Source organism: Manis pentadactyla, chromosome 8, assembly GCF_030020395.1.
Source record: "Manis pentadactyla isolate mManPen7 chromosome 8, mManPen7.hap1, whole genome shotgun sequence".
Classification (NCBI taxonomy): domain Eukaryota; kingdom Metazoa; phylum Chordata; class Mammalia; order Pholidota; family Manidae; genus Manis; species Manis pentadactyla.
This window is the reverse complement of record NC_080026.1, coordinates 129,105,013-129,226,908: the sequence shown is the minus strand read 5'-3', so window position 1 is coordinate 129,226,908 and position 121,896 is coordinate 129,105,013. Positions and strand designations below refer to the sequence as shown.

Here is a 121,896-nt window from a genome sequence, read left to right as displayed (position 1 = left end):
AGCCACACATATATGGTCAATATACGATAAAGAAGCCATGGATATACAATGGGAAAAAGACAGTCTCTTCAACAACCAGTGCTGGGAAAACCGGACAGCTACATGTAAGAGAATGAAACTGGATTATTGCTTAACTCCATACACAAAAGTAAACTCAAAATGGATCAAAGACCTGAATGTAAGTCTGAAACCATAAAACTATTAGAAGAAAACATAGGCAAAAATCTCTTGAATATAAGCATGAGCAATTTTTTCCTGAACACATCTCCTTGGGCAAGGAAACAAAATGAAAAGTGAACAAGTAGGACGCTATCAAAATAAAAAGCTTCTGTACATCAAAGGACACCATCAGCAGAACAAAAAGGCATCCCACAGTATGGGAGAATATATTTGTAAATGTATTAAGATGTTACAGAGTCATTAGCTATATGACTTATATGATTAAGGATTAGCATCCAAAATATATAAAGAACTCACATGTCTCAACACCCGAAAAACAAATAACCTGATTAAAAAATGAGTGGAGGACCTGAACAGACACTTCTCCAAAGAAGAAATACAGATGGCCGACAGGTACATGAAAAGATGCTCCACATCTCTAATCATCAGGGAAATGCAAATTAAAACCACAGATATAACCTCACAGGATGATCACTATCCAAAAGACAATAACAAATGCTGGCAAGGATATACAGAGAAATGGAATCCTCCTACACTGCTGGTGGGAATGTAAATTGGTGCAGTCTCTGTGGAAAGCAGTTCCTCAAAAAATTAAAAATAGAAATACCATTTGACCCAGTATTCCATTCCTAGGAATTTACCCAAAGAAAACAAAATCCCTGATTCAAAAAGACACAGGCACCCCTATGTTTATTGCAGCACTATTTGCAATAGCCAAGATTTGGAAGCAACCTAAGTGTCCATCAGTAGATGACCGGATAAAGAAGAGGTGGTACTTATACACAGTGGTACATTATTCAGCCATAAAAAGAAAAGAAATCCTGACATTTGTAACAACATGGATGGATCTAGAGGGTATTATGTTCAGTGAAATAAGCCAAGTGGAGAAAGACAAATATCATGTGATTTATTTGTGGAGTATAAAAAAAAAGCAAAACAGAAGGAACAAAATAGCAGTGGACTCATAGACACCAAGAAAGGACTAGTGGTTACAAAGGGAGAGGGGCTGGGGCGGGTGAGGGGTGGGGAGGGTGCAGGAGATAAAGGGACACAATAATTTGCAGTCACAATGTAAGCTGGTCACAGGGATGGTAGTACAGCATGGAGAATATAGCTAATGACTCTGTAACATCTTACTACATTGATAGAGGGGTGAGGATTTAATAATATGAGGGTAACTGTTGAACCACTGTGTTGTATATTTGAAACTAACATAAGATTATATATCAATGGTACTTTAATAAAGAAATATGCACATAAATGGACCTGTGCTTTTCAAACCCGTGTTGTTCAGGGTCAACTGTACATTAGTTTTTCCTGTTTTTAAACTTCATATAAATGGAATCACACAGTGTCTACCTTTTCATCTCTGGATTCTTTTACTCAGTGTTACATTCAAGACTTCCCCACATTGTGGCAGCTCATTCATTCTTACTGCTGTACAGTGTTAACACTATTACAATTTCATCCATCAATGATTGATAGGCATTCAGATAGTTTCATCATTGTGCCACTATAATAGCATTTCTATGAACATTTTGGCCTCTTTTGATAAACTGAGGTACTCATATCTTTTGGGTATATACTTACAACTGGAATTCTTTGAGTCATATATTCATCTTTATATGCAGTTAAATACACAGAATTTTCCAAAATGGTCAGACTGCTTTATAGTCTCACCTGTTGCTTCTAAGGCAATTCTTCACAAAGCATGGGACTGGTAGGCAGGGCTGTCCTAGTGGTGATGGTAGGGAGTGAAATAACACCAAGTCCCCAAGTGAGAAAATTGTCATTTTAATGCTCTTTAAATCCTTCTGATAACATCAAAGAGAAGTCTCATGTAACACTAAGATGTTGCTAACCATCTCTTAGTCTCCCTTTTTAACAAAGTTTCAGACTTTCAACAATGTATCCAACTGATACTTAATAACACTGTTCTAGAGTAGTTTAATTGCTTTCTATTTACAGCAAGTCATAAGGTTTTTCCGTTTAAGTTAACATTGTCTTTCAAATAAATTAATGTAAGTTTTTACAACATGAATCAACAGAAAATAGTAAAGATAACATGCAGGTGATATGTAGACTCAAGAAACTGAGTTCGTAAGAAATGACTGGTATTTGGAGAATACTCTCGTCAAGGCTGTTTACTTTAAGGGCATAGGACCTTGCTTCAAAGTATTATGTTCACCTCTGAGCACATGGCTTTCTAGTCAACATAAAACAAACGTTAAACTTGTCCCAGTTCTCCCAATTTGGGGATGAGAGGCCAAAATGGAAGCCCACACACCATCCCAAAGGTTTTTAGGACACCGAAACCTTGATGCGTCTGACCCACAGTTTATTAACGAACTAAAATGACATTAAAATTAATTCCATCGCATGCAGAAGCCAGAAGGCTCCACCTGAGGCCGAAATAGGAAAGAGATCCTTTCACAGAACAGGTAGAAATAGTAATCCATATGGGTTAACAAAAGATCAGTAGCAAATAGAGAAATAAACAGTTAGCTCCCCACCTGGATTACTCCTCTTTAGTTTGTAGTGACATTGGAGACAGTGTTGCTGTCCCAAGCATTCAGCTACTCAGAAGCCATAACGGAAAATTCCCCCTCAGAATCCGGGCTGACGGACCCAAGAGGGACGGTTACAGCCTAGGGTCCCCAAAAGGCGGGAGGCTGCGGCTCTTCCAAGCCCCGCCCCGCCCCTCTCCGCCAGAGACCACGCCCCTTGCCACAGGCCCCGCCCCCTCGCTTTTCCGCGGCCCCGGCGACTACCGCGCGCACTGAAGATGGCGGTTGCGGCGGGAAGGTTGTTCCGGGCTTCGGTGAGTGGCTGCCGGCTGGGGACAGGAGTGGAGACACTGCGGTGGCTTCGAAAACGTGCTTCCCAGGCAGAGTCCCTCTCCCTGCAGTCTGGGGTCCTTTCGCCCTTCCTGGAGGCATCAGCGGGTAACAGGCGCCGTTCTCTAAGGAGGCCTCCCTGCGCCTGCGCAGAACCCGCTCTTTCCCCACGGCTCGCCGTCCCCTTTCCTGACCCTTATAAACCCCCAGTCTCGGGTCCCCGGCCCTCCCTTCACTTACGTACCTGGCCCTGGTTCTGTAACCGACTCTGAGACCTTGGACAAGTGACTTTCGCCTTTTTGAACCTGTTTACTTTTCTCACTTTAAGGTAGAAAAAATAAGGTAGAAAAAATGATGCCTACATCAAGGCATTGCTATGAGCATCCACTAAATGACGGTGGAAATCAAAGTGCTAAAGTGCAAAAGGCATTGTTCTCCTCCCACTCCCCAGATCTGTCCCCGCGTTTTTCTCCTGGCAAAGCCGCGTACCTCTTGCTACCCACCCTTCCCCTTTCTCCTGGCGGGATTCAACGCGGGCTCTTTCTTCTTCCTGAGTCATGCTGAATTCTATAGTTGAGCAAACATTTTCCTTGAGCACTGTCCAAACTTTCCCAGAGGCTGAACTTTGCTCTACTTGTTTTTTTGTCTGTGGGGCTGGAAGGGCCTTGTCTTTTCTAAGGAAACCTTGGCATAGTGGAACATGCTCAGCAGATGGTGCTGGTAAAGGGCTTAACTACGTGGCGCCTGGCCAAGGCCGCTTGGTTGTTGAACGTTTTGTGTTGCTCTTACGAGCATGGGGACTTTATGGCCATTTAATTCTCCACTTTGCAGTCCTTTAAAAAAACGATAATTTTAAATAAAAATTCTATTTAAGGTGTACAACGTGATAATTTGAGATACATATATGTGATAAATCATTACTACAGTCAAGCTAATTAATGTATCTCCTCACATAGTTACCTGTTTGTGTATGTAATGCGTGCCCCTGAAACCTATGTTCAGCATATTCCCAGTGTTCAATGTGGTATTACTATTAAGTATAGTTACCCCGCATGTACCTTAGATCCCTGGACTGGCTCATCCTATGTAACTGCAACACAGTAGCCTTGGACCAACGGTCTCCCCATACTCCTGCCCCCTGTAGTGGTGAAGGAGGAGGAAGCAGAAGGGAATGTTGAGAACATGGAGACTGAAACCATACTCCTAGAGTGTGGGGTCTGGAATTTGGTTCACAGGAGCAAGGAGAGCTGAGGCTGCCATTGGCTTGATGCCCTTTCAGCAGGGCAGCCTTTGTCTGCCATTCTGGGACTACTTTGTAATATATAATGTTTCTCTTTCCAGGTTGCCCGACATGTCAGCGCCTTTCCTTGGGGCATCTCTGCCTCTGCAACCCTTAGGCCTGCTGCTTCTCAAAGAACATGCTTGACCAATGTATTGTGGTCTGGTTATGGTCAAGCAAAATTCGCCTTTAGCACCAGTAAGTGTTATGCCTTGGTTTGACCTCAGTCACGGAAATATGAGTAATTATTTCTGGACAGGAGCTCTGAATCCTGCCTATGTATTAGGCTCACCTGGGGAGCTTTTAAAACTATACTGCCCCAATAACCCCCACCCAAGACAAATTAAGTCAATCTCTCAAGTGAGACCAAGACATCAGTATTTTTTTTTTTTAATTGAAGGGTAGTTGGCATAGAATATTATATTAGTTTTAGGTGTATGACATAATGATTTATATACAGTATGAAGTCATCATGATACATCTAGCTACCATCTGTCACCATACCAAGTTGTTACACTATTATTAACTATATTCCCTATGCTGTACATTGCATCCCCCTAGTGGTCCTTATTTACTTCAGAAGATTTTTTTTTTAATGAAGTATCATTGATACATAATCTTATGTTGGTTGCAAATGGACAACACAGTCGTTCAACAGTTACCCATGTAATTAAATCCTCACCCACTCTTGTGCCGTTACTATCTATCAACATAGAAAGATGTTACAGAATCACTGACTGTATTCTTCATGCTGTCCTGTCCCTGTGACCAACTTATTTTGTGATTGCTAATGATTGTGTCCTTCTATCTCCCTCATGCAACCCCCCCAAACCTGCCCCAACTCTTCCCCTTTGATAACCAGTAGTCACTTCTCAGTGTCTGAATCTGCTGCTATTTTGTTCCTTCTGTTTTGCTTTGTTTTTATACTCCACAAAGGAGCGAAATCATATGGTATTTGTCTTTCTCCACCTGGCTTATTTCACTGAGCATAATAGCCTCTAGATCCATCCATGTTGTTGCAAATGGCAAGATTTCTTTTTATGTCTGAGTAATATTCCATTGTGCATATGTACCACTTCTTTATCCATTCATCTACTGATGGACACTTAGGTTGTTTTCGTAACTTGGCTGTTGCAAATAGTGCAGGGATAAACATGGTGCATATATCTTTTTGAGTCAGGGATTTTGTATAACTAGAAGATTATAACTTTTAATACCTTTATTAGTGTTTTTTAAAAGCTCATGAAGTTTCTAGTGTGCAGCCAGGGTTGAGAATTACAGAGGCAGAGTGCCCTCTGTCACATTTCCTATTGGTTATTAGGGGGTTTCAGTCCTCTGTGTTGAGGAACAAGCTGCTTTCTGGGCCCACTGTGTATGAGCGGGTGTGAGATAACTGGGAGTGGCGGGCAGCCTGTCAGGAACTGAGGCTTTTGCATTTAGTCCTGTGTGCCAGCTCGTCTGCCATGTATGACGTAGGACTCGTCTGTGATCCAAATGAGCATAGCTGTTTCTTGAGATGTACACCTATTTTCTGGAATGTGGACTTTGCTACAATCAGCTGTAGATAAGGAATGGTATTTGAAAATGCCTCCTTTAGATTTGTCCCACCTTTCAAAAACCATGTATTTAACATGTAACGGTTTGGGGCATATACTTGAGCAAAACCTTTGTTTGTGGGTGAAATGTCCTAAAAAGTTGCAGTTTTTCTACCCTGGAGCTTTAAAAAAATTGTAAATAGTGATTTGATGCCACAAATTAAAAACTTCCTAGTCATCTATCTCAAACTTACACTCCCAGCAGCTCCTGTTCCTGAAGCCCAGGCATTTTGACACATGATCTCCTTTGTCCCGAGTTCTCGGGTAGAAGCGAGTTCTCGCCGGCTCTGACACATCCTGTATCCTTCCCTTCCTTCTTGTCCTCTTTCCTACTCCGCTCCCTTCCACACTATGCACTTAGCCAACCGAAATCCCTTCCTAGTATCAGTCTCCCCTCCTGCTCCGCACCCTCTGCTGCCAGACTGTCCTCCTTAAAAACAGCTGACTCATCATCGTCCAACTCTTACATGAAAACTTCCGGCGGCTCCTTTATCGCTTTACAACAAGCTCATCAGCCTCAGGTTGAAGGGCCCTCACCACATGGCCTTGGACCATTCTTCCTTTGTCTCCTGTTCTTCTGCCTCCCCCCACACACCAGCTCTCTCTGTTCTGATTAAACTGTGCCACGGGCTGTGCCCCACACCTGCCCTGTTCCTTCCTCCACATCTGTGCCCTGTCCCATCTGGACTTGGCAAGATCGGAACCATATTTAGAATCCACATCCAGTCTCACGTCTTCCTTCATTCCATCCCTACCATTTTCTGTCATCTTTTTAGTCACTATAATTTATGTGCAGGCTGGAACTGTAGAAGGAAAAAAAAATTAACCTAAGATGTACAATTGAACTGAACTTTTAATTTATACTACTAGTTAATTACTGGGAGAGATTTAAATGAGGTGAAACCGATGCCCGGCTTACCAGATGATGAACTGTGTGCGTGTGGGTTTTTCAGGCTCCTCATGCCGCGCCCCTGCCGTCACCCAGCACGCACCCTATTTTAAGGGTACAGCCGTCGTCAACGGAGAGTTCAAAGAAATAAACCTTGATGACTTTAAGGGGAAATATTTGGTGCTCTTCTTCTATCCTTTGGATTTGTAAGTGTAATTTCTACGATGCCTTGATGTCATTCTGAGAGCAAGCGAGGTTCCCTGCTTCACGCTGATAGTGCCTGTTTCCATGTGCTCTTCTCGCCAAGGGAAGGGTCTTTGAGGCCCTTCATCACTGATGCCCTTGTTGAGCACAGCTTGCATCTGTAGCTAATTTGCAAGTGATAAATTTAGAGGCTGGAGTGGCATTATTTTCAATGAGATGGGATTTGAATATGGCTGTGTTACCGGTCCAGGAGCAGTGGTTCCCGTGAGCCAGTCTAAGGAAGTTTTCACTGGTCAGGGTAAAAATGGGAGAAATAAAGAAAATGAGTTACCTCATAAAGCTATTCAGTTAAATAAATCTTTTATTTATTCTTAGAATGTGCCTCTTTTCCTTCCCCCGTCCACCCATTTTTTAATAAAGGTGAGTCCAGTAAGGATGGTTAACCATTTTGCCCTTTGCACCTGTAAGAAATGGAACTAGTTTTTAGATCACTTGTTGTTCATATTTCAAATCCTTGTTTTAAAATTCTCTGATGAGTATTTCTGCCCTTTTTTTCTAGCACCTTCGTGTGTCCTACAGAAATTGTTGCTTTTAGCAACAAAGCCAAGGAATTTCACGATGTGAACTGTGAAGTTGTTGCAGTTTCCGTGGATTCCCATTTCAGCCATCTTGCCTGGATAAACACACCAAGGAAGGTATAAGCATTCACCCTGCGTTTGTACTGAGGATTTAAAAAAACTGAAAAGATCCCATAAAAGGCTAATCAAGAAGTGGGTAAAGCATGATTAGTCTGGAAGAGGCTATTTATAGGTAAATCCTGTTCAACTCTGTCCACCTCTCTCTTGACATTGCCTGTATTTATGCTCCACTGACTTGTATTTTCCAAGGAGAGCAGGCTCGGCAGGGCAGGGGCACAGCTGGGTCCTCTGCCTCCCCTCTTGCCGTTATCCCGTAGACCCCACGTATCCCACATGGCTTGTGGGATGGCACTTAGATTCTCTGATTTCACTGTTTACATGGTCAGTGTTCTTGCCTAAAAATTTGCTTAGGAGAACCAAAATTTCTAGCTATGCTGCTGGACTATCAATATCAAATCATCTGATGTATTTTTAAAATTACTTTTCCATTTTTATGCTTCAGAAATTAATCTTCAACTAAAAGAATACTTCAGGAATTAGGAAAATAAAGGTATATAGTATTAGCTGGGTTTAAATCTTGTGTCTGTCGCTTTCTAGCTGTGACCTGGAGCAAGTTACTTAACCTTTGTGTGCCTCAGCTTCCTCTTCTGTAAAATGGTGACGATAACAGTGTCTACTCCAGGATGGTTGGGAGGAGGGAGGAAATGAGTGACTTAGAGCAGGGCTTGACCCATCATCGGAGCTCAGTTCCTGCTACCTAACTGCCACTAGTGTTTATCTCAAACATCAGGGCACCCAGCCAAGAAGGCTGTGAGAGCGCACAGTATGACAGCCCCTCATGTTTGCATTTTCATTAGACTGGCGGTTTGGGCCACATGAACATCGCACTCCTGTCAGACTTGACTAAGCAGATTTCCCGAGACTATGGTGTGCTGTTAGAAAGTCCTGGTGTTGCTCTGAGGTAAGATCCCTGTTCCTTGTGACCTTAAAATTGTTTTTCCTATTCAGCGTCATCCTGCTGCTTTGTAGTTTTATAGAGACCTTGGACAAAACATTTTGAAAACTCCAAATCGTTAAAGTTAGCCTCGTAGTAAGCACTGCTGAGTGCATCCTGTGAGGGTTGGCAGTCTTTCAGAAATGGCCAGGATGTGTCTGCCCGCTGCGCCACCGGTATCTCTTTCTGAAGGTGGATGTTGCATCTTTGCATCTCTGCACTGCCCTACTCCCTAACTGTCTGGGAGCCACTTTTATGGGGAACACACTCCTGGCATGTTGGAGAAGGGGGTACTAGCAGGGGAGGAGTTGGTATCGTAGAATAGGTGAGATCTTGTATAAATCAGACCAGAGTTTGATTTTTTTTTTTTCTTGGTAAATGCAGCTACCTAATAGCTGTATAATTTTGGGCATGTAATTTAACCTCTTTGTGTCCCAGGTTTTCTGTAACTAAAATGAGACCGTACCCCCCAAGTTGGTTGTGAGGACTCAGTATGGTGAGGCAGCTAACGTGTTTAGCACAGGTCCTGGTAGCTGCTAGGACCCGCTGTTCCAGAATTTCATACCTGTCCTCATTCATTTTGTGGTTAGACCTTTATTCCCTTGACTATGAAAACTTTCTGTCTGTGTTCCTGTGTCTGTGTAATATATTCAAATGCAACCTTCCTGGGAAGGATGAGATTTTAGACCTTAGAACTGGCATCTTGATGGCCACTGCCTGGAAGGATTGGGAAGCACTTTACCTCCAGAAGTAGGTGAGGACCTCACTTTGCTGTGCCTCACAGTTTTGCTGGAGCCAGCTTGAACCTGTTCACCTGCCCTGTCTTGTAACTGTCTTCTGTCCTTTCCTTTTGGGTTACACCTGAAGTTTTAGCTCTGGAAGTCACCTTAGGGCTTAGGCCTTTTTAACTCCAAGGAGATTACTGTTTTCCTTTAGTAAACTAAAGCCAAGCTTTGATGAGTTGACAGAAAAAGGAAAAGAAGAGTGTTGGCTTTTTCCTCCCAGGATTTCCTTCTCTGAAGAGTCCTACTAATTTTGCAGTTACCTCCCTGCTGGTTTCAGTATTAGGATTGACAAGGGCAAGGAGTATAGACTGACTTGTAAGATCAGGCTTTCTTTCCGGAGTCTGTGGGCCTGCTCCATCCTAGCTCTGTCTGCGTCTACACTGTGGACTCCAGTGTGGCCCCGCTCTCCAGGAGCATGCACCAGGACCCATCAAGCCATAGAGCCTAGACCCCCAAGGGCCAGGCCCAGGGAAGGAGAAGCACCTTTTTACCTTGTGAGTTTCCTCTAACTTACCTTTTTCCTGAGTGATTAGCCCTTGGAATGCCGCACCCTTTTAAGACAGACTGTTAGAGAAGACAAGTAGTGACTCTGGCATCTTACTACACTGATGGACAGTGACTTCAGTGAGGTATGGGGGGGACTTGATAATATGGGTGAATGTAGTTCACACTGTTTTTCAAATGAAACCTTCATAAGAGTATATATCAATGATACCTTAATAAAAATAAAATAATAATAATAATAATAATAATAAAGACTGCTAAACCTGTGGATTAAACATTATCTGAATTTGTCATAGTAACACCAATACTAGTACAGATGAAGGGCACAGACCACAGAGTGGGTCATCTCGTTACATTGCTGCCAAGTAATAAAGAGTGACAGCCTTGGTTTTTCCTTTAGCTTTGTGCTCTGCATACACTTAAGGCCAGTACATTCTTTATGCAAAGATTTTCCTATTGGATTTCCCCACATTTACCCAAGAATTCGCTCATTTCAAAAGTATTTACTAAATACAGGTAAAACACATCTCTGTCCCTTCCCAATTGCCTATGGTTTCTTTGCAAGATTTGATACAGCATCCCCCCAAAATGCTTGTTGAATCACTAATACATAAATAAGTCTTTACTCTCTGTGATACTCTCTGTAACTTTTAGATATTTTTAGGTTACATTTGTAAAGGTGACTATACTGCCTGTTTCCGTGGTGGCCTGATTTAGTCCCATCTTTGTTAAAGTATCAACCATTAATAAGAGATGAAAAGTTTTTTATATAATGATAACCTCACTTTTAAGCATGTGATAGAGCTTAATAAATGCTTTATTAAGGAGAATTAAAGACAGAAGCGGATAGAAGTTAGACTCTTGTCTAGTTCTGTACTGTTGTGGTACTAATGAGGATAAATTCTGACACAGAGGTCTCTTCATAATTGATCCCAATGGAGTCATCAAGCATTTGAGTGTCAATGATCTCCCAGTCGGCCGAAGTGTGGAAGAGACCCTCCGCCTGGTGAAGGCATTCCAGTTTGTGGAAACCCATGGAGAAGTCTGCCCAGCAAACTGGACTCCGGATTCTCCTACAGTAGGTTTCTTTTGCAAAAGTGGTAGGACCCCAGCAGTGCTGTGGAGGGTCCCAGGTCCTCAGCATGAAGGGCTGCTGGCCTGGAATGGCCACATAAGATGCCCACCCTTGGAGCAGGGGTGCAGACAGTGTGCAAATGGGTGAAGCAGCTAAGAGATGGTGGGTGGACCAGGCAGGCTTTGAAAGTAACTTTCATCCGTGTATCTTAAAGGAAACAGCCGAATCCTTAAAAAGTTAAAGGTTGAGAGCTTTCAACTTACTTTTGAGACTATTACCTTAAAGTTAGTTACCCAATGAAATGTTTTTATATTTTCAGATCAAGCCCAGTCCTGCTGCTTCCAAAGAATACTTTGAGAAAGTACATTAGTAGATCATCCCATGTGCACCTGCAGCTTCTCACACCAGAAAAGAACCACAGTTGGAACTCACTTTTAGCATTTCAAAGATGATTATTTATAGAAGGCAAAAACCCAATTATGTTTGTAGTCATAAATATCACAGATGTTTTGTTTTTGTAACATTGGCTAAGGCTATTTAAATGTGGCTCATTACTAATATAAGGAGTCCTTAATTGGTACACTTTTGATGGCTAGCTAGTTTATAAAATGCCTAGCTCACCTATTTCTTGGATCATGTCTTTAATTGAAAAAGGAAACACTCTTCTTTCTTAGCCTTACTTGAACCTTTCTGTATACAAGAGTAGCACAACAAACGTTGAAAGCTTCTGATCAAGGGTCCTGAAATGTTCTTATGTTTCTTTGCATCAAACTGAATTTTCTTGTAACAGATCAGTTTTAAGTTGTTAGCATCAGTAGGCTAACTCTTGCACTTGATGTATATGTGATTGAAAAAGTGAGAATCATGTTTTTAAAAAAAAAATAGTGGCAAAGTGACAACTGTGCATGTTTATCATCCCTGAGATTTATAGTTTATGTAGTTCTTACATTATTTGTTAGCTGACTTGATGTATGCATACATTTCTAGATACTGATTTTGTGTAATTATAAAGGATATTTATTGAGTCCAGGGATTGCATTTTGAAATCATTTTAATTCTTTTTCTGAAGTGCTCCCTGCAAAGTGTATAACAAAAATAAATAAACATTTAAAAATATTTGCATTTTTAACATCATTAATTGCTGGTTCAGCTTATGTTGTGTGGCTCTGGTTTTCCTTCTGATTATATCAACAAGCGTTTATTGAGTATTTAACTCAGGGCCCACGAAGATGAGTAAGATGCTGGCTCCACACCCAAGGAACTCCACAGCCCAAGCAAAAGAGATTTGGAAGCATTCATTCATCATTTCAATAAATCTTTGAATGCCTACCATATGCCAGCTGCTGTTTTTGAAGCACAAGAATGAACAAAAAAGACAGACTCCTTCCTTCACATACCTACATTCTAGAGGGGGGAATCAAAAAACATAAAATACATAGACTGGGAGGAAAATGAAGTGGAACAAGGAACTAGAGCAGAGAATTGCAGGTGTTCTAGATATGGTTGCCAGAGAAGGCCTTAAGAGAGAGTCAGTCTTTCTAGGTCTATTTTCCCACCTGTAAAGTAAAAGCAATAATTGTACGTGTCTCAGGGTTTTGATGAGGATCAAAGGAGATGAAATGTATTGAAAGTGAAGTTCAGGGGATAAAGTTCTAGGCATGGTCCTGGCAAGTGCAAAGGCCCTGAGGTATGAGTGGGCTTGGAGTGGATCAAAAATTGGGCTTGGACTGGAATAGGGAAGGAGAACAGGGAGCCCAGAGTGTCTTATGGCTAAGCTAAGGACTTTGGATCCTATTCTGAGACGGGAAATGTTGGGAAGTTTTCGAGAAGAGTTGTGTCAACTTGTTCTGAGAGGATCACTGGCTCCTTAGTTAAGACTAGACTAAACATCTAGAGTGGTCAGCTGGGCTGGATTTGTGACATACTTGAGCCAACAGAGTATCACAGCTGTGCTAAATACTATGGTGCAATAAATGCATTCCTGGGACATAAGGGTGACAACTGAGGAGGGCACATTACCCAGCTGTGGGCATCAGAGAAGGCTTCCTGGAAGAGGAGATGAACTCTTTGTTTTTTGTTTTGTTTTACATTCTTTCTGACTTTATAAGAGGCCCTAGTCCAAGCCCAGTCCCATCCAACCCAAGTTCAAGAGGAGATGAACCCAAAGGCTGTAGAAGAGTGAGGCAGGTGAGCTGAGCAAAAGGAGTGGCAGAGTCACATGGGCCTGAAGAAAACCGTGAACTGGTTTCATGTTCCTGGAGGGGAAGGCAAAAGAGGGAGTAGGCCAGCTGGGTGTTAATGGCCCAAACAGCACTCCAGTGGACCCAGCATTATATATCATTTAATCCTCAACAAAACCCTGATAGAGTTATTGTCATCATTTTACAGTAAATATACCTATTGATATTGACCAGGGTCACACAACTAAGTACTTGGTGACACTGGGTCCCCAACTCAGGACCCCTGAGGACCTCATGCACACCCTAAACAAGGAACACGCATACCCCCTCATCCCCACTAATGCGGGTCAGGGGTGGTGGGGTGGAAGGGTGGCAGCAGGAAGAAGGAAGGCACATTTTTTTCCTTACAATGGACCCTACTTGAGCTGTTTAACAGAAAACTGGATTTGCCCCAGTGCTGGAGAAAAACTGTCAGGCTGGGAGATAGCGCACAGTACAAAGTGCCAGCTGCACGGGCTGGTGGCAGGACCCCACACTTAGAGGGCTTGGTTTAATGCTCTGATGCAGACTTTGGAATTCTCTATCTTTTTAATAATAAAGGGAACCACATTTTCATTTTTCGCTGGGCCATGAAGATTATGTCCTGGCAATCTCCTATTCCATGTACAATGGACTTAAAGGCAATTAAGGGGATTTTCGAGGGTACTGTCCAAAAGCTTGGACACACCAGCGCTGCGTAAAATGGGGGTTCTCTGTGGATACTGTGATATGGGGGTTCCGATAGCTGATCCCTCCGGACCTGGAAGCGGACGGGCAACCCGAAGGGGCGGAACAGGTCTGGGAAGACCTGGTCTGTTGGGCATGCGGGGGTCGGAGTGCGGGCGGTGGAGGCGTGGGACCTGCAGGCGCTGGCACGTGGTGACACCGAGCAGCGGGCGCGCGCGACTCCGGGAGCAGGAACAGAGGGCGCGCGCGCGCGGGGCGGAGCTCGGCGCCCGGCTCCTCCTCCGCGCCCGGTGGCGGCGGGCCGTCCAGCCAGTCCGCAGGGCCCGGGAGGAGGAGCAGGGCGAGAAGGTAGGGCGGCATCACAGCCCTCATGGAGCCCAACGTGCGCTTCTGGATCACCGAACGCCAAGTACGGCCCGGGCCCGCGCGGCTGGGGCGGGAGGGCGGGGGCCGCGCCGAGTGGACTCGCCGGCCGGCCCGGGTGACCTTGGGCGGGCCATGCGGCCGCACCCCCGGAAGGGGACAACGGGCAAACCCAGGCCTGCCGGATGCGGACGGCCAAGGCTGTCCCGTGTGTCACTTCTGCCCCACGCCTGGCTAGGGAGGGTCGCCACAAGGTCACTCCTTCCATCATCCAGAGGAGGCAGCCCCCACCCCCCCGGTGCCTGCCCTCTGCTGCCGAGCTGTTGAGCATCAGGTTTGGGGACGCACAGCTGTCCCCAGGAGGACCCTGCCTGCAACCCGGTGGCTCAGCCACTCAGGAAGTGAGACCGCCGCGGCGGGTCGGCGGTAGCAGAGGCCCCGCCTGCAGGCCTTGTCTGGCGCGGGCCAATAGAAATAGCACGGGAGCCGTGTCTAATTTAAAGTTTTCTAGTAGCCATATTGAAAAAGGTAAAATGAAACAGCTGAAATTAATTTTAATAATGTATTTGGTTAACAATACTAACATTTCAACACATAATCAGTATAAAAATTATTAATGAGCTATTTTATTGTCCATCTCTTTTTTCTACAAAGTCTTCAAAAGATTTGGCGTATCTTTTAGCACCTCTTGATTTGGCCTAGCCACATTTCAAGGGCTCCGTAGCCACATGTGGCTAAGTGGACAGTACAGTTCTAGAGGGTTCTTTCTCAGCCCTTACCTAAAGTAGGACCTATCCCAGTTTTTTTTAGGTGGAAAGGTTGAAAAGGGACAGGGTGCCCAGATTGTCTCAGAGCCAAGACTCAAAGCCAGAGCTACAGAGTTTAGGGCTTTGGGGATTAAGAAGCGTGAACCGGGCTGCCTTTATCGAGGCCTTGCTGGCATGTGGGTTCTTTGTGATTTCAGGTAAGCCTTAGAACAACTCTAAAGAGGGTGAAGAAACAGATTCTGAGACCTTTCTGGGTAGTTGCTTAAAGGTCGTACGTGGGATGTGAGCATAGGCCCATTTGAGCCCAAAGTCTGGGCTTTTAACCCTCAAAAGCAATTTGATAGTGGAGTTATGAGCACGGGCTGCCGTGCCAAGTCTTTTTCTGGCTGGGTTTCCCTGAATGCATTCATGATCCCTTCTAAGCGTCAGTTTCTTCTGAGAGACCTGTAAGGTGGGGGTGTCATGAAGATTCCAGGAGGTGCTGCAGAAGGCCCTGTTAGCTGCATAAAAATGATGTCATCCATCCTTATTAACATATATCTCTGTTTTTCTGCTGCTGTTAACCACTCTGTGGTACTTTTCCCCTCTTAAGTCTTTTTTTCAAAGATTTCTTCAGTGGACAGAATTATTGGATCCTACAAATTTGGTCATTTCAGTTGTAAGTATTTTCTTGTTTTCAGAGATAATGAATTTCATATTTTATTCTGAAATATGAACACTGTATGTCACTTTTGAAAGCAGTTGAAATAACAGAATCCATGTCTTTATTATGTTTTGATTCCTTCTGAATGAGCTTGTTAGATTGGAAGGGTGCTAAATAAAATCGTCCATTTAATAGGTAATACCAAGCCCTAGGTCAGATGCTGGTGGTTCAGAGGGGATCAAGGTAAACTTCCCTGGTAATGGAGGACAAGCTAGTCACAGACCTCAACCTAGGGTGGGGCATAGCAGGGAAATGGGGAGGGTGTTGAGGGAAGACTGAGAGGGAGGGGCTAAGAAGGACCTGTCACGGATTGGGGACTGTAAGCAAAGCCTAGGGGAGGAGAGTACACCGCCCAGTCACTGGGGCTTTAATGGGAGAAACCAGGCAGTTCTTGTGTTTCATTCAGATGAGAGGGGTTGTGTTTTGGAGGTTCTCCGTGGTCACCATGTGGCAAGTAACCAGTGGAGACCAGACTGTAGGTGAAGTGATCCATTCAGGGGATGGTTCAGCTGTCCAAGTGAAAGATGAGGGTTTGAACCAGATGTCACTGGGGGATGAAGAGGAGGAGATTCCCTGTCATTGGCAATGGCCCTACAGGGCCAGGCCCAAAGGGACACTCCCATCCTTGTACTGAAAATGTTCTGTATAGCCTTGCTTATAATAGAGAAAAAACAACAAACAAGCTGAATGCCATCAGAGAAATAAAGAAATACAATGTGATAAATACTGATTAGCTATTGGAAGTGCTGACCTATGTATCAACATATGATAGTAAGTGGAAACATGATATATATGATGGTAAATGGAAAAATGTGATATCTGTTCAGTGGAAAAAGCAAGATGCATTAAGTACAGCATTTATGCAAATAATAACGTAAAAAAACAATACTATGTATTTGTTTATAGATACACATATGTATCTATAAGTATAAAAAAATGGCCTGGAAGTTTATGCCTTTAACTCATAACTCTGACAGAATGGGGATGGAAATAAGACTGGGGGGTGATGGCTCTTTCTGGAAAAAGGAAAATTAGAAGCAAATAAAACCACAAATGTTTACAGTTAATCCTGGGTGAGGGGCTTTATGAGTATGTAATCACTCCTTGTATTTTCTGTATTTAATTTTTTTTCTCAAATTAAGAGAGAGATTGAATAACTGTGGGAGGGTGAATGAGAGAGGAGGGGCTTCCAGGTTTCTGATTTGCATAGCCAAGCAGACGGTGGCGTCATTCACGGAGAAAGTGGCATCAGAGGACGGCTGGGAGAGGGCACACCAGTGGGGTGAGGTGCTGGAGCTCCCTGGAGAACTGGGTGGTCTGGCTGAGAGTCACACAGGGCACTCCCCTAGTGGGAATTCTCAGGGCACAGGGAGCCTTGGCTACACTACAGGTGTGAGTGAACATGCGATTCCTAAATTTGTGGAGGAAGCTGAACAATCTGGAGACCATTGCTTGATTTCTTACTATCTGATTATAGGAAAAAATCGAAAAATCGAGGCAGCTGTTGTTAACAAATGAAGATGCATTCGGATCTTTGGAGGACCAAAGGGTATGTCTGTGTGCCTGGCTCAAGGCTGGGTGTGATTGCCTTCAGGTGATTCTGCTTGCATGGTCTGAAATTAAGTGGAATTTTGTCATTGTAAACACTGTCCAGGGGATCCACTTTTCAAAACTGGGTTACTTTTTAAAATGTAGTTAGAATTCCTTCTCATAAACCAGATTAGTATTAGGTATTAATAGGAGGAACTAGTATTAAGGAGAAAAAGGCAGAGGGTTCCTTCCGTATAACATACTTGTGAGGATTCTCTGTACTTGTTCTTGGAGCCCCATGGCAAGATCCAGAATTTAGGCAGGCCTCCAAAATCAGAATCTATTTCCCATTAGAGGCATTATTCCTGGGCAGAGTTACACTCTTACCGGAAAATTCAAACCGAGTATTTACTTTGCAATGTATGCGGCCGTCAGAGCCCACAGACATCAGTCCTGTGAAGCAGCCTGTGGAAAATTCACATATTTGACTTGGGTTTTTCTAGGAACTGGATGGGGCCCTGCGCTTACAGCCTGGCTCTATTGCAGGTGACTTGGCTAGTGGCATGGTGTGTCATCTGCACATAGCTTACTGTGAGCCAGAGCAGGTTGGACTCAGAGACTCACCTGCAGGATCAGATAGGGTGGCCTTGAGTCCTCTCCAACGTCAGAGACTAGGACATTTTAATGTTCTGGTTGATCTCTCTGTGTGGATTATTTCTTTGCTTGTTGTAGTTCTTTGTTTGTTTGATTTATTTGATTCATTTATTTTGATTTGTTCTGTCCATGTGGTTTTGAACAGTTCTGGCCTTCACTCTCTGAAAAGCGGAGCAAAGGTGTCACCAGAAATGAGACTGAAGAGACTTTTTTGCTGCCAAGCCACCTTTAAAAGCTGTTGCTTTTTTTTTTCTTTTTAGATACAGGAGGCTTGGAAGAGAAGTCTTGTAAGTTTCAGCACCTTCCTAGTTTTTGACCACCTTATATAACAAAATCAAACATCAAATAACCTTTGTGTTCACCCTTTTAAAGTCAACAGTACATCCCGACAACAGCAAATTGATCCCTGTTCCTTTTCGACCTGCAGGTGAGCTGATTCTCATTCTTGAATGTGGGTTGGGAAGATGTGATTTGTAACAGTTACCAAACTCTGCCTGCCTTATTTGATTTTTTCCAAGAAGGATTTCTGACCAGGAGTCTGGGAACCATAGCTTAAATGGGATATTTGAAAGGTCTGGGGTTGATAGGGGGGAAGAGCAGGTTTGGGACCCAGAGTTGGGTCCAGTCTTAAGAGAATATCTGGGCTCTGTGGGGAGGGCACAGTCCTGCGGCTGAATCCTGCCCTGCTCCACCGTGCCCCAAAGAACCTACCACTTCCTGCACTGATGGTGCCAGAATTTGTAGCTCTTTAAGTGCTAATGTTAGGAATTCTGTTTAGTATTCTCTGTCTTTCATATCTTAACTATGATGAGGGAAATATAACCCACGATGTCATAGGGTCCTTCCAACTATAAAATTCTCTCTCTATTCTAAACAAGAAACTAGGAACACCATAAATATCAAATAATTCAGACTGCAGTTAAATAATTCATTTAAAAAAATGAGGTGTGTGCTAAAGTGGAGGAGTGGATCTCGAGGAACTATATTAAGGAGAAAAAAGAAGTATAAGACAGCATATAGTGATCCTGTCTGTATGAATAAGTGTTGTGTGTACGTGAGAGCTAGCACAGGAGAGTGAGAATTTGCATATGTCCTGATAGATGTGGTGAAGGAAAAACACTCTTGTTTTTCCTCCCAACGCTTTCAGTACTCCTGTACCAGATGTGGAGGCTTTTCTCCACGCCTGTCAGTTCTGTGGCACCAGCTGAGCATTCTATAATTTTCCTCAATTTGGGTACTATCTACCTGGAGGTAGTGTCAGGTCCCACAAGTTAAGGGCTCCACCCCATAGGGCTGTTTCAGGTACCAGTGGGAAGTGCAGGTTGTCATCTGCTTCTGATCAACCTACTATAAATCAGAGGTTCCTATGCCTCCCAACTTGGGTTTGAAATTGCTAGAATGGTTCACAAACTCAGGAAAACAGTTTGCTTACCAGATTACAGGCTCATTATAAAAGGGTGCAGCTCAGGAACAGCCTGATGGAAGAGGTGCCTAGGGCAAGGGATGGAGGAAGGGCAGCGCTTCCGTGCCCTCTCTAGCCTGCCGACCCCCAGCCCTCCTGTGCTCACTCCCCAGAGGCTCTCCTGACTGCCTGGGTTAGCGGTTTGACATGAAGGTATTATTTGTAGGCACAGTTGATTAAATCATCGCCCACTGGTGATTAGCCCAACCTCTGGCTCCCTTCTTCCCTGGACACGGAGATTGGGGGTGTTCTGGTTGGTCCCCCTGGCAGCCAGCCCCTGGCCGCAGGGCTTTCCACAAGTCACCCATTCGTAGAACCTCAGGTGTGGTTCAGAGGGGCTTATGAGGAAAGATGCTCCTCTCACTTGATGCCCTTCTTGCTCAGGAACTTCCAAGGCTTATAGGATGCCTGTGCTAGGAACGGGGACAGAGAGCCCATACACTTTTCTTCTTATAAATCTCAGGATCACAGGTGTATTACATGCATGTGGAGGAATGACCACAGCTGGCCTGTGGGGGCTGGGAAGGCTAGAGACGGCCTTGGAGGCCTTTCCGTGCTTCCTACACTGCTGATTTAAACTTTTGCCAGACACACAACTATTTTTATTATGGAGAAAAAAAATGAGCAAAAAGTGTCAACTGTGCCTCCTGGAGGCCAGGGAAGAGGTTTCCAGGTGGGTGTGTACGTCCTGGCCTCTTTGCCTCGGCTGCCTGGTCACTGACCCTCTTCTCTTTTTTGCCAGCGCTCCTGCCTTTCACAGCACCCATGGTGAGTCAGCTGCTGCGCCAGGGCTTTAGGAAGAGGGCCGTCCATCTCTTAACCTCGCGACCCATGTCCTCCACCTCTGGACCCCTGTCCCGTGACTGCCTGATAGATGGTTATGGATCCCCTACATCTGACCCTTGCCTGCCACTCATGTAGTCCCACTCCCCTTCCCCACCCCCACTTACCCCGTTGGTCACTTAGGCTCTTTTGAAGATCCATAGTATCACCAAGTAATCCTTTCTTTGGCCACCTACTATGTGCCAAGCACTTCAGAGCAGATGGAGGAGATCCATGAATTAAGATGATCCCCTGGCCGCAGCTCACATACTTGCCCATTACCTTCTCTCCCCAAGTCCCCCTGCCTTTGTACACGCCGTCACCTGGGGCCTGGAATTGCCCCCCAGCGAGGCTATTCTCCAACTTGGCTCTCACAGAGGTGCTCTCACAAAGTGACAGCACTCATCTGTCACTTCTTCCACACCTGCCCTGTGTCCACATCTCTTTGCAAGTGCATACCTGCCAGCTGCCCTGCTCTGTTGCATGTCTTGGAGACGGGGACCACTGTGAGACTCCCGGGTGTCCTCGGTGCCCCTTAGGTGCTCACTGGACATCACTTGTCCACTGACCAGTAGCCCCCTGCATCCACACCTTCCTCTTCTGCTTAGCTCCCCATTTCCCCAGGCAAATTCTTTGCCCCTGCAGGCTCTCCCTCTCCCGAAACTTATAACTCTGCTTTGTTTTCTTACAAGGTATTTTTGTCTCTGGTGTCAGCAAAAAGTCTCAAGGCCATGGTTTTACCTCAGGTAGCAATCATTTCTGTTCCATAATTACTGAATTCTGTTGTGCTTGAAACCAAAATGTAACCTATTTGTCTCTTTCTACAGTTATCCTTCTTCACCTATACTACAACATTCAATGTCATCAATGGAAACGCAAGTTACGTGAGTATTAGGAGGCCAGAGGGTATACAGTTCTCTATTATTTATTTTGGAGTTGTTTGTTTGCTTTAATGATCCTTGTGGGGTGAAACTGGTGTTTGCTAAATACGTGCTTTTGTGTTTCCTTAGGATTGTCGTCCATATGAGAGTATATTACTAGGGGCAGGAGTAATTGCTTCTTCAACCTTTCTTGGAGTGGGTATTTTAAAAATCTGTTGACTTTTTTGTATTCCTCAGAGTCAAAAACTATTTATTCTGAATTATTAATTTATGTTCTAACTTAAACAGTTCAGAAAACATAAAGAAGACATAAAAAAGAAAACAGTCACCTATAATCTTGGCACCCTCAAATAATCATATAAATATCCCAAGTTTCTAGGCATATACTCAGTATTGTAATCTTTTAAAAAAATTAATTTATGCTACATAAACATGTTATACAAGTTGTATATTGCTTTGGCTGTCAGGACACTCTCATGGTTACAAAGGTAGGCTTTAGAGTCTGATAAGCCTGGGGACCCATCCTGGCTCAAGTCTTTAAGCACTCAGTGATTCTGGATAAGTACGTAAACTCTCTAAGCCTCCCTGTGTTCCTCTAAAGGTCAGAGAACACCTCAGTGTTGCAAAAATTAGAAAATACATGGAGTCCACTGCAGTGGTCTGACCTGCGATGGGGGCCAGGTTGATGCTAGCTCTCTGCCTGTTGAGTATGTTCAGCTGACATTTGGTCCCTTGATGATATTTCTGTCTTTTCTAGTTATTGCCTCGTTTGTTCCAAGTGAGGTATTCACTGAATAACGTTTTGGTGAGAAGAGCCCTTCCTGTCATCGTTCTCAGTAAGCAGAAAGCACGCAGTCTCTGTTGTTTCAGACGCCTCCTCCGTCTTCAGAGACGCCTGGGTCCCTTGGCCACACTGTGGCTGATGACAGCTTCTGTTTACCCGCGGATAAACTTGCTGGGACCCCAGACCCACATTAGGTCTCTGGTTTGAGAGGTGACACTTTCTTTGTAGACATCCCTTTACTTGTCAAAGAATGAACACAAATGGACACACAAATGATATCTTAACGATTCTCTGTACAAGCTTCCTACATGTGTTATTTTACTTGATCCTGACAGTAACTTATGGGTAGGTAAGTTATTAATACTTATATAATATATTAATAATATATAATAATTAATAGTAGTATTCCCATTTACAGATAAGGAGACTGAGGCAGGGGAAGATTAAGTATCCTTCCTAGTGTCACACAGGGCAGAAGTTGTATATAGGGGATTTCAAGCCAGTAGTCTTACTCCAGAGCGAGTGAAAGAGGTATTTACCAACTGTTTAAAAGTTTGCCAACCTGCAGCTTCACTAGTTCATGTTCCATATTTGAGTTTGAGAATCACAGCAGTTTGAAGAGTTGGTAGAATGATGTCAGTAGCAAAATTTGGGCAGTAATGTTACAGAAACCTGGTCAAACCAGCTTAAGAAAAGGAGGAAGGGAGTATTTCAAGGATCCTGGGGTTTCTCTTGGAATCCTGTCAGGGAGCCCGGCTGTACTTCCAGGGGTGCGGGAGCCGAGTGCTGGGTGTTAATCAGGATCTAAGACTGAGAGGCCAGCAGCTCTGACCCCAGCCCATGGCCCTAGGAGAGAGCTTACTTGGCTAGCACATGTCAAGTGACCACCCAAGGGTCAGGGAAGTGCAGGCACCAGAGAAAGAGTCTTAATACCAGAAAAGATGTTCCTTTGCTGGTCTGAAACTTATTCCTCAGTTTCATGTTCTCCTCTTTACATCCACAGCTCAAGTCAGCGCAATGAATGTTGTTGTATCCCGAGGTTTAGAGCCCATGCGGGGGATTGAGGTCATGGACAAGGAAGGCAATGTCATAGGCTATTCCAGAAAAGCTGGGACGAAGGTAGGGGACACAATGGAGCCATAGCTGCTTGCCTTTGGGGCAAAGAACTGAGTTTTCTGTTTGAGAGCTGCTAAGAAATTCATGTCTCCCCTTCAACCTTTCCTTATCCTGTCTTCCCTCATGACACCAAGAGGGAGATTTTACATTTTCCACCCTGATCTTTAAAAGATAGTAAAACAGAATCAATTTTAAGTAACTGACTCCTGCAGTTCCAGGGCTGGTGAGGTAGTGATGTGTAGGACAGGCCAGCAGGCTGGGAACTCAGGAGCCGACGCTGCATGCAGTCTTCAGGCAGAATTTTTCTTAGAGAAGCTTCAGGTTTTGCTCTTGAGTCATTCCAGCATATTAGATGAGGCCCATCCACACCATGAAGGGTAATCTTTATTTTCAACTGATTGTAGTTGTTGGCCACACCTACAGAATAGCCCCACGGCAGCATCTAGGTTAGTATTTGATTAAATAGCCTAGCCATGTTGACCCATAAGAATGGCCGTCACACATGAGCCTCTGCCAAATGCTAGGCCCCCTCTGAGTGAGATCTTGTTGTTCACGCTCAGCGTCCACCCTCCCAGTCTGCTCTGTATTCGTGGAACTCAGATGCCCTCTCTGAGTCTAAAAACTGCCCTCCCTCTCCACCTCCCAGCAGATTTTCTTACAGTCTTCATCTTTAAGGACCATTTTTCTGTCAAGGATGGCCTAAGGAAATCCAATGCTCTGACCGGAACTCTCCTAAAAGGCCTCAATTTTTAACAGGTTTTATTATTAAACAGTTTATTCTTTTGTTCAATTCAGTACGGTGGCTTCTGTGGACATTCAGCTCAACCTCAAATAGCTCATGGTAGTCTCGTTTTGGGTGTGGACTTCTTAAAAAATAATTTTCAGCAGGTGAGATCTATTTTGGTTTCTGTGAAGCGACTTTAGCTAAAGAATTAAAATGTGAGGCAGTTGTTTGCAACTGGCACAAAGAGCACTGGGGAGCAGCCCAATACAGCCGAAGATAGTAGCTGGGCTTCGCAGTGTTCCTGTTCCAGGGGACAGCCTGCTGGACGGCCTTCTGTCCCGAATGTCGGTAGAAGAGGTCAGGAAAGGTGGCTGCTCGTTTCATCAGTAAATGCTTCATTTTCTGCTCACGAAACATAATGCTCTAAATCCTATCAATGATTTCCAAAACTGAATGATAAACTATCAGATACATGCACCTGTATTTCTACCAGACTATTTAAGAGTGTGTCTAAATATAATGGCCACCTTTCTAAATGAATTACAGTGGGAATATGATAATTATAAACAAGGGGAGAAATTGCTTAGAAATAAAATACCCCATTTTTGAAATAAAGGTTCTGTGCCTAAGAAAACTCCCCAAGGGACATTTTTAACAGCTTTATTGTGATGTCATTTACATACTACAATATGAGAATAGAATTTGATGAATTTTAGTAAATTTAAACAGTTGTGCACCACCAGCACAGTCCAGTTGTAGAACATTTTCAGGACCCTAAAAATTTCCCTCATGCCCATTTATAGTCACTGCCCCCTCCCACCCCAGCCCAGGGAAACACTGATCTGCCTTAGGTCTTAATAGTTTTGCTTTTTTAGAAAATTCATATAAATGAATAGTATAATAGTTTTTTGTGTCTGGCTTCTTTCCCTTTGAGATTCATCCGTCTTTACCATGTATCCATAGTGTGTTGCCTTTCCTTGCTGAGTGACATTCCATTGTATGCATGTACACATACTGCTTATCCATTCCCAGGCGATGGATATTTGGATGTGTCCAGTTTTGGGGCTACTGTGAATCATGCTGCTTTGAATGTTCATGTGTAGTTCTTTATGTGGACATATGTTTCCATTACTCTTGAACTCAATTTAACTGCAGAGCGTGAGTGTTGCTGTCAACTGTCCATACGGCCAAAGAGAAGAGTGTGCACTTATTTAATCCACAAGCTGCTCCTCAGCACCTTCTGCCCACCAGACACTGTGCTAGGCCCTGGACACCCAAACCACAGCCAGTCAGAATCCCTTCTCTCTGGAACCAGGAGCGCTTAGCCTCAGGCCCTGCTAGCTATGTAGATACCTAGTCCATCTCACCTGGAGGAACTTCATTTTTTGCCTCAAGGCCATTTTAGGGTAAAAGAAAGGTTTGATGGTCCACTTTTTAAAAAAAAAAAAAGTTTATCTTCCTCAAGAACAAAGTGTCTGCAACTGTGCGTAAGCATAAGCATTCTTTTTTCATTTCCCTGTCACCAAAGGTTTATTTTCTTTGGCTAAAATTTCAGAAACTGCGTAACCAGCAATATCTGATTGTAATAGGGCACCTCTGATCAGATTTCCGGAGCCCCGTCCGTGTCATTTTCCCTTGACTGGTCTTGTAAGCCACTCAGTAGAACCGGAACGTGTCCCCCAGTGCTTCTTCATGACGGTGCTTGGAATGTCCTTCCCTTGCACATGAGACACATGGAGAGAGGCTGGCCTTACCTCACTGGTGTTGAAACACCATGCTCAGCAAGCCACTTTTCTCTGCCTGAAGTGGAGCAACTTTATTTTATATTCCTGAAAGTTTGTTTTAAAAGCCACCCTCCTTGGCTTCCTCTGTCCACGATGGGGGAAGGGCATGAGGGATCGGATGAGCTGAGCATCTTTGGGGTAAAGGAGAGGAGCCCGGCAGATTGCTTAGCTATGTCCTGGGAAGCCGAAGTGGAGGGAGGAGAGCTGGGGAAAGAAGTGGTGGGGTGTGTGCCTGCTCATCTTGTGTAGAGCAGAGCTGTATGTGCAGCCGGGTCTTTCTGAGGGGTCAGATTCTGCTGTTAACACACAAGCATCATCTATGGTCAAAATGTGCCTTGACCGTCTTCCATTGCCCTTGCGTGCACATGATTTTGTGCTTATAACCCATACAGCAAATTATCTGTTTAAATGTTCAACATAAAGAGTGATGTCTATTGGAAAAAAGATAACAAAATATTATAAACTATACATACATGTTTGTATAAAGTAAAGTCATAGCACACTTTTAATGGCACAAGCAGCAGGTGGGCGCCTGCAGGTGGCCTCATGCATGTTGCACATGGGTGTGTGCCCTGAGCCGGGCTTTCTGCAGGATTCCTGCACGGCAAGGGGTGGAAATCAGTGGGGAGCTGTTCAGGATTGGGAGGCCAGTGGCTGAGTCCTGGACTGGAAGGAAAATGTGGAGCTGTCCTCAGGGGCAAATTGAGCATTTCCGCCAAGGGCATTGCCCTGTGGTTCTAAGTGAGGTTTTGTCTATAAGCTGCCTTTACTGCCACTCAGTATTTTATTTGGGCTGGCTGACGGACTGGTGGAGACCACTGTGCGGTCGGGGAGGGAGGCCCATCCCCAGTCACTCCCGGCTGGAATGCCAGCCGCCCCATATGTCACGGGCAGGGGCTGCCTCCAACCTCTTTCCACGGGCATTACTTTTCTAGTGAGGAACTGTCACCAGTTGCAGGATCCCTGACATGACTCCTGCCATGTGCTGAATGGCTTCCTTTCCACTTCCACTAGGCTGTTAAAGACACAGCAGCCACCAGAGCAGTGCTGTTTGGGACCTCAGCTGCCATCCCTGAAGTCTTCTCATACTTTTTTAAAAGGTCAGTAGTACACTCATCTTTCCTAGTAGGAATAAACACTTCGACAGTAAAAATCCTTATAAAACTTGTCAGACACTGAGCCTGGTGGGAGGGGTGGGAGGAAGTTGCCTCAGTAACCTCCCTGCTGCCCATTCTTCCTCGCAGTAAGAGGGGAGCCTCTAGAACACCCTGTAACATCTTCTCTCCCAGGACCCAGTTCTTCCTGCAATACCCGTGGTCCCTGTGGTCCTTTAAGCTCTCCTGTACTATCCTTGTGATGGGGCTGATGGTGCCAGTCTCTCTCAGCATTTTCCCACAGATTGGACGGGTAAGTGACCCCTGTTTGACTTTCTCTCAAAAAAATAACATCTTTTTCCCCTCGTTATAAGAATAAAATAATTCTTCTAAAACAATCCGTGAAGTCTACAAAAATAAAAAACAAAATAACATGATTTACACATAATCCCATCCCCCAGATCCCTTCTGAGGTTTCCCATTCTGTTTTTCTTAACCATGTATCAGAAGTATTTTTCTGGGACAGGAAAAAAAAAAAAAGCCTTGGGGATATTAAAATACTCCATAATCGACAATGACTCCCCATCCAGTGGAACTTTCTGCAGTGATGGGCATGTGCTGCATCTGGTCTGTCCAGTGTGGTCACCACTAGCCACACGTTGAGCATGTGAAATGTGGCTAATGTGACAGAGGAACTGAATTTTTAATTTAGTCTGATTTTAACTTAAGTACTCACATGGGCTATTGGGTACTTAGTATATCGGACAGCACAGTTCTACAGGCTAGAATATATTGATTTATAAAGAATCAGACTGCTTGGATTCAAATTCTCCACTCTTCCATGCCCTAGTCAGTTTGCTCAAACTCTCTGAGATTCACTGTAAAGGGAGATGAAGACAATAGGGTGTGTGTCTACAAAGGGCTGTTGATAGTATCAGGGACATTATTGATGTAGATATTACCGATTTCTGGCATTTCTTGGCTGAAAATTAAAAATAATTGTTTCTGTCACTGAAGTTAAAAATCAGTCATGTCCTCAAAAGCATTATATTTATGGAACTATTTTGTTCAAAACTGTGACTCTATAAGTTTAAATATGTAGAATCATTAATTAGGGAGCTTTGCCAGCACATGGTATAGAAGATTTAAATCATTTTAGGTAGCTGCCATACTCACTATGAGGGCAGTGAGGGGCGGGGGTGCGCAGGAGATGGGGCAGTTTCACATTCAACTACAATTCTAGAAAAGAAATATTTTTATTGTCACAGGCCCACCTATTAGAACACAGTTTGCTACAGTAAGATTGCAATAAAAGTGAACCCTTTTGCAAATAATTACTTCTGGTTATATGGTACTCAGAGCGAGCAGGTGGCTTATCTTCAGGTTAGGTCACTTACAAGGGTGTTTCAGTCTTGCGGGATTTCCCACTACCACGATCTGCTGTCCTCCAGGCTGTCACATTTATTCCACAAACTGACTGAGGGCGTCCCTGGTGCTGGGGTGAGCGGTGAGTGGGTAAACGGGGTCCTGCCCTCCAGCGGTAGCTGTGGCTGAGCAGCTGTGCAAACAGTGATGTGCGGCCACCACGGGCTTTGATAGGGGAAGTGGGGAGCAGGGGGCGCCCAGGAGCCCAGGGACGCTGACCTGGCTGAGCGCGGAGCACAGGGGGCTTCAGGAGGTCCAAGGAGCAGAATCTTTGGTGGAGCTCCTTTGCTGGCATGGGGGAGTCAGAATCCAGGATCAGCGAGTTTGTTAGATAACCAGCTGTCTCTTTCACTTTGTCTTGTATGGATTCAAGTCATTGTGGGCCACGGGATTCAGTTTTCGGATGTCAGGAGTAATTTGGTTTCTTGCTGTATGGTATCATTTTGGTCCTTGGCTTGTGGTCCCTGTGTGGCTGGGGCCCTTTGGGCGCAAGGTCGCCCCTCTTCTGGAGAGGCTGGACCCAGGACAGCCTGCTGTGGTCAGGACAAGAGGCGGCCCTCCCCCCTTCACTGTTCACACTCCTCTGTTCACCACCCCCTGGCCTCGAGTCAGGGGCCACCAGACTTGCAGCCACAGGGCTGCACGGGCCTGCCTGGGCCCTGAGGCCCGAAGGGAGAGACTCCCGTACAGAGGCAACTGCAGACGCAGTGGGACTGTGCTGGAGGACAGACACACGCTGGCCATGTGGACACCAGAGGCAGTGTCACCACTGCCAGGGAGGGGCTGCGCTGGGGAAGGGCAGTGGGGGCAAGGGGACCAGCTCGCACCGGGTGTGGAGATCTGCTCTGGCGTGACCCCCGCCGACCCTCTGCTCCCAGAGGGCTGGGGTGTGACAGATGGAGCTGCAGGGCATTGCCATCTCCAGCAAGTGAGGCTTCTGTTTATCCAGCACCTTCTGTGTCCTGGGACTGTGCCGGTCAGTTAGTCTCACCTCAGGGTAGTTTGTTTTCCTGTTTTACAGATGAAGAGCCTGAGGCTCGGGGCTGGAGGAAGTTCCCCTAGAGGTTATTCAGCGTGGAGGGCAGGGCCCGGCATGCCTGGGCTCTGGCCAGACGGTAATGGGGCTCACAGGTCCTGGAAGGTGGTGGAACTCAGGAGGCAATGAGGGAGACGTTCCAAGGGGGATGTGGTGCAGTCAGGTTGTATTTTAGGCGTCCTGTTCTCTGGAGCCCATGTTGTAGGTGGTGGCGGTCCTGGAGGTGGGGAGGGCCGTTGGGGGGCCATAGAAGTGTTCCGGCTGGAGGTGATGGGGTCTGTGGTGGTAGGTTGGAGGGAAATACTTGAATTGGACAAGTCAGAACTTGTGAGCATTCAGATTGGGGATAAAAATGGTAAAGAGAATGGGACCCAGGGGCCACTCACATTTCTGGCTTGGGCGTGATGCCAGTAGCCAGGGTGGAGAACCGGAAGGCAGGGCTCTCTGTTACCTAGGATTACATCTGGTTGTCAGCAAGATCCAAAATTACAGGGCTTTGAACAAGGTAGAAGTTTATTTTCATTCAGATGAAGTGTGAGGTGGCCAGAGAAGTGTGTCGTGAAGTCCGCAGGGACTGGATTGCCCCCAGCCCAGCACGCCGCCGTTCCTAGGGTCTGGCCCTCATCCCCCAGGTGGGCACTGTTCTCATTCCCCACTGCATGGTGCTTCTGCCTCCATCCTGTTGGCCAGAACTCAGTTATGTGGCTAAGCTTTACTGCAAGGGCATCTGGACAGTGAGCGCTTTATTCTGGACCTTTTTAAAATTCTGCCACGGAAGAAGAGCATAGGTGTTAGGGGCAGATGGCAGTTTATGCCACAGGCTTTTGTGGGAAGGGTAATGGGTCTCATATGGAAACGATCGTTACGTGATAGAAAGTAGACATGACTGAAAGGCCCTAGGGAAATTATGGAAAGAAGAGAGTTGCCAGCTGATCCAGAAAGGCTGCAGGAGAGAGACAGACTTTGGACGCGGATGCATCTGAGCAGGCAGAGATGGGGAAGGGAAGCGGGCATTCCCAGTGGAGGGCACGGGGGAGCTGAGTCCAGCGTGCCTGAGCGTGCATGACTGGATGTGCCAGCAGGACAATTGGAGCCAGGTGTGGGGCCTGCTCTGCCAGGCCAAGGATGCAGGTATGAAGGCAGCAGGTGGGCCATGCAAGGGGCGTGGCTTTCAGAGGCCCGAGTAGAGGCAGGAAATGGAGTCTGTCACCCCTCGGGACAGCCCCTTCCCAACCCCCTCAAGCAAGTCTCGGCTTTTGCTGGACCTTGAAAATACCCTGTTGGTTCAAGGTGGGTACAAAGGTAGCTGAATGGTGGTCTTGGGTTGGTGGGGGCCCTGCCTCCCTGTTCTGCCTTGCAGAGAAAGCCCAATGCCAAGAGGGACCCCTGCCCAGGACACAGCAGATGTACTGCAGGCTGCAGCCGCTTCTGGGTCTAGAACTTCAAGGACCCTGACAGTAAAACTGGTCCCTCGCAAAGCCCCTTCTCCATGAGCTGCCTCTGTCTGCCAGGGTCAGCGAGTACTCTGCCGCCCTTGCTGGACTGGAAATGCTGCTGTGGGGGGGGGGGATTTTTGTTCCATTTTGTGATACGTGATAATAGTGTAGTAGTTATGTGGCAAAGTCTTTAGCATTTGGAATTTCATAGTGAAGTATTTATAGGTGAAACAACACATCTGAGAATTGCCTTCATACACTCAGGAAAATGCCCCACACCTGGGAATGGGGGAGGCTTGATGAAATGAGGTGGGCCAGTTGTTAATAGTTAACAGTGAGTCATGAGTATATGAGGGTTCATGATGTTCTTTCTGCATTTGCTTATGTTTGACATTTTCCATAAGAAAGTCTTCAAGAAGTTGTTTTTGCTTTAGATGTCACAGAAAAGGCTGGACTGTGAAATAGGTGTTCTCTGAAAATTTTTTAAAACTTGGTTTCGTAAGCAAGAAAAGCTCTCAATATAAAGAACTTAACTTTGTTTTTCAGATACAATGCAGTAAGCTTGAAAAGGAAATTCAGTCTGCAACAGAGGAAACGGAGCTCTTCTATAACAGAGGGATATAGGGATGTTTTAGGTGGATCTGTTTGGCTCCTGCTTGGAAACCTTCCTGTCCTCAAGGTTTCAGTTTCAAGAACTCTACCAGAATTCTGGAAAGGCCAGAGGGGTCTGGCTGACAGGACGGCTCCCAGGCACACATCCAAGGCTGTGTGGTGCAGGGGTTTTAAGCCTGGATGAAGAGAGAAATGTGAGGCTGCCTGACCCACCCCCACGCGGTTGCCGACTGGTGGGTGATGTAAGACTCAGTTGTCTGTCAGCCTCTGAAAGGATACAGTGAAATGACTAATAAACTTGTCTAATGTTGAGTATTTGAGAAAATAAAGGAGGAAAGTCCATCAGGCCCAGGGCACAAGCTTTAAACTGATGGCCCCTCTCCAAGTACTCGTGAACCTCTGGTGAGCTAGTGAAGGCCTCCAACCCCCAGAGCAATCCTGTTTCCCCGCTCAGCTTCCTTCCCATTTTGGACAAGTACTTAAAGTCTTTGCCCCCTGCTGCGCAGCTCCTTCTTTCTCCTCACTGGCATGAGACCCTGCCTCTTCCGTCCCAGTGAAACCCAGAGCTATTGGCCAGCAACGAACACCTGGTACCAAATTGCTGGCCTCCCTTGGCCCACAGCCAGCCTCCCGTCCTCCCTTCAGGGGCAGCTGCTGTGCCTCTGCTCTGGGTCCAGCCCCCGCGTCCCCTCTGGCTCCAGCCTCATCTACTGCTTCGCAGTATGTTTAAGCTGTTTGAATCACCTGGCTCATTAAAGAAGCAAAACCTGCTGTTCGTGGCCTAACTTTTAAAGCTTGTCTACCTGTTTAACCCCACCCTCTAATCTGCTGAGGCTGCTCTCATCCATGCCCCACCCAAATGCTACAGTGCCACTGCTGGGTGCTCACACTGGGCATGAGACTTGCTCTCTCCTCAGCAATAGGCCCACATTCAACTGCCCCCTGCATTTGGCCATTTAAATGTCCATTGAAGAACCAGGCTCAGGAAATGGTACCATCACTTACCCAGGAGCGTTAAGATGGGATCCCTGGCAGCACCCTTACTCTGCCCTCCCCCTCCCCCTACTTAGTGGACTGAACTCAGTAGTGTCTCCTCTAGAACTCACGCCTCCACTTCCACGACTGTCCCAGCTCAGTCCAACAGCATCCCCTGCTGGTATTACTCTCTCCGTTTGGCTCTCTCCAATCCTCCAATCCATGCTCTCACCTGCTATTCTAAACCGCACCTGCTTAAAAACCTTAAATGGCTTCCCAGGACATCAGGATCAAGTTCAAATTCCTTGCCCTGCAGTCAGGAGCCTTTACCCTGCTTGTCTCTTGCCGCTGCCTTTTCTGGCTCTGGACCGACATGCAGTTCCTCAGTCGGGCTGTGGTCTCTCCTTTGCCTTCACACCTGTCGTTCCCTCTGCTCTGGGCTAACTCCTGCTTACGCTTCAGGTCTGACTTGGACATCACTCTTCCAGGAAAGCTAGGTGCCCCTCCTGTGTTCCCATACCACTCAGTTTAGAACTCCATACACTGCAGTGCAGCAGTGGCCCTTCAATCTGTAGATTGTGTGCCTTGAGAACAGGAACTGTGTCTTGTACATCAAGGAAGGCCCAAGACACAACCCAGTGCACGGTACAGAGTAGGAACCCAACCATTTGCACACCAGGGGAATGTTAGCAACAGACCCTGCCCCAAATCATCATCTACCTGTGGCTTTCAGTTTTCCCTAGGCCAGATTGATGGTTATCTCCGAATTTTGTAAAAGGGTTTCTCGAGTGCCCAAAAGGATAAGTTTACTAAAAAACCCCTAGATGGCTCCGTATAGCCCATAGGCTTACTCTAAACAAAATTAAAGAACTAAGTGTGCAAAGAATCCAGGTGAAGACTTAGTGGCTAACATGACAGAGTAGAAATGTGAGGGCAACTTCTCAAAGCAGAAGATAGACTGAAGTTACAGTCAACTCTGGGAAGCGGGGAATGGAGGAGGGCCAGAGCAGGAGAGAAGGGGCCTGGACCCCATAACTTTCAAATCAGTCTTCTAATAATTCCTCAGAGCATTTGCAGCTGATAAAGGTTTTTCCCTTTTGTTTGGAGTGGGAAGCATCAGAGAAAGAGGGCACAATTTTTCATATACCTGAAGCTTTGTTGAATATCAAAATATTTCCATTTTATTTCTGTATCATATTTGTAATTTTAACAACTTTGATCATTAGCTAATACGGTAATACAAAAAATGGAGAAAAAAGATGTTAGTATTCATTTTCATAAAGTGCAGATTTAATTTTTAATTGTTTGCCTTAGTAAACATCATCTCATTTCAGATCCTCACCTGCCCCCATCCAAGGAGGGAGGGAAAAGGCTATTTTTGATTTTTACTTTACAAATATCTAACACCAAGAATAAATGAAAGATCGGATAAAGACAAGATATTTTTGCAAACATTTTTCTGAGTATGATTTCTAAGGACAACAGTACTGAGTGTAAAATAAACTTTCATAATTAATATGAATACATACAATAAAATTAAAAGTTCAGAATTTAGGCCTCCCTGCTTGTGATTTTTAGGTCTCCAATTACGAAAAAGGTACGTAACTGAACTGGAGTGGTTCTCTTCCTGTGTGGGCAAATTACTTTTACTGAAATTGTTTGAAGACATTCTGTGGTTCTGGCCATTGCAAGAAGTTAATTCTCAAATTCCCTTCCCATTGACACAGAGTTGCTGTTTCTGTCACACAAACATTTATATTCAAAATGGACTGCTTTTTTTACTCTATCCTAAAGAGTGACAGCTTGTTCAAAACAATATTGCTAGCAACATTAAGTGGAGAGTACTAATGGCTTAAGTTTGCCAAATGCTTACCTCTGCAACAATATAAATATGGATTATTAAAGTTGTCTACTCAAGTATAAAATTTATGCAAAACCCTCATAATATAGGCAAAATGTTCAAAGGCCAAGAAAAAAAATTTTTGTTTTCTTTTACAAGAAAGTGCAACTGCAGGGTCTTTTGAATGATCTTCTAGACAGTTGTGCAGAAAACTTAGTAGTTTGGCTCAGAAAGTAGAGTTCCTCATGAGGAATCAAAGTTCTTCCTCGAAGAATAGAAAGCAAAATTTCAGGCAGCTTTCTGAAAATAAACTATTAGTTTGTGGCAACACAATGAGACAAACTGGAACTTAATAATAATGAAGGCTTCAGATTTGCTGTAATTGCATAAGAACTTGACAGAGCTTGCTTTCACTTACTCCAGGACACCAGGCCGTTTTACAATGTTATACATGGTAGTTACAGCACTTTGTCTGACATTGATAGGAGGCATGAACTAACCAGATAGAAAATCACAAGTGTTCCCATGTATGTTTCAGTGCTCTTTCAGGTCAAACCTCAACTTTCAAATAAATCATTAAAAATATAACATTTTCTTTGTTATTTCCAGTATTTTACATAGTTAATGGATAATCACGGTAAAATAGCTCTATATCAGTCGTCAGTGATAAATTGTCACACAGTCAGATTTTCAGCATTTGTTCAGCTGCTGCTAGATGGTAAAGGAAGTTTTCTGTTGCTGGTGGGAATCGTCTTTGCTTTAGTGCCTCAAAGTTGAGAACACGCTTTTCTCCTTCACCTGAAACTTCTGAAAAAGGAGCCAGGCTGGAGAAGATTTCTCTTGTTTTTAGGGAAATATCCTTTAAAGAAACAGGAAAATATGCATTATGTTAGTATCAAAAAATCCAAACAGTTGTTGCATTTGAATTATTCTTGCTTTTTAAAAAGTTTATCAGATTAACTTTATTTATAAAATTAGAAAAAATGAAACAAAATGACTTTGAAAAATCAATGTCATGTTTACATTCTTTTTTTTTTTTTTTTTACCATTTTTAAGTGTACAGTTCAGTGGCATTAAGTACATTCAGTGTTGTATGACAATTGCTACTGTCCATTTCCAGAACTTCCCATCATCCCAAACTGAAATTCTATACCCAATGAACAATAACTCCCCATCCCCCTCTCATCCCCTGGTAACCACCATTGTATATTCTGCCTCTATGAATTTGATCATTCTAGGTACCTCGTATAAGTGGTATCATACAATACTTGTCCTTTTATGTCTGTCTTATTTCATTTAGCATGTTTTCAAGGTTCATCCATATTATGGCAAAAGTTAAACCTCACTCCTTTTCAAGGCTGAATAATATTCCACTGTATATACACACCTACCCAACACATTTGGTTTATCCATTCATCCATTGATGGATTTGGGTTGTTTCCACCTTTTGGCTATTGTGAACAGTGTTGTCAACATGGATGTGCAAATATCTATTTGAGTCCCTGCTGTAACTCCTACTGACATATAACCACAAGCAGAATTGCTGTATCTATAGTAATCGTATTAACTTTTTGAGGAATCCTGCTATTGTTCTTAGAACAAAGTTCTCTTCTGCCTGGGATAAGTAACCCAGCACCTGCCACGTGTGCTTGATTCCTCTTCAGTGACCAACATTCCTCTGGATGGCTTAAGACTCACTGGAGTTCACATTAAAGTCAGGTCTTTTTCTTGGTATGCTGACATGATTAATTAATGCAAGTATTCTCAAACCCCTAAAACATGCTAGGCACTTTTATCATGTTATAGTGAGCCAAATAAATGTGTATCACTTTTAATAATAAATTGTGTATTACTTTTTAGTCCATGAGAAACAAAAATTCAAAACTCAAATTTACATATTTCACCAACATTGTAAGGAGCCAGTTTTGACTCTAATGTTGACAGAGGGATGGATGGGCAATGATGATCACATGGTAGGAAAGGAGTCTCAGTGTTTAGGCCCTTGGGACAAGACCCACACCCCTCCTGGCCACAGCTGGACAGGCCACCAGCAGTGAACAGTGCTGCTGGCAGGTCCCTATCCAACCCTGTGGTCCCTAGCAGCCTTCAACTCACATGTCACCTCCTCAGAGAGCTGTCTGATCTCATCTCAAATTCTCTGCCTCAACCCCTTCTTTCTGTCACAGCATTCATTTATCATGGCTCACAACGACCTTGTTTACATTATTTTCTGTTGACCTACTCCACTAAATGCCAGCCATGAGGTCAGGAACTTTGCTCCCCGTGCAGTGCCTGACATATAGTCAGTGCTCAATAAGTATTATCTAGGTAAATGAATGTAGAAGTGAAGAGAAGAGCCAGGTCCAGCCAGGTGAGTAGGGCCTGCTTATCAGAGGTGCCCCCAGGTGGCAAAGGTACACACAGTGGGAGACAATCCTTCTGGGCCCCCGGCCCCCAGGAGATGAGACAAGTCTAGATGAGGCAGGGCCCCGGACAGCTAGGCTGGAAGTGCATTCCTGCAGGAGAGGAGCAAGGAGCTGGGAACAGGCCTGGAGCAGACAGACAGCAGCCACACACAGAGGAGACCAGGCAAGGGGTGGTGCTTGGCACCCTTGAGGGGCTTAGCACCACCTAGAGAGGCAGGAATAAAACCCATCTGCCATCCTGTCTAGCAAGGGGATGGCAGGGTCCACATGGACACTGGTCAGCTTGACAGGTGGACCACGTAGAGAAGCCAGCCCTGCAGGCTGTGACACTAGAGTCTGCTAAGCTTTGTAGGGGTCTGATGCTAACGCTTACTGATGTCCTGAAGCAATACATCAAAGGTAGATTAAGATGTTCTATCTAGTTCCCCAAGCTCAGAAGCAACCTTCTCTTACTAGGAGGAGAGAAGGCACTGGCCAGCCCAGAATAGCATTCCAAACCTTGTGGCAATTACATTTTTCACTATAAGTGCTTGGCTTTAGCACCAGCGCTTTGTGTGTATCTGTCCCCAGGGCCCGAAAACTTATCTGCCATGGTAGCCCCACCTGCTCCTCACCAGGACCATCCCCTTCTTAGTATCTGCCCACTCGTGTCCCCACACTTCACTCTGTTTTCATGAACAGCAGACAATAAGCAGCTGTGCTACATGCCACCCAGTGATGCGCTTCCAGGATTCTCAGGAAGTTAGAAGATTGGGGAGTTACCTGGATAACCTGGCTGTCTGATTTCTCTGGATCTTCTGCAGACTGAACAATTAGCTGACCAATTTCTTTGTGCAGTTTGCCCATTGTCATGGCTTCTGGTTGAGATCAAGAAGAGTATGTTGTGAATATTTAGAGGTTTACATAATAAAAATAATCACGCCATCTCTCTGAAAACATGAAAGATCATACAGAGGGAATTTCCAAAATGCAACTGATGACTCCCCCATTTCCATTTTATCATTAAACACAAATATGACAGCATGTTAGCAGACAAGGCATAATCACGATTTATATATTTCATGTCCAAGATAAAAATGCGCCAATACCGAACCAAATTTCTCCACACCTACCTGATACGAGTTTTTACTTTTCTTTCTACATAACACTTAATAAAAACTTCTAACTATAGATAAACTGTGATTTTAAGCGAAGAGCCTGACTTTCCTGTCAGTCCTGCAGAAGCCATTGCTACTACCTGCAGCAAAATTAATAGAAATTTCTGTCTGTCACTCCAAGGGCCAAACTCCCCTCTAATGGTGCTGACTAGGATGAGCCCATTTTATAGACTCAGAGTACTAGATGGCAGCAGGGAGACAGCCACACTTGCTGGTTTTAACACCTCAGGGCCTTAACTGGCTCTGGACACAGTCAGGTTTCTATCACTTTGTCTTTACAAAAAGCAGTTGTCTCCTAAAGGTCTGATTCTGTAGTTTGAATTTTTCACCATGAACATGCATTATGTTTTGACTTTAAAACCAAATTGAAAGAAAACTAGCTCCAGTTCTATTAATATGGAGTTGTAGATAGCCTCACATAATCAGAATCTACCTAACAAAAATCCCTTATGAGCCTGTATTCAGCTGCTCCCACTTTCAGAAGAAAGATAAACGACACTGCCAAAACTCTTATCAGTAATTCCCATTTAAAACCAATACCTCAGTAGTGCCCTGAGCTCAGCATGTATTTAACCCAATCTTTACCACTTTATGCAGCTGTAATTTAGGACACTTTTAAATCGCTAGAGACAACACTATGATCCTAGAACACCCTTTCTACATCACTAACTCCAACAATACTTTCACTCCTTTGTGTTTACTGAAATATCTTTTGAAAAGATTTTCGGCAAAGGAGTTGTGTTCAACCCTTGTGTAGTAATAAACGTCTACACATTCTTTGTCAAAGGAAGTCTACACATACTTAATGACTTGCTTCTAACAAAAAGAATATGGAGCAAGTGAGGGTTTATGACCTCTGAGACTAGGTCATGAAAGACACTGTGGTCTCCTCCCTCTTGGATCGCTCACTCTTGTCATGTCATGAGAACAGTCACCCACGTGGTGAGGCCTCCTGCCAACAGCCATGTGAGTTAGCTTAGAGGTGGGGCCTCTAATGATTGTAGCCCTGTCAATACCTTGACTGAAACCTCATGAGAGCCAGAACCTCCCAGCTAAGTTGATCTTGAATTCCAGATGTACCAAAACTATGAGATAATAAATCTGTTGTTTTAAATCACTAAGTTTAGAAGTGATTTGTTATGCAGCAACAGATAACTAATACACCCTGTTTAAGCAGAGAAGTGGAGAAACAAGGTGAATATGTTATTTTATTAACACATATTATGTAGCATACACACTCAGAATGTATCACTAACATGGCAGACCTGTAAGAATAAATGCTATGTTCTAGACCCAGAAAAATCCCTCCAGCTTCAACACAGCAGGTTACGCAGGCCCTCAAACATTGGTTTTAGAGAATCAGCCTAAGAAATATAATTGCTTGGCTTACATCTTGATTCAACAACAAAACAGAGTAAAGAACTAACCTTTTGCAAGTGGAGCAATGATAATCTCACTTTCTGCCAGATTCACAAATACATCATAGAGGTCTGATCTATTGCTCACCTCCAAGTCTACAAATCCAGCGATGTAACCTGCATGACAAAAATGACCAACATTACTGGAGTAGAAAGAAATCAGATAGTGAACATATAAAAAAACTGAGTCTAAAAGCTCATCAGCTGCTTTTCACTGCTTTATGTAGGAAGGGTACATTAGCTGTACCCTGTGGCATTTATTATGACAACATTATTGTCAATTGCCTGAAGAAACTCACACAATTCAAAATGTTCCAAAACTAGACTTCAGTGTCAAGGAAGAAGGATGGAGTAAAGCACGTACTTTTAAGCTGTTACTGGGTCAAGAATGACAGGTGAGGCAGGAGGCAGAAAGGATTCTCGTGACCTGTGCTCTCCCTTTGGGTCTCTGTCTTCAAGAAATAAATCAGAACCAAACACCTGGTTTCTCAGAGACAGCATGGCAACACAGCCCTATCTTTCCCCAATTTCAGATAAATGCTAAAGGAGTCAGGGCAACTCAAGAATTAGTGGACTTCCGGAATTGGTGTTAAGATAACAGTTCCCAGACTTTAGATATCACAGAGCAGTACAATTAAAAACTTGAGGATCAATTATCACTGCTGAAGTTTTACTTGACCGCAGAGCAGCCAGTCACAGACTCATTAATATGTGAGAAAATGTGATGCAAGGGAGAAATACTGCTGACTACTGGAGAAAAGAGGCCACGCTATTCAATAAATGCTCTGGGGTCAAGTGGCTATCCAAATGGAAGAAAATGAAATCAGGTCCCAAACTCAGACACTACACAAGAAGTAACTCAGGTAGATTAAAGACTTAAATGGGAAAGAAAAAACTATTTTACAAGAAATTTTTGTAAGAAAATACAGGAGAATATCCTTCTATCTGAGGGCCATAAATTTTCTTCAAATATAAAAACTAATATAAAAGTCTAATGAATTCCAACACATTAAAATGAAGATACCTGTCGATGAAAAGATACCATGAAAATGAAAAGAAAATCCACAAACTCAGATTTTTGAAGCATATATAATCAACAATGGGTTTATATCCTAAATACATAAAGAAATTCTATGAATTGTTAAGAAAAATCCAATAGAAAAATGAGTAATAGACAGTTATTTTGCAGAAGAGGAAACACAAATGACAAGAACACAGAAATATGCTTAAACTCATTAGGAATCAGGAAAATGCGTATTAAAATCATAGTGAAATACCATTGTACACCCACCAAGTTGGCAAACATTTTAAAGTTTGACAATAACTAAGTGTTGTGGAAGCCATGAAGTGATGGGACTGCTTCTATACTACTAGTGGGAGGGTAAATTGTTACAGTCTCTGAGGAGAACATGGCATTATCCAACAGCTTGCGGATTTGCATACCTTGTAACTCAGAATCTACTCCCCGATGTGTACCCTAGAGAAAGTCTTGCAGATGTGCACCAAGAGACCCATAATAAGAATGCTTATAGCAGCACTGTTTTAAAAGTGAATAACGAGAAAAGGCCAAATTAAGTAACTATGGTTTATCATGTAATGGAATTCTATACAGCACTGAAAACGAACAGGACTACAAACATCCATGTGAACATGGAGGAATCACACAAAAATATTAAGTTTTAAAGGCAAAAAAAAACAAAAGGAAAAATAGACTACAGAAGATTCATCCATTGTGAGTCCATATATGTACAAAATTAGCTTAGTAAAATTAAACATTATGTTGTTTAATGATATGTGTTCATGTGTATGTGGCTAGAGGAAAGGAGTGAGGAAAAAGGTTCAATGGGATAGGAATGCATATGCACTGCTTCCCAGATGAGCCCATGAGTGTTCCTTTTATTTTTTTATAATTTACACAAATATTACATATTATTTTATGTGTGTAAGAAATATTTCATAATTGGGAAAGCAACAAAAACTAGCATCATCGTTACTGTTTTACGAAAGGATTTTTTAAGACCATGAAAGTATAAAGGGCACAATAGCTTTAAATGTAAATAAAGGAAAAGAAAAAAGTGTTACTACAAAGTTAGGATTTCTGTAAACTAAATACTGTATTATTAATTTATTCCCAGAATCGTATTATTACAGATTATTATACTTGTAAAATAACATCATTTAAAAATAATATAAATTTTTCCTTTGAGAAATATGGAAAGGCTCAAAATAAAGTCTAAGTCAAATCACTGATAGGGAAGCTATAAAGACGAGAACTTTACAAGTTAAAAATAAGTTGTATTTTGGTGATGGTTGCACAACAAGAATGCCCTTAATGCCACTGAACTAAACACTTACAAATGATTAAGATGGTAAATTTTATGTTATGTGTACCTCCTCACAATATTTTTAAAATTAAAAAAAAATTTAAGGGTAAAAAAATTGGTTGCATTTACCATAGAAATAATAAATCATCAGGCTTCCCCTTTGGAATGCATGCAAAAGCCAACACACAAACCCCAAACCAAAGCAAAGCCCTAGACAAGCGGAGCCTCTCCTCCCTAGGGACCCTGTTGCCTACCTGTGCACATCTGCAGAGCTTCCAGCTCATCAGCTCTGAGGTGCACGTAGGAATGAAGTATGGTCCAGTCCTGTCGATGCCACACCAAGGCGGGCAGAGTCCTGGGGAATCAAGGTGAGAATGCACATGGTTGCCGGCCCGCACCCCAGACTCAGCCTCCCCTTCCCTCTTCTTCCCGTGGAGGAAACTGGCTATCAAGCAGAGGGCAGGACAAAGCCTAAACACGCCAACACCTCCAGGCTTCAACTTAAAGTAATGCAGTGTTTTCTTTTTTTTTTTTAATTATGGTATCATTGATATATACTCTTATGAAGATTTCCCATGAACAACATTGTGGTTTCAACATTCACCCATATTATCAAGTCCCACCCCCTACCCCTGCAATCACTGTCTATTGGTGTAGTAAGATGCTATAGAGTCATTACTTGTCTTCTCTGAATAATGCAGTGTTTTCAACTCTTCTTTTTGGGTCAGATTAGCTACAAAAAGCTCAAGGGGAAGTTTCAAAAGGTCTCCAGGGTGGCAAGGAGTGACACTTCTCCAAGTTCCCTCTGGACACCCCACTCTCGGAGTGCTACAGAGAAGTCTGAGTCTGAGGGTGACATCCAAAGTGGGCCCTGCAAGCAAGACTTTTTTTTTAAGTTTCTCATTTAGTATTTACAATTCCAGTCAAACTTTGCAAACCACTTTGTGTTTGTTTTTATATAAAATAGGTTTCCTTAAAAAAATAATAACTTCTAGTAAAATAGATAAGTGGGAAGATGTGCCCAACTTATATGTGGTTGTGTAAGCCCCCTGGGGCCCTGGTACCTATCTCAGAAGCTGTGGACATCCCTGGTTTCAGAAGTAAAAATGTAGAGGAATAGGGTAATTGGGTGGAAAAACACAGGGTTTTGGAATCAGAGCAGGGTAAAAATTCTTGTCTTCTCACCTACAATCTGAGGCAGTCACAAAACAGTTATCATTTCTGGAGTGCACACTATGAGCAAGGTACATGCTAAGCACTTTAATACAAATTATTTCCAATCCTAAAAACAAGCTTATGATGTATTATCTTCATTTTACAAATGAAGAAGGCTTAGAAACATTAAGGATCCTTTATGTGACCACAGAGCTAGTAGCTTCTTATGTATGATTATCTTCATTTTACAAATAAAGAAAGGCAGGCTTAGAAACATTAAGTATCCTTTATGTGACCACAGAGCTAGTAAGTTGCCCTCCCACAAATTTAAACCCAGATCTTTCTAGCTATCAAGCTTTTCTTCTTTCCATTATCTAACCATTTAGCCTCCCTGAGCCTCAATTTTCTAACCTATAAAACAGGCTAGTAATACTTCCTTGCAGGGTTCTTGTCACGAGTAAGTTTAATAAATTAAGGTGCCTGGCACCCAGTAAACACAGCATAAATGCAGTTCTCCCTGCTTTTAAAAAGGAATCTAAGAGCCAGTTAGATTTGGCAAAGAAAAAAACTTAAAAGATCTGTATTTATTATAAAAATAAAAGGAGTATAGTAAAATTGAAGAAACAACTTACAGTATCATTGATATATACTCTTATGAAGATCTGTAGCATCAAAATGTAAAACAGGGTTCAGGAAACTATGCCCCAAGGCCAGCTGCCTGTCACTGTACATAAAGTTTTACTGGAACACAGCCATGCTCATTCATTTACGTGTATGTACTGTCTTTGACTGCTTTTACACTACCCACGGCAATTGAGTATTTGGGACAGAGACCATAGGGCCATCAAGCCTAAAATATTTACTCTCTGGCAAGAAAAAATTGCACACTCCCTTCTCTAAAATATTCTTATTTCTAAATTTAAAGAGGAATTTGTCCAAGTTCAGTGACCTTGAACTACTCAATCTAAACTGAAACACTAGACCAAAATGGCATTTCACCCCCAGCCTAACACATTCTATTTATAATAAATGCGCAACACGACAGAGCACACAGTAACACTGAGTGCCCAAACTGGCTGCCCACAAAGTCTATGCTTTTTAATGATTAGAGACAATACCTGGTGAACTCCTGCACGGCTTCTATTCTGGGGTGATAAACGATGATTCTTTTCTTTAGCATCAGTGCTGTGTGTAAGATAACAGTTTCCATTCCAAACTGAGATACAATGTCTTAAAACAAAAGAAATAATAATGTTACTGCATTATATATTATATAAAGAAATAGTTTTTATAGGTCATAATTCTTGTCATAGAATGCAAAATTTTCAATATAGAGAATAAATCTAGGTAAATGTAAGTACAGAAGCACCTTATTTGGCCAGGAGGGGTGTTACAGAAGCCTACGCCTGCCTCCCGAGGTCTCTATGCCAGAGGCATCAGGTGAAGCCAAACTCACAAGAGTGGAATAAATGATACAAAGGGAACCAGCATCTTTCTGTGTCATTAAAACTTAAGTTTTAAAAAATGTTCACTGACCTGCCCCCCTCACATCATTATTTAAGTCCTTTTGAGACAGTCAGATGAACATCTAATGCCTCAACAGGGATGCTCTGAAACCATACATGACAGTGGGATCAGAAGCGAAGAACAAGAATGAAGGCCAGCGTCCCCCCTGAAGTTGCCCCCTCTCTCATAAGGACACGGAAGTCTGTGTTTAGCCCTGGGCTGTCTCTGCCATTTTGGATTTCCCAGATAGGAGAGAAAGGCAGGGAGTCATGTTAGGAACTCGGGGCCAGAGGCAAGAGCTCTCCGGGTGGAAGAGAGAACTGCTAAGATCTAAGGAAAGAAAAACTATGAAGTGAGTGGGGACCTTGAACCGTGAAAGTCAGCTTACTGGTGATAGGATATTTCTACAGTAACAATTGGAATCCTATGCAAAGGAAAAAATCACACCACCAAAATCTGCTTCCATATGACAAGTCTCTAACCAAGTATGGAAATGGAGAAGTTGAACTACCCTCCTGTAGGTAAACCTTTATTGTATAGATGAAAATATACAGGAAGATGAGATAACATTAAGTATCCTTTATGGATACTTTGTCCTTGGTTTGGAGATTTGTTGTGAAAGATGGGATGGGACCATCTGGAATGGGTTTTTGTTTCTCCCCCTTTTTTGACACCCCCACCCCTTTTTTTACCTTTGATGGAGCCTGCAAGGTATGCTTTTCGGGCATCAAAGTCCTTGCTAAGGAAAGAGCCATTTTCTTCACTCTGGCATATCCCTTTTGTGAGAACTGCGATGTAGCTCTCCATCATTTTAACTGGGCTCCCGTGTTTCAGGTATATTCTGGAAGACAGGACAAAGGCAAACATGCTATTATGTAGCATGAACCAATGGCAGAAATGCACCAAGGCTAAGCATGGATACTTTCTAAAGAATCTAAGCCAACTTGCTAGTATGTTTTTGAGTGCCTGAATCTTTTCGTGTTGTGGTTACTTCACCATTTAATTTCAAAATGTATACACATAAAAAAAACTACTTGAAAGACCTTCAATAATTCTTTGAAGTTGGCTCTCTCCTTACATGTGGGTAAGGCTGCTATAGTCCACTGGGGCAGGAGAATGAACTACAGAGAAACCCCATTACTCTCAAGCATGTTGTATACTGATCTTGTTTTGTCTTACATTCACAACTGGTGTTTAGTCATAACGACCCTGTTTATTGCTGGAATTTCCTTTGACAAGAGAGGTGTTTTATGCATTGTTCACAAAGAAAGCAGTAATTAGCTCAGAGCCTGTATTTATTATCGGTGTTCCTAGAGGTTGCTATATTTAGATAATTAAGAAATCAACTCTTTTAAGTTTCTGGTGATAAATGCATCACTAAGTTAAGACTTCCAGAAAATGCTGACAGAGAACTAGCTACATTTATAGCTCACATGTGAACTCAATCCGTTCCCCTCAAATCTTCCTGTGAGGAACTAGATCTCAAGTTTGTTTGAGAAGCAGGACTGTGACTACTTGGGTCTTTTGGTAGCTGAAGGGATGGAAAATTGGGAAGAAAGTAATTGTTCAAGAGAGAGCATTTGAAAATTATAATTATTGTAAATTAAGTAAAAAGTGAATGTCTGAACTGCTTACCAAATTTTGTCAATCATCACTGTTTTTTAATTCTTTTTCTCAACACAAATTGAGGGAAAAAAAGGTACAGAACAGTAAATATGGTAAGCTATCGAATATACAAGATACAGCCAAACCCATGAACTCATACACAAACTTACATATGGAGAAATTATCTCAGGCAGGCTATGAAAAAAACAGACCCAGGAGCTGCCCTGGGGTGGGGTCAGCAGGCAGAAGCGCTGGCTGGGAACTGGGGAAGGGAGGAGCTCAGTTTTCACTGTATACCCCTTGGGTGTCTGGTTTCTTTTACTATGAGCTTACATTACCACCACTAAAAAAACAAAACCAAACAAAAACTGCCATTAAATTATAAAATAGAAACCACTTTAAGTAATGGAGAAGAGAAACCTAAGAAGGGTAGGAGGATAAGATGACACTCTGTGTGACAACCCTGGGCCACGCACGAGAGGCTGAACAGAGGGAGGAATCCCCAGCACCACCCATGGGAAACCCACAAAGTGCAGCCCAGCGGACCTTATTCATTGTTCAGATAGACACCCACAGGTGTCACACCTGTCCTGGACAACTGACTCCACGTGTGCATGACACCCTGGTTCTCTACCAGGGCCACTAGCTGGAGGGACTGGGAGATGAAGGGGGTCATGGCAGCTGATGGACCCCACATAGGGATTGAACCGCTCCATGCAGGCTTCCACTGCCACCACGAGCAACACACTGGAAGGCACGTCTGCCTGCTTCTCTCACCATAAACGGAAGGAGCACTTCCACAGTAACCTCATCATCCCCAAAAAGTGTCTATCTAGGTGAACTCAGACCCAAGGTCATGGGGAGAGTGTGTGCCTGGTGTGTACACAAGTGGAGGTGTACACGTACAAGGGCAAACATGAAGTGTGGCAAGGGATGGGGGCAGAGGAGGTGGCTGGCAATGGCTCTGAGTCTTCTTATCTCCTCCACTGTGAGAGAAGAGAATGCAGAATGGCACAATGCTGAGCCCTGCAGAAGCTGAGAAGCCCTCTGGGCTCCCTCTTGGGCAGGAAGTGGAATCTAAAGCAACCCTGTCTTCCAGTCCCCAGAATGTTTCCCAATGAATTCAGTGGAGTAACCTAACCCTGACTCAATCAAATGAAACGGGAGTCCAATGTTTGTTCAGGACACCCTTTGTAGTGTTTTCAGTTCACAGTGTCTAGATAGTGTCCCTTCTCCCTTTTAGCAATAAGCATCTCCTTTTGTGTCAGTGCCATTATTAGCAGATAATTGTTTATATCACACAGTGGGCCATACACCTGGAATTTATCTTGAGAGCAAGAAGTCTTTATCATCATAGCTGGCTGCAAAAATAGTATAACTTCATTTCATCAAAATACAACCTAACTGAAACCTGTAAGTAATGAAAAAGTATTCTTATGCCATATTGTGAGTGTGAGTGTGAGTGTGTGTGTGTGTGTGTGTGTGTATGTGTGTAAAACTGGCAAAAGAACAGCCATTTACCAGGCTTATAGTGAGGAAAAAACAACTCCCCTTGTTCCCCCCAAAAAAACCACTTATTGGGCATAAGCCTGAGGGCAATACATGACACCTACAATTACAATTTTCTATTTAGTGACAATATTAAAAACAAAGTATAACTTAAAACCCTGTAAAAGCCTTAATCAAAGAAAAAGCCAATGTCTCTAATATTTAGACTTTATTAATTCACTAGATATACTTATCATGGCAAGAAAGTAGACTGGTATTATTTAGAAAAAATTTTTCAACAGCGAGGATGAACCTAAAGGAGTCTACTTGAATCGTGATTAACCAATTAATCAGTTTCTCAGCCCCTCAGCATTGCAGCTAACAAGTATTTTCCTGTGCTTTAGCCTAATTCAAAATACTAAAATGACTCTCTCCAAAATGACTTCCACACACACACCTTCACACATATGAACCAGCTTACTATTTAATAAAGACTTAACTTATCCATCTTGCTCAAGAAAGTTCTAGATTGGAAGTGAGCAGAAAAACAGACCAAAAATGGCAAGTGACTCAAAAACCCCAGGAGCTCCAATAGTTGTACAAACTGCTTTTTCTCCCCCACCCCACTATTCCCTTAAATAGGAGGAACAGTATCATTGAAGCATCAGAGAAAGTTCCTCTTTACCAACAGTCTCTGAAGGGCCAGTAAAGGTTAAGCTGGGGAGACAGAGGGCTGAAATTTGCTTCCTCAGTGTAGAAATCTGCTATGTAACTATTGAGTAAGACCTTCCTTTTTATGCATTAGAATTTAATAGTTTTCATACAGACCTACACAATATCCTAGTGAAGGCGGCATATTTCTCTGGGTTAAAATCTTTGGCGGTCAGAACAATAGAAAAATGAGTCACCTGTCCAAAAGAAAAAAGGTACACTTTTTAAAGATAATTTAACAGAATTAATTTTATTAGTATATTCTAACAAACCTCTTGTACAAGATATACCAGCATTAAAAGGAAAAGACCAAAATGTAACACAGTCCTCACTTGGCTTTTTAATACTTTTATGTGTATATACACACATATTAAAGGACATATATTTATAATACATGTATATTTAATTTCCTACATAAGAATGTACAGAACTTAGTTACAATGCTTTTTCAAAAATGCAAAAGTATTTTAAATATCAAAAATGTGAATTTTCACTTCAAGTCCCTTACCCTCACTCATCACAGCAGGACTGGGAATGCTATAGCAGACCCACCAATTTAGCAACTATTTTTCATTAATGAAATCAAAGAATGAAAAACAACAAAAATACATTTCAGTAAAATCCAAATAGTACAAATAAATCACACAGTTCCTGAAAGAGCCAAATCTCTATAGAATGCTATATAATCTAAAGGATGTTATAATAAACTTTATTTATGTATATGCCTCAATTACTACAAATTTCTGATAACCATATACCTATTATTCCCACTGAGACAAAATTCAGAACTTTTGTTAATAACAAAGCATTTAAGAAATACATCTTTTTAAAGCCATATTTTGAAATATAAGAACTATCTCTAAATCTAAATCTGAAAAACAGAGATTTGAAATAAACATTATAATTTGGCAGTCTGTCGTACAAAACATGGATAAATCTACTTGAGGGTATGTCAAGCTTTTTCAGCAAGAATTTAATGAGCACAAACTAAAGACTTTATAACAAGGTTTATTGAAAGCTATCTTTTTGCAAATTTACATTTTCTAATTATGAATCTGTTCTGTCTTAAACCTCTAACGTTTCTAAATTGTTGCTTTCCTGTTATTTTTAAGTAATTCTTTAAATTTAATCTGGTATCTTAGACATGCTTCAGACAGTCTGGTTATTGGCTACAAAATTAGCCATAAATGATAAAAGAAGTGCCAGGACCACAGCTGCTTCTTTCTGATATTCTTTTCTTTGAAAAAACCTGCTGGTTGCCTGGGATTAGGAAAGTCCACAATGACCATATACAGGTTTTCAAAATGCCACATTGATCCTGTTCATATCAAATGATACAGCAAAAGGCTACTGAATACATGAGTTTAATTTTCCTTTCTATCCTTATATCCTTACCATCCACAAACAAATGGGAAGAAAAAGTTTTCTTAACTATGCCAAAAATAACTATATCCTTTGAAATAGTTTTCAATTATGGAAAAATATTTTTTACTCTTAATCAGAGTCGTGACTTTGACACTACTTCTACTCCATCAGTGTAAAACCTGGAAAAGGCTTCACTACACCAACCACAGAGTCAGTCACATAATATACACCAATAAATACAGAATGAATGAAAGTGAAACATTTCCCAAGAAAATCGTATTTAATATTTTTTAAAAGCATACAGTGATGATAAAGTCTAAAGCTAAGAGTTATTGGAATGTTACATCACTGTGTTTTTGGGTTTTTTTTGACCTTTGTGTAGTCATACCTTTTTCAAGACTGAAGAATCTGGAACTTCAATTGTTGTGATATAAAACCATGTTCTTCTGTACTGGCCAAAGACGAAGGGGTGGAGAAGTTTGTTTTCATCTGAAAGGCAGCATTTTCTCAGCAGCAGTTTCCTTAAAGTAGCTGTTGTGGAAGGATAGCACCACACCCACAGAACTTCTCCATTTGTGTCCTTTTCTACGGTGGAAAGATGGTCACTGTGAGAATGTCAAACAGCAGCAAGGAAGTAAATTGATTGGTTACTCAAAAGCACTAAATGGAATCAGTTTTAATATCCCATTTTACAAAACGACGCAAAGCACATGGGACCCTAAATTCCTACTTACCTCTGCTGGTCAAATTATCTAGCTCTCCTTATCTTGAGCTTTAGGCCAACTGAGTAAAAAGCTTTTATAATAAATCATGAATGAAAGTTTAGCCTCATAGGTTTGGTAGAAGTCTTCCCTATCTCCTCCCACACAAATTCTCAAAAGTGTTCTTACTTTACATCTGTATCTAGACAAATCTTTAGTAAGTACATAGAAAGTGGTTGTTGAAAGCAAAACTGGAGATCAAGAAAATGGTGAAATCTCTTTGAAATCACATTATGTACTGATTGTGCAAATTCTATATTTAAAATTTTAAGGTTATCCAGTCAAGTAATTTCATCATCAAAGTCAACACCTCAATAACAAAATAGGAGCAATTTGCTAATAATAAAAACTCCAGGCAAAAGTAGCCTAAACTATAGAGAAACAGTTACTGCACATAGAACAGTCAGAATCCAGGTTTTGATCTACAAACTCAAAAACAAAACCTTTTATTATGGAAAATACCAACTATATAAAAAAAGAATAATAATATGAATTTCCCATCTTCACTGCTTAGCCTCAGCAATTATCAACACCAAGCCCTCCTTGCTTCATGAGGGAGAGTTACCCTTCCTCCCTTTATTTTGAAGCAGATCCCTTTTAAACACATGCCAATATAAAAAGTAAAAAACCTGCTGAATTGAAAACCTGTTTTGTCTTCGCTGTTACCAGGTAAAGTCAGAGTTTAACTCAGCCTTAATTCAGAAGTACATTCAAGCAGGACTAAGATGCCTGAGGTATTTAGGTTTTGTTTTGCAGCAGTTTAAAAATCACATTAGAAATGAATACAGAAAGCAGTTCCTAGATAAATGCACTTCTTTAAGACACTGAAAAATAATCAGCACATTTCGCCAGTTTTGATAAACCCAAGTAACGCTCTTGTACACTAGGGGAATAGAGCTTTTAAGGGGTTGTAAAAACCTCAACGTAAGAATACGTTTTCAAAGGACTATGGCGCGCAGAGAACCGGCAGGTGTTCATTCTCGCAACCCCGCGCTCCCTGTCGCCTACCGGATGAATGGTTCCTTGAAAGCCCCAACCCTGCAACACTGCACACGGCTCAGGCGCACATTCGGGGCTGCCCAGTGATCCCAACAGACTTCCTCATCTGTGAACTCCTCTAAACGAACAGGGATCCCCCCACTGTGACTGTGTAGACACTCGTTACAGACACGTGTTCTATCGTGTGATGCAGGAGTCCCCCACTGATATGAGTTGACGCTTTGGGGCTAGAAAGAAAGGGTCCCAAACCTGGCTCCGCCACTTCCTAGCGTGCGTCAGCGCACAAATGACACCAAGTCTACATCTGCCCCTCCGTAAAGTGGGCATCAAACATCACGCACACCCCTGAAGCCCTAGTAGGGGCTAAACGGGAGGCGATCCATGCACAATGAGCAGCACCCGGGCCGGCACAGCTGGCCACCATGCTCGGACTGCTCGATCACATGATCGGGGCAAGCCCGGCGCCTGGCGGGTCCTCACGCGCCGCTCCCGCACACTCCGAGGGGCCCCACCCTGTCGCCTCCCAGCCGAACGGTCCCGGAGCGGCCCGCCGTGCAGCCTCGGCTGGCCGGGCGACGGCCCCTCACGGCCGCCGGAGCTCGGGCCCCTCCTCGTCCGGGCTTTTCTGCAGCTCCGGGCATCCGGGAGGAGCTCCCTCCCGGGACTTGGGAGGTCCCGGGGATTCTGCCACCCCGCCGCCCCGCCGCCCGGCCAGAGCGGGGTCCACGCAAGGCCGCGGGCAGGGCGCCCAAAGCTGCTGGCCCGATCCCGGCGCGGAGGAGGCCGGGCCCCACAGCCCCTCGCCCAGGCCCAACATGGAAGGGCCGCGCTCTCCCACCGCGGCCGCGCCGGGCGAGCGGGAGCAGGGGCTGCCCCGGGCCCTGGCGGAGGCGGAAGCAGGGTGCGGGCCTGCGGGAGACAACGCCTGCATCCTCACCGATCAGACCGACTCCGAGCATCAGCTGAGTGTCCACAGCCTCAGCCGCAGCCATCTTCCGCGCCGCCGCCGCCGCCCCCACGCCCCTCCTCCAGGCCCCGCCCCTCCTCCAGGGACCGCCCACTCAGGGCCCCGGTCCCTCCTCTCTCCACAGGCCCCGCCCCATCGGTGGAGGCCCCGCCCTCGCTACGTTCACCCGGGATTCCATTCTGCTCCTCCGCTCATCTTCAGCTCACGGTTCTTCATTCTTAGAAACCTTTCTCAGCCTCCGCAACGTCGCTCAGTTTCTCAAATCCAAATCTTCATTCGCCTCTTCCTCAACCCACTTCGCTCCTCACTACCCCCCTCAGGCTTTCATCATTCTACCTCTGCCTTGCACTCCGTCTAAAAAGAGGCGTCCTACGAAAGGGTCTCCACTCATTCACTCATTAATCCATACATCCCAAAGACAAAAGAATAATTGAGGACTTAAAATGGTTTGGGGAATATGGTGTTCACCAAGACAGAGCGTTCCAGTTGGGGGAGACGGACAAGTAAAATAATAATAGTATTGGAATAGCGCAGTGTGTTAGAGAGCAGACGGGGTGTGCTTTACAGTGGGCGACCCGCAAGGCTTCTTTGAGGAATGTGTATTTGAACCGAGATCTCAGTGGTGGGAAGGAGCCAGTCTGGGTGGCTCCAGAATCCCTCCCTTTGGATCCTCTGTGCCTCGAACCCCAAATCACACGAAACTAATTCGGGAGGGTCCTTGGTTTCTACAGGAATACAATCCCACTCCCATCTCATTGATTTTCTTTAAGTGTTTAATATGAAATATTAAGAAAAACATGAGGGTACCACCCAGCTTAAGAAATAAAGTACTATAAATGTAGTTGAATCACTTTTCTTCTTTTCTCTAATCTCCTTCCTTCCCCTATCCCACAGAAGGAATGATTATTCTGAATTTGGCAATTGTCATTTTCCTATATGTTTTTAAACTTTGGTATGTGTATATGCTTCGCTCAACAAAATATTGTATTCTTTTTTTTTATACCGATGCAACCATAGCTGACATTTGTTGAGTGGAAGGCACTGTTTTAAGTATTTCACTCATACTACTCCCTTAAATCCTCACAATAGCCCTGTGTATAAGTCCTATTAGGAGCCTCAATTCACAAGTGAGAAAGCTGAACGGTAGCACAATTTGCTCGTGATCACACAGCTCGCAAAGGACGGTGCCAGGATATAGACCCAAGCAGTAGGACTCTAGCCACACATCAGACAACTGTGCTACAAAGCCTCCTATTCTGTAGCATACTGTTTGTATTTGTTTATAAACTGTTTTTTTTGTTTCTACTTTTAGGAAATATGCACATACACAAATATGCGTGTGTAAGGATGCTCATGCAATGCGTCTAGCAATAAAATTGACCATAATATCAGTTAATGAAGAAACTAAAAAATTGCATATTCCATACTACAGAATGCTATGATGTTATTAAGGAGAGGGAGGTAGATATATTTGTACTAACTCACTATGATCCCATCTGTGTGTAAAAGTCCAAGCTGATGTGTGTGTGTGTGTGTGTGTGTGTGTATGTGTATAATTGGAAGGATGCATACCAAGCTGCTGAGAGTGGTTACTTCAAAGAAGGGATATGGGGAAATGGAAGGAAGGTTTGGGACGGTGTACCACAAACTTTATGAATTGTATAATAAAAATGAAAATATAACTATTTAGAAATGTATGATATAAATGTATACATTTGCAAATACTTGTAAGTGTACATATTTAGTACATAAATGTATTAAACTATTTAGAAATGTATGATATCAATGTACACATTTGCAAATACTTGTAAGTGTACGTATTTAGTACATAAATGTATTAAATGTACCCTATATAAGGTCCATAACTGTAAAAATGTCATAGAAAAATACTGAAAAATACCCAAGTGCCAATAACAGTAGTTTTCTTTTGGTGGGTAAGACTTCATTTTCCTCCTCCTTTTACTTTTATTCACAACTTAAAAGATACTATGTTCATTGCTTCCAATAGCTGAAAATTTTAAATTTCTGAAATTAGAATGCATCCTACAATGACAGTTAGGGTGGTGTTTTTCTTTGTAAATGATACATAAAATTATGTGCTTAATCATTGATGACATTTTCAGATTTGATGAAAACTGGTAAACAGATAAAATGAGAAAATATGTTAGATCCATAGATCCCAGATCTCTTGTCCTTCCCACTTCACCAAGGTCATTTGCTGAAACTTACAGAGACACATTTATCCACAAATACATAATATAATTTTCTGTGCTATTTGGGCTTGGGAACTATTAAATGAGCAACAATGTAGAATCAGTAAAACTCGATTACCCTTGCAAGGTGTGCAAGCATTTGCTGAACAGACTGTGCCTGGGATAAAGGCTGGGCAGATGGACACAGGTAAGTATGGTAGAATTCTTGCTTGTGACTGCCTTACAATCGGTGGGGTGGGGGAATGGAAACAAGGAGAGGAAAATATAACCAGATCTATTGCTTTTGGAATTTCAGACCTAGAGATCCGAACTGGAGGAAAGAGAAGAAGCTGCAAAATCTCAGAGGTGGAACAGAATGAAAGTGTCTTCCATGTACTGTCTCTCCTTGCACCTGGTTGGTGGTTCATGCTGTGTCTCCTGCAGTCCCTGACCCATTGAGGGCACTCTGAGTACTTCCTCAATGAATGAGTTAGGGAGCAGTCCCATGTGGCCAGGGCCTGTGGGTGTCACTTTTGTTTCTGGCACATAGGAGGTGTTCAGAAAATAAAAGAGGATGAAGTTGATGATGAATAGAGCTGAAACAGGATTTGAGTTAGGTGGTGGTGGGTGTAGGGAGGGAAAGATAATGAAGTCTGTGGCCAGGCTGGACCCAGGGTGAGGGCTGGAGAGGTTATCTATGGAAAAGTGGGGGGTTGACTGGAATTGATGCCTCCCTCCCATTTCACCACTTGGTGCTGTCAGACCTGCCAGACAGGTTCACAGAGTTAAGGGGAAGAAAGTCGAGGGTGGACAGAGGGGAGGCATTTCTAACCTTTAGCAATAAGACTGGCGCATTGTCACAGACAGAAGGAGCTGGGGTGTGTAAACAGACAAACATGAGTTTTGGAGCCAGCTCTGCTCATCTTCATTACGAGACCTCACTCATGTTGCCTGTCTTCTGTGCTTGTTTGCTCAGTGACCAAGTGGAGTAATCATACTATCTTCTGCCCCCTCCCCATAAAGTTTTGAATCAGGAAAAATCTCTATGCTAATTTTATAGATAAGGATAACTTTGTGTAGGGAATCCCCAAGACCATCCCCAGATCTGATGATTTAAGAGGACTCACAGAATTCAGCTTACAGCTGTATTTATGGTTATAGTTTATTACAGCTAGAGGACACAAAAGGAAAAAGGCAAAGAGAAAAAGCACATGGCATCATGTCCAGAGGAAAGTAGGACCAAGCTTCCTGGAGTCCTGTCCTAGGGTAGTCACACAGGGCAAGCAAGAAGTTGTGACAACACATGTGAAATGTTGTTGGCCAGCGCTTGTTAGAGAGTCAGGTTTTTATTGGGGACCAGTCACGTGGCACCTTCTTTCTGTCTAGCATGTGCCCAAATTCCAGACTCTCAGAAGGCAACAGGGGTTCAGTGTGAACCCTCCTGTTTGTATGAATAGTTTAGGTACACTCTTCTCAATTATGGGAATGCCAGGAGCACCCCCAAAATCCAAGCTCCTGGACACCAGCCAGGAGCTTACCTTACCAGTAGGCTTTTCAAGGATAGTAGTCTCAGGCCTGCTATGTCTTGGTTGCACAGCCTGCTTGCTCCCCAGGAAAAGAGTAAGTTGTTGGCACTGCTGTGGATTTGGAAAATGCCCAAACAGTATGGACATGTGGGTAAGGGACCCCAACATCATCTATAGATGTTCCAATTCCCAGGTCCTTGTGAGCTCAAATAAAAAAATGATTTTTTTCCATAGTTGGATTTTAATCAAAGGTTAGGCATATACCAGCCAAGAGAGCCATTGGAATGGCCCTTCTTTTAAGGGTTTCCAGGCTCACTTGGGGACCAAGAAGTCATCTCTGGAAGGGGCTTCAGTCAACTGCCTTGCCATTCTATCCTGATGGTTGACTGGCTTCTGGCCTAGGTGAGGCTTCCAGAACATTCCCAAGAGAAAGTCTTCTTGTGTTTTCCAAAGTTTCAGTGTGCTGATATCAGAACCTGAGTAGATCTCAGGACCTAAGAAACCCAGCTTTCGAGCTGTAGTGAATTTTTAAAAATTGCATGAAAATGTACTTAAAATGAATTCTAGTTCTTATTTCTATTTTCTAAAGAATATTAGAGATGATAGAATTCATTACCTATTGTGATATGTCTTAAGATTCTCTTCCCCTCATCTTTTAAATAAATGTTTTATTTTACCTTGTTATTTCTTATTCTTTTGGTGCTGGAACCCAGGATAAACATTTTATTTTAGAATAGTTTTAGATTTATAAAAAAGCTGCAAGAATAGTACTGAGAAATGCATATACCTTTAGCTGGTTTCCTCTTTTATTAACATCTAACATCAGTTTGGTACATCTGTCACAAGTAATGAACCAAGATTTGTACATTAGTAACTGAAGTCCATAGTTTATCCAGATTTCCTTGGTTTTTACTTAATGTATTTTTCTGTTCTAGGATCCTATTTAGGATAACATATCACAGTCAACCTACTTCCTTAGGGTCCTCTTGGCTGTAGTTTCTCAGACTTTCCTTGTTTTTGATTACCTTGATAGTTTAGAGGAATACTGGCCAGGTATTTCAGAGACTGTCCTTCAATGAGGATTTGTTTGATGTGTTTCTCATGATTAGATTGGGTCATGAGTTTTGGGAAGGAAGACAGAGCTAAAGTGCAGTTCTCTTCACATCATATGAAGGGAACATAAAGGTGTTATCCTTGTTCACCTGGCTGAGGTAGAGGCAGTCAGGTTTCCCTCTTGTAAAGTCACTCTTCTTCCCCGCCCCCCCTCCAGCTTTCTATACTGTCATTTTTGGATGGAAGTCACTATGCTCAGCTCACATCTACAGAGTGAAAGGTTATGCTCCACCTCCTTGACGGCAAAGCATCTACATAAATTATTTGGAATTCTTCTCCATGGGAAATTTACCCATTCTTTCCCATGTGTTTGCTTCGTCAATCACTTGCTTATATCAGTATAAACTCTTTCCATATTTTTGTGAACTCTCTTATTCATCTGCACAGATTCTGAAACCTCTCCCCTCTTCTTACAAATGACTCCTCTGTTGCAGAATCTTCTCTTTCCTTTTCTTCCCCAATAGCCTTTCCCTGCAACCCTCTGTTCTTCCCTTTCTCTTATCTCAGCATTTTCCTACTTGAATCTCCTACCTGGCTTCTCCAGTTGTCCTCCCAACTGATTGCCTCATGTACCTAACATAGTACAAGTGGAAAAAAGGGTGAGAGAAAGGGATAAATGCCAATTAGTCAATAGAATATTTCAGCAGTTGATGGGGCAGAACGAGGCTGTGAATTTTTCACGTGTTGATTATATTGTCCCCCTTACATGCACCTATGTGAAACCCATTAAAGCTTACTCTCTAGTGTGGTGAAACAGACCATGAAACAAAGAAACCAAGGAAACAAAGAAAACTAGCAAGCTTGCGTCAGGGACTGAGTTAAGAGGGCTACAGGAGTATCTCACTTAAACCTAAAACAACCTCATCATGCCTGTTTCACAACTAACAGAACTGTGACTCAGAGAGATTATTTGCCCAATGTCATAGTGACAGTAAATGGCAAAGTTGGGGTCTGAAGCAATGTCTGACTCCAAATCTGGCATGATTATGGGGTGAACTGAGATGTATTTATACTCCTACTTCCCTTAGAAATGAAACATACTCTCTAGTTCTAAAAACAGCCATGTGGAGTACCATACCATGTTCCTTGTCTCAGGTTCCTGATACAGGGCTTTGCTTGAATGGACTGAATTTGTGTACTTAGAACTGACACAGTCTTGTCCTTTCCTCCATTGAGGTGAGCCTTCATTTTTATTTCATGCAAGACAAAGTTGCTTTAGAATTTTAGATTCCATTAGAGTTTCATTCTCCTTTCTTTACGAGTTGATATGGAGAAAATTGTGAAGGTCTCTGTATTAATTTTCTATTGCTGCATGACAAGTTACCACAAACTTAGTGGCTTCAAAACACACTCCTTTACTAGCTCACAGCTCCGTGATCAGAAGTCCAGGTGTGGCATGACTGCTCAGGGTCTTTCCAGGCTGGAGTCTAGGTAATGGCCAGTCTGCATTCCTTTCTGTAGACTCTGGGGAAGAATTAAGAATTTGTCTCTAAGCTCATCCAAGTTGTTGATGGAATTCAGTTCCTAGGAGTTACAGGACTGAGGCCCCCGTTCCCTGGCTAGCTATTGGCTGGGGGCTGCTCTCAGTTCCTAGAGGCCACCTGCATTTTCTTGCCATGTGGCTCCCTCCATATGCCCTCTCATGCTTTGGATCTTTCTCTGCCTATGATCTCCAGGTCCAGATTTAAAGGTTCCCATATGACTGCTTAGGCCCATACAGATAAACTCCTCTTCTTAAAATTATATATGTGACATATAACCTAGTCACAGGAGTAATACCCAGTAATATTTATAGTTCCAGGTATTATACAAGGTGTGTACATCAAGGAGTGGGAATCTTGGAGACATCTTAGAATCTGCCTACCACAGTCCCCACTCCCTTAATTATTCACACATCAAGTATTTATGGAGTGCCTGCCCTGTGCTGGGCACCTCCCAGGAGTTGAAGATACAATGGTGAACAAGACAAACTTGGCCCCTTCAAGCATACTGTCTAGTGTGGTGAAACAGACCAAGGGACAAAGAAACCAAGAAAACAAAGAAAACTATCAGTTAGTGATGGATGTTCTGCTGCTAATGCAAATAGGGTGGTAAAACAGATCCAGATTGGGTAGTAAGGAAAGGGCCATCTGAGGAGGTGCCATTTTAGCTGCTCCAAGAGAAGATAACACAGTGAAAAGGTTCATGTGAAGATTGTCTAATATCCATAAACCCAAGAGGAAAGCCCACACCCTGTGGTTCCAGGGCTCCTTCTAATAATGTTTAACACATTAAAAGAGAAGCCTGCTTTCAAACCACACCCAAAAACACTGTGCACAGTGCCTTACTCATTCTGCTTCCTTGGTCCTAGTTGGTCTGTGCAGCTTTGGGTAATCTCCTAAATTCCTGAGCAGGAGCTGGGCTTTGTGGCATGCCAACAATGGTATGTGTATGTGTGTCAGTTCCCACAAACATACCCCTCTTCTTCCCCTCAGCCTTCTCTTAAAGTCAAGCAGAATATTAGTGGGTAACATGCATTACTCAATATCCTGAGTGTAACATGCATTTCTCCTAATAAATAATAAATACTGCCGAAACATGTTGTTGCTAAAGGTATACTCAACCATCTGCATTCCAATTTCCTGCTTTAAATTTATAGAACCCAAAGGTTTGAGTGAGAACTGCCTGGCACAGGCATAGTGCAGCCCACCTTTGCCCTTGCTACACCACTGCTGAAAACGTTTCCAACCCTAGTTGGACACTTTCATGGTTAAGAGTGTAAGGCTGTGAGATTTCAGACCTTATTTATTATTATGCAGTTGAAACCATCACGGTGTTCTGAAATCCCCACCGAATAAACACTTTCTGGGTGTTGATCATATTCCAGGCACTGTCCACACACAAAGATGAACTGTCCCAGTCACCACCAGCAAGGACTTCCAGTGTAACAGAGGAGACTAACATGTAGGTGGCAATTATAACATAGGGAGCTTGCTTTAATCAGTTAAATCATTTTTTTCAACAAATATTTTTTGAGTGCTTACTCTGTGCCAGACACTGTTACAGATGCTAGAGATTCAGCAGTTGAACAAAAAACAGACACAAACCTCTGCCCACATCAAACTTATTACATTCTAGAGGGGTGGACAATAAAGAAAGAAACTCATTTGAATATACTGGGAATCATGTGGAGATAAGTAAATAAATGCTATGGAGGAAAATAAAGGAGAGAAGGGTGCTTGCAAGCATGGAGGAGAGGAGATTATTATTACTTTAATGAAGTAAGGGAAGGCATCACTGGAAAGGTGACATTGGCATCATGACATGGAGGGACAAGGATGGGGGTAGGAGTTGTGTAGGGCCTTGCAGACCATTATGAGGACTTTGCCTTTCACTGCATGGGCTGGGAGCTCATGATCAAGATGGTCTTGATCAGGGGGATGATGAGATCATCTCACTTTTGTTTTGAAAGGACCTCTCTGCTTGCTATGTGGAGAATAAAGGGAAGGGAGCCAAGGACAGACAGAAAGACAGGTTATTGTGCACTTCAGATGAGAAATGATGATGACTTGGGCCAGGCGTTGGCTGTAGAAGTGGTGGATATGGGACTTTCAGATGGATTAACTGGATGTGGGGATGTGACGGGAAAAGTAGAGTCAAGGATGTCGCCAATATTTTTGACTTGAGAAACTGGAAGGATGGGGTTGCCATTATTTACATGGGAAAGATGACAGGAGGAGAAGCAGGTTGGATAGAGAAGGGCCCAGGAGTCTGGTTTGGGGCAGGCTGGGTGTATGTGATGTATTAAACATTTAATAGATGTCAAATAGGCATCTGGGTGTGAGTATGGCTTTCAGATCAGAGGTCAAGTGCAGCTGATGCAATTCTGTAATTTATAAGCATAAAGATGGTGTCTAAAGACATGAGTTAAAACCAGGGGATGAATAGTTAGAGCCAGGAAGAGGTCCAGGGGCTAGACCCTGGGACTTTACAAACCACAGAGGTCAGAGAGATGAGATCCCAGCAAAGGAGACTGAAGAGTAGTCAAGAGAGGTTGGAAGAAAATCAGGACAGGGTGATCCTGGAAGTCATGTGAAGAAAGCATTTCAGGGAGGATGGAATGATTTGCTGTGTGTGTTAAGAGGAGATGGAATCCAGTGCATTTGTATATAAGGGCTGGCTTTAGGTACAAGTATGAAGCGAAGAGTAATAGGAGGGAAGGCAGATTGTATGAGTTTGCAGGTGGGTGGGTAGATGGCACAGGGCCAAGTTTCTCCTAATTGCTCCTAAGTGTTTGCAGTGCTATAGAAAATGAGGCCATTAGCAAGAGTAGAGGATTGGAAAGAGGACAGAGTATGAAATGGCTATTTGGGAGAAGAGGGACATGGCTGAGAGAGGTAGTAGGATGGCTGAACAGCAACATGGTTCTTACTGAGGCCTGTAGTTGTGAGTTTAAAGTGCTACTTATCAACATGGTCATGCATTTTTCTCCAATCATATAAGACTGCAGGCAGGGAGTATATAGAAGGTTGGATTGACCAGCACTGGGGTTTTACCAGGGTTTGGGGTAGAATAAAGGGGAGCTGAGTGAGAAAAGAACTAAATGATGAAATCCAAGTTGGGTATGGAGGAAAAAGAGGATGTGGGGGATGAGGAGCAGTGAAAAGTAGGACTGATGAATGGATTTGCAGGTCCCAGCCAAGCAGCAGGGTAAGTTGGAGTTGGGATAGGACAGAATTAACCACAGGAGGTGAAGGCCAGGAAGTGAGATACCTGAAATCAAAATCCGGGAACTGAGATTATGGGTATGACAAGGTCTAGGGTCAGCAATCTAAGGTCTGTGGGTCAAATTCAGCCTGCTGTCTGCACTTATACAGCCTTGAGCTAGGAATGGTCTTTATTTTTAAATGTAACATGTAACAACAAAAAGACTCATCCTTTTCAGCAAGAGCAGGTGCTCCAGTAATAGAAAATATTGCCTCCTGGCCCTCAAAGCCTAAAATAATTACTATTAGGCCCTTTGCAGAAGAAGTTTGCCAACTCCTAGTCTAAATTGTAGGGTTTACCTGGTGTATGAGTGAGTGGCTGAGGTAAGGTAAAGGACATATTCGTGAAGGCCAGGTGGCTAGGTATTGGCAGGATTATCTACATGGGTATAGAAACCACAGATAACTATGACAGTAGTGTTGGAGAGAGTGACAGGGAACTAGAATAGTCAAGGAACAAGGGGGTGCGACTGGGATCTGTTAATGCCCATAGAGGATCTGGAGGAACCACACGTGGTCTAGCTCAATAGCATGAGCTTCAAAGTTCAGAGTTTAAGGGAGGAGAGAGAATGCTCTGGAAATAGCTAGTGGGAAGAGCTGGTTGGTCACCAATTCACATCCAGGTGCTAATGGTTTGAGGGAGGAATACAGCCACCCCATAACAGGGCTGCGGGGGCAGCAGAGTGCTCAGGGATGGCTGGGTAATGGGGTTAATGGTGGCCTGAGGAATGCGCACCAGCAAAGGGGCAGTTAAGTCAGCCCCTCTGGGCAGGGAAGGCTCTGCTAAGGAAACCTTTGAGCTGAGGCTTGAAGTATTAGCAGGTGTTAGTCAGGTAACAGTGGTGGGATGAGGAGGAGGGGATATATATATCAAGCCAATATCAAATGGTTTGAAAGTATGGTATTTTTAAACACTGGCCTCAGAAAATCACAAATGAACTTCAGTACAGCCGGAGGTTCAGAATCAGTGCAACCAGGAGCTTTGGGTGAAGAAATTACTGTTTCTTCTTTAATATTTGTATGCTGGGGCTTAGGTATATGGAGAGCTCCCTTGTAGTTGGGTAGATGCTGTATGAATCAAAGAAGACAAACATCAGACTTTTAAACTTGTTACTTCCCCACAGGTATAGTAAGAAAGTGTTTTATATAAATATTTACGTGGGGATTAATTCATTTCGCTCCAGCATTTTTTGAGAGTATCCTATCTGCCTGATGATCTGGCAGGCATTGGGGATACAACGGTGAACACACAAATGCAGTTCTCTGAGTTTACAGTCTGCAAGTACAGTGGTTACATTCACGTACGAACAGTGCTGAGAGATGTTATGGGTGCTCACTGCCTTGGCATCTAAACTAGTCTGGGGGCCAGGGAGTGACTTTAATCTGAAGGAGAAATAGGTTACTGTCAGAGCAAGGAATGAGTGGTGGTGAACAATGTTCCAGGAGAGGTGATGGCGTGCATTGGGTTAGAGGTGGGAGCGGGCTATTTAAAGCACTAAAAGACATTGAGTGTGGTGAGAGATGGGCCTGGAGAGGTGATGGGGGCCTGGACTGGAGTAGTGTCTGTTTTCCCGGAGTTTCCTGTGAGTGTTCCTAGTCTTTTCCTAGGCTGCAATCCAAGAGGCAGGAACCAAGTCTGTTGTTCACTGCTTTGGCCCTACCTATCTGGTGCTTATTTCTCATGCCTGCAACATAGTATACGTTTGACAGTGGTTTGATGAAGGAATATATAACTGTGAATTTTAGTTTCTCTGAAATTTGTTTTGTTCATCAGTATAAATACCTTTATTACAGTTTTTCTATAAACAGATGAATGTGAAAGCATTTTTGTAAACCATAAAACATGATACTTGATTTAAAGCTTTAAGATATTACATTGCAAATATGTATAATGAGGTATCTCTGTTGTGCCCCTAACATCTATTTTTTTGAGAATCTTATTTACTCAAGTTGGAAATCCGCCTCCCCCAAATATTGTATTAAAGAAATTATCCAGTCATTTATAGCACACAAACTGCTTGGTTAGGGAAAAAAGCCTTAATCAGCCTGATCACTTCCTTTTACCAATTTTTAAAGTGGCTTCTACCATATTCAAGCTGCTTGTTTTCTACTAAGTGAGAATTAATCAAAAGCAAGTAATTATGCTTTTCTATTGGTTCCAGAATAGCTCCTATCTTGTCCCTCATTGTGTACTCATCTATCTTCACCAGTGAATCATCTTGAAAGTAGGCATCTTGCATCTTTTAATCTTGAGCATCTAACATTATGGCTGATAGCTGGTACGGAGTATCTGTCCATTGAAGTTAATATGTAAATTTATCTTGGAAATTGACATTATACCTTTACTCATTCACAAATATGGTACCTAACTCTAAACGATTTTATTTAGTGCACCTAAATGGTCATTGGCTATTATTTTACCACTTTAAGTAACTTGAAATAACAAAAGATGAAGATGTAGAGATACTGGATTTCATTTTACATCCCAATTTTCTGGTGTTTGTCTTGTTTTAGGTCTACCAAATAATGAGTAATAATCACTGAGGTCCTTTTACCATTTTCTTTGAGATATGATAATGAAAAGGTAAGAATGTTGGAAAGCTTTTCCTGATATTTAGGTGAAGGTTTCTTTCATTATTACATCTTTCTTTGGCCTACTAAATAGTTTTCTATCTACAGCATTTACAAGCTGTATTTACTCTTATGTTTAGCTCTTTAATTTTGACTTAATTATTGTATACACAAAGAGTCTCTTGATCCTGCCCCATAAAACAGTTTCTACAGCTTCTTAGCTCCTGTTGCTCAACCCCCTCTGCCTTTTATTTTTTTGGGAGTAAACTTAGACATTTAGAGTGGTCTAAGCATTTTGGAGGAACTCTCTTTTTTAAAATTAAGCCATTAATTTAAAAATAAACTTTTTGAAATTTGAAATTTATTTTTTGCCTATGTCTACATTTCCCAATTTTTTCCCCCTTTATAATGATATATTTAAATAAAAAAACCTTTAGGCTGAGGCAGAAGGAATGAGGGAGAAATGCTTTTTGTGTGTACTGTGGTTTCCTCCTCTATTAATTAGTACTTGTCTCATTAATTCACTTTTACCATCCATTACTATGAAATGTGTAGTAAATTTGCATCAATTAATTTCACTGCTAACTTCTGAATTTTTCTTCGGAACTCACCTTAATTTCATCCAAAAGGCTTGAGTGATCAGGTTCCGTTCATATGGCTTTCCAGTTTTAGGTGTAACAGTTAATGTTTGAACATTAAAATCGTTAATAGAAGACTGTAGCAAAGGGCCTGTTAAAAATGTTTTTTTCACAAACACTCATTTTTTTCTTATGTTTGTGATGTGTACTGAATGTAAAGGCTACAACGCTCCTGTATATTTTCAAACATCATGCAAGTCTGTTTCCTTCACTCAAAACTGCCTTCTCTGAGAGTCCCCATTCTCCAGGCAAACGCTGTGTCACCAACTTTTAAATTTTATCTAAATATAAATAAGCCAGCTTAGTTGTTTACGTATTGCATCCCTCCTCATGTCATGTGACAGGTCACCACTATTTCCCAGAGGTCAGCAGCTAATGATACCTGCTCAATGCATTTCCGTTACACTGATAAATTAGGCATTTTCACTCAGCCAAGACAGGAAGAAGGGACCTGATAATTTTATACGACTCCTTACAAATCATGTTGAAAATAAATCTGTGCAGACAGAAACTCTGACCCCACCCCAATTCTCATGTTTCCCACCCCAATTCTCGCTTGAGGGGTCAGAGATCCTGAGAACCGCCTTCCCAAACACTCTCCGCGAGTCTTGCACGAGCACCAGGGCGCGGAGCACGCCGGCTACGGTCACGTCATTGGGCGCGAGTGACGCAAGCGCGCTTGCGCACGGGAAAGGGGCGGTGCGCTTGGAGGCCCTCCCTTACATCCGGGGCTTGGGCGGCGGCGGCGCCGCCGCCGCGCGGGGGTCACGTGGCTCTTTCCTTCCCGTCTCTGGCCGATTGGGCGCGGGCGACTGCTGGCGAGGCGTGTGGAGCCCCGCGCTGGTCTCCTTTCGTGTCCTCTCCTAGCCCGGACCACTAAGGAGTTCGCGACGCCGTGTGAGCTGAGCCTGCCGCCAAGATGCCGGCCTATTTCCAGAGGCCGGAAAATGCCCTCAAACGCGCCAACGGTGAGTAGGGAATCGGGGTGCGCCGGGCTGGGGCGACTTGAGGCCTCGGGGGTCGAGGGCCTGGGCCTGTTTCTCGCTGTTCTGCCGCCCAGCGAGGAGGCGGATGCGGCCAGCCCGCCGCTGTCCCAACCCGTGGTGGGGGCATGGTTTTTCTTCTCGCTTCAACCGGCTGGGGGTGGGTGGGAGGCGCGGAGCCGGGAACGGTCTCTCTGGGAGCCCTAAGTTTCCCTCGTCCTTGTGCTCTCGGAGGCCGCGGCTGCAGAGACGGGCTTACCCGCGCCCGAGCTCCTCCCCCTGTCCGCCTCCGCCTGGCTCTCCAGGCCCCGGGGCTTTCGTCTGCTTGGGCTCCGCGTCCCCAGCCGCCATCTGGGAGTGCCGGGGAAGAAGAAACATGGCTCCCTCCCGGGGACAATGCACGCGAGAACCTCGACTCCACCTCCCGCCGGGGCCCGGAGCTGGGCAGTCCCACCTCAGGCCTTCCCCACAGACACCTCCGTTCCCAAGTCCGGCGCAGTGCTTTGCTGGGTCAGGGTCCACTTAACCCTTCTCACCACTATATATGTATTTCTGTCTCGGGACCCTGACCCATTTTATCTGGTTCCTTTTTTTTTCTGACATTTGAGTATTGGCAGCTCAAAAGACTGTTTCGAATCGCAGGAAGTTGGAACAGAGTTAATACTGCAAGAGCGAGACTTCAGCTTAGAGATAACCGAACAGACCTGGAGAGAGAGAATGGTTTAAACCCAAGGTTACTGCGGGGTTAGTTGTTAAGCTAGGAGGTAAAACCAAGGTCTTCTGACTTCCAGATCAGTCGTTTTCTCGCCAAAGAGCTACTGCCTTCCATTTTTATCTCCACATGTGTACTTAAGCCACGGGTGCTTTTGGGAAAACTTGGGCCTGTCCCGCTCTGTTCAAGAGGCATTTATTACATTGGTAATATAGGGGTGCAAATATATTTTTTTGTATTTGTATACATTTTTTGCAAATGTATTACATGTCTCTGGTCTTTAAAAAATTTTTTTTTGTTTAGGGTGTTTTTACACTGACAATTTTTAAGTGTTAGGGCGTTCATAGCTGTTGTTTTCACTCTCCATCCAAACAAGTTTTGGGTCTTACCCATGTCGTAAATGGGTATAGCATTTCTGTAACTGTTTTATGTTTGTGGAGTTTATTTTGTTACCTTGTTGGAATATTCCTTTTGTGAAAAGGTCAATTTCAGTCATTATGTAAAATTAATACTACTGATAATCTGTCAGGGCCAGAGATGTGTTTGTCACTTGCTTGCTATTTTAATTAAAAGAAACAACTTGGGCCGGAGGTAACAGGCTGTAGAATAGGATAATTCCACATTCTGTGGAATAATTGTTTTAAAAAAACAATTAAAACTACAACTTAGAACTGATCACTCATTCTACCAGCGATCTACTGGTTAGAATAGGCAAGAAGTTTTAAGGGTGTTAATTGATAGGAAAGAAATAGATTGAAATGGAAATTTATCACTACTGAATAAACTGCAGCAAAATTAGTATGATTTTTTTGACTCTTTGAAACTTAGAATTACGGCATACAAAATGTCTTGAATGAAATTACTACTGTAATTGCTAATGTGGATCTGTTATTCAGTCATTTGCTTCAACAGGCATTTTTTTCCCACACTAATAGGCTGAAGCACTTATAATCTTGATGGTCTAAATATTACATATTTGATCTACTCATTTCTTCCTTCATCACTTCTCCCTTATGAATCTTCATACAAACAATATTTTAGTAACTTTAAAATTAGAAGGGGCAAATGATGTGTAATATCTTAGATCTTTTTTCACATTTTCTGAGTTGAAATAGGTTTGATTCACGAAGCACAAGTTGGGGAAAACATCCGAAATTAAAGTGGGCAAGATGAGATTAAATTTTACCTGTGTAGTTTTTTTTTTTTATGGTTGTATTGACTCCTTGCTGCTACCCCGCGGTGGGTGTTTCTGTGGTAGAGTTGACTTACCTTTCAAGTAATTATTGTACCTTTGAACTTGTGAATGGGAGATCCCATCTCAAACTGTCAAAGTGAGCAGAATATGGATGGCATTTAGCACTGCCTACAAAATTTTAAATAGGATGATAAAAGCACATTTCATTCAGTGTAGATAATCTCACTTTAAAGTTTTATCTATAACATTTGTAACCTCAAACATATTTAGCTCTAATCCATTGCAATATTGTAATAAAATGTGGAAAAATTTCAAGTAACCCTGAGTCTGTATCAGCAGCATTTTTGGAAACAATTATAGTAATCATTCAGGAAGATGAGAACTTGGCTCAGCAGTTACAGGCAAGAAATTTATACTTGAAATCATTTGGAAAAGCCCTTTTTCCAGATTATGTTGTTAATAGTGCCAAATTAGTTAGTTCTGATCCTGTAAGTTTTGTAACTTAGACTTTACAGCTAGTGACTTAAAAATAAACTTATTAAACCCACAAATTGTGTAATAATGTAGCTTATCTACTTGGTCTGTTGCACAAATTACCTAGTAAAATTGAAGGGCTGACCTAAATTCTTTATGGGGAGAGGTATGTAGTTTCAGTCACTGTGTTTGAAAGGCAAACTCAGAATGCCCACTCTTCTAGTTATAGCTCGTAATTCCAGATTTCATTTTTATATCAATCTGGAAATGAACAATTTTTTAAACATGCAATAGTGCCTTTAGTGTGTGATGGCTCTTTCCAGCCTCAAATGCTTTTTTCCCCTAATTTGAAATTTAGAGGAACTAAATCTTCCTTGTGTATAAATTAGTGTAAAGACAGGAACGCACATGGATTATCATGGTAAATGTGTTTCCATTCCAGTTTTTTTAAAAAACATCCTTGCCTGCTGTCCATGTTTTCTTTATTTATTGGTGTTGGTGGGGTGTCTGTCCTATAAAAAATTACTCTTTAATGTGTTTGCTTTGCTTGTCTGAACCTATGGGATTTGGAATGGTAAATTTTGATTGGCTGGTTAGGAAGTGAAAAGCACTTTTAGTTTTATCCCTAAACAAGACATTCTATTTTTTTGAATGACACTGAAGAAACGACTTCCCCATTTAAATAGAAGAGACTGGGAAAATGAAAGTTTTGTCATCACATCACACCATGTGGGGCCAGCTCTCAGCTTTGACTCTCTTTGTGCCTTTTCCATGTTACAAGCATATTGGCAATTCTTACATACAGTAGTGTAAGATTTAAATTTCCAATATACAAATGAAAATTGGGTGTGATAGGTCATTTTAGTGCTGTTGCTGTGATACTCTTAATGTAAAGGATTAATTTAACTTAAAACATTAATTTCCAGATTTTTGGCTGATAGAGACTGTGTTAAATAGTTGTGAAAAACACCTAAGATATTGTTGGATTTTAGAACATAACTTTGTATGCTGCATGCTCCAGAAAGAAGATAGGTAGGTCTTCTCAAAAATAGGAAAGGCTTGTTCTGACAAGGTATCTAGCTGTATTACATTTTTGTTTCATTCAGTAGGGTGTTGGTAGTGTTTGGGTAATAAAATGGACTCATCTGAAAATGGATTTCTCTCATAATGGCAGGGTTACTACTGAGATTATTAACTTCAAGTATTGAAGAGGAGTTTGTATTCTTTTGCGTGTGAGGAATGTGATTTGATATAATATGGGATGTTGTAGGATATTCAGTATGTTTCGTGATTTATCCTTTTGCAACCTTTTTAACGTACTGGGGAGCTGGAATATTGTTTGTAGTTTTCCTGGAGGATGGAATGTTTGGAAGCAACATTCCTGAAAGATTTGATAACTGGAAGAAGAAATATTAGAGAATTACTAAATCTGTAGCTCTAGTAAGACCTCCAAATGAAGGGTTTGCATCATTTGTTTGCCTGGTACAGTTTTATGTGGTAGATAACTTACAATGCTATACATTGTAGGTTAATTCTTTATTTTTTTATTTTGTTATCATTAATCTACAATTACATGAAGAACATTATGTTTACTAGGCTCCCCCCTTCACCAAGTCCCCCCCCCACACCCATTACAGTCACTGTCCATCAGCGTAAGATGCTGTAGAATCACAACTTGTCTTCACTGTGTTGCACAGCCCCCCATGCCTCCCCCCCACATGCTAATTATACATGCTAATTGTAATTGTAGGTTAATTCTTAAATGAAAGAATTATCCAAAATTCTTTTCCTTAGGAAAATGTGATTTTTAAAAATGGGGATGTAGTGTTTTAAGACATTTTTTGTAGTGTTAAAGTAGTGTTTAGTTCACCCTAATTGCTTTGATGGAATTTCAAAACAAGTAATATACATAAAATCAAACATTGAAACTGTATTTTGAAATAGTACCTCATAAAGAATGCCTTCAGGTTTAGAAGGTAGTACAAGAGTAAACGTTTCTTTGCTCTACATTCTAAATTTTTTCCCCCCAGTTTTTAAAAATAAACATAATTTTAGAAAGTTGTGATTTACAGAATTATTGCAAGGATAGTATGGAAAGTTACTATATGCATCACACAGTTTCCCATATTAATTAACTTAAATCATTATGGTACATTTGTCACAACTCATGAAGCAACACTGATACATTATTATTAACGGAAGGCCGTACTTATTCAAAATTCTTCAGCTTTATCTACTGTCCTTTTTGTATTCCAGGATCCCATCCAGGATATCATATTATATTCAGTTGTGCCTGTTTAGGCTCCCTTGGTTTTGCCAGTTTACTTGATGACCGTGATGGTTTTGAGGAGTGCTGGTCAGATGTATTGTGGAATGTCTCTTAAATGGGGTTTGTCCTGATATTTTTCTTATGTTTAGACTGGGATAAATCAGTGGAGAGAGATTCTGTGCTCATGGATTGGAAGACTAAATATTATTGTCAATTCTTCCAAACTTAATAGGTGACCCTTGAACAACATTGGAGTTAGGGTCTCCCATGAATAACTTCTGACTCCCTAAAAACTTAACTGAAGATAGCCTACTGTTGACTGGAAGCCTTCTCTAATGTATTTATTGAAGAAAAAAGCCTGCACGTAAGTAGACCCACACAGTTCAGATATGTGTGGTTCAAAGGTCTACTGTGTATGGATTCAATGAAATCCCAGTGAAAATCCCAGTGAGTTATTTTGTGGATGGTTACAATCTAATTATAAATTTTATATGGAAAAGCAGAAGACCTAGTATAGCTAACACAATACTGAAGAACAGAGTGGGAGCACCCTTATTATCTGATTTCAAGACTTGACTGTAACAAAGACAGTGAGGTACTGACAAAAGATAGATACATAGGTCAGTAGACAGTGATCTGAATAAAGCGCCCTAAATAGAGCCACATAGAGTCAGTTGATCTTAAAGAAACCTAATATCAACCGAAGTCAATCTAATGTTTTTCTGCCTGAAGTCCTAGAATGAACTAGCAAAAATTTCATCAGCCAGGTCACTGTGACAGAAGTCATACTTTCTGGCATTTGGGGTGGGGAGTGTTTTCTCCCCTTGTGACTTCAATTTCGGGAACATTAAAATCACTTAGAGAAACATTTTTGGTACAGTGAAATTGAGTGAAATACAATTTTACCTGTAGACTATTGAAATAATGGTAGGTTTTGGGTTTTTTTTAACTGGATAATTTTGGCATAGCATTAGAAGTAAAAAATAAATGTGATCTACAAAAGGACAAATGCTGTATGATTCCACTTACATGGGGTCTCTAGAGTAGCCAAATTCAGAGACAGAGAGGAGAAGTGTGGGTGCACCAGGGGCTGAGGGAAGCGGGGATGGGGCTGTTATTTGATGGAGACAGTTTCAGTTTCACTAGATGAACAAGTTCTGGACATTGGTTGCACAACAATGTGAATGTACTTGGCACTACTGAACTTGTACACTTAAAAGGGTAGACTTTGTTTTATTTATTTCACCATAATTAAAAAAAATTTAGCAGCCAAAAAAAAAAAAGAGGCTCCAGGGTTTGTGAACACGTGGAGGTACAGGGAGAGCAGCCCTGCAGAGGGCGTGGGGTCCCACCTGTTCTCCATTCCTTGCCCCATGTGTCCCTCCCACCAGGGTGGTCCTGAGCTATATCCTTTACAATAAATTGTTAATCTAGTAAAAAAATAAATAAATAAATAAATGTGACCTAAAAACAAATGGGTAATGAGTTCAGAAATTAAACAGTTGATTTAAAAAAGCAAGATCTAGATTTTTGCATGGTATACATATCTGATTTTAATTCTGAATTACTTTTCCAGAATTTCTTGAGGTTGGCAAAAAGCAACCTGCTTTGGATGTTCTGTATGATGTTATGAAAAGTAAGAAACATAGAACATGGCAAAAGATACATGAGCCAATTATGTTGAAATACTTGGAACTTTGTGTGGATCTTCGCAAGAGCCACTTGGCTAAAGAGGGATTATACCAGTATAAGAACATCTGTCAGCAGGTATGTATGAACAGAGCTGGGTTTTATATGTTTAATAAGTGATTTTAGTAATTTTCAGAGTTTACCTTTCAAAGTTAATATATCTTACATCTCATAAAATTTGCTTCTAAAATATTTTATGGTTTGTTGGGAAAAGTGTTTTGAGTTTTTGTTTTTGTTGATTAGGTGAACATCAAATCTCTAGAGGATGTTGTTAGGGCGTACTTGAAATTGGCAGAAGACAAAACTGAAGCTGCTAAAGAAGAGTCCCAGCAGATGGTCTTAGACATAGAAGATCTGGATAATATTCAAACTCCTGAGAGGTATGTGGTTTAAACTGCTATTACATTTTTCTTAAGTGTTTTTCTTCACATGTATCTCCATCCCCATTTGAAGTAGATGTTTATTAGAAAGAAATAGCTGAAATTTTATATTTACAGTAACAGAAATATCATGTATTTAAAATTGATAAAAGTGGAAAATGACAACCTTCAGATAGGAGGTGTGTACTAATTTAAATGGTTGTAATACAAATTGGTAATTCAAATACTTGGACACTAAGTGACAGCTTTACAGTGTGTCCAAAGTTGTAGGAAGAATTTGTACTATTTTATAAGGTCTCTGTTAGTTTTGTTTAATTTTTTTTGTTGAAGTATAGTTATAGTTGATATACAGTTACGTATTGGTGTCGTGAATAGGTTTTGTTTTTTTAATCACGGCAAAGTAGTAAACCATGTCTAAAATTGTTTTCAATGTGTTTTATGCTTTCATAGTGTTCTCCTGAGTGCTGTAAGTGGTGAAGACACTCAAGATCGTACTGACAGATTACTTTTAACTCCGTGGGTTAAATTCCTTTGGGAATCATACAGACAGTGTTTGGACCTTCTTCGAAACAATTCTAGAGTAGAGCGTCTCTATCATGATATTGCCCAACAAGGTAAAATGAGAACTTTTTTAAAGAGTTGACTTAAGAATAGATTTTGCAGAAGATTATTAAAGTTAACCACTTTTTCTCCATAGTACTTATTTTGCATAGTTTTTATTCTTACTGAAAGATGACTGGCATTCATTTAAATATTTGACTGTAAGAATTTTGTTTTACTAGTTAAGGTAATTCTACATAAAATGTATTCCATTGATGTCTGAAAGGCCTTTAGAGTTATTTTGGAATTTTCCAGGTGACTTAAAAAAAATAGAGATAACTTTTTGATTGCTTTCTGGTAAATTTTTCTACTTTGAACTCCACTTCTACATATTCTTGGGCAAATGACTTAACTGTGCACTGGGATTTTAAGGTGTTTTAAAGCTCCAGACTTAATATGAGTCCATGAAAAATGCATACTTTTTTCTTTCTTTAACAGTACTGCTAAATGCAGAATTAATTAAGCCTTCTGGATGACTCATCCACTTTTAATCTGAAGAACTGGATTAAGTCTGTTTTCTTAATCTTGTGCCTTTCCTTTGTGTCACTTGTCACGCTGTTAATGCACCTTTTAACTATATGTAACTATATATGTGACTTGAGAGTGGCTCTTGGCTTTCTTTGCCCTTATGATGATTGTGTCAACATTTTAAAATACGGGGATGAATGGTATTTGTTTACTCAAGTTATAAGTGACTTAGTGATCAAGAATATTTTACTGTAGTTCTTTTTTGCTTACATGGCTAACATTTGTGAAGTTTCACTTAACACAAGTAAAATTGTGTTTTTTTTTGGTAACTGTGGCTATAAAAACTCGAAGTTAAATTGCATTCCTTTATTTTAGTTCTGTTGGAGTGGAAATACTCTTTTTTTTTTTTAAAGAAGGGCAAAAGGGTACCAAAAATGCTACTGTAGTATTGCAGTAAGAAATTACTGTGTATTTTTAATGGCAGAGCATATTTATGAGCATATGAGCATATTGATGTGCACAATTGCTGAAATTAAGTTACCAAAGGCCCCCAGTTTTTATTAATGCAGTTTTAATTAGTACAAAAGCTTATTGCTTTCTGTGTTAGATAACAAAGTTCATTGTATTTCAGACTAGAATTTAAAAAATTTTTAGTATTTGAAAGGTTAGTGTTTCCTAGTCCTAACTTTGAATAGTTTCCATTTGTAAACTATCCCAGAAGCATATTTTAGTCTTAGCCAGGACTGGTGACTATGTCCAAAAGGTGGTTTGTTCACATGAAGTAACTTAAGACTGACTATTTCTAAAGTTGATGAGTTTGGTAAGTCTTAGGATAACTGATTTTAGTATAAGAAATAAAACTTATTCAAGCAACTACCTAATATATTTTACAATTATGCTTATAGCTTTCAAATTCTGCCTCCAATACACCCGCAAGGCTGAATTCCGTAAGCTGTGTGACAATTTGAGAATGCACTTGTCACAGATTCAACGCCACCATAACCAAAGTACAGCAATCAATCTTAATAATCCAGAGAGCCAGTCCATGCATTTGGAAACCAGGCTTGTTCAGTTGGACAGTGCTATCAGCATGGAATTGTGGCAGGTATGTTGTGAATGGTTAACTTTTCTTCATAGTACTGATAGCCCATATTACTTTTTTCCCCTCTTACTGAGTGTCTTCATCTTAATACCTGTTGGTTAATTTCGATAGATAGGTAAGGAATTTAAGATTTTCTGGTGGAGTAGGAAGAGTTCTAGGCAGAAGACTCAAGACCATTTTGATCCTTAGATGCCTGCTATGAAATCTTGGCCAAATCATGTAATCTGTTTTGGACCCAGTTTCTTTCCATATAGAACAGTTTATCCTCAGTGCTGTTCAGAGTGTTGTCCAGCTCCTGGTACCAGTCTGTGAATTGTTTACTGGTCAGTGATGCAATAAGTAGAGAAGATAATATGCATTCACAAAGATTTTCTAAGTAGCAATTTTATAGTAATTTTCTGACTGTTTACTCAGATTTTTAAAAACTGAGCTTGTCTTGCCATTTTATTTTTGTAGGAGTTTTACTGTACTTTATAAAGGTTTTGGTGATGACACATTGAAAGTTAAAACTTGGCCTTCACTGAAAATAATTGGAGAAGTGTTGCACTAGATTGTCTCCTAGATTTCTTAGTTCTACTTTGGCTTAGTAAGCATGCATGGTGAATCTTTCCTGTATTGGAGATCACAGTGGTACTGGAAATCTCTATGTGGCCTTTTTACTCTAAGAACTCTACAAAGACATTTTCATATGATTTTGTAGTTATAACTAGAAGCTTTCCTATATTTGATCCAAAAAAATCTAACTAGAATTACAGAGGAAAAAACTAAAAGTTGGTAGTTTTTCAACAAAGTGAAAATGTGATTTGATATCCCCCTCTCTCCCCACAATGTTTTCCTTTTCTGTAGGGACGCTTTTAAAATACTACCTGATGAACTAAAGAGAGAGAAAAGTTCTACAGAAGACAAGTAAACATGCTCAAAGAAAAAATGGGAAAGTAAAAAGAAGAAAATATTCATCCATTAACTTATCGCTCAGAAATAATCTCTGCATTATGTATTATGTCCTTCCAGGTTTTTTAAAGTAGTGTTTTATCAACTTTAAAGTTTAAGGATTTAGAATTTTTGTAATTATGACAGTTTTCTGAATTACATCAGATATTATAGATGAGTAAAAGTCACCGCACATGAAGGCATTTTATTCGTCACTTTTCTTATGTGTTCTGGTGTTTAGGTTTCATAAAGGGATTTAAGTTAGATTTTTTTTTTGTCTAGAATATGACTGTACTTTATACTACTAATTTCAGGAAGCATTCAAAGCCGTGGAAGATATTCATGGACTATTCTCCTTGTCTAAAAAACCACCTAAACCTCAGTTGATGGCAAATTACTATAATAAAGTCTCAACTGTGTTTTGGAAATCTGGAAATGCTCTTTTTCACGCATCTACACTCCATCGTCTCTACCATCTATCTAGAGAAATGAGAAAGAATCTCACACAAGAAGAGATGCAAAGGTAAGAATGTTATAGTCAAGTAATACTGGAATTTTGAAGTGAATATCTTAAATGGCGTGGTAGTATGTTCTAGATTAGCTTTCCTCAGCCTTTGCACTACTGGCAGTTGGAGTTGGATACCTCTTTTTAAGGTATGATTTATGATTATTAGCAGCATCTCTAGTCTGTACTCACTGGATTCCAGTACCAGTCCCTCCAGTTGTGACTACCAAAAATGTCTCCATATGTTTGTGGGCAGCGTTCTTGAGCTTCAGGAGCTGTCATTTGTCAGATAACTCTTATCAAAAGCCTGATTTAGAAAGTTGAATATTAGGAAAAACAGTGTTGAGGTATGAGCTTTCTATTCACTTAACAGTATATTAGAACAAACTAGACAATTAAAAAAAATACTTCCATCAAGTCACTTTTTTTTCTGACTTAAAATATTAACTGTGTAGCATATTTGGGGTACATATATATAGATTAATATAAAGAATAGATCTATTGCATAACAATCTGAAGATACTTTTAAAAGAAACATTACTTTTTTCTTTCAGTCATGTTTGTTTTTTATACATTTTAGTTTGGATTTAGGCAACTCACATACTATCCTTTTTCTCATATTGGTAGACCACATTATTTTGTGTCTAGAATTGCATATACTATTGTACACTAAATTGTTTTCTTACAGCTTTACAGCAGTACATTGAACCAACTAAATGTTTCTAGTAATTTTCTTTGAAAATGTTGAGGACAGTGTTCATTATGTGGTTCACTGTTCTTATGTTACCCACATTTGAGATAAGGAAAAAACTTGTTTTCCTTAAAGTACTTCTATACTCTCCTTTTAGAGAGTACTATAATAACAGACATTAGGCTGTTCAGCTCTGTGTACGTTATTTTACTAATCGTCACAATAGTCTTGTGATTCAGAAAATTGAGTATCTTGCCTAAGGTTCCATTCTTGGAAATGTTGAAGCTGAGAGTCCAGTCCTTCACTCTTGGGCTCCAGAGCCCACAATCTGTAATGTCCTATGGTGCTCTGAATTCAACCTGATTTTCATCTTGTATTTTATATTTTAAGGAAACTAAAATTTAGCTTTGGTCCTCTACCCCCATGGTTGTATTCACTTAACTTTTTCCTTATTGTAATTTTTTTCCTTATTGTCATTTTTCCCTTAGTTTTTAAAGCTGTCTTAGTTACTTCTAGGAAAGCATGTAATACATAAATGTGTCTATTCTGCCATTTAACTGACAACCTTTTTCTGTAGCTAGAAAATGTTAACAATTGGAAGTGGGTGGGTGAAGTTCTGATTCTCCAAATAGTCATTTTAGCATGGTTCATTTCTCTCTTAATTTCAAGCTTTGATGAATAACAGAAGTACAGTTCACTGTGGTAGTGTATGTATTCTGTCACTGGCATATCTTATTAAACAATGAGATGTTGTCTTGCTGCTTACCAAGTAACATTTATGAATTTAATGGATTTGTGATTTTGTTCTCCAGAATGTCTACAAGAGTCCTTTTGGCCACTCTTTCCATCCCTATTACCCCTGAGCGTACTGATATTGCTCGGCTTCTGGATATGGATGGCATTATAGTTGAAAAGCAACGTCGCCTTGCAACACTGCTAGGTCTTCAAGCCCCACCAACACGAATTGGCCTTATTAATGATATGGTTGGTAAAAGTTTGAGCGTTACTAGAGCTTTGAACAGAAAACTTTATGGTCAGGTTGTATAATTCATGATTAAGTATTAGGAATTCTGAATCTTTGCCAGGGGATTCTGATGCATGGACAAGTCTGAGAACCACTAATGTAAGTCCAGCACTGTGTTGAGTTGAGGTGATTCATCTCTACTGGGTTAGCTGGAGTTAAATTTGATGTAGCAGAGGAGTGTTAGACTAGCTCTGAGGAGTAATATGGATCACTCAGTAAGAGAAAAGGTAATGATGGGCAAGAAGGTTTATGGTTTATTTCAGGAGCTATAGGAAAATTCATCAGGCTGACAGGTGTTGAAAATAAGATGATGAGGCTAGGAAAGAATGTGAAGTAGCTTAGGCCTGGTTCTGCGTAACTAAAATATATCCAACTCTTCTCTTTTAAAATTCCCATTTTAAGTTACTCAAGCAGTGGTTCTTAAACAGGGCTATAGTGAAATTGTATGTGAAGCACTTCCCAAAATGCAGGTTTCTTAGATTTCACCCATCCCATACACTAAATCAGTTCCAGAATATAGAGCCCAAGATTTGTGTATCTTTACAATGTTTTACATTAATGGAATTTTTCAGTGGAATTTATCATGTGAGTGTATACTATATGCCTGGCCAAGTGCTACTTGAATGGAATTTGTACTCCAGAGGAGTTTAGATTTTAGGGATTCTGATCGACAGTAGTCTTAGTGGTTATTGTAGTATACCTTCAACTGATTACTTTGGGATGAAAATAGAGGGACAGGTGCCAGAGAAAAAAGGCCTTCCTTGCTTTTGTGTCAGAATCACTCAATTTATATAAGAATATTAAATTTTCTGTATAGCAGCAGTTTTTTCTTGTGACATACTTATCTGTTACAGTTGTAAGGCAAGTTCCCTTTGTAGTCACCTTTTCAAAATAACTTAATCTATATATACATTTATCTTTCTCTGCCTCTATATTTTACTTTGTGCTACTGCCCACAAAAATCAACTTTTGTCAATTCTGATGCAACCGACAGGATTAAATGTAATTAAACAACAATATTGTCTTTAGGAGGAGGTCTTACTAGCAAATAGTTTTTTAAAAAAATTAAGTATACGATCTTGAGGTTTCACGTGAGCAACACTATATTCACCCATATCAGCAAGTCCCCCCCTACAGCCATTGCAGTCACAGTCCATCGTAAGATGCTATCAAGTCATTACTTATCTTTGTGCTATACTGCCTTCCCCATAACTTCCCTACATTATGTGTGTTAATCATAATGCCCTTTAATCCCCTTCTGCATCTCTCCCCACCCGCTTCCCTTTGGTAACCGCTAGTCTCTTTTTGGAGTCTCTGAGTCTGCTGCTGTTTTGTTCCTTCAGTTAGGAAATACGTTTTTGACTTTTTCTCATTTTTGATGATGCAGAAGTGTGCCAAACTGCAAGTATAGTCTGTATCTCTTGAGTCTGTACCTGCACACATCGTATCTTGATACTAAAATTGGTCTGTTAAGATACTGCTTTAGAGATCATTTTTGAAGAACCTTGGCCCAGCCATTGGGACATACAGATTTGAGTCCTTTTATGACCATAAAGAAGGGTATCAGGTGAACAGATTAGCTGGCTGCCAAGAGGCATTTGCAAATCTTGGTGAGTTCACTGTACATTCAAGGTTGAAAACTGAGCTTTGGGCTCATATAACTGAATTTGTAAGCACAAAGAGAATGATTCCACTATCTTGGGAACATACTCAAATTATAAGTGACCGATTGTTAGAAAGGCAGTCATTAGTTTTAAGAGAAATGTACTTTAATAGATAATGATAGCCTACCTTAACATATTCTTTATTTGTAGGGGGTGTTGAATGAAAAATCCAGAATAATTTCTTTGTAGGAATGAAATAAGAGCTGGGATAATTTTATTTGTATGGCTTATACCATACCCTATTCCTTTTGACCATTTCTGTATATTAGCCTATTTCCATTTTTCTGAGTTTTTTTTCCTGCTTTGGGGCTATTGTGAATAATGCAGCCATAATAGTTTTTGTGTGAAACAGTTAATTTGTAAACTGTTGTTTTACTTGTTATTGATAATAAATTAGTCTGTGTTAGCCACATGAGTTGTCTTTGTAAATACTTGATTGATTGTATAGATGAAGAGTTTTTAGCTCCTTTTTAAATTTTTGTGGGACTTCTGACTGTAGGTAGATGTATAATTTGGGGCAAGAGACTCAACATAATTGTCCTTTGTATTCCTTTTTGGTAAATTTAAAGGGTGTTGAGGCTAGACAGTATTTTAATCATTTTCCAGATTTCTAATCCTACATTATAATTTGTGCTCAATTCAGAGTCCAGTTGGAAAAATCCCTTCAGCAATTAAACATTTTGTTTTGCTTACTGTAGGTCAGATTCAATGTGCTGCAATATGTTGTCCCAGAAGTAAAAGACCTTTACAATTGGCTGGAAGTAGAATTTAATCCACTAAAACTCTGTGAGAGAGTCACAAAGGTAAGCCTTCATATTTAAGTTTTGGTTATATTATGATACAGCCTGCCCTGTTGCAGTTTGTACTTACATTTGTTAAAAGAGACGTATTCTCCTAGGCATTTGAGTTCAGTGCACATTTCACTGTCTTTTTTCTTGATGTCAAGAGAAAAGATACTTCTGATGTGCTAAACAGACCTTTGGAGGTAAATTAGCAACATGTCTAATTTAGCCATTGCTGTCAGTCACCTTCAGACAAGTATCAATAGCTTCATAGTACATTTTGTATTTCCTTGCATCGTGTGCTGTTTCTTATGTTAAAAAATTGAAAAAGTTTCACTGATGTTTTTAGTGTCTGTTAGGAGTATAATTATTTTTCAATATAATGGATTTTATAGGTTCTAAATTGGGTTAGGGAACAACCTGAAAAGGAACCAGAGTTGCAACAATATGTCCCACAGCTGCAGAACAACACCATTCTTCGTCTCCTGCAGCAGGTAAAAATAAAATGAATGTGTTATATAAGATCTGGAATTTCTCCCTTTGATTGTTTTGATTGCAAAACTAAAAAACTTAGGAGTGGCCTAGGAAGTGAATGCCTCCCCACATTCTACCCTTGCCAGAATTAGTCCTATTATTTATTTATTTGAATTGAAGACAATTTTATATAATTCGTAACTGGTTTTCTCCTTTTTTGTTGAACACTATGTACATTTCCTCTGGTTACCAATGTAGATCTGTTATCATTTTAATATGTAACATGGTTTTTTCATTGTCTCAAATTACCATGATTTATTCATTCAGATGCTATTGATGGAAATTTGTATTTCTAGGTTTTTTGCTATTAGAAAATGTTGCAGCAGTGACCATCTTCCATATATGTGTATCTTTGCATACTTCAGTGACTTTCTTTAGCATAAGAAGTGGAATTAGTCATAGAGTTTGCATATTTAAAGCTTTAATAGCGCCTCAAAAAGATTCAATTAATGGACCCTCCCACCAGTAGTGAATGAGAAAGCTTTTTCTCCTGCTAACACTAGGTATTATTACCAGTCTTCTAATATTACTGTTTTCTAGTCTGACTTACCTAAGTTTGAATATTATGGCTTTAATGTTTCTGTTTTGTCTTCCATTGTTTCATTGGTGGTGGTGGTATTATATGTTCTCTTCAGTATGTGTGCACATTTCATTGACCTGCTTTCTCTTATATGTGAGCAGTGTTATTTCTTATGTGCTATATAAATAGTTGAAGGCTAATTAGCAGTATAACTAAATAGTAATGCTGCCAGTCTCCTTCAGACAAGTGAACCATGCTATTAAAAGTGTTCACATAAATTAGGTAAGTAGCAGGTCTTTATCTACAAATACATGAGCATTTAGGGTTTTTTTGTGTTACGAAACTAGGATTTGAGAGGATTATGTTTTTGAGGAATGGTGTGGTTCAAAGCATAGAGTTTGGGGTTGATAGCCTTGAATTGGAATTCTAGCTCCCATAGTGAACTGTTGATGTTAATGTAGATACTCTGAGTTTCAATTTATTTTTTCTAAAAAAAAAGACGTAATTTCTACTTACTATGGTTGTCATGAGAATGCACATAAAGAATGCTAAATGAATGATAGGTGTTATTACTAACCTTGTATTTTTTATGCAGGTGGCACAGATTTATCAGAGCATTGAGTTTTCTCGTTTGACTTCTCTGGTTCCTTTTGTTGATGCTTTCCAACTGGAACGGGCTATAGTAGATGCAGCCAGACACTGTGACCTGCAGGTACGTGATGTAATGGGACTCTGAGGCGGCCTTTGAGGACTCAAAACATGTATTTTTTGTTTTTAAGCCTTCGGTATGGTGGCACCATTATAAAGCTTTACTGAGTGAATCTTCTGTCTTTGTATTTAACATTGTTCTGATAATTTCTCACTCAGTTGCTTTTTTTACCAAAAATCATTCATTTGTAGAATAAATTCTTGTTTGCATATGTATTTAACTTGATAATATCACTTACTTTTCAAAGGTTCGTATTGACCACACTTCTCGGACCCTTAGTTTTGGATCTGATTTGAATTATGCCACTCGAGAAGATGCTCCAATTGGTCCTCATTTGCAAAGCATGCCTTCAGAACAGATAAGAAATCAGCTAACAGCCATGTCCTCAGTACTTGCAAAAGCACTTGAAGTCATTAAGCCAGCTCATATACTGGTATGCAAATTGGGAGAAATGAACCACAGAATTTTTGAGGGCTGTTTTTTGTCTTTCACAGAAAGGTTTGAGATGATGTCTGAAAGAAGGGATTTATTATACATTTCCTATTCAATTGTGTTTGGTAGTTTTGGTATTTTATCAGTGTCTTTATCAGATATACAGATCACTGAACTGCCTTCCATGGCGTAAATACGGTATCCGGGTAATAAAATAATGGGAGTATTATTACATAAAACAACGGGCCACACACAGATGATTATCCCCCAGGTAGGGAGTACTGTGATGGGACTTCTTCCTGCTTAAATTAGTTCTCTTCTTTGTGTGCTCTCCCTGGCTTGAACACTTTGAGGTAAATTTTGTGCAGAAATAAGTTGACCTAGCAAATAAGGGTTCTGCAGCTTTGTCTTTGCTAATAAAGACTCCATATAGGAGTAGTGCCATAGTATTTGATACTGGGAATTAGTATCTGAAATAATGTCATCTTCTGTTAGTAAACATAAGCACATAGAAGGATAATGCATAAGGATTGTTTAATGATTTTTTTTTTTTGCTGCCTAGTACCCTAGCATGTCACTTAAAATTTTTTTCAATGCATTTGTTTTTGAAGCAAGAGAAAGAAGAACAACATCAGTTGGCTGTTACTGCATACCTTAAAAATTCACGGAAAGAGCATCAGCGTATCCTGGCTCGCCGTCAGACAATTGAGGAAAGGAAAGAGCGGCTCGAGAGTCTGAACATTCAGCGTGAGAAAGAAGAATTGGAGCAGAGGGAAGCTGAACTCCAGAAAGTACGGAAGGCTGAGGAAGAGAGGCTGCGACAGGAGGCAAAGGAAAGAGAGAAGGAGCGTATTTTACAAGAACATGAACAAATCAAAAAGAAAACTGTTCGTGAGCGTTTGGAGCAGATCAAGAAAACAGAACTGGGTGCCAAAGCATTCAAAGATATTGATATTGAAGTATGTAGCACATTAATCATTAAAAACTTAGTTTTATCCAGTTCTCTTAGAAGCAGTCCTTTATCATTTATAGGTTTATTTTGGGTTATTTGGTTGTTTCACTCATTTAGATACACCTGATGCTTTAACTGTATCTATGAGGTAAACATGTTGTTGTTAATGGTTCTGTGCAGTTTTTAACCACTGTTAAAATAGAATTAGTGTACATGCAGATTGGAGGAGTGAGAAATAGATGTTAAGCTTATGTTTTTTTCTCTCCCTGGGTGGCTGCGCTGGAGGGAGGCCAAGGTGGCAGATGAGATTGCCAAGGCTCAGGCCGCCCAGCCTGGTGGCTTTACGATCTTCAGCAATACCATTTTCAGGGAAGTCTCAGCCAAAATAATTTTTGAGGATGACCAGTGTCTTTCCATGACATTTTCCCTCAAGCACCAACACATTTTCTGGTGATACCCAAGAAACGTATCCCAGATTGCTGTAGCAGAAGATGATCATGAAAGTCTTGGACATTTAATGATTGTTAACAGGAAATATGCTGATCGGGGCCTGAAGAAGGGTTATTGAATGGCGGGTGAATGAAGGTTCAGGTGGGGGACAGTCTGTGTACCATGTTCATCTCCGTGTTCTTTGAGGTTGGCAGATGAATTGGCCACCTGGTTAAGCATGTTTTAGGGATAATTTTCCCTTCAGGCAATCAGCAAGTTTGTAAGTTCCAATATGTTAAAATAGTACACCTGTTTTTGCCTGTGTATGGACAGATTGAGGAATATTTTTAAAAAATCATACATAATAAAAGATAATGTATGGTTTTAAGAAAATTGCTTTTCCCCCCCTACAATCAAGTGGAAGTATAGCTATTGTAAACATTTTTATGTTGCCTAAATTTACCCATTGTAAACGTTTACCTATTATAAAAAATAATTTAGTATTTGATTCTAGAAAGCAGTGCTCCATATCGACTGTTAGACACTTTTTTTGTGTTGTTATTAATGACTGTGCATTTGTAATACTTTCCAGGACCTTGAAGAATTGGATCCAGATTTCATCATGGCTAAGCAGGTTGAACAACTGGAGAAAGAAAAGAAGGAACTTCAGGAACGCCTCAAGAATCAAGAAAAGAAGGTAAACAAAATGACTGGTAAAAATTTAACATGCAAGGTTAAAAGAGATACTTTCTTTAAAATACATTTGTTTTCATGTCATTCAGATTGACTATTTTGAAAGAGCTAAACGTTTGGAAGAAATCCCTTTGATAAAGAGTGCTTATGAAGAACAGAGAATTAAAGACATGGATCTGTGGGAACAACAGGAAGAAGAAAGAGTAAGTTTTTCAATTAATTGTAATATTTTAAGACTAAGCCATAATTAAATATGCCAGTAGTGGGACCAGGGTTTCAAAAATGTTTTATTTATTTATTTATTTATTTTGCCAGAAATGGTGCTTTAATGGTTCCATAATAACATGGGTGGACAGATACAAATTTTCACAATAGAGATTTTAAAGTGAAGCTTGTGAAATATAGAGGACAGAAGAAAAGTTTATTTTTAAAAAAGAACTTTATGCAGATAAGATTCATCCACTTAAAGTGTACAGTTGATGGTTTTTAGTATATTTACTGAATTGTGCAGCCATTTAATTTTAGAACATAATTCAAAAGAAACTGTACCCATTAGCAGTCATTCCTTAATTCTTTACTACATCAGCCATAGGCAACCATTGTCCCTGGATTTGCATATTTTTTGATATTTTATATAAATAACATCATACAATATGTGGTCTTTTATGACTTAACAGTTCCTCCTATAGTTTTGTTAGTCTGTACTGTATTTGCCTGATAAAAAAGCAAGGTTTGCAAATGCTTGTAGTGACTAAATTTGTGATTAAAAACTTGGCCTTGTTTCTGGTTAAAGTAACCATAGACAGACAACATACATCTGAGGGACTCAGTATGGAGAATGCAGCTTCCTCTTGGTTCCATTGTATCATTATAATTCTGGGTTTCGTGTTGCCAGTTCTTCCAGTTTTTTTAGAAGTTGGAATTTTTGTTACTCTTTTAATACATAAAATGAGAGGGGAAAAAAGGTGCTGCAGACCAAATAAAATACTGGAGATGATTTACTGTACACTGTTAGCCCTTAAGCCTTCCATTTTTTGACTTGGAGCACAAAGGGAAAAGCCTTCTTAAATCAGTTGTTTAACCTCCAGTTTTTCAAGTAGAAAGCACTTATAATAAATAGACCATAGTGCTTGTTACGATGAGGTATTTACTGTTTTGTTTTACCGTTAACATTATAGTTTATCCTTCATAAACATTTGTGGTACCATGGGCCTAAATAAAAATGTTGCTTACACATGCCCAAGAACTACTTGATCCATCTGTCCCTGATTACCTTCCTAGGGATATGTTGGCATGGATGATGACTACCCTACTTTTTTATGGCAAGATGGGAGGGGCAAAGCAGCTGCTTGTTCTTCTTCAAGAGTATTTGTCAGGAATTGGGGAAAATAATCAGGTAATGAATGCTTTGAAATTTAACTTTGTATTATGTATTTGCAGATTACTACAATGCAGCTAGAACGTGAAAAGGCTCTTGAACATAAGAATCGAATGTCACGAATGCTTGCAGATAGAGATTTATTTGTGATGCGACTCAAGGCTGCCCGACAGTCTGTGTATGAGGTGAGCTTACTGGTTTCAGGGAAATGTTCATTCACGAGCTTTTTAGTTTTGCCTTAAGTGTTTTTCTTTAACACAGGTACATTGTGTCTTGAGCTAACATTTATAATCATTCAAGTAATACTTTTAATAGAAATTTTCTTGAAAATATCTTACTGGCTACTAACCAACCAATTTTTTAAACAACTTTCTGAAGGTGAAAGTAGACTGTCTTAACTTTTACTGTTGGTACAAGCTTTTGTTTTCTGTTTGATTCAGAAAGGAAAAACCTAGATTGGCATTTCCTGTTAAATTCTAAATCATTCAGTTTCTGAAAGCCCCACTGGATGTAGAAAGTAATGTCAACAATTCCAAGTTTTAAAAATTGAGGAAATTTTTAAAATGTGAGGAAAACAAGTCATTTGGAAATTCTGGTTTTTATACTTGAAGGTTGTTCTCTATGGTTCTAAAAAAACTTGGCAATTCTTTTATAAACTTAAAACTTACTGCTGGTTTGTAACTCTTCAAACAATTTGATTTTTTTCGTAACCATTCAACTTTCAGGAAAAACTTAAACAGTTTGAGGAGCGATTAGCAGAAGAAAGGCATAATCGCTTGGAGGAACGTAAAAGGCAGCGTAAAGAAGAACGCAGAATAACCTACCACAGAGAAAAGGAAGAGGAGGAGCAGAGGAGGGCAGAAGAACAGATGCTAAAAGGTGATATGTAGACAAGATTGGAGGTGTGATAGGGCAAGTTGATATTTGGTCCAGTTTCCAGCTATCTTACTTAGAAAATACAGGAATGAGGAATCAGGATCATTGCTTTCTTGACTGTAAGTAACTAGTTGACAGGTTCTGAGAACCTGACATTTAATTATTATCCACAATTTGTCATATGTGAGAATGTTATATCTTGCATCATTTTATCTCTGCATTTTTGGTGTTATTTTAAAAATTAATGCTGCCTTTTAATTTTTATCTTTTAATTTTAAGTATTTTGTGTAGTATTAACATTTAATGGGGAACACACGCCAGATGAAATCTGTCACATGATCTTTATCTGGAATCCCAGATGCTCAGGAGTTGGGGAGGGTTTCCAGTATTTTAAAGTCATCACAAAACTGTTAACATTGAGCGGCATAATCTTGTTTGCCTGAGTACTTTATGCCCCACATCTGCTTGTAAACTATTATAAAGTTACTGAAAAGAATTATTCTACATTATACTACCAAAAAAGTAGACCTAGCACTAGAGGGAAGATGTGGGTAGGGGGCACACTTTATAACCAAATGCATTCTGTAGAGCGTGAAGAGAGAGAGCGTGCTGAACGGGCAAAACGTGAGGAAGAGCTACGAGAGTATCAGGAGCGGGTCAAGAAATTAGAAGAAGTAGAAAGGAAAAAACGCCAAAGGGAGTTGGAAATTGAAGAAAGGGAACGTCGTCGAGAGGAAGAGAGAAGACTTGGTGAAGATCCACTTTATAGAAAGGTGAGTGTAGAAATTATTGTTGTGTTTATGTAATGTGTGTATATCAGCTAATTCTCTTCTGTGATCTGTATGTCAGTGTATTTGGTCAGTTGTAAATTGGTGATTTTGTGTCTCTTTAAAGTCCAGTATTTTAGCAAAGCTGGGATTTTTAGACTTCAATTTAGAAAAATAATTTCAAGTAAGAATGAACCTCATACAACTGAGTATTTGAGAAAACAAAACTCATTGGTACTGGAAGAGGGACTGTCTACATTCCTTGAAAGGGGTTACTATGAATTTTAAGAATGAAGTGAGTTCTCTAATGTTATCCCTGGTACCCAGAGAAGGGTCTGGTGCACAGCATGCCCTGGGAGCTTATTAGAAATGCAGAATCTCAGGCCCAATGCCAAATCTTCTGAATCAGAACCTTTATTTAATGAGATTCCTAAGTGATTCAGATACTGCTGTCAGTATTTATTTTTGGTATCCACTCATGTCCAAAACTGACCTGTGTTTCCCCCTGTCCAGCTTATCTTTAATTCCCTCTCCTGATTGGTGGCCCCATTACCCACTTAATCACAGAATTTTGAATGCACGTACCCTCCCTCTCCTTTCTGTCCCTACATTCCCGTCTTAATTCGGATTTTTCTACTGCCTGTATTCTTGGTCCCCATAGTGTTCACCTTGATCATAGTCTTCCCCTAGCATCAGCCCTTGCTCTATATCATGATCCACTTGATTTTTTGTAATGCTTATTTGATTGCTTCACCTGCTGTTGGGTTTCAAACCTTCCTTTGGTTGATACTTAGAGCCAGAGGTAAAACATGCCTTGAGCAGTCTAGGCCTTTCATGTTTCTGCTTTTTTTGTTAGCTTCATTGTCACCGTTTTCTTCTTAGTCACCTATATACTCTAGCTATTCTGAACTAGCTTTCTTCCTTATCACTTATCATGTGGCTGTGGTATCACCTGCTTGCTCTTTGTTTGCTCTGGGATTTCCCATCCTCTTAAACAAAATATTCTTTATTTTCTAAGGTTAAGAGGTAAATAACTGGAGGATATCTTGCCTGCTTTTTCTCCACTCCTTTATCTGTGTGCCACACCTGTATCAAAGCTTATCTTTATTGGAGGATGAACTACTAAGTTATATATGTAGTCTTTGATTTCTTTTTGTGTAATGTATGTGGCTATATTTTTGGTTTGTTACTTTTGTTTATAATTGGTCTTTATTCTCTTGCTCTCAGTGAATGTGGCTTGTATGGTTCCTAATATTTTGGGATTTCATGCATTTTTCCCTTGTGTCCTAAAACATCAGATTTTTATGATGTTTCTTTTCCTTTTGGGCATAAAGTTGTATGTATGAAATCAGAACTGTTGTATTATTTCATTTAATTTGTTATATTCTGTTAATTTTTGGGAACTTCATCCTCTGAAGAAAGGTAACTTAACCTGCTGTGGTTATGGGTTTCCCTTTTTTTTTCCTTTTAGTTATTTATCTTTCTCTTCATTTTCAACCTTCTTTTTTTCCACCTTGTACCTCCACCTTCCCTTCCACTTTAAGAGTCTTTAGTTGTATAAATTCATATTTAACAAGGTAGCTATGATATTGGGTTTTATTCCCAACATTTGGTTTGGAGCTTTTTATTTGCTTTCAGTTCCTGCCATCCCTTTCTTTAAGTCAAACTTAGGTTTTATTGTAATAAGGTGAATATTTCTGTCTCCAGATCACTAAAACATGTTGTCTTCCTACTTAGGACTTTTAAAAGTTTTATGGCCACATTGCAAAGATGACTTAGTTTCAGAAGATGTTTACAATTGTATCGCATTTTCCCATTTGCAGACGTTTTGTCGTTTTGCAGGTTGTCACTTTCTTTAGAATGTCTTTGTGTATGTCTCAGAAGTTTTGTTTTTTCTCACAGTTTAATAATGGTTCAGTGGTTTAGCCAGTTAAGAATCCTCCTCTCTCAGAAGTTGAGAGACCTGTACTGTCCTGGTACACGGTGAATGGGGTGGTGTCTTGTTAATAGTCTAGGTCTTGTTACTTCTATAGATGCTATTTTATTCTTGGAAGTTTTTAGAATTTTCTCTATCCTGGGAAAAAGGGTGAAGGGAGTTTCTCTACCAGGAGTAGGTTTGAGTGCCTATGTATTTGGTCTCCATTAGCCATCCATTCAGCCCTGTGCACTTACAGTCAGAGGATTCCATTTTCATAGAGAAGATAGGAGTTCTCTAACTTTGGGAAATTTTTTCTCCCTCTGTTCTTTTCAAAGGCCTTTTTCTCCTAATGTTTTACTTTTTTTCATCTCTGCCCTTTTGTAGCTGGTTCTCTGAAATGCTTGTTCAGTTTATATATTTGTGAACAGGGCCCTCTGCTGTTTGGTTTACCAACTGGCTTAAGATTTTTTAAGTTAATCATGTTAATTTTTTAGAATTTGTTTAATGGCTATCATAGCCACTCCTAAAAATCTCTTGACGTTCTAATATTTGTACTAAAACTTCTAGTAACTTGAATTATTTGTTGATTTAATTTGCAGGGTGAGTGTGAATGGTGGTAGAAACTTGGTCTTCTGGGTGTGAATTGTAGTGTCCGTAAGTTTACATGGATAGTTGAGTTCATATTTTCTCCCACAGTGGTCACTTAGGAAAGTCTTTTATAGAACAACCCCACCTTAATACATGGCCAGATAACAAGGCATCACAGCTACTGACTCTGGGCCCTTTTTTTTTCCTTTTTGGTACCGAAAGTTAAATTTTTTAGCAGTGTGTATCCAGATTATTTTACAAAATACAATTACCACAAAGAAAAAGACTGACTACATAACTTAGAATTAAATAATGCTCAACTATCTTAACTTTGGCCCTGCAGATAGTGCTGTGAAGTTATGATGTGTTCTGGATGTTTTCAAGTTGCAGATGCTTCTGGTTAGCTAGAGAAATAGAGAAGTCAGAGCTGATAATCTAATGAAAACATTTTTTGCTAGCTCATATGAATCTCAGATTTTTTTTTTTTACTTATCAGTAAATTTAAATTGTACTTCTTTGGGAAGAATTCTTAAGTATCTATGACTCTTACCGCAAAGGAATTCTTAGAGCCATCTTTGAAATATAGGTGCATGGCCTGCATGATCACGGTTTGGAAGTCAACAGGAAAAAATGATACGTGATCCTAGAAATGTCATTCATTCATTCATCCACCGAAAAATTTTACAAAATGCTATGTGTGCACTGTCCTAGGAACCAGATTTAGCAGTGGAAAAAACATAGTAAAAAAAACCTTGCCCTCAAAAAGCTTACATTCTAGTGATACTACTATGATAAAAATGCTGGGTCCATTTTTGTCTTAGCACTAGTAGTTATTGGAAGGTTTGTTGCCAAGACACGTTTAAAAGTTTAAATAATGGTCATCTTATTTACCTACTTGGGATTGTAGTTTTCTCAGCTTTGTTAGATTTTTATTTTAGTCCTCTCAGCCCACCCTTAGATCTTGTTTTTATCTCCCAGGGTGATCTTATTTGTCTGATTGTGGCCTTAGGTTACCTCTGTAGGAGCAGTCAGGCTGTGTCAGAGGTGTTTGTCATTAAAATTGTGTGCATTGTTCTGTACAAAGGATTGTACCACATTTACATTTTCACTGTAAGGGTGTTGAGTATTTCCCTACACCCTTTCGATAACTTCTAATTATGGCATAATAATTGAATGCTTTTTATTGAACCATTCCTAATTAGACATTTCATTTACTTCATCTCTGTTTAGTAGGCATTATGATGTATGTTTTTTCACATAATCTCAAAAGAATTTTTAGGTTTATGGAAATCTGTGGACATTTTAACGGTTCTGGGGGATGCCACCAGATTGCTTTCTGATGGTGTTTTATAAATTTATAAAGCCACCTACAATATGTGAGAATACCAAGTCACTGTACTGCCAGGCTGATTTCAGGTTAAAAAACAGAATTTTAAAACATGCTTATATTTAAAGACTTAGTATTATTTAAACTTTGAATGATAATAACAGTAGTAGTAATAAGTATTGCCAATGGAGTGCCTCTCATATACTTTGGTGAATGTAGGACTCTCGTTGGGGAGATAGAGATTCAGAAGGCACATGGAGAAAAGGACCTGAAGTAGACTCTGAGTGGAGAAGAGGCCCACCGGAGAAGTAAGTAGAGCAAAGGGAAATAATTAGTCGTGGGCCCTGTAGGGCCCTGTGGAGGGGTGCAGAAAGGAGAGCCATGAAGAATTTTATGCATGTCTGTTACTGAAATGTTTCTGGTAGTTTTACTTTAACACTGCTATAATTACTGACTTGTAAACATCTTGAAGAATAAGTGCTTCAGATTTTTTATTCCCTAATCAAATAGTATTAAGGTTAGAGTAAGAACGAACAATTCCATAACATAATTTTTTTTCCTTTAAATTTCTCAAGTAGATTGAACCGTCCTTTAAAATAACCGCTAATGAGAGGCAAGATTGCCGGTCAAACTCCTATGCAGAAATTAAGTTTTGAAAGCTCATAATAATAGATGTAGTTTTTTGCCAAGGTACTCCTGGTGAAGGGCAGATAGCTTTTTTTAAGCAGATGTCTGCTTATTGGTTTATTTGTTTTTTTTTTTTTTATCAGGAGAACATACTCTTTTAGAACTAGGATTAATGTAGTTAGACTGAAGTGATTTTTTTTTAAAGCAAGTGAAATAATTGCCAAAAAGATAATGTGCTTTTTAGAATATGTACTCTTAAAATGATTGGCTTGTTGAACTGTAGGGATTGGAGACGTGGAGAAGGGCGGGATGAGGAGAGGCCTCACAGAAGAGATGAAGATCGACCAAGGCATTTGGGGGACGATGAAGACAGAGAGTCTTCTCTTAAACCAGATGATGAGCGGACTCCCCGGCGTGGCGTGGATGATGATAGAGGCCCTAGACGTGGTCCCGATGAAGATAGGTTCTCTCGTCGTGGGATGGATGATGACCGGCCTTCCTGGCGTAGTGCAGATGATGACAGACCTCCCCGACGAACTGGCGATGAGGACAGGGGAAGTTGGCGTCATATGGATGATGATAGACCACCCAGACGAGGACTGGATGAGGACAGAGGAAGCTGGCGGACAGCTGATGAGGACAGAGGACCGAGACGTGGAATGGACGAGGACCGGGGGCCACGGCGAGGAGGTGCTGATGATGAGCGGTCTTCTTGGCGTAATGCAGACGACGATCGGGGTCCCAGGCGGGGCATGGATGATGACCGGGGTCCCAGGCGGGGCTTGGATGATGACCGGGGTCCCAGGCGGGGCATGGATGATGACCGGGGTCCCAGGCGTGGGTTGGATGATGATCGAGGACCTTGGAGGAATACCGATGATGACAGAATTTCCAGGCGCAGTGCAGATGACGACAGGGGGCCTTGGAGAAACGTGGAGGATGATCGGATTTCAAGACGGGCTGACGACGATCGGATTCCCAGACGGGGCGATGATTCAAGACCTGGTCCCTGGAGACCATTTGTCAAACCAGGTAAAATTCTAGTATCCAGAAAATCAGACTGGAAACCTTACAGAATCTGCTCAATGTGTTTGCAAATAGAAAGTGACATTTTACGTGAGCTTAATCTGCACTGTTTTGTAGATGATGATAGGCTATTTCAAACAAGGAACATCTTGAATGACTAATTACATTTTGATTTTTTAATTAAAAATCATTACTTTTCAGCTGAAAAATAAATTTTAGTGGCTGAATGACAGAGATTGGGCTGTATTACTAGTTTCTTGATAAGGTGGCTTTTTTTTCTTTCCTTGAATAACTCTGTAGTGATTTGCATGTCAAGAACTTGTCTTCGACAACCCACATACCAAAACAAATTAAGTAACTTCACCTCTTTTTCTGGTTTGGTGATATCACATGCTTTGTTTTCTTTCTGCCTTGTTGACTGCTTCTTTGCGGTCTCTTCTTGGGCATGTCCCTTAATGGGATGTTCTTCAGGTTTCTGTCCTGGACCAGCCTCCTCAGATAAATAATGAAATACAAAATATAGTTCCCAAACATTTGTCTGTACTTATACCAGCTGTGGGATTTTGCTTATGGGTAGAGCTCATTTCCTTATTTTCTCATTTCTCAGTCTTGGGCCTATACTCATCTTTCCATACTTTATTATTCTTGAGCAAAAGTATACAAATTTTTGACTTCCATTCACGTCTTCTCCAGATGACTTTTCCTTACCCTCAGACCTGGGTTCCTAGCTGCATATAGTGCATCTTTACCTTGAAGTGTTACACATTGAAACTATGAAAAATGAATTCACACACAACATGCCTCCTGCTCTTTAGGGCCACCACTATCCATCTAATTGTACAAGCTAAAAATCTTTGAGTTCTGTGTTCTCTTTTCCTGCTTTGTGTTAAATCTTTCATTTAGTTCAGTTCTGTTTTTTTTCAGTGTTCCCTAAATCTACCCACTTCTCTGTTTCCCTTGCATGTACATGGGTCTGGGCCCATTCTTTCTTTGAAGTCTTGCTTCTGGTCTCTGCTTTCCCACTCACAATTCTAGTTTTTGTGCAATAACCAGAGTAATCCATTCTAAATGCAAGTTTAAGTGAGCAGCTTCTTTGCCTTTAACCTTAGTGGTTCCTGTTGCATACTTTGTTCTCTTCTAGTCTCATTTCACTTCACTGACTAACTGTGTGACTTTGGGTAAGCCACTTAGCTTTTTAGTACCTTGTGCAAAGTGGGGATAACAGTATAGTAGACTCATTAATTCACCAAAGTTAAGTTTTATAAAGTCCCTGTGAATACTGATCCATTGCTCCTAGGGGAAGTGAAAGGCTAGGTTCCTGTGAGCCTTCAGGTCACAGCATTTTTGTCAACCAATCAATACATAACCTTGTTTTATGCGTTTCTGTTGAAAGATAACCTTATTTAATATAATTATCAATTCAGTAACATTGACCCATGGCCAGCAGCACTGTAACTCATTCCTGAATGAAGCTTATCTAACACATGTATAGCCTCTAAGGCACATCCATTGCCTTGTGCTTGGGAACAATAGGCAGCACTTCAGCACAATGCTTGGGGACAATTTTAAACAGTGAAATCACCCCCCAAAAAATGTGAAAATGTGGCAGTAAATAAGACCACCAAAAGTACACTTTAGTTTATAAAGTGTGACTGAAGCAATAAGACAGAGCATTGCCTTATTCAACCTCAGCTGAGAACATGCTTGTAGGCAACTCGTATTTCACCTCTCTGCATGTGTCTGGAGTGACAGTAAAAGTGCTTGAGTATTAATCTTAGGGTTACAGATCAATTTTAGCAAGTAGACAAATCAGTCTACTTAGGATATAACTGAATGAGTCACACAATACACAGATGGTTTAGAATATGCTGTGGCACATGGTAAAATAAATGTTAGTGATGGTAATAATTAGCCTTGCAGCTGTAATACATTTTCATCGAATCTCTGCTCCTTTGGCCTCTTTGTATGTGTATGTGTGTACACATTCACATCCAGTCCTAGATTGGATATCCCATGGCTAAATGAGATATTGGGTAGGGTCAAAGGATTTATCCTTGTGTCATGACTGCATGGACTGTAAGTGGTGGAGGGCAGAAATAGAGTCGTTTGGGTTATAAAGGTTTTGAAAATGTAAGCTATAAATGAGCTCATAATTGGGGCTCTGTCTTGCAGAGCTCTAGCTCCTGCCTGTTGACCTTTAAGTGTATTGCTTAAAATGAGTTTTTTTCCATAGCATTTTTAAACCCCAAACCTCTGCATATGGAACACACAACCCAGGCTTTAATTAGTTGCCTACATGTTTGGAAAACAGTGATAGGTAGTCATGTAGTGTACTGGTGATTCTCTGAGATGAGGTAAACAGGTTTAGTTTTTTTTTTTTTTTAATATGGTTGGAGTGTCCTAAATTAGCATTTAGAGTGGTGGTGGATTAATACCTACACAAAGATACCAGTTTATCCTTATCTGTTTCTTGAGGGAAATGTTTTTTTGCTTCTTTAAAAAAATAGGTGGATGGAGAGAGAAAGAAAAAGCCAGAGAAGAGAGTTGGGGTCCACCTCGAGAATCAAGACCATCTGAAGAACGTGAATGGGATAGAGAAAAAGAGAGAGAGAGAGAAAATCAAGAACACGAGGAGAATGACAAGGACCCGGAGAGAGAAAGAGACAGAGAGAGAGAGCGGGATAGAGAGAGAGATGGGGATCGAGACGATCGCTTCAGACGACCTAGGTTTGATATTCTGATTAAAGCTATTTGTAAAAGAGGTGCAGCTAGGATTTGCATAACTACTCTCCTGTGTATTCCCAATAACTTTTGAGAAACAGTTCTCTGCATTCCTCCCCACTGCCCAAATTTATTTGTTAGAACTGTTGTGTAGTACATGTTTTAAAGAATTTTAGGGGTTCTCTAATTGAATGTTCCTTCTTAACAAAGTGAGAAACTGGAGGCTGGAGCAGTGTGACTGTCCAATGATTGTGTAATTCTTTGGTAATAGAACTAGTCCAGGTATCTTTACCAGTCCTTTGCCTTTTCCTTGTGGTTAGTCAGTCAGTTTTATAATTACAAAATGCCGCTTAACCTTTATTAGTGGTAACGGTTTCTAGCTTGCTCCCTCTGGCCAGAGTGGTTTTGTACTAAGTGTAGACCAGCACTGTTCAATTTGTACAAGGATGAAATGTCCTCTATCTATCTGTAATGTCCAGTATGGTAGTCAGCAGTCCCATGTGGCTATTGTGCATTTGGAACATGGTTAGTATTGCTGAAGGAATGTCTTGGTTTTTAGTTCAAATTTAAGTAGTTAACATATAGGTAGTGGCTACTGTGTTGGACGGCACAGATCCAGGTGTTCATTTGACCCATGCCTGAGGCATCCGATAAGAGGTCAAGTTAAGAATTTAAACTTGATACCTGTTCCAGTACTAAACACTCTGAGCACCAACTTGAACATGATATATTCACTTAAAATTACCCATGTAGTCTTCACAGATCTTAACAGGGCATTTTGATGGCTGCAGGGATGAAGGTGGCTGGAGAAGAGGACCAGCTGAGGAATCTTCGAGCTGGAGAGATTCAGCTCGCCGAGATGATCGGGATAGGGATGACCGTCGCCGTGACAGGGATGATCGCCGTGATCTGAGAGAAAGACGAGATGACAGAGACCGAAGAGGGCCTCCTCTCAGATCTGAACGCGAAGAAGGTATAGGTGCTCCACACAACTGCTGAACTATCCCATAATTTCTTGGGGGGATTTGGAGTTTTACTTAATCCTCTCATAAATTTGTACAGATAACAAAAAATAGGGGATATGTATTCAGTTTGGAATTTACAGTTCTCAGTGGTCACTCTAAAGTTAGCTCATCCCTAAGTTCAAAGTATAGTAGTAGACAAATTGGAATAGTGAGCAGTATAGAGAGAGATTAAAAACAAGGGTACAATTTATCGTTTGTTTAAGAGTAAGGTCCTTGTAGACAAGCACAAGGTGCAAACATTCTTTCTCTAAAAGTGTAATAATTGAAACTTTACTAAAAAACACTTTTCATGTTTAAATGACTGTTGGCCTTCAGTAGTTGTTATACAACCTGTTAATATTTCATTTGTGCAACTAGATTATAAGATTATTTCTTAGTACTAATAAAAAATATTCTTATGGTAATCTGTTAAAATTTAAACCTTTAAAAATTTTCACTCAGCCAGCTTTTGTCATGTCTTAAATTAATAGTTAGGACTCTTCCTACAGTAATTTCTTATTGTTTGCAAACCTTAGTTACATCTGTAAGTCTGTATATTTTATGGGTTTTGTCAGAAGTTGTATCAAAATCATGTTAAAATATATTTAGTTCTCATTGGTTTTTAATGGAGAGTCTGTTTTATCTTCAGGGGATTTCTGAGGCATTCCTTCTGCTGAAGTTGTGTTTGGTCTAAGCCAATAGAATACAGTACATACTTACCCTTTTTCTTAAACTTTTTAGTAAGTTCATGGAGACGTACTGATGAAAGGAAAGATGACAGGGGAGAAGAACGGGATGCCCCTCGTCGTGTTCCTCCCCCAGCTCTTTCAAGAGACCGAGACAGAGATCGAGACCGAGAAAGAGAAGGTGAGAAGGAGAAGGCCTCATGGAGAGCTGAGAAAGATAAGGAAGCTCTTCGTCGTACTAAAAATGAGACTGATGAAGATGGATGGACCACAGTACGACGTTAAGCCTCAAGTAATGGATTCAGACGTCTTACATAGGTTTGATCACATCCAAGGATTATTATATGTGTGCTTCAACCAGTCTAAATTGGATTCTTTAATGTTGTCTCACCATAACAAAAAGCATGAACTGTATTAATCCTATATAATAGATTGATCAAGCACCACATCCACAGAAGGTTAGAAAACCATGCCATTTTCTGGAATTGGTGTTGCATTATTTCATCAATCATTTGTTTACAAAAAAAACCCTAAAAAATAAATTTTAAATGTGAACCCTTCAGGTATTGAGTAATATCTGTATCTTGGTATAGAACTGATCTTTTTTCTTTTGATTTTAAAATACTATATTTGGAATGAGGTAAGGTTCTGTTACAGAAAAAAAATGTATTTGAAGACTCTGAAGCAGGGAGCTGAAACAATTTTCACTATTAGCAGTTGAGACATACCTCTATAGGTATTTTGAGGTATTTACTATTAACTAAATTTAGAAAGTTTTTAGGTTCATCATAAGTTCAGTAAACACCTTACAAACATTGGATACAATGGGAGAGTTCTGTTGATTTTACTTGCGAGAAGGTGAGTATAAAGCAATTTGCAGTTGTACTGAAAAGAAAGAACACTGCTCAAGCGTGAATCCAAAACAGTTAAAGCTTTTTTAAGTTTTAAAGCATTTGGTAAACTGTTGCTGAGTTTTTTGTGCTGCCAATAGCAAACTGCTTTTCCATTATTGGAGACTTCATGCCTTTCAAGCATTTTAAATATGACAATATTTATAAATGTGTGGTTTGGAGGAATTGTTTAAATTCTTTTTCCTAATTTTCTTCAGGATAGATCCTTTCAACAAATAATTTGTAGTAATGACTGTGTTGACTTCAATTTTGGAATGTAGTAGCTATGTTAAAGATGAACTATTTGGTCTTATTGAAGCCAACACAGAACTTGCTGCTGTGTTTTTTCTTCATTGATAAATAAAATACTTACAGAATTTGTTTAGTGTTGATGTGTGGTTATAGTCAAAGTGTTTTGTTTATAATGGCAAGTTTGCATATTCAGTTGAGTTTGTTATTTTACTTGAACTTTACCAGTACCAGTAAATATCTCAGTGTTTAGTAGCAAAGAAAATAATCTAAATATAGCAGAAAGCAAATGTGCTAGGATGTCTTTCCTAATACGTCCTCTTTCATTAACTGAGGGCCCCTTCGCTTCTTGGTGATGCTGTTCTCTGAGCTTGTGTGCCTGTGTGTGCGTGCATGTGTGTGTGTGTGTGTGTGTGTGTGTTGCATTGCATCATCTTGGTTTTTCCCCTGAAGTTAGAAAAATGATAACTTCAGAGAATGTTGCAAATTTATAGTGGTTGTTGACATTTAACATTACTTCAGTTACTGAATAGTAGTGAGAATTCCCATTGGTACAGCTGTAACGCCAGAAGAGGGAGTGTTGATGCCTTCATACTTTGTTAAATAAGCAGATGCAGCCTTCTCTATTATTTACCTATGATGGCAACTATTTTTGTAAACATTTAATATATTTCAGAATGGAGTCTTAAAAGGTCTTTTGTGGGGAGAGAGCCTTTTCATATGTGACAAAGAACTTGGGGCAGTGACCTGCTCTGAGTGTTAAATTACTAGAGCAGGGCATCAGAGATTGGCCCCAACAGACAGTTCATTTAAGTTGATTAAATTGTTTATATGAGTTAAGAGTGCATGTCTGATAGGTTTCCAGGCTAGTCGGTAAACCCACACTTCTGCCAGGAACCTTTCCCAGACCTACTGTTCTCCCATGTTCTTTGTCCTGTGAGTCAGAATCCAGATCTTTGTCCTCGGGGTCAAAATGCAGAGGACAGGATGAAGGCAGGAGTCTGCCGCTGCTCTGTGGTCCTGCACTTAACTTTTCACTCCTGATACCTCATAGCCTTCCCCTACTCCCCCAGTATTTATTCACAGGTGTCAAAGGAGAACTGAACAACATGTTAATGCATGTTGAGCTGAGCCTACATGTTAATGCATAGAATGTATTCCATGTTCCCAGTGGCTTCTGCATTTTTAAGTGAGAATACCACTTCTATTAATACAGGTGGATCTGAGGATGGAAGACATTGGCCTCCAAAAAGACTATATACCAGTAGTTGTCTGTAGTGGCTACCAGGAAGAAGGAGGCTTCAATATATGTGGTTGTCTTTATGTCAAGGACTACCTGTGTTTTTTTACCAGAGATATTTTGGCTGTTGATCAATTTATAATTTTGCACATCTAATTGATACAATGGGACACTATGGAAGGAACGCTTCTCATGTTGTGGCTAACAACAGACTAGAAAATTAGGACTAACACTGAAACTTTTCTTTCCTTGAAGTACATGTATTTGTTGTACAGTTTTGAAATATGTAATTTTGGCTTTCTCGTAGTAAATCTATGTCAAAAGTTGTAATCAAAGTTAGTAATTATGCAGCTTCCAAAAAGGACTTCATAAGAAAGAACAAAGTAAGAGGAAATTAAGCTACTGGGAATGTCTCTATAGAAAAGGACATTAAGGCAATCTATGCCTCCACAGTTGGTAAAAGCTCTTTGAGGATTTCATATATTGTTTTGGATTTAGCCAAATACATGCAGCATGTATGAAAAGAAGTAATTGTCACACCGATCACACTGATTATTTTATGCTTTTACACTTCTAAAAATGGGTTTCATTTGCCCTAACTTTTGTAATTGTTTCAAGTTTGTTTCAGATTGAGTTCTAAAGTTGCTTTTAAATGTATTAGATTGTGGTTAGTATATTTTTCATAAGCGATGACTAGAAAATTAACTGTAGTAATAGTCTGTGCTCATGCTTTAACTCCCAGCATTTTGCTAACTGAGAAAGGGGTAAATTTGAGGGGTAATGGTTAGAGTATCAAGCTCATATTAGGGGCATCCTATCACCAAGGGCTTCTCATATTGAAGATACATTAAAACCACATGCCTGAGACCTGGACACACAGAGTCTATAATTCAGCTCTTTAAAAATGCTGTGTAGCTGCCTGCCTAGTCCTAGTCTGGAGAATGCACTCCTCTGTTTATGGTGACTCTTGAAAATGTAGAATGGAGCAGTGGGAGAGGTGACATGAATTCACACTGACTTGAAAGCTACCCCAAAAGCAAAACTGAACTGGTGTATTTTCTAGCATTAAACAAAATAATAATAATGTGGTTTTATTAAGGTACTTGAATTTCCAATCTGAAGGTCTCTGGGCTGGGGCCAGACTAGTGGCAGTGGATTTCTTCTGGCCAAGAAACCATTTCCCCACATGCCTCCCTCCCCCTTCATAGTGATGCACCTCCTTTGACCAAAAAGGCTTACAGCTACCTAATGTTATTACACCAGCTTCAATTATACCTTCAAAAGAGTGTTCAGATCTAGCCAACTTGCTGCGGAGGAACTTAGCTGTGTAATGTGAAAGCAGTCTAATTTCCAGTAACTTCCTACTGGGGTCTTGCAGACTAAATCTCTTGCTGGTATTTTCAGATAGTGGTGCATTTTGTACATTCCAGGTGAATTCAGCTTAATTTTCTTCTCTGTTTGCCTTCTGTATCTTTCTTGATGGTAGATAGCTATGCCAAGTGGTGTGGCATCCATCAATATATATTTAAAAATTAGGGTGGGAGGTGAAAAAGGGGCTAAGAACCTTTGCTTAAGGATCAGGTTTTAGTCTCTTTATGGGTAACTGGTGTGGGGTTCCAGAAAGAGGGTCTTAGCATGGGAATATGAAGGGGACTGTATTCCTCCTCTCCAACTCCACAATTAGTGCTTATTTCTGGTTTGACGACTGCCTATGCCAACAGTTAGACACAACCCCAGAGTGGAACATTTTTGAATACAGGTTATTACACTAACCTTACAGAGCGCAAAGGATTGTGTCTTCCAGCTGTTGCTTCTCAAACTAAACGGAATGAACTTTCCACTACTGAGGAACCCTGAACCTGAGCAGTTCAGGGTGAATTAATACTGCTCCCTTTTAATACCACAAATATTTTTAAATAACTGGAAATGGGGGGTGGGTGCATAGACAAAAGGCAAAGTTATAGGCAAGATTATAATGAATTCATGTACTATTAACTGTATAAATACACACGTCAAATTCTTTAAACAGCACCATTTCCAAGTGTATACACAATAGGATTATAAGTTGGCACAATTTTTAAAGGTGAAAAATGCTAGTTGCTAGTTCATTAATAAAAGATCCTGGTACACAAAAGGATAGAGAGCTTCTACCTGCTACAGATTGTGCATTTTACACCTCCAGTTAGGACAGAAACAAGCCACAAGGAGGAACTACCCATCCAGATTAATACTGGAAAGTATTTACTAAATCTTCACTTTTCAAAACAGTGATGCTACCAGGGGCTTGCCTCACTTGGAATTAGAATAACTTTTTAGGACAACTAAAATATTCTTTCAAACAATAAAATTCATTTTACCGACATTCCATAAAATCGCCAGTTTTAGATGGAGGCTTTTAAAAAAATATTCTAGACCTAGTAAAGTGCCTCCATTCATAAAATTAAACATCCAAGATTAGATTGAGACAATTTCATACTGATGCACATCTAAAACAGGCCGATGTATACAGTAAACAGCTCCTCTAAATTGTATTTCAGTTAATGCAGTAAAACATCCAGCCTTCATCGTTTGGATGTGCACAAACTAGGAACGCGAGAGAAGATATCTAGCGTGTAGTCTCAACTGATCTTCAACAGGAAAGTACTCCGTACGGCCGACTTGCTTCGGAAAAACGAAGACGGCGACTCAAGTTGAGCCAACTGCTGAGCTCCACGCCTCCTCGACAGCGGCGGAAAGATAGTGCGAAGACCACGAGAGTGGCCGGGCGGTGGCCCTGGTGGCCATAGACCGGCGCCGAGGCTCTCAGCGCAGCTTCTTGCCGGGCAGGCCGTCTCTGGCGCTGCGCGGCGGCGGGCGGGCGGCGGGCGGCGGTGGCACTTTGGAGAGCGGGCAGTACTTGATGGTGTGCGCGTTGTCGCCGCTGGCGCCGCACAGGGGACACGTGTAGCGGCGCAGCACGGGGCACAGTACTCGCCCGTCGGGTCCCTTCAGGATGTGGGTGGTGTAGAGCGCCACCGCCTCCCTGTTATTCCGGCAGAACACGCACACCTGCAGGTCGGGCTTGAGCAGTCGGGTGGCGGCCGCGCCGGAGGCGGCGTGCAGCCGAGGCTCGGCCACCCACGCCGGGGCCCGCTCTTCGCGCTGCGCCACCTCGGCGGTGGCAGCGGGCGCGCAGCCCAGCAGCACGGCTGCAGCGCGCCCAGCGAACGGGCTCAGCTCGGCGAAGCGCTCCTCCAGCAGCCCGGCCTCGGCGGGGCCAGCGCACAGCTCTAGTGCGCGCAGCTCCAGCGTGCCCCCCAGGTAGCGGCCTCGGGACCCCGGCTCGTCGCTGTCGTCGTCGTCGTCGTCATAGTCGGGCGGCCCCAGCGCCGGCCCCAGCGCCCCGGGCCCGGCCCCCGCGTGGGGGGAGCAGCAGGACGAGGAGGGGGAGGAGGGCGGGGAGCCACCGCCTCCGCCGCCGTCTCCGCTGCGGGCGCAGTCGAAGCGCGGCTCGCTGTCCACTGCCTTAGTGATGAGTGTGGCGAGCCCCAGGTAGTCGTTCCACGAGCTGAAGGGCTGAGGGTGCGCCGGGCCCTGGGCGCTCACGTAGCGGGCACTGGGCACGAGCGCCATGGGCGCGGGGGCGCGGCCGCGGCGGGACGAGCGGGGCGCCCACGGGAAAGCCTCCATGGGCGGGCCGCGGGCCGCGAGCGCCGCCTCCCCGCCGCCGGCGCGGGCCAGACGGGAGGTACACGCCGAGCCTGCCCGCCGGCCTGCCGCGGGGTGGGGCCGCCTCGCCGCCTTTTATTGGGCCCGCCCCCGCCGGCCTCGCCGCCGCGCTCCTGCCCCGTGCGTCCCCCCGCCCCGGCCACCTCGCCCGCGCCCTGGACGGAGGCAGAGCGGAGGCGGGCGCGCCGGGGGCGGGCGGGCAGGCAGTGCGCGCGCTCCGCTCCGGCCCGCGCGGCTCCGTGCCCGCCGCGCTGCGCCAGCCTTGCCAGCTGCGGAGCGGCTTGCTTTCTGGGAGGGGAAGGCGCGGCACCGCCTCAGGTCCCGGCGCTAATTGGCTGCGACCAGAGGCCCCTGCGCCATGGACGCCGCTCCGGACGCTGATTGGTGAATCTGGAGGAGGGGGGTGTGCCCTGCCCAAGCAGCTGGGAAGGGCGGGGAGGGGAAAGTAGGAGAGAGGGGGTAAGGGAGGGGTGGTTTTCTGGACCCGCCGGAGCCTCCATGAGTGCGAGCGCTGTGCTCCGGGTTTGGAACAGGTGACCAGGCCTGGGTATCCCTTGACCTGGTGGTGAAATTCGTGAACGACAGGTGTAGGCAAAGTGATGGAGGAATGTCCCAAGGTTCACGCACCCACCCCCCAACCTTTAATGCCCCGGGCCAACCTTCTGAGAAGCCCCTTCTCTCCTTCCTCTTCACCAGCATCCGCAAGAAAAGCTGTGGGGAGACAGGGCTTGGCGCAATCTAAGGATGTAGTTTTCAAGTCAGAGCTGTCCTCCTATCAAGTCACTTCGTTTTCATAGTGCTCTGGAGAGCTTTCAGCTGGGTGAAATCTTCGCACAAACCTCTGCGGTTCAGGGGTTATGGTTCTTGCCACGTAAGTAGTGGAGGGACGCGGGATTTTCCGCAGCACGCAGCAGCTTTCCAACAGGTGTTCAGAGACTAGGTGGCCATTAGCTGGTGACTCAGATAGGAATGGGGCCTGGGCGAGAAAATCTTCAGTTCCAGGACTGTGATTGGTGTGTGAGGGTGTGTCCGTGAAGCTCCTTAACTTCCAGCGGGCTGTATAAAAATCTGGGCTCTATGTGCAGTTTGAAAAACGAAGCATATTCACCACAATTTAATGCTTTGAAATGCATAAAATATTTTGTAAAAACAATGGGAAATAAATCGGGTTTTGATTAGGAGGGTACAAGGTAGTCATGCCCTTCCTTAGAAAAGGGGCAACACTTAAAAAAAAGGAAAGAAGGAAAGGTTTTAGGTTCTGGGAGGGCTTCCTTTAGGGGTCTGTGGGACCTGGAAAATGCCACCTCTGGTGGCTTGACTGGCAGGCAAGGTGGGCTTCATAGGGCAGAGTAGGGTTTTCCTTACCCTCTGTGGACATGCTGTGGCTATTGTAACAAGGAGACAAGGTGGTTGGTGCTGGCAGCCCTCATTAGGCGGGAGGCTATGCTCTTGCAGGTTTAGAATGGCCCAATCGGGGCTACCTAGAACCTAGTGCTGGCACTAGTTAACATTAGAATGAATGAGTGAACCAGATGTCGGCAGTGGAAAGGACCTTTGAGATCATTCAACCCAATCTTAATTTCAGATGAAAATAATGAGACTCAGAGAAGAGAAAGAAGGACTCCTTTAAGCTCACATGGTGAATATGTCATAGCCAGACCCAGAGCTCAAGCACCTTCATGACTGGCTTGGTGACCTTACTACATGGACCCTGAAGGTATTTCAGACCAAGTCTCCACATACATCAGCAGAAATCAAGTGTAGAACATGTGGGAAGCTGGAAAAGAAGTGAGGTTTGGCTTGAGCCCCTGCCCTCAGAAAGCATCTCAGGGAGGGACCAGGTGGCAGGCGCAGGGAAGGCCTCGGGACAGTACGTGATGCCTGTATGGGCCTCCTGTCCTCCTGAGGAGTTGGAAATACGTATTTCAGTCTCTTCCTCACCTCCTACTCCCTAATGGTTGATTTAAGTCCTGAAACCAGACTGTATTGTTTTACCCTGGCCAACCCAATTACTTTTTCAGGTTTGTGTTGGCACTCAAGTTAAAAAGTCATTCCTTTATTTCCTCCCCATCTTCCCCCAAAATAAATAAAAGAGCCCGAATGGCCTGGGGCTCCCGCAGAAGTGTGGCAGGTTTGCTGACACTGACCTCTGAGCTCTTACCACAAGAACGCTGGCCCCCAGAGTGGTATGAAGATGATTATTCTATAAATGGAAAATTCTGCTCTGTTCAGGCAGCCCTGCAGCCTGCATACTTTCAAGGTATGTAGACTTCTCAAGCTCTGAGGAGTGGGAGCCCCAGTTCTGAGAAAAACTTTTGCAAGGGAAGTTTAAAACTACCAGCTGCTGTATCTGATCCCCCTTGGTCAGGCCAAAGAGGGGATGGCAAGTAAGTGAGGCCTCCTTTCTTCTCCCACATGATTTTTTTAGCCCTTGTGGTTTTACCAGGGGGAATAAAAACTTAAGCGAATGTCAAGAACAAATGCCTTGATTTTGAGTTGCAGGCTATGTAGGTGGGTTGCAACAAATGGCAAGGAACTGCCCTGGAAAGAGGTGGAAGGGAGCTCATGTGTCCTGGGAGTCTAACTGTGTGCTGTTTCCCCAGGCTGCTCACCTTGATTGCGATCAGCCTTGCCCACAGTAGGTGTTTGATTCAGAAAGAATGACTGTAAGTGGAGGCAAAGTGCATGAAGGCTTTTGTTTCCTGGCACATGCTGGCCTTAATACACTGGGGACCTTTGCTGTTAGTGACCAAAAAGGGCCAGGGTGGGTGCCTGATCCAGCTCTGGGTTAAATAAACGGTTAGTTTTGTCACTCAGCACAGGCCTCCGGCTGGCCATGAGCTCTCCAGCAATTTTTGAGGTGGCAGAACTGACGTCAGAGATGTTCTCAGCACCTTAATGAAGTCTGGTAGTCTTTTTTTCCCCTTTCTGGAAGTTTGGAATGAAACGAATAGCCAAAGTATGAAAGTTTCTTCAAGGGATACCTTCAAATTGGTGGAGACAGGAAGACAGGTCAGGACAGGCCTCATCTCAGAGGTTAGAGGGTGTTCAGTTTCTTCTGAAATGGGGCCTGCGTGGCACAGACAGAAGGCTCTGGCAGAGCTGGGGTGGGTGGTGGGGAGGGCTGTTGGGGCTCTGCATTCCCATTTCTCTGAATGGCCCCAGCCCCCAGGCGTCTTGAGGCTCTTCAGAAACATGAGGTCAGCCCTGGGGAATGAGGCAGCTTGGCAGGCGTCCAGGCAGCTACAGAGATGCTGTTTGTCAGGCTCTGGGTTCCTGCTGGCTTGCCTGCCAAACTCGGGCAGGAAGTGCTGGGCCTTGGAAGTGGGTGAGGTGCTTTTGGACATGTCAGGGCTCTCTGCTCTAACGGCATTGACTTTGTCCATATTATGCCTCCGGCCAAGGTCAGAGACTGCGGATGGGGCTCCTGCCCTTTGGGAGCTTTGAGTCAGTTGGCTGTAGGTGGTTGAGAAGCCACGTGCCGAGTGGCTCGAGCTTGCCGAGTTTTAATCCAAGCCCTTCTGCAGTTGCGTGTGGCCTTCCACGAGGGACTTAGCCACTCTGGGCCCCCAGCTCCTTCCTCTCTCTGGCAGGAGTCTCACCATGAAAAGCCACATCTCCCTTCTTGCTTGCTTACTCTCATTCTGGAGGAGTCCATCCTTCGGCCTCAGGCTGAGCTGTGCTAGGTATGAACCAGCAGAAACCTCCCATTTCCACCGAACGAGATTTGGGTAGGAGAGTTCTGGTGACCCAGTTCTGGTCCCTGAAAAATAAGGAGGACTCGGGGAAGGTGGTTGCTCCCTTATTTAAGAGGCAAAAAAAAAAAAAAAGGAAGAGTGGGAGCCTCACCATTTTTTGGCCAATAGCAGGTTGCAGGGCCGAGGCAGCCCTAAGAAGACAAATCTGAAGGACAGAGCTGGTTCGGTGGTGAGGGCTGACCGGGAGAGTTATTGAAAAAGCCTCAGTGACATTGTTGATGACTTGGTGACTTGGTGACTTGTTACACAGGATAATTAAATGTCTTCATGTTTCAGCCCCTGCCCTCACATATTCTTTTACTTGCAGCTGAGTCCATTCTAACTGAAACATGTAGTAATATGGGAAAAGTGCATTTGGTAATTCTGTCAAGGTGGTAGGTGACAAAGTCTGGCCAGATGGAGGTGACAGTCACATCGTGTGTGTGTGTGTACAGGGTAGGAAGGAAATACAGAGAACGGAGAACAGGGGCTTTGCAGTGTCCTCCTCACCCACCCTGCCTTGTGCTGGTCTCCCAGTGAGGAGTAATACCACCTTCACACCAGGTGTTCACAGCACCGGCTCACATGTCCCACGTGCTGCACAACTGCCCCCTCCCCTGCCCCGAGGCAGGTACTGTGGTACCCGCGTGTGATGGGTGAAGTGAAGGCTCAGTCGGTCGGGCACCCATCCTGCATGGTCCACAGCCAGCAGGGCTCAGGTTTAAGCCTGTTTCCGTCACTTCAGAGCTGGGCTTGCGCCTACTCTGGTGCACCTGGCCGTCCTCTAGCCGTGGGCTTCTGGGACCCACATAGGGGAGAATGGCTGGGAGCATAGGTGCTGGGGAGACAGAAGGAGACCATGCAAGAAGCTGTCTGGGGCAAGACTGGACACATTCCTCTCTGTGTCAGAGATGTCTCCAAACAAAGGCAATTCCATTTAAAAGTGGTCTGAAGTTTTCTACTTATCCATGGCGGATTTTTTGGTATAGTGAGTAATCCTTTCTCTCTTCCACCTCCCAGCTCTGTGGTTTCTTTTAGAAATCTGGGTTGTCCCAATTTTGTGTAAAGCAGGATATGCCTAGAGGCTGACAGCCTGAAGGGCAGATGGCCCCGGATTGATGGTGCTAATAATAGTAGTAATGAAAACTGGAAGGTAGGAGCTGGTGTAAGGCACCGAGCAGGAACTCACATCATTTCTTAAGTCCTCCGTGCATTCCTACAAAGATACGCATTTCACAAAAAGGAAAATGAGGTTTTGGGAGGCCAAAAGAGGGCACTCAGCATCTCCCAGCTAGTTAGTGAGGGGGATTTCTCCAGGGCCCGTGCTGTGAGCCACCATACGTCTCAACCATCTCCTAGTCCATAGACATTCATTCGTTCGAATTCCCCACATCACACCTCCCCACCTCGTCCTGTGCTTCCCTGAATGGGACCATCAGCCTTCTCTTGCTCATCTTCAACTCCTGCTGTCTTCAAGAGAGCAGGAAAAATGGAGGCCCCTGGTAGAAGAGTTATACATAAAAGGGTAAACTGTAAGGTCAGGGCTGTTCTCCAGGGGGCCTGAGGGCTGGGGCGGGGGAAGATGAGGTCAGTGAAGGGGATGAGCCCAAGCAGGGCTGCTGTGTATGGTTTGCAGGTTGTGCACTGCACAAGGGTTTCCCATCTGAGGAGGTGCCTCTTGCTTCTTAGATGTGGTAATACATAGGTGAGTGGATCTTCAATAGTTTTCTGGTGATTCTGGAGTGAAGTGCCTTTTTTTTTAATGGAATCAGTCTATTACAACAATTTTCTTACAGATGTAAAAAGATGTCTTGTGAAAGAAATACCTTCTCCTCATTTGCCCAAAGCCCAGAGCTTTGGCTCTGGCCAGGCATGGCATGCTGAACTCTTTGAAAGCAGGCCTCAAGTTTGTCATCAGCTAGGTGCCCACAGGCCCTTTTAAAGCTCCAGGTGGATCATCTCCCTAACTGAGCTGATCTGGTGGGTGCCAGGCACTGTTCTGCCCTTGAGGTTACACGTAGATCAATGGCTCTGGGGGGATTAACACTTTTTTTAAAACAATTTTTTGAAATTAAGGTATCATTGATATACATTCTTATGAAGGTTTCACATGAAAAACAATGTGCTTACTACATTCACCCACATTATCGAGTTCCCTCCCCATGCCCCATTGCAGTCACTGCCCATCAGTGTAGTAAGATACCACAGAGTCACTACTTGTCTTCGTGCTACACTCTCTTCTCCATGATCCCCCCAACACCATGTGCACTAATCATAATGCCCCTCAATCCCCTTCTTCCTCCCTACCTGCCCTCCCACACCCCTACCTCCCTGCCCTCTCTTCCCCACCCCTCTCCTTTGGTAACCATTAGTCCCTTCTTGGAATTTGTGAGTCTGCTGCTGTTTTGTTCCTTCAGTTTTGCTTCGTTGTTATACTCCACAAATGAGGGAAATCATTTGGCACTTGTCTTTCTCCGCCTGGCTTATTTCACTGAACATAATTCCTCCAGCTCCATCCATGTTGTTGCAAATGGTAGGATTTGTTTCTTTCTTATGGCTGAATAGTATTCCATTGTGTATATGTACCACATCTTCTTTATCCATTCATCTACTGATGGACACTTAGGTTGATTCCATATCTTTGCTACTGTAAATAGTGCTGCAATAAACATAGGGGTGCATATGTCTTTTTGAATCTGAGAACTTGTATTCTTTGAGTAAATTCCTAGAAGTGGAATTACTATGTCAAATGGTATTTCTATTTTTAATTTTTTGAGGAACCTCCATATTGCTTTCCACAATGGTTGAACTATTTTATATTCCCACCAGCAGTGTAGGAGGGTTCCCCTTTCTCTGCATCCTCGCCAGCATTTGTTGTTCTTAGTCTTTTAGATGATGGCCATCCTAACTGGTGTGAGGTGATATCTCATTGTGGTTTTAATTTGCATTTCCATGATAATTAGTGATGTAGAGCATCTTTTCATGTATCTGTTGGCCATCTGAATTTCTTCTTTGGAGAATTGTCTGTTCATATCCTCCGCCATTTTTTAATCGGGTTATTTGATTTTTGGATGTTGAGGCATGTGAGTTCTTTATATATTTTGGATGTTAACCCCTTGTCAGGTAAGTCATTTACACATATATTATCCCATATTGTAGGGTGCCTTTTTGTTCTGATGATGGTGTCCTTTGCTGTACAGAAGCTTTTTAGTTTGATGTAGTCCATCTGTTCATTTTTATTTTTGTTTCCCTTGCCCGAGGAGATGCGTTCAGGAAAAAGTTGCTTATGTTTATATTCAAGAGATTTTTGCATATGTGTTCTTCTAAGAGTTTTATGGTTTCATGACTTACATTCAGGTCTTTGATCCATTTCCAGTATACTTTTGTGTGTGGGGTTAGACAACAGGGATTAACACCTTTAAGATCCCTCAGGTCATTTTCGACATCTCCTGGTCTCACCTGATGCCCATTATGCCTTCCCAGTTGTCCTGAGTTGCTTAGGGATTTCTTGTGCCCTCTCGGGGCCTGTCCATGACAGGGGGATGGCTGCTGTTTTGGTCCTGGGGCATCCAGGCCTAGTGACAGAGGCAGGATGATATGAAGTGAGTAGCCTCAAGCCGTTTCCCTCCTCTGAACCTCCGTTTCCTCTCATCTAAAGTGGGTGGTCCAAGTGATTTCTTGATCCTCTCCAGCCCTAAAGTTTATTTGTTCACCATCAGGGCTTGGGACTGAGTGGTGAATAAGGTGGACCTGCTCTGACCTCGTGGTGTTTCCTCTCTGACTGGCCAGACACACAGGCAAACAGGTGATGATGCTTTGCTGGGGGCATATCAGTTTCCTCTTGCTGCTGTAGCATTTTACCACCAACATTGTGGCTTAAAACCACACAAACTTATTTTCTTACCGTTCCGGAGGTCAGGAGTCTCCCTGGGCTAAAATAAAGGTGTCAGCAGAGCTGTGCTCCCTTCTGGAGGCTCCAGGGGAGAATCTGATTCTAGTTTTTAGGGGCCTCACGGTCCCTTTTCTTCTTCAAAGCCAGCAAAGCAGGTGAGGCCATGCAGTAGTGTATGTGTGGGATACTCTAAACACATTTAAAATAATGATGGTTATAATGTTATTTAATCTGTGGTTAAAACAAACAGCTAAGCACAATAGTACCAGTAACAACAGGGTGTGCATGGTCGGCAGCTGGAGTGAAGTGCTGTACAATCCTTACATTGCTCAGGAGGACAGTAAAGATACCGACTTGAGTATTTTTTAACTCATGGGAAGTTGCAAGCATTACAAAAGCAGGGTTCATGTCTAAAGAGCCCTAGCCCAATTTACCCTTCAGCTTACTTCTTATCTCCACACCTGTTTTTCCCTCCATCTCCCACACTATGGATCATTTTTTTTAATTAAAAAAATTTTTTTTAAATTTTGGTATCATTAATATATACACTTACGTGAATGACATTGTGGTTACTAGATTCCCCCCATTATCAAGTCCACACCACTTACTCCATTACAGTCACAGTCCATCAGTGTAGTAAGATGCTATAGAATCACTACTTGTCTTCTCTGTGTTTATACTGCCTTCCCCGTGACCCCCTACATTATGTGTGCTGATCATAATACCCACTCTTCCCCTTATCCCTCCCCTCCCACCCACCCTCCCCAGTCCCTTTCCCTTTGGTAACTGTTAGTCCATTCTTGGGTTCTGTGATTCTGCTGCTGTTTTGTTCCTTCAGTTTTTTCTTTGTTCTTATACTCCACGTATGAGTGAAATCTTTTGGTACTTGTCTCTCTCCACTTGGCTTATTTCACTGAGCATAATACCCTCTAGCTCCATCCATGTTGTTGCAAACGGTCGGATTTGTTTTCTTCTTATGGCTGAATAATATTCCAGTGTGTATATGTACCACCTCTTCTTTATCCATTCATCTACTGATGGGCACTTAGGTTGCTTCCAATTCTTGGCTATTGTAAATAGTGCTGCAATAAACATAGGGGTGCATCTGTCTTTTTCAAACTGGGCTCCTGCATTCACACACTGTGGGTCATTTTAAAGAAAATCCTGCACATCACTGTTAATTAAATTTAGATTTTCATAGGTTAAGTATGTCTATTAAAATATGTAGGGAACCCACTAAAAAAAAAAGAAAATAGAGGATATAACTTTCAAAGCCTTAGATGTAAAGAAATGGAATGAATAAAAAATAATCATTATAAAAGAGAGCATGACAGAAGGAAAAAGAATCATGGGACAGGTAGAACAAATGGGAAGTGTGCAATAAGATGGAAGAAATAAATCCAAACATTAATTGCTTATAATAAATGGAAATGGACTAAATGGTTCTGTTAAAATACAAAATTTCAGATGGACTTAAAAAATGGCTCTCTCTCTCCTATGTAAGAAACGCATCTGAAAGATAAGGCTGCAGAAAGTTTAAAGGTAAAAGGGTGGAAGTAAATGGGCCTCGACACTAACACAGGAAAGCTGGCCTCATGCCTATGGCAGATGGAAAAGGCTTCATGGCAAAGAGCGGCAATTGAGACAAAAGGGTGGCTACGCAATGTAAGAGGTTCAGGTAGCCAGGAAAATATAACAGCTCTCAACTAGTACATACCTAATAATTTAGCTGCAAAGTGTGTGAATAAAAAGCTGTGGAAGCTGCAAGGAGAAATAGGCAAATCCACCATTTTAGTGGGAGATGTAGCAACTGTCTCCTAGGTAAAGCAAAGTATCAAGGATTTAGGGGATTTGAATAACAGTGAATTTGATTTTATAAATACATGTGTGTGTGTGTGTGTGTGTATGTGTGTGTATATGTATATGTATATATACACACACACACCATGGGTATGTGGGGTGCTGATCCCCCATGCAATTGAAAATCCACATAACTTTTGACTCCACCAAAACTTAACTACTAATAGCTTATTGTTGATCCCAGGCTTTACCAATAGCATCAACAGCTGATTATGTATATGTATGATTTTGTATGTGTATTATGTACTGTATTCTTACAATAAAGTAAGCTAGAGAAAAAAGTGTTTTTTCAAATTGTCTCAGATCTCCAAAAAATTTTCCAATGTATTTATTAAAAATAATCCCTGAATAATTATATGACCTGTGCTATTCAAACCCATGTTGTTCAAGGGTCGACTGCATCTATATGCACAAACATATGTATATACTTATATATGCACATATATATACATATCTATGCATAATTAAATAAAATTAAACACTGCTCTAAGTAACTGCAAATTTTATATTCTTTTCAAACAGTCATAGGGCATTTGTAAAAGTTGATTGGAATCTGCCATCAATGAAGTATTACCAAATTTGGTAGGATTGGTATCACATAGGATTCTCTGGCACAATCCCATTTCATCAGAAATCAACAACGGAAGTTAACTAGAAAAGGATGTAATATGGAAAAATGAAGGAACGAATGAAAGATATGATAGATGGTTGAAAGAGCTGAAAAGTTGATTCTTATAAAAGACAAAATTAACTTTTGGCAGGGTTTAACAAGAATAAAAGACATGACACAAATGAACAATTTTTTCTTACTCTACATGCTTCATAAGTTTAAAAATGTACACAAAATGGACAAATTGCCAGAAAACAAAAACTCAGGTAGAATTTAAAAATCTCAGTAGTCCTGTAACATTTCATGAATTAAATCAGCGTTTAAAGTCTCACAAAGAAAGCACAAGATGCAGTCAATTTAAAGATAAATTCTGTTATTCAAGGAACAAAAACTCAATCCTACACAAACCTTCTAGAGCCTAGAAAAAGAACCATTTTCTAATTCATTTCACAAGGCTACGGTGATCTGATACAAAACATAACAAAACAAGTATAAGAAAGGAAAATGACAAGCAAACTAAACTATGAACATGCATGCAGAAATCTGAAACAAAATACTAACAAACCCAGTTCAGTAATGAAAAAAAATTTTTATCAGGTCCAAGATGGATTTACTTCAGGAATAGAATGTTGGCTTAACATTAGAAGTCAATTAATGTAAGTTACCACATTAACATATTGAAAGAAAAAATACGACCACCTCAAAAGATACAGAAGACGCATTTGATAAAATTCAACATACAGTTATGATCCAAACACTTAGAAAACTAGAAAAAAATTTCCTTAACGATAAAGCATGTCTACAAAACTCTGTAGCCAATGTTGTATTTACCATTTCTATTCAGTATGGTATACTGGAGGGCTTGGAGGTTCTAGCCAGTGTGTTTTGGCAAGAAACAGAATTAACATTATAAGGATCAGGAAGGAAGAAACAAAACTGCCATTATTCACAGACTCATGATTTTTCTGTGTAGAAAATAGAAGCTGAAATAAACTGTTAGAATGAATAAGAGTTTAGTAAGGTTGCTGGATATAAAATCAACATGCAAAAATCAATTGCATTTCAGTATACCAACAGAAGCAGATAATGCTTGTTGTTATATTGCCAAAGACATATTACCAAATATGGTAATTTGGTATATTACCAAAGACCTTACCTTATTAAGGCCAAGAAAACCAACACACTCTTGAAGAAAAAGAACTAAGTGGGTAGGGGTGGGGGCTTGTCTTGCCAAATATAAAAATTATTAAGCTTTAGTAATTTAAGTGATGTGCTATTGAGGCAGCCATAGATTGAGTGGTTGAAAAGCAGACCCACATGTATAAAGAAATTTTCTGTGTGGGAAGCTTGGTCTGTAATGGACTTCACAGTAATATCGTATGGATAATGGAAGATCTATGTGGGGGAAAAAAAAGATCCCTACATCACACTGAGATATAAATCAATTTCAGATGGATTAAATACATGTGAAAGGGAAAACTCCAGTTTTTAAAAGAATATATGTAACAACAATAACAACAGAAAGAAATGGGACATTTGACTGGTAATGTATAGATATAAATGATTTCTGGAAATTACAACTTAAAGATAATAAGGAAAATATTCTTATGCCTTCATGGCAGGAAAAGATTTCTTAAACAAGATACACACATGCACACAAACCCACTGACTGTAATATTGATATATGTTACTTAAAATTAAGAACCTCTGTTCCTCAGAAGACACCTGTAGTAAGTAAAAAGGTCACAAATTGAGAGGAGCTATTTGCAATATATGTGATTGATGAGGATCTTAGCACCCAGATATTTAAAAGAACCCCTAAAAATTTGGTATGAGAATACAGCTCAGTAGAAAGATTGGTGAAAAGTGTGAAAACTTACTGACAGAAGAAATTTGAATAGCCAATAAACAAGATTTAGTCATAAATCATAAAACAAGATTTAATTTAATTATTAAATTAAAAATAAGGAAATGTACATTAAAAATAAATGAGATACCACTTTACACCACCAAACTGGCAAATCAAATTTGTCCATATCAACTGTTGACAAGAATGTGGTGGAACTGGAATTCTTAGACACTGCTTGAGTGAGTGAAATTAGCACAATCTATTTGGAAAATAATTTGGCAGTGTCTAGTAAAATTGAAATCACAAGAACTATGGGCAGTCAACCAAATATATACACTTGAGAAACTCTTGCATAGGTGTACCAGGAAACATGATTCAGAATGTTCACATGCTATCTACCAAACTAAGTGTTTGCAGTAAGACAGATGGGCAAAACTGAGTGCCAGTTAGGACGTGGAGAAACTGGAACCCTCATACACTCAGGCGCAAGTACAAAATGGCTCAGCCACTTTAAAGCAGTTTCATTGTTTTCTTTAAAGTTAAATATAAATTTATCATATGACCCAGCCATTCTCTTAGATATCTAGCTATCTATAGATACTCCTAGGTATCTACCCAAGAGAAAGAAAACATGGGTCCACACAAAGACTTAAACACAAGTACTCTTAGCAGCATTATTGATAACAGCCAAAACCTGGAAATAATCCAAATAGCCACCAACTGGTGAGTGGATAAACAAGGGTAGAATAGTACTCAGCAATAAAAAGGAGCAGGCTACTTTATTAATGTAGCAAGATAAAGGAATCTCAAAAACATCATGCTAAATGAAAGAAGACAGACACAAAAGATTGTACATTGTATGATTCTACTTGTATGAAACTTCTCAAAAAGGCAACGCTGTAGAGGTAGAAAGCAGATCAGTGGTTGCCAAGAGCCAAGAGCCGGGGCGGACGAGTGGGTGGGATTGACTGCAATCAGGCCCGAGGGGATTGTGGTGTCACAGGTGTCCTAAAACTGGATTGTGGTGATAGTTGCACAATTTTGTAAATTGATAGGATACTTACAATGGGTAAATGTTGTCGTATAAATTATGCTTCAATAAAGTTAAAAAAAAGTTCACTGCAGCATTAATCCTAATTGCCCCAAACTGGAAACAAACCCAAATGTTCATCAGCAGTAGAATGGATAAATAAATTGTGGTATGTCCGTTCAGTGAAACTCATTAAGCAGTATTAATGAGTGAATTATAGCTCCATAAGAAAACATGGTGTCAGTCAGGAACATAATATTGAAAGAAAAAATACTTGGCAAAAGAATACAATTTAGATAAAGCTAGAAAGCATGCAAAACAAAATATTGCTTAAGGATACAGTTATATGGTCCAAACCATATATTGCTTATGGATACAAAAATATTGCTTAAGGATACAAACTTATATGGGAAGAGCAAGGGGATGACCGCAAAATTTAGGACAGTCTTATGAGGGGCCTGGTGATGGCATGAGACTGGGAGGGAAATTGAATGGTGATGGCAAAGTATATGGTTTATACTCAGTTGCTCTTATTATTACTCTTTATACCTTACCCTTTATTTATTTATTTACTTACTTACTTATTTTGGTATCATTAATCTACAACTACATGAGGAACATTATTTACTAGGCTCCCCCCATCACCAAGTCCCTCCCCACAAACCCCATTACAGTCACTGTCCATCAGCATAGTAAGATGCTATAGAATCACTACTTGTCTTCTCTGTGCAGCACAGCCCTCCCTATGCTCCCCCCCACATTATACATGCTAATCGTAATGCCCCCTTTCTTTTTCCCCACCCTTATCCCTCCCTTCCCACCCACTCTCCCCAGTCCCTTTCCCTTTGGTAACTGTTAGTCCATTCTTGGGTTCTGTGATTCTGCTGCTGTTTTGTACCTTCAGTTTTTTCTTTGTTCTTATACTCCACAGATGAGTGAAATCATTTGTCCTTACCCTTATTTTTGAGATAGTCTTTTGAATCTACTCAATACTTAATAAAAACAAAAAAAATGGTAATAGTGTGTAATGTGGTCTTTCAGCTCTGCAGCTGAGAGCTACTGAGAATTACTGCCCCAGGCTCCGCCATCACCTCTGATGATTAGGCTGCTCACCCAGGCAGACGTCAGTCACCACCGAGAGTGGGTTCCAGGGCTTTCCATCCATCTCTTGGTGGCAGAGTATGGATAGGGAGGTGGGGCACTGGGAGCCCCAGGCTAGGACCCTTGGTTCTTAGGCTGAACCTGGTGTGGTAAATGAAGTCCAGGAAAACCATCAGCATCTACTCTGATGAGATACAATGAAGAATCTTGGAGTGAGTGGTAATTGGACTCTGTTTACAACTTTTAAAAGTTGTAGGGAACTCTGCCTTTATGGTCAGCATCTAATAATCATAATGAATGAATGAATTAAATAATGAATAAATGAATGAATTAAGTTTAAGAAATTGCACACACACACACACAATCCAGAAGGAAATGCATGTAAACACTTACCCGATCTCTGCATTGGGAGGGTCTTTCTAAGCATTTAGATGATGGATGAAAACCCAAAGGAAAAAGCTGTAATGTCTTATATATTATGAAAGTATATGTGACATTAACAACAACGATTGCTGAAAGGCAACACAAATAACTCTTTATGGCAAATATTTTCCCAAAATAAATACTTATAGCAAGTATTTTCCCCAAACAGAAATGTAAGGCAATTATGGCAATTATTTTTCAATATATATTTTCCAAAATGTATTTGTCACATGAGAATACCGAGTCACTGTTTTAATGTTTGTATTGATATATATAACACAAATTAATCATAAAATTATTAACAAATTGAAGTGAGAAAAGGACATGAACAAATGATTCATAGATGACATAGAATTATCTATAAATACATGAGAAAAAGGTTCAACTCCAGTAACAATGAAAGGAATGCAAATTAAAACAAGATATTATTTTTACCTATCAAATGAGTTTTAAATGCCTTCAGGTTTTCAAGAATTGGAAGTGGCTCCTTTCCTGCACTCACCTTTTTTGGAGAATCATTATCTATTTGGAGAGGTAGTATCTATTAAGAGGCTAAAAATGTTCAGACCCATCGGGTCAGTACTTTGACCTCTAGGAATCTATTCAAAGGAAATAACCCAAGATTCATCAGATATTCAAGCGAGGATATTTTTTACAGGGTTGTTTGTAATAGTACAGAATTGAAAACAACAGTCAAAAGAAAGGAGCAGTTATGTAATGGTGTGTAGATATGGTTCATGATTATGTTCTTGATTATTTTTAATGACATCGGCGAATGTGCATGATATAAAACTAACTATGGTATAATATCAAAGTATTAACAATGGTTCTCCCTGGGCTGTGGGATTAGGGAGGGGTTCCTGCCTCCCAGCACACTGCTGAGAGTTGGGCTTTGGAGTCAAAAGGGACCTTCCATCTTCAAAGCCAGCAATGGCTGGTCGTGTGTGTCTCACATCATGTCTCCGATGCTGACTCTCCTTCCTCCCCCCTTCCACTTATAAGGACTCTTCAGATGACTTTGGGTCACGTGGAAATCCAGGATCATCTCCTTATGTTAAGACCAGCTGACCAGAAACTTTAATTCCTTTTGCCATATAAGGGAGCATTTCACCATTTGGGGGCCATTATTCTGCCTGCCACACTAGCTGTGTGACCTGGGGCAAATTATTCTCTCAAACGCCAGTCTCTTCATCTCTAACAGGGTTTCTCAGCCTCAGCATGATTGACATTTTGGGATGGATAATTCTTTGCTGTATGGGGCTGTCCTGTATACTGTGGGGTGTTTAGCTGTTACTGGTGCTAGACACCAGTAGCAGCTAGATGCCAGTAGTGGCCATCGCCCACCCACCCCAACTCCCCCACCATGTGACAACCAGAAATGTCCCCCGACTTTGCCACATGTCCTCTGCTGGCAAAATTGCTCCTGGTTGAGAACTGACCTGTAAAATGGTTGTGCAGTAGCTCTTACTTCATAGTGTAGTTTACTATGAATGCACATTACTGTTATAGTAATTAAAACAAAATTATTGCGTTTTGGATAATTCCAAAACACTTCCAAAACAAAATCAATAAACTGAGCAGTTGGGCAGTAGAATTAAAGATTAAACGCCCCCAAAAGCAAAGGTACGTTTTCAATGAAAATGTTGCAAATAAATTTTAATTATTCAAATAGTGGGTTCATTCTTTTTATGAAAAATGCAAACAATAGACAAAGCTAATATTTTCCTTCCCCTCCTCAACCCATTCCCTCTATCATTTCCTTCCCAGAGGTGACCCCGTCACCCAAGTGCCAGGAGGGTAGGGGCTTCATTTGCATTTTTCTTCATGTTATCTCCAGAGGTTGAAGTAGTTCCTAACACACTGTAGACATACAATTCATGTTTGTTGAGTGAATGATGGATGAATGAGTTTAGTGTGTATGATTCCAGCTCTTTTAAAAAATGTGCTTGTAAATCCTAGCGGTTGTTAAGATTATATTCTAGTTTCATGGTTTACTAGCCATCTGGTCAAATTACGTAACATCACAGAACCTTAATAATTTTATATGCAAAATGTGTTTAGTAATACTACCGCGTGGGGTTGTGGTGAGGGTATTTCAGTTCTCTGGCCTTGCATTTATATGGATGCACTCTTTTATATTTAGTATATCTGAGATTCTAAGTACTGTTCTGCAACTTGCCTTTTTCAGGAGGTTTCCAGGCCAGTATATATAGAGCCACCTCATTCTTTTTAGCTGCTCTACAGATGAACCATGTTTTATTTAAGGGATGGTGTCAAACTCCCTGCTCTCCTCCTCCTGATATCTGGCAGGTGCTCCATGAACAAAAATCTCTTGCTGAACTATTGACTGAGCAGAGTGCTCTGCAAGCTGGAGGAGCCTGTAGATATTTTAGTTTTTATTGTGCAAATCTCTTGAGTCTTTCTGGTTTGAATGCATCAGAGTCTGGAAAGCTACCTGAAATTGTTTTTAGCCCGTTTAGCCAGGGGAGTTGCCCATGAAAACATGCACTCAGGGCCGGGGGCCTCTCTGCATGTGTTCCCTGTAGCAGGAGGTCCAAGCCTTTGAAGATATGCCTGGCCTAGAGTGGACCTGGCTTGGAATCTGATTCAGGGCCTTGAGTTACTGAATCTTAAAGCAGGAATGGGGGTGTCCTGAGGTTGGCTCCAGCCAAGGTAAGGACCTTTGGGGGTGCCAGGGAACCTAGAGATGCCTGGGGACCTGTGGGGGTGCCTTGGGACCTGGGGATGCCTGGGGACCTGTGGAGGTGCCTGGGGACCTGGGGATGGCTGGGGACCTGAGGGAATGCCTGGTGACCTGTGGGGTGTTTGTTTACCTGGGGATGCCTGGCGACCTGTGGGGATGCCTGGGGACCTGGGGGTGTGCCTGGGAACCTGTGGGGATGCCTCGGGACCTATGTATGTGCCTGGGGACCTCTGGTGGCATGTGGGGACCTGGCTGTGCCTGGGGACCTATGGGGATGCCTGGAGACCTGTGGGGGTACCTGGTGACCTGTGGGGGTGCCAGGGGACCTGTGGGGATGGCAGGGGACCTGGGGATGCCTGTGGACCTGGGGATGCCTGATCAGACTGTCTTTTTCATGGTGGTTGGATGCTGATGGGGCATTTACACTCAGGCTCTGCCCCAGCTCCCCCTCAGCTCCAAACACGGTGAATGTACACACCTGTGTGCCTTTGCACAAGCTGTTCCTGTCAGGAATACCTTTCCTTTCTCTTTTTTGGCATCAGCTCAAATGTCCCCTCTTCAATGTAACCTCTTCATCCTTTCCCACCAGAGAAGAGCTGTCACTTTCTTCTCTGAGTGCCTGGGGCCTTTGTACCTGCTGCGTCCTGGTCACACGGCAGGACTGACCTCTGCTACCTGTCAGCTCCCCTCACCAGGTGGGGTCTTCTGCAGGCCTGGACCTCAGTGCCCATCCTTGTGCCTGGCACATCCTGGGGCTTTACAAATGTCTCCTGGGTGAGGGAAGCTCAGTGACTAGCAGAACATAGGTGCCAAGGAGCAAGCAGGAGTGGCAGCCCAGAGAGCTGGCGTAGCAAGCATCTTGAGGTACTCTCCTTGTTGGAAGTCATGTCAGCTGAGCATAATAATGGTCCCTTTTCTAGGGGTCTGACTCCCCAAACCCCAACAATCCAACCTCAGCCATCTTCTGAGCTGAGAAACGGGAAGTGAGTAAAAGGCCTTGGCTAATTCTGTGAGAGAGTTCTACTGAAGCATTTTTGCTGTGCCAAGAGTCAGTTTCTCTCTTAGAACCTATTAATTCGTACTTTACCTACAGTTGTAACAGGCCGCTGTGTTTGGTTTCTCAGTTCAGACCGTAAGGTGGTGGTGGTGATGGGCTGAGCAAGTCCTGCTGAAATCAGCATAAGCAGTTACTGAGAACCTGGCACTGAGGGGGGTGACCGGCAACCTGGAAGAAAGCTGATGTGGCACTACTAGGGCAGAGCCACCTTGCATTGGGCCACTTGGCACTTGGATAAATAGCCCAGCTTGCATCCAATCACCTCTATAGATGTTACTCTGTGATGGCAGGATATAGTCAATTGGTAATGTTAATTCTGAATTATTGGGG

At 41.6% G+C, this 121,896-nt stretch overlaps 5 protein-coding genes, 1 long non-coding RNA gene, 2 other non-coding genes and 1 pseudogene across 11 annotated transcripts; 7 read left to right on the top strand and 2 right to left on the bottom strand.

The window, feature by feature from the left end:
* Positions 1-2,885: 2,885 nt before the first annotated feature.
* PRDX3 (peroxiredoxin 3) lies at positions 2,886-12,096 on the top strand. The gene is made up of 7 exons (XM_036898600.2): positions 2,886-3,001; positions 4,359-4,494; positions 6,845-6,986; positions 7,544-7,679; positions 8,480-8,583; positions 10,818-10,983; positions 11,300-12,096. Exons 1-7 carry the CDS (start codon positions 2,966-2,968, stop codon positions 11,348-11,350), a joined length of 771 nt encoding a protein of 256 aa, XP_036754495.2. The 5' UTR covers positions 2,886-2,965; the 3' UTR covers positions 11,351-12,096.
* Positions 12,097-14,130: 2,034 nt separating this feature from the next.
* SFXN4 (sideroflexin 4) lies at positions 14,131-33,614 on the top strand. 2 transcript variants are annotated; one of them, XM_036898506.2, is made up of 14 exons: positions 14,131-14,295; positions 15,609-15,674; positions 17,197-17,268; positions 18,164-18,190; positions 18,276-18,330; positions 20,108-20,133; positions 20,880-20,933; positions 21,015-21,071; positions 21,198-21,263; positions 21,826-21,904; positions 22,856-22,971; positions 26,491-26,576; positions 26,766-26,883; positions 31,014-33,614. In XM_036898506.2, the coding sequence occupies exons 1-14, from the start codon at positions 14,257-14,259 to the stop codon at positions 31,089-31,091; spliced, it is 939 nt and encodes a 312-aa protein (XP_036754401.1). In that variant the 5' UTR covers positions 14,131-14,256; the 3' UTR covers positions 31,092-33,614. The 2 variants fall into 2 exon arrangements, with proteins under 2 accessions (XP_036754401.1, XP_057362368.1); XM_057506385.1 differs by lacking the exon at positions 15,609-15,674 and having other exon boundaries at positions 14,144-14,295.
* Positions 33,208-51,836, bottom strand: DENND10 (DENN domain containing 10). 3 transcript variants are annotated; one of them, XM_036898504.2, is made up of 9 exons: positions 51,747-51,836; positions 49,438-49,654; positions 47,802-47,881; positions 44,573-44,721; positions 43,493-43,604; positions 41,474-41,574; positions 38,905-39,012; positions 37,083-37,177; positions 33,208-34,753 (listed from the first exon to the last, which is right to left on the bottom strand). In XM_036898504.2, the coding sequence occupies exons 4-9, from the start codon at positions 44,688-44,690 to the stop codon at positions 34,577-34,579; spliced, it is 711 nt and encodes a 236-aa protein (XP_036754399.1). In that variant the 5' UTR covers positions 44,691-44,721; positions 47,802-47,881; positions 49,438-49,654; positions 51,747-51,836; the 3' UTR covers positions 33,208-34,576. The 3 variants fall into 3 exon arrangements, with proteins under 3 accessions (XP_036754399.1, XP_036754398.1, XP_036754400.1); XM_036898503.2 differs by having other exon boundaries at positions 49,438-49,634; positions 51,747-51,831; XM_036898505.2 differs by lacking the exon at positions 47,802-47,881.
* Positions 51,837-65,323: 13,487 nt separating this feature from the next.
* On the top strand, positions 65,324-98,483 carry EIF3A (eukaryotic translation initiation factor 3 subunit A). The gene is made up of 22 exons (XM_036898392.2): positions 65,324-65,529; positions 71,771-71,961; positions 72,127-72,263; positions 72,714-72,877; positions 74,237-74,436; positions 75,678-75,886; positions 77,372-77,543; positions 79,946-80,050; positions 80,425-80,523; positions 81,679-81,795; positions 82,040-82,225; positions 82,836-83,183; positions 84,198-84,302; positions 84,388-84,501; positions 85,739-85,861; positions 86,402-86,555; positions 87,141-87,325; positions 91,372-91,460; positions 92,063-92,811; positions 95,313-95,532; positions 96,318-96,499; positions 97,272-98,483. The coding sequence occupies exons 1-22, from the start codon at positions 65,481-65,483 to the stop codon at positions 97,499-97,501; spliced, it is 4,128 nt and encodes a 1,375-aa protein (XP_036754287.1). The 5' UTR covers positions 65,324-65,480; the 3' UTR covers positions 97,502-98,483.
* On the top strand, positions 80,159-80,287 carry LOC118919303 (small nucleolar RNA SNORA19). The gene has a single exon (XR_005027448.1). It is a non-coding gene; the product is annotated as a small nucleolar RNA SNORA19 (small nucleolar RNA).
* Positions 81,204-81,331, top strand: LOC118919302 (small nucleolar RNA SNORA19). The gene has a single exon (XR_005027447.2). It is a non-coding gene; the product is annotated as a small nucleolar RNA SNORA19 (small nucleolar RNA).
* Positions 83,192-84,191, top strand: LOC118919008 (adenosine 5'-monophosphoramidase HINT1-like; annotated as a pseudogene).
* Positions 98,484-101,553: 3,070 nt separating the features above from the next.
* NANOS1 (nanos C2HC-type zinc finger 1) lies at positions 101,554-103,265 on the bottom strand. The gene has a single exon (XM_036898970.2). The coding sequence runs from the start codon at positions 103,262-103,264 to the stop codon at positions 102,398-102,400; it is 867 nt and encodes a 288-aa protein (XP_036754865.2). The 5' UTR covers position 103,265; the 3' UTR covers positions 101,554-102,397.
* Positions 103,266-103,563: 298 nt separating this feature from the next.
* LOC130684663 (uncharacterized) lies at positions 103,564-106,345 on the top strand. Its single transcript, XR_008999034.1, has 3 exons — positions 103,564-103,687; positions 104,000-104,174; positions 104,889-106,345. It is a non-coding gene; the product is annotated as an uncharacterized LOC130684663 (long non-coding RNA).
* Positions 106,346-121,896: the final 15,551 nt, after the last annotated feature.

Coding starts and splice junctions, on each gene's coding strand:
- PRDX3 (XM_036898600.2), top strand. CDS start 2,966: ATGGCGGTTGCGGCGGGAAGGTTGTTCCGGGCTTCG. Junction 4,495..6,844: donor AAAATTCGCCTTTAGCACCA/GTAAGTGTTATG, acceptor TGGGTTTTTCAG/GCTCCTCATGCCGCGCCCCT. Junction 7,680..8,479: donor GGATAAACACACCAAGGAAG/GTATAAGCATTC, acceptor CATTTTCATTAG/ACTGGCGGTTTGGGCCACAT.
- SFXN4 (XM_036898506.2), top strand. CDS start 14,257: ATGGAGCCCAACGTGCGCTTCTGGATCACCGAACGCCAA. Junction 18,191..18,275: donor AGGCTTGGAAGAGAAGTCTT/GTAAGTTTCAGC, acceptor ACCCTTTTAAAG/TCAACAGTACATCCCGACAA. Junction 21,264..21,825: donor CTTCTTCAACCTTTCTTGGA/GTGGGTATTTTA, acceptor TGTCTTTTCTAG/TTATTGCCTCGTTTGTTCCA.
- DENND10 (XM_036898503.2), bottom strand. CDS start 51,801: ATGGCTGCGGCTGAGGCTGTGGACACTCAGCTGATGCTCGGAGTCGGT. Junction 49,635..51,746: donor GCTCGGAGTCGGTCTGATCG/GTGAGGATGCAG, acceptor TTTCCACCGTAG/AAAAGGACACAAATGGAGAA. Junction 34,754..37,082: donor CAGACAGCCAGGTTATCCAG/GTAACTCCCCAA, acceptor GTTTCTTTAAAG/GATATTTCCCTAAAAACAAG.
- EIF3A (XM_036898392.2), top strand. CDS start 65,481: ATGCCGGCCTATTTCCAGAGGCCGGAAAATGCCCTCAAACGCGCCAAC. Junction 81,796..82,039: donor CCAGACACTGTGACCTGCAG/GTACGTGATGTA, acceptor TACTTTTCAAAG/GTTCGTATTGACCACACTTC. Junction 84,502..85,738: donor AACAACAGGAAGAAGAAAGA/GTAAGTTTTTCA, acceptor ATGTATTTGCAG/ATTACTACAATGCAGCTAGA.
- NANOS1 (XM_036898970.2), bottom strand. CDS start 103,264: ATGGAGGCTTTCCCGTGGGCGCCCCGCTCGTCCCGCCGCGGCCGCGCC.